Source organism: Salmo trutta, chromosome 33 (genome assembly GCF_901001165.1).
Source record: "Salmo trutta chromosome 33, fSalTru1.1, whole genome shotgun sequence".
Lineage (NCBI taxonomy): Eukaryota > Metazoa > Chordata > Actinopteri > Salmoniformes > Salmonidae > Salmo > Salmo trutta.
In genome coordinates, this window is record NC_042989.1 from 43,622,579 (window position 1) to 43,766,757 (window position 144,179).

At 46.7% G+C, this 144,179-nt stretch overlaps 2 protein-coding genes and 1 long non-coding RNA gene across 7 annotated transcripts; 2 read left to right on the forward strand and 1 right to left on the reverse strand.

Moving 5' to 3' along the window:
• Positions 1-6,238: 6,238 nt before the first annotated feature.
• LOC115172180 (vegetative cell wall protein gp1-like) lies at positions 6,239-30,052 on the reverse strand. Its single transcript, XM_029729336.1, has 4 exons — positions 29,976-30,052; positions 29,650-29,804; positions 6,592-7,755; positions 6,239-6,411 (listed from the first exon to the last, which is right to left on the reverse strand). Exons 1-4 carry the CDS (start codon positions 30,050-30,052, stop codon positions 6,239-6,241), a joined length of 1,569 nt encoding a protein of 522 aa, XP_029585196.1.
• A 3,368-nt stretch (positions 30,053-33,420) lies between these two features.
• On the forward strand, positions 33,421-105,256 carry rab11fip5a (RAB11 family interacting protein 5a (class I)). Of its 5 annotated transcripts, none has more exons than XR_003871551.1 (7): positions 33,421-34,078; positions 70,980-71,497; positions 81,029-81,545; positions 97,396-98,793; positions 100,651-100,795; positions 101,660-104,749; positions 104,787-105,256. XR_003871551.1 is itself a non-coding variant. In XM_029731028.1 (6 exons), exons 1-6 carry the CDS (start codon positions 33,696-33,698, stop codon positions 101,915-101,917), a joined length of 3,219 nt encoding a protein of 1,072 aa, XP_029586888.1. In that variant the 5' UTR covers positions 33,421-33,695; the 3' UTR covers positions 101,918-105,256. The 5 variants fall into 5 exon arrangements, 2 of the variants coding, with proteins under 2 accessions (XP_029586888.1, XP_029586889.1); XR_003871552.1 differs by having other exon boundaries at positions 101,660-104,712; XR_003871550.1 differs by having other exon boundaries at positions 101,660-104,293; positions 104,479-105,256.
• LOC115173047 (uncharacterized) lies at positions 81,552-82,003 on the forward strand. The gene is made up of 2 exons (XR_003871553.1): positions 81,552-81,863; positions 81,918-82,003. It is a non-coding gene; the product is annotated as an uncharacterized LOC115173047 (long non-coding RNA).
• Positions 105,257-144,179: the final 38,923 nt, after the last annotated feature.

Sequence of the window (144,179 nt, forward strand, 5' to 3'; positions counted from 1 at the left end):
GGTTCTAGAACATTTATTCTGTATTCCTGACCCTGAGATGGTTCTAGAACATTTATTCTGTATTCCTGACCCTGAGATGGTTCTAGAACATTTCTCCTGTATTCCTGACCCTGACATGGCTCTAGAACATTTCTCCTGTATTCCTGACCCTGACATGGCTCTAGAACATTTCTCCTGTATTCCTGACCCTGAGATGGTTCTAGAACATTTCTCCTGTATTCCTGACCCTGAAATGGCTCTAGAACATTTCACCTCCGTATTTATTCCTCTGGCAGATAAACACGCCCCTTTTTAAACAATTCCGAGTCAAAGATAGAAAACCAAGGTATAGATCTTCGGGGCAATCTGAGCTCATTCAGATGATAAATCAGACCAGGGCCAAAGCAAGGAAAACTGACACTGTAGTGAACCGGCAATCTTTCAGACAATTGAGAAACAGATGTACTATCTCGATGAAGGAAGCTAAATCAAGTTAGTTTTTAATAAGATCTATCTCTGACTCGGTTGGTGATCCTTCTAAATGTTGGAAAACATTAAATGCACTGTAGAGTACCCATCCTCTTCTTCCCCTGCCTAAGCAGGTTCTGTTTGACTCTGGCATCATAACTGAGTAGAATAGAATACGTGATGCTTTCAATCATCATTTTATCTCGACAGGTTTTTTTATTTGAGAGAAACTGTGGTTTAATTGACCCTGGTCAGTCAATCGACTGCTCTTCCCTCTACCAGCCTCTAGCTGACTCAACGGTTAACCCGTCAACTTCTATTGAATCATTGTTTTCATTTCAACAGTGTACTATTTGTGATGTGCTAGATGCCTTGCTTAAGATTGATGTAAAAAAAAAAAAAAATCAACTGGGGCTGATGTGCTTGATCCATTGTTGCTGCTGCTTCTCTCTGTCCCCCTGATAGCTGAATCATTAACCCATATTTTTAACCCAACGATTATATCTGGTACTATCCCCAAGGTTTAGAAGGTAGATCATGTACTCCCCCTTCACAGAGGTGGTGACCCTTGTGACTTAAATAATTGTTGACCTATTTCTCAACTTTCTTGCCTAGCTAAAATATTAGAATCCTTGATTAATTCTCAGCTAAGATCTCATCTTTGAACTGTATTCTAAATGTACATCAGCTGGGTTTTAGACCAGATTATAGCTCCATCTCTGATGCATCCCTAGTTATAAACTATGTGGCTAACTATATGGATAAAAGGCAATGTTGTGCTGCCCTCTTCATTGACCTGTCAAAGGCTTACGATACTGCTGATCACTCGCTGCTAATTCAGAGGCTGGTTAAAAAATAACTGGTTAAAAAATGACTTGACAGATGGAACTCCATGTGTATCTACAGAGTTTTCCTGAATATTACGAAAGGTGTCCCGCAGGGGTCGATTCTACCACATTCACTAATTTGTTTGTAAACAATTAACAAGCTAGTTAGCTACCATATGTTCTTGTCAAACTGTCAACAGAGTAGCTAGTAAGCAACAAGATATGCCAAATAAGTATAAAAATCACTTGAGTGCAAATAAATTAAATTTGACCGTTCAGACACATGTCCGAAGTTGGTTTGAAATGTGGCTTGAAATATCAGATTCCATGTGCCTTTTGGCTGTTCCGACTGCAGGAAAAATAACAGATTTGAATCAGATATGCAAAGAAATTGGATTTGAGTCACTTCAAATGGCCAGTGTGAACACAGCTTAAGTACACTCTTAGAAAAAAAGGGTTCCAAAAGGGTTCTTTGACTGTCTCCATAAAATAACCCTTTTTGGTTCCAGGTAGAAGAAGCCTTTTGGGTTCCTAATGTAGAACCCTCTGTGAAAAGGGTTCTACCTGGAACCAATAAGTGTTCTTCAGCCGAAAACCCCTTTTTAGGTTCTAGATGTTACCTTTTATTCTAAGAGTGTAGGGTCAGGGTGTATATGTGGAGATGGGGTGTGCGTATGGCTGGTGGCCCGCCGGGAGAGGATAAAACGCTAGGGCCGAACTCTTGTCCCAGTCCGCCCCTGTCTAGACCGCGCTGAGATTAGACATTGGGATTGAATGTACAAGATGGGTTTGAGCAGGCCTACACTCTTTTGGTTTAATATGCAGGTTTAAATAGTTCACTCACCTCCTGTAAATTAAGCTGTGATAGAAAGTTTGTAATAGAAAATAAAATGTAATTTGGTCTGATGAAAATATTGCATTTTCCAAATGAGAACCTTTAAACCTTGGTGATAGTATAACACTTTAATAATACGGTTACTCTCCTTATTTAACCAATGTTAGTCCAGTCTTTATTCAGTCAATAGAAGATGAATAAATAATTAACATGTGGAATGAGAAGGGGCATTATCATGTTTCCGAAAGGAAGACATCCATTCCCATTCGATTACCGGATTAAGTTCATTGCGAATGACGAGCAGAGAATGACTCATTTAAAGGCAACAGTGGCGAACCTCTTTGAACAAAGATCAATGATCAATCAGCCTATAGGGGACGACAGGCCCGTCACCGGGACGAAAGAACACTGGAGAAACAGAGATTAACAAAGCTATAAAAGTTTTGTTGACAAATAACCACTTAAATCCCGTGGGTGAACGCAAGCAGCCTCGTGGTTTTGGCTTTGACACTGGCCGGCCAACGTAGCGACAGCGAGCAGTGCTGAAAGCTTCCTGTTGAAATAACAGGCCATACCAATCCTCATGGCTATTATGTGTGTGGTTGATCATCTGCTTCCATTTAGACACGTTTTCTCTCAATGATGATAGGATTTTAAGAGAAAATGAATAGGCCTTGGAACAGATTGGGAATATGACTGAATAATGAATAGGCTTTGGAACAGATTGGGAATATGACTGAATAATGAATAGGCCTTGGAACAGATTGGGAATATGACTGAATAATGAATAGGCTTTGGAACAGATTGGGAATATGACTGAATAATGAATAGGTCTTGGAACAGATAGGGAATATGACTGAATAATGAATAGGCCTTGGAACAGATTGGGAATATGACTGAATAATGAATAGGTCTTGGAACAGATTGGGAATATGACTGAATAATGAATAGGCCTTGGAACAGATTGGGAATATGACTGAATAATGAATAGTTCTTGGAACAGATTGGGAATATGACTGAATAATGAATAGGTCTTGGAACAGATTGGGAATATGACTGAATAATGAATAGGCCTTGGAACAGATTGGGAATATGACTGAATAATGAATAGGCCTTGGAACAGATTGGGAATATGACTGAATAATGAATAGGTCTTGGAACAGATTGGGAATATGACTGAATAATGAATAGGTCTTGGAACAGATTGGGAATATGACTGAATAATGAATAGGCCTTGGAACAGATTGGGAATATGACTGAATAATGAATAGGTCTTGGAACAGATTGGGAATATGACTGACTAAAGAATAGGCCTGGGAACAGATTGGGAATATGACTGAATAATGAATAGGCCTTGGAACATTTTGGGAATATGACTGAATAACTAGAGATCTTTAAAAAAAAAAATGTAAATGCTTTTTGAATAAATGGTAGGTTATATCAATTGTAGTTGCCCTGGCAACAACACCAGTAAAGTCGTTCAACGTGACGCTGACGATGACAGATGACGTGAAAAATAATGAGAATTCCTGCTGAACTGAGATACATTTTTTTGTATTAATTTATTTCTCTATTCATTCGTATATTTATTTTGTAATCTAATTGATCCTGCCCCTGGGTGCTGAGAGAACACCGCAGAATTCAATTACCAGGGCTTCAGCTGTAACCTTCTCCGCTTGTCGTGGAACCTAACCGTTGATTATAATGGGAACCAACTACGGTTTATAATGGGATTGTTATTATGCTGTTATCACGAACAGCCTCAAAGGTTGACATGAAATGACAATAACTGCTTTTCTGTGGAAAATAAAATAGGGCTTTCTTTGAAGAGGAAGTCATAGGTTAAAACCATAACGGGACAAATTGATTTCACTTCAATAGCCTAACTGTCCTCGATCTTTTAGGGCTCAATATGTAATATTTTGTTTCTGTCTAACGGTTGTTTCTAATTTTCTGGTTGAGAACAAATGTATGTTTCTCTCCAAATCACGAGGCTCCTTAGAAACGGCGAACCTTTCACAATTCAATGTTTCTGCCAAAGTTAAAATTTGACATCCTATAGGACAGACATCAAATTAGAAAGTGAGTTAATGTTGATATTTATAACCATAAATATGCTATTAGTGACGCAGAACCCACCAAATTGAACAAGAGAGGTAACTAACTTCCTATGCAGTTCCAGAGGAAGTGACACTGCATATTTACACTGTCTACTGTAGATCACACTGAAGGTTCATCTCTGAGGATGAAGGTGACACCTCAGTCGGGGACTATCCTATCTCCATACTAATGCAGCCTTGATTTTCATTAGAATGCGTGCATTTCTCTAAACAGCCAATGAATTAAGTTTAATTGGTCTAGGCTATTACCGGTAATGAACTAATTATAATATTATGAAAATGTCAAGGCTGCTAGCTGTAATAATTAGCTGAGAATGAAAAAAGAATCGCAGGCAGTATTTGATGTTTGTCAGTGGATCGGTTGTTAGGTATACTATCCAGAATGATTCATAGCTCCAAAAGTATCTTTTATCTGGTTGAAATGAGGTTCAAGGATAAACAGGGAAACATTACATTTACATTTTAGTCATTTAGCAGACGCTCTTATCCAGAGCGACTTACAGTAGTGAATGCATACATTATTATTTATTTTTTTGTACTGACCCCCCCCGTGGGAATCAAACCCACAACCCTGGCGTTGCACACACCATGCTGGCATTGCAAACACCATGCTCTACCAACTGAGCTACAGGGAAGCTAGCCACTGCCCCAAGAATTACCTCCAAGGATCACCTCCGCTGGCCTTCAGCACAGAAGGATTTAAAAAAGGGACCTAGTCATCTCTCCTTGTTACATTGTATCAGTTCAGCTTCATGACCACAACAACGGCTGACCACCAACCGTCAGTGTGTCCGTTTGGGGGTCAATCGCCACGGTCATGACAAGGTGAAGTGGTGGACAACGCTTTGGTTCAGAGATGTCTGTGGGAGCAGGAACACAGGGACAGAGGGTCCTTTTGATCGGGCCCTTAGAGCAGGGAGATGGGTAGCAGGCCCCAGGGGCAGGGTGTCCTTTTGATCGGGTCCTTAGAGCAGGGAGATGGGTAGCAGGCCCCAGGGGCAGGGTGTCCTTTTGATCGGGCCCTTAGAGCAGGGAGATGGGTAGCAGGCCCCAGGGACAGAGGGTCCTTTTGATCGGGCCCTTAGAACAGGGAGATGGGTAGCAGGCCCCAGGGGCAGGGTGTCCTTTTGATCGGGCCCTTAGAGCAGGGAGATGGGTAGCAGGCCCCAGGGACAGAGGGTCCTTTTGATCGGGCCCTTAGAGCAGGGAGATGGGTAGCAGGCCCAAGGGACAGGGTGTCCTTTTGATCGGGCCCTTAGAGCAGGGAGATGGGTAGCAGGCCCCAGGGGCAGGGTGTCCTTTTGATCGGGCCCTTAGAGCAGGGAGATGGGTAGCAGGCCCCAGGGGCAGGGTGTCCTTTTGATCGGGCCCTTAGAGCAGGGAGATGGGTAGCAGGCCCCAGGGGCAGGGTGTCCTTTTGATCGGGCCCTTAGAGCAGGGAGATGGGTAGCAGGCCCCAGGGACAGGGTGTCCTTTTGATCGGGCCCTTAGAGCAGGGAGATGGGTAGCAGGCCCCAGGGACAGAGGGTCCTTTTGATCGGGCCCTTAGAGCAGGGAGATGGGTAGCAGGCCACAGGGACAGAGGGTCCTTTTGATCGGGCACTTAGAGCAGGGAAATGGGTAGCAGGCCCCAGGGACAGAGGGTCCTTTTGATCGGGCCCTTAGAGCAGGGAGATGGGTAGCAGGCCCCAGGGACAGAGGGTCCTTTTGATCGGGCCCTTAGAGCAGGGAGATGGGTAGCAGGCCCAAGGGACAGAGGGTCCTTTTGATCGGGCCCTTAGAGCAGGGAGATGGGTAGCAGGCCCCAGGGGCAGGGTGTCCTTTTGATCGGGCCCTTAGAGCAGGGAGATGGGTAGCAGGCCCCAGGGGCAGAGGGTCCTTTTGATCGGGCCCTTAGAGCAGGGAGATGGGTAGCAGGCCCCAGGGGCAGGGTGTCCTTTTGATCGGGCCCTTAGAGCAGGGAGATGGGTAGCAGGCCCCAGGGGCAGGGTGTCCTTTTGATCGGGCCCTTAGAGCAGGGAGATGGGTAGCAGGCCCCAGGGGCAGAGGGTCCTTTTGATCGGGCCCTTAGAGCAGGGAGATGGGTAGCAGGCCCCAGGGGCAGGGTGTCCTTTTGATCGGGCCCTTAGAGCAGGGAGATGGGTAGCAGGCCCCAGGGACAGAGGGTCCTTTTGTTGGGGCCCTGAGAGCAGAGAGATTGGTAGCAGGCCCAAGGGACAGGGTGTCCTTTTGATGGGGCCCTTAGAGCAGGGAAGAGGGTGGTTATTTGGCCTGTCATGACAAATAATGTCCCCCAGACAAAAAGTGTCCCCTCCCGTGTCACAATGGGATTCCCAAGAGTAATAAGACTTGTAATCCTGACCTTTCACAGCAGCCATGACATGAGGAGAGTTGATCGTGGTACAGAGGCTGGGCTGGACAGGGGCTGGACAGAAGCTGGGGCTGGACAGGGGCTGGACAGAAGCTGGGGCTGGACAGAAGCTGGGGCTGGACAGAGGCTGGGGCTGGACAGGGGCTGGGGCTGGACAGAAGCTGGGGCTGGACAGAGGCTGGGGCTGGACAGAGGCTGGGGCTGGACAGAAGCTGGGCCTGGACAGAAGCTGGGGCTGGACAGAGGCTGGGGCTGGACAGGGGCTGGGGCTGGACAGAGGCTGGGGCTGGACAGGGGCTGGGGCTGGACAGAAGCTGGGGCTGGACAGGGGCTGGGGCTGGACAGAAGCTGGGGCTGGACAGAAGTTGGGGCTGGACAGAGGCTGGGGCTGGACAGAGGCTGGGGCTGGAAGAAGTTGGGGCTGGACAGAGGCTGGGGCTGGACAGAAGCTGGGGCTGGACAGAAGTTGGGGCTGGACAGAGGCTGGGGCTGGACAGAGGCTGGGGCTGGACAGAAGCTGGGGCTGGACAGGGGCTGGACAGAGGCTGGGGCTGGACAGAGGCTGCGGCTGGACAGAGGCTGGACAGAGGTTGGGGCTGGACAGAGGCTGGGCCTGGACAGAGGCTGTGGCTGGACAGAGTCTGGGGCTGGACAGAGGATGGGGCTGGACAGAAGCTGGGGCTGGGGCTGGACAGAGGCTGGGGCTGGACAGAGGCTGGGGCTGGACAGGGGCTGGACAGAAGCTGGGGCTGGACAGGGGCTGGACAGAGGCTGGGGCTGGACAGAGGCTGGGGCTGGACAGAGGCTGGGGCTGGACAGAAGCTGGGGCTGGACAGAAGCTGGGGCTGGACAGAAGCTGTGGCTGGACAGAGGCTGGGGCTGGACAGGGGCTGGACAGAGGCTGGGGCTGGACAGAAGCTGGACAGAAGCTGGGGCTGGACAGGGGCTGGACAGAGGCTGGGGCTGGACAGAAGCTGGACAGAGGCTGTGGCTGGACAGAGGCTGGGGCTGGACAGAAGCTGGGGCTGGACAGGGGCTGGACAGAGGCTGGGGCTGGACAGAAGCTGGACAGAGGCTGTGGCTGGACAGAGGCTGAGGCTGGACAGAGGCTGGACAAAGGCTGGGGCTGGACAGTGGACTCGACACCATTGGACTCTGGAGCAATGGAAACGTGTTCTCTGGAATGATGTGTCACGCTTCACCATCTGGCAGTCCAACGAATCTGGGTTTGGCGGATGCCAGGAGAACGCTACCTGCCCCAATGCATAGTGCCAACTGTAAAGTTTGGTGGAGGAGGAATAATGGTCTGGGGCTGTTTTTCATGGTTCAGGCCACTTAGTTCCAGTGAAGGGAAATCTTAACGCTACAGCATACAATGACATTCTAGACGATGCTGTTCTTCCAACTTTGTGGCAACAGTTTGAGGAAGCCCTTTCCTGTTTCAGCATGACAATGCCCCCGTACACAAAGCGAGGTCCATACAGAAATGGTTTGTCGAGATCAGTGTGGAAGAACTTGACTGGTTTTTGGTCATGTAGTGTATCTCTCCTTAGCTACTGGGTCGACCGATCTCTCCTCAGTTACTGGGTGGACCGATCTCTCCTCAGCTACTGGGTCGACCGATCTCTCCTCAGCTACTGGGTCGACCGATTACATTTAAATTTAAATTTTTGTCATTTAGCAGACGCTCTTATCCAGAGCGACTTACAGTAGTGAGTGCATAGTCAGGGGAGAGTTCAGGTTAGAGGAAGGTCTGTCTGTGTATCTCAGCCACTCTGGTAGTCAGGGGAGAGTTCAGGTTAGAGGAAGGTCTGTCTCTGTGTAACTCAGCCACTCTGGTAGTCAGGGGAGAGTTCAGGTTAGAGGAAGGTCTGTCTCTGTGTATCTCAGCCACTCTGGTAGTCAGGGGAGAGTTCAGGTTAGAGGAAGGTCTGTCTCTGTGTAACTCAGCCACTCTGGTAGTCAGGGGAGAGTTCAGGTTAGAGGAAGGTCTGTCTCTGTTAACAAAGCTCCTCCTGGGATATGTCTGAGGCGCTGAGGAGTGGGTCGCAGTGGTGACTGGATGTCTTGGTTCGGGGGACCGGCCCCTCCTGCTGGTGGACCTCTGGGGCCAGATTACATACAGACACACACACACACTGGGGCCAGATTAGCCTGTCCATGGGGGGGCTGTCTCTGAAATGACGCCCAGAGAAGACCCATCACAGCAGAACAAACAGTGGATTAGAGAAACAAGGACACATCTCCTCCCCTCTAACCTAACATCCGTCTCTCCATGTCTCCTCTAACCTCCTTCTCTCCATACCTCCTCTCCTCTAACCTCCCTCTCTCCATGTCTCCTCTAACCTCCTTCTCTCCATGTCTCCTCTCCTCTAACCTCCTTCTCTCCATACCTCCTCTCCTCTAACCTCCCTCTCTCCATGTCTCCTCTAATCTCCCCATCGCCATGTCTCCTCTCCCCTAACCTCCTTCTCTCCATGTCTCCTCTCCTCTAACCTCCTTCTCTCCATGTCTCCTCTAACCTCCCTCTCTCCATGTCTCCTCTAATCTCCCTCTCTCCATGTCTCCTCTAATCTCCCCATCTCCATGTCTCCTCTCCCCTAACCTCCTTCTCTCCATGTCTCCTCTCCTCTAACCTCCCTCTCTCCATGTCTCCTCTCCTCACCAGATCATTATTCATTAATAACATGACAGATGGAAAGAGTTTCTGCATTGTTGGGTTTTTATTAAAGTATAACCTAATTAGGAGAGAGAGAGAGAGAGATCATGCTAAGTTTGAAAGGAGGACATGTTTTTTTGTTTTGTCCAGTAACGTTATAGCTGATCAATTCTGCCAGAGGGTAAAGACATCCTAATGCACATGTCTGCGATAGGATGATGCGCTGGCCAACAGATGGCGACAGGTACAAACTAGTATCACACTGCTGAGAGAAGGAAGACTGACGGCTTGTCAATGCCGCCTCGGTGTTGGAATGCAACAGAGGACAACATGAAAAGTGTCCTAAAGCAGAAAAAAAGGCTACAGACTAAAAACAAGACAAACAGAGGTTAACTGTTTTGCTAGTAGAATACATTTTTTCAAACAGTAACCAAACTGTTAAATTGAGTAGACCTAGGATCATATTACGGATAATATATTGGTAACCATATATCAGATTGACTAGAGGACATATCGGGCGAGAGCATATGAGTATACCAGGCCTACTTCAATCACATGATTCCACCTCTTTAACCCAGTGACTGACAGATTCCACCTCCTCCCCCAGTGACTGACAGATTCCACCTCTTTAACCCAGTGACTGACAGATTCCACCTCCTCCCCCCAGTGACTGACAGATTCCACCTCCTCCCCCCAGTGACTGACAGATTCCACCTCTTTACCCCCAGTGACTGACAGATTCCACCTCTTTAACCCAGTGACTGAAAGATTCCACCTCTTTAACCCAGTGACTGACAGATTCCACCTCTTTACCCCCCAGTGACTGACAGATTCCACCTCTTTAACCCAGTGACTGACAGATTCCACCTCTTTAACCCAGTGACTGACAGATTCCACCTCTTTAACCCAGTGACTGACAGATTCCACCTCCTCCCCCCAGTGACTGACAGATTCCACCTCCTCCCCCCAGTGACTGACAGATTCCACCTCTTTAACCCAGTGACTGAAAGATTCCACCTCTTTAACCCAGTGACTGACAGATTCCACTCTTTAACCCAGTGACTGACAGATTCCACCTCTTTAACCCAGTGACTGACAGATTCCACCTCTTTACCCCCCAGTGACTGACAGATTCCACCTCTTTAACCCAGTGACTGACAGATTCCACCTCCTCCCCCAGTGACTGACAGATTCCACCTCTTTAACCCAGTGACTGACAGATTCCACCTCCTCCCCCCAGTGACTGACAGATTCCACCTCTTCCCCCCAGTGACTGACAGATTCCACCTCTTTACCCCCAGTGACTGACAGATTCCACCTCTTTAACCCAGTGACTGAAAGATTCCACCTCTTTAACCCAGTGACTGACAGATTCCACCTCTTTAACCCAGTGACTGACAGATTCCACCTCTTTACCCCCCAGTGACTGACAGATTGCACCTCTTTAACCCAGTGACTGACAGATTCCACCTCTTTAACCCAGTGACTGACAGATTCCACCTCTTTAACCCAGTGACTGACAGATTCCACCTCCTCCCCCCAGTGACTGACAGATTCCACCTCTTTAACCCAGTGACTGAAAGATTCCACCTCTTTAACCCAGTGACTGAAAGATTCCACCTCTTTAACCCAGTGACTGAAAGATTCCACCTCTTTAACCCAGTGACTGAAAGATTCCACCTCTTTAACCCAGTGACTGAAAGATTCCACCTCTTTAACCCAGTGACTGACAGATTCCACCTCTTTAACCCAGTGACTGACTGATAAGAGAATTATCTAATAAAGGTAAATGAATCAATAGACCATGATGAATTATTAGTCATACAGAATGGTTAATGAATAATCAATGTAATGATCAATGTAGGGATCGATAAGTTTGATTAGTTCTGGAAAGTCCAGGAACCACGGGATAGGGAAAGAAATGTGTGTATACAATTAGGAGGGACACCAGGAGACAGATGGTCCTGGGAGTAAAAGCTTCAAAGCATTTCTAACCTTGAGGGAAAGGAACAGGCGAGCTCGGGATAGTGATAAACAGTGTGAGAAGTTTGTGGGGGAAGCAGGTCACCAACAGTTTGTGTGTAAATGCATGTGCGTAAGTAAGCAAGAACTATAAAATGACTGTTTTGTTATCCTGACCTCAGAACGTTCTCTGAATAAAGCTACAGATACCTTTTGCAGAAAGCTGAGTCCTTGCCTAATTATTTAACCCATTGTCTTACAAACCTTGGGCATTAGTCAAGGCGAATTGATTATTGATTATTATCATCAAAGATATAGAATTCCTTTGACACTGACAGATTCCACCTCCTCCCCCAGTGACTGACAGATTCCACCTCCTCCCCCAGTGACTGACAGATTCCACCTCCTCCCCCCAGTGACTGACAGATTCCACCTCTTAACCCAGTGACTGACAGATTCCACCTCTTTAACCCAGTGACTGACAGATTCCACCTCTTTAACCCAGTGACTGACAGATTCCACCTCTTCCCCAAGTGACTGACAGATTCCACCTCTTTAACCCAGTGACTGACAGATTCCACCTCCGCCCCCCAGTGACTGACAGATTTGGAGGTCATTCCGCCATGCCCTCCAACCACAGTTTAGCGGATAATAAAAATATAAACCCAACCAAGACGACTAAGTCCTCTGTTAAATGGCACAAAGGATCCCACAGCCCCGGGCTCTTAAACCAACACCAACGTTAAGTCCAGAAAGAAAAACACACCTCGTTCTGCATCCAGCTGCTCAGGACAAGAGTTCAGTGGCGTAGACCGGTCCCAGGCCGAAAGGCAGCAGGGAGGGGAGGCTGGATTAATCTGTTGTCCTGTTTTGACAGGATATCAGTTTTTATACCGACAGACAATGGTTGTGTCTCAAATGACACCCTATTCCCTTTATAGTGTTGTGACCAGGGCCCGTAGTGACCAGGGCCCGTAGTGACCAGGGCCCGTAGTGACCAGGGCCCGTAGTGACCAGGGCACGTAGTGACCAGGGCCCGTAGTGACCAGAGCCCGTAGTGACCAGAGCCCGTAGTGACCAGGGCCCGTAGTGACCAGAGCCCGTAGTGACCAGGGCCCGTAGTGACCAGGGCCCATAACCAGGGCCCTTAGTGACCAGGGCCCGTAGTGACCAGGGGTAGAGTACTACAGCAGGGCTGAGGGGTAGAGTACTATAGCAGGGCTGAGGGGTAGAGTACTACAGCAGGGCTGAGGGGTCGAGTACTACAGCAGGGCTGAGGGGTAGAGTACTACAGCAGGGCTGAGGGGTAGAGTACTACAGTAGGGCTGAGGGGTAGAGTACTACAGCAGGGCTGAGGGGTAGAGTACTACAGCAGGGCTGAGGGGTAGAGTACTACAGCAGGGCTGAGGGGTAGAGTACTACAGCAGGGCTGAGGGGTAGAGTACTACAGCAGGGCTGAGGGGTAGAGTACTACAGCAGGGCTGAGGGGTAGAGTACTACAGCAGGGCTGAGGGGTAGAGTACTACAGCAGGGCTGAGGGGTAGAGTACTACAGCAGGGCTGAGGGGTAGAGTACTACAGCAGGGCTGAGGGGTAGAGTACTACAGCAGGGCTGAGGGGTAGAGTACTACAGCAGGGCTGAGGGGTAGAGTACTACAGCAGGGCTGAGGGGTAGAGTAGTACAGCAGGGCTGAGGGGTAGAGTAGTACAGCAGGGCTGAGGGGTAGAGTAGTACAGCAGGGCTGAGGGGTAGAGTACTACAGCAGGGCTGAGGGGTAGAGTACTACAGCAGGGCTGAGGGGTAGAGTAGTACAGCAGGGCTGAGGGGTAGAGTAGTACAGCAGGGCTGAGGGGTAGAGTACTACAGCAGGGCTGAGGGGTAGAGTACTACAGCAGGGCTGAGGTATGAGTAAGTGGCAGGGTGGCGTCAGGCACAGCTGCTCTGGTGACGGGGTGAGGGGGTGTGAGGGGGTGTGAGGGGAGGTGAGGGGAGGTGAGGGGAGGTGAGGGGGTGTGAGGGGGTGTGAGGGGGTGTGAGGGGGTGTGAGGGGAGGTGAGGGGAGGTGAGGGGGTGTGAGGGGGTGTGAGGGGGTGTGAGGGGGTGTGAGGGGAGGTGAGGGGGTGTGAGGGGGTGTGAGGTGAGGTTTGGAAGGACATCAGCTCCTACAAGAGTAGCAAGAATATTGTATGGCAGTTGATTCAACAGTATCTGTTAGTATTGTCTACCTGGGACAGTTGATTCAACAGTATCTGTTAGTATTGTCTACCTGGGACAGTTGATTCAACAGTATCTGTTAGTATTGTCTACCTGGGACAGTTGATTCAACAGTATCTGTTAGTATTGTCTACCTGGGACAGTTGATTCAACAGTATCTGTTAGTATTGTCTACCTGGGACAGTTGATTCAACAGTATCTGTTAGTATTGTCTACCTGGGACAGTTGATTCAACAGTATCTGTTAGTATTGTCTACCTGGGACAGTTGATTCAACAGTATCTGTTAGTATTGTCTACCTGGGACAGTTGATTCAACAGTATCTGTTAGTATTGTCTACCTGGGACAGTTGATTCAACAGTATCTGTTAGTATTGTCTACCTGGGACAGTTGATTCAACAGTATCTGTTAGTATTGTCTACCTGGGACAGTTGATTCAACAGTATCTGTTAGTATTGTCTACCTGGGACAGTTGATTCAACAGTATCTGTTAGTATTGTCTACCTGGGACAGTTGATTCAACAGTATCTGTTAGTATTGTCTACCTGGGACAGTTGATTCAACAGTATCTGTTAGTATTGTCTACCTGGGACAGTTGATTCAACAGTATCTGTTAGTATTGTCTACCTGGGACAGTTGATTCAACAGTATCTGTTAGTATTGTCTACCTGGGACAGTTGATTCAACAGTATCTGTTAGTATTGTCTACCTGGGACAGTTGATTCAACAGTATCTGTTAGTATTGTCTACCTGGGACAGTTGATTCAACAGTATCTGTTAGTATTGTCTACCTGGGACAGTTGATTCAACAGTATCTGTTAGTATTGTCTACCTGGGACAGTTGATTCAACAGTATCTGTTAGTATTGTCTACCTGGGACAGTTGATTCAACAGTATCTGTTAGTATTGTCTACCTGGGACAGTTGATTCAACAGTATCTGTTAGTATTGTCTACCTGGGACAGTTGATTCAACAGTATCTGTTAGTATTGTCTACCTGGGACAGTTGATTCAACAGTATCTGTTAGTATTGTCTACCTGGGGCAGTTGATTCAACAGTATCTGTTAGTATTGTCTACCTGGGACAGTTGATTCAACAGTATCTGTTAGTATTGTCTACCTGGGACAGTTGATTCAACAGTATCTGTTAGTATTGTCTACCTGGGACAGTTGATTCAACAGTATCTGTTAGTATTGTCTACCTGGGACAGTTGATTCAACAGTATCTGTTAGTATTGTCTACCTGGGGCAGTTGATTCAACAGTATCTGTTAGTATTGTCTACCTGGGGCAGTTGATTCAACAGTATCTGTTAGTATTGTCTACCTGGGGCAGTTGATTCAACAGTATCTGTTAGTATTGTCTACCTGGGACAGTTGATTCAACAGTATCTGTTAGTATTGTCTACCTGGGACAGTTGATTCAACAGTATCTGTTAGTATTATATACCTGGGACAGTTGATTCAACAGTATCTGTTAGTATTGTCTACCTGGGACAGTTGATTCAACAGTATCTGTTAGTATTGTCTACCTGGGACAGTTGATTCAACAGTATCTGTTAGTATTGTCTACCTGGGACAGTTGATTCAACAGTATCTGTTAGTATTATATACCTGGGACAGTTGATTCAACAGTATCTGTTAGTATTGTCTACCTGGGACAGTTGATTCAACAGTATCTGTTAGTATTGTCTACCTGGGACAGTTGATTCAACAGTATCTGTTAGTATTGTCTACCTGGGACAGTTGATTCAACAGTATCTGTTAGTATTGTCTACCTGGGACAGTTGATTCAACAGTATCTGTTAGTATTGTCTACCTGGGACAGTTGATTCAACAGTATCTGTTAGTATTGTCTACCTGGGACAGTTGATTCAACAGTATCTGTTAGTATTATATACCTGGGACAGTTGATTCAACAGTATCTGTTAGTATTGTCTACCTGGGACAGTTGATTCAACAGTATCTGTTAGTATTGTCTACCTGGGACAGTTGATTCAACAGTATCTGTTAGTATTATATACCTGGGACAGTTGATTCAACAGTATCTGTTAGTATTGTCTACCTGGGACAGTTGATTCAACAGTATCTGTTAGTATTGTCTACCTGGGACAGTTGATTCAACAGTATCTGTTAGTATTGTCTACCTGGGACAGTTGATTCAACAGTATCTGTTAGTATTGTCTACCTGGGACAGTTGATTCAACAGTATCTGTTAGTATTATCTACCTGGGACAGTTGATTCAACAGTATCTGTTAGTATTGTCTACCTGGGACAGTTGATTCAACAGTATCTGTTAGTATTGTCTACCTGGGACAGTTGATTCAACAGTATCTGTTAGTATTATATACCTGGGACAGTTGATTCAACAGTATCTGTTAGTATTATATACCTGGGACAGTTGATTCAACAGTATCTGTTAGTATTGTCTTGCTAGGTGCTGTCTTTCCCTAGTAGCCTAGTTAATCCCTGCTGTTTGAACTGTTTGATTGTTCCGTACTTTTTGACTGTCATGCTGGATTTAGATTTGTTGCAGGCCTATTTGTGTAACAGTCTTGCTAATTTGTGGGTGTGTTGTATTGTAGGGGGTGTTTTCTTCACCTCTACCACACAATCATCAATCAGTGCGGGGAGGTGTCTTTCACCTCTGTTAGGCAGTTAGTGCTAGTACTCCAGTCTCCCCTGTTGTTCAGCGGTAGCTGTAAGCAGCGGTGCTGTCGCCAAAATGAAGACATTCTGCCGAGTTTTTCTGCGATGTTGTTTGAGGAAGGAAAGAAAGAGAGGAAGGCTTCCCTCTCTTGAGTATCTTACCTAGTTATTTACAGATGATCTAATTTTGCTCTTTTGTAGCTTTGTCAATTATGTGTTTGTGTTTTTCTATCCCAGTTTGCTTCTCTCCCTGCAGGTTTTACAGACAGGGCTGAACCCTTTCTAATTTAGTGTACTATCTGGTCTTTGCGGTGGTGTCACAGGGCTACTCATGCGCCGCCATAATATTTTCTCTATCTCCCACTACTCTCTCCTCTTCTATCCTCTTTCCCTTCTGCTAAATAATTTTCCCTCTTATCTCCTGACTCCTGACCTGCCCGTTACTCTCGGGGTGAAAACCTGAGATGAGGCTGACCGAGACCCCCAGACGTTCCATGAACGCTCTCCAGACCCTGGACGTGAACTGGGGACCCCGATCAGAGACTATGTCCTCAGGCACCACGTAGTGTCGGAAGACGTGGGTGAACAGAGCCTCCGCAGTCTGTAGGGCCGTAGGGAGACCGGGCAAAGGGAGGAGACGGCAGGACTTAGAAGACCGATCCACAACGACCAGGATCGTGGTGTTACCCTGTGAGGGTGGAAGATCCGCCAGGAAGTCCACCGACAGGTGCGACCACGGCCGTTGTGGAACGGGTAAGGGTTGTAACTTACCTCTGGGCAGGTGCCTGGGAGCCTTGCACTGGGCGCACACCGAGCAGGAGGAAACGTAAACCATCATGGCTATAGGCTACCAAGTTAATCTAAGCAAACCATGGCAACATTTAATTCTAATCATAAACCCAGCCCTCCTGAGTGGTGCCGTGGTCTAAGGCACTGCTGCATCGCAGTGCTAGCTGTGCCACTAGAGACTCTGGGTTCGAGGCCAGGCTCTGTCTCAGTGATCTAAGGCACTGCATCACAGTGCTAGCTGTGCCACTAGAGACTCTGGGTTCGAGGCCAGGCTCTGTGTCAGTGGTCTAAGGCACTGCATTGCAGTGCTAGCTGTGCCACTAGAGACTCTGGGTTCGAGGCCAGGCTCTGTCGCAACCGGGAGACCGATGGGGCGGCTCACAATTGGCCCAGCGTTGTCTGGGTTAGGGGAGGATTTGGCTGGCAGGGATGTCCTTGTCCTATCGCGCACTAGTGACCCCTGTGGCGGGCCGGTCGCAATGCATGCTGACACGATTGCCGGGTGTAGGTGTTTCCTCCGACACATTTGTGAGGCTGTAACTACCAATTGGATCCCACGAAAGAGGGGTAAAAAAGAATTATAAACCCAGATTTATGTCTGTATTCTATGCCTATTGAAATGACAAGTCGATCTCTGAAATGGGCAATTTATAACGGTTCTTAGTCTTAACAACTGGCACATAACAGCATCATTTCCAGAAAATGCATTACGTGTTTTATAACATGATATTATTCAACAGCCTACATTGTAAATGTTGATTGAGAAATTATGTCATTTTATTTTTGTTCCGAAATAGCACTACATCACTGAGTATAATTGGTTGTCATTTTGTTTTTGTTTTTTTGCTCCGGTACCTAAAGAAATAGCACTACATCACTGAGTATAATTGGTTGTCATTTTGTTTTTGTTTTTTTGCTCCGGTACCTAAAGAAATAGCACTACATCACTGACTATAATTGGTTGTCATATTGTTTTTGTTTTTTTGCTCCGGTACCTAAAGAAATAGCACTACATCACTGAGTATAATTGGTTGTCATTTTGTTTTTGTTTTTTTGCTCCGGTACCTAAAGAAATAGCACTACATCACTGAGTATAATTGGTTGTCATTTTGTTTTTGTTTTTTTGCTCCGGTACCTAAAGAAATAGCACTACATCACTGACTATAATTGGTTGTCATATTGTTTTTGTTTTTTTGCTCCGGTACCTAAAGAAATAGCACTACATCACTGAGTATAATTGGTTGTCATTTTGTTTTTGTTTTTTTGCTCCGGTACCTAAAGAAATAGCACTACATCACTGAGTATAATTGGTTGTCATTTTTTTTTTTTTTTTTGCTCCGGTACCTAAAGAAATAGCACTACATCACTGAGTATAATTGGTTGATTCTGTAATGCCACTATAGTTACACATCTTTGTTTAGAATTTTACTTACTTTTAAAGTAAAGACTGAAAAGTCTCACCATAAAAGTATTTTGTTAAAACTGACTACTTGTCTCTTTGCTGGACATAATACATTCCCATGGGATTTTACCTAAAGTGACATGTTCAGGGCAGGTTTCCTGTAATATATTAAAAAATGAAACAGAACATCATTATACAGTATATCATTGCAATCAGTGGAATCCAGGGAACACCCATATATATGACTTTTTAGAGCATTTACATGTAAACTATTGGAACTAGGCATGAAAACGTTTACAAAAAACAGTAATTTGGCATGCGTTTTCACCACTAAAAGTTTAAAGGATACTGTCACAAATATCTTCGTCTTCTGACGATAATGCGAAATCGTCATCGGAAAAGGTAGACCAATACGCAGCAGGTGTGCAGTTGTTCATTTTGAACATTTAATTAAATCAACACGAATACAAAACAACAAACAAGAAAACGAACGATAAACTGACAGTCCTGTTAGGCTTACTTACGCTAAACACAGAACAATCACCCACAAATAACAAACACAAACACACCCTAATATATGGGACTCTCAATCAAAGGCAGATAGACAACACCTGCCTTCAACTGAGAGTCCCAACCCCAATTAACCAAACATAGAACACACTCACCAGACTACACATAGAAATACATAAACATAGACCATCAACCAAAAACCCGGAAATACTAAATCAAACACGCTTTAAACAAACACACCACCCTGAACCACATAAAACAAATACCCTCTGCCACGTCCTGACCAAACTACAATACTAATTAACCCTTATACTGGCCAGGACGTGACAGTACCCCCCCTTAAAGGTGCTAACCCCGGAAGCACCTTTAAAACAAAAAACAAAACAAAAACAACAACCCCAAAAAACAAATCAAAAATTCCCCTCTACTAAAGGGAGGGAAGGGAGGGTGGCTGCCGTCAACGACGGCACTGTGCTACACCCCCCCCTCCCCAACCCACCTATATCAAGAGGTGGCTCCGGTTCTAGCCTTTCCCGGCAGTCGGGCCACTCTGGCAGTTCGGGGCAGTCTGGCAGCTCGGGGCAGTCTGGCAGCTCGGGGCAGTCTGGCAACTCGGGGCAGTCTGGGCAGTCTGGCAACTCGGGGCAGTCTGGGCAGTCTGGCAACTCGGGACAGTCTGGGCAGTCTGGCAACTCGGGACAGTCTGGGCAGTCTAGCAACTCGGGACAGTCTGGGCAGTCTGGCCACTCCGGCAGTTCAGGGCAGTCTGGCCACTCCGGCAGTTCAGGGCAGTCTGGCCACTCCGGCAGTTCAGGGCAGTCTGGCCACTCCGGCAGTTCAGGGCAGTCTGGCCACTCCGGCAGTTCAGGGCAGTCTTGGCCACTCCGGCAGTTCAGGTTAGTCTTGGCCACTCCGGCAGTTCAGCGCAGTCTGGCCACTCCGGCAGTTCAGCGCAGTCTGGCCACTCCGGCAGTTCAGCGCAGTCTGGCCACTCCGGCAGTTCAGCGCAGTCTGGCCACTCCGGCAGTTCAGCGCAGTCTGGCCACTCCGGCGACTGTTGACTGGCGGGCAGCTCCGACGACTGTTGACTGGCGGGCAGCTCCGACGACTGTTGACTGGCGGGCAGCTCCGACGACTGTTGACTGGCGGGCAGCTCCGACGACTGTTGACTGGCGGGCAGCTCCGACGACTGTTGACTGGCGAGGCTGGGTTTACGCACTTGAAGGCTAGTGCGGGGAGCGGGAACAGGACGAGTCGGACTGGGTTGACGCACTTCCGGGTCCGCACGAGAGACAGGAGCTGGAAACCCAGGGCTATGGAGGCGCACAGCCGGTCTAGATCTTACCTCCTGCACAACCCGCCTTGGCTGGATGGAACTAGTAGCCCTGTACGAGCGGGGTGCTCGTACAGGGCAGACTGGGCTGTGCAGGGGCCTGATGGTAGCCGTGCGTAGAGCGGGAGTTGGGTAGCCTGGTCCTCGGAGGCGTACCGGCGACCAGATGCGCTGCGCAGGCATCCTCCTACCAGGCTGGATGCCCGCTCTAGCACGGCACCTGCGAGGGGCTGGAATAACTCGCACCGGACTGTGCGTGCGTATGGGTGAGATAGTGCGCTTCTCAGCGAAACATAGCGCTCTCCACCCCATACGCTCCTCCATATAACCACGGGTAGCTGGCTTCCGGCTCTTCCTACGCCTAGCCAAACTACCCGTGTGCCCCCCCCAAAAAATGTCTTGGGGGTGCCTCTCGTGCTTCTCCCTCAGCGCGTCCATGGCCTCGTACCTCCGCCTCTCTGCCTTGGCTGCCTCAATTTCCCACTGCGGGCGGCGATAATCCCCAGCCTGATGCCAAGGTCCGGCCCCGTCCAGAATTTCCTCCCAGGTCCACTTCTCCCGCCAGTCCAACTCAAATTCCTTCTGCTCCTTCCTCTGCTGCTTGGTCCTTGAGTGGTGGGTGATTCTGTCACAAATATCTTCGTCTTCTGACGATAATGCGAAATCGTCATCGGAAAAGGTAGACCAATACGCAGCAGGTGTGCAGTTGTTCATTTTGAACATTTAATTAAATCAACACGAATACAAAACAACAAACAAGAAAACGAACGATAAACTGACAGTCCTGTTAGGCTTACTTACGCTAAACACGGAACAATCACCCACAAATAACAAACACAAACACACCCTAATATATGGGACTCTCAATCAAAGGCAGATAGACAACACCTGCCTTCAACTGAGAGTCCCAACCCCAATTAACCAAACATAGAACACACTCACCAGACTACACATAGAAATACATAAACATAGACCATCAACCAAAAACCCGGAAATACTAAATCAAACACGCTTTAAACAAACACACCACCCTGAACCACATAAAACAAATACCCTCTGCCACGTCCTGACCAAACTACAATACTAATTAACCCTTATACTGGCCAGGACGTGACATATACGTATAAATGGCATGTTGTGTTTATTGTGTTTTCCAGACCTCCTCAAATATTGTTTTATCATTGGGCTGTATGCACCTATTATTTATGGAGATATGGCCATGTAAATCCTGTCCAGTATGGCCCCATTCACCTGGTTGGTGGCCATACTAGGAAAGGCCGCCAGGGGGGTAATGGACAAAATCTGTGACGGCACTATAGCCAAAAAGATACTTATTCAGACATACAGTAGCCCAGCTGTGTGTGAAATTTGGTAGCTCTGTCACAAAGTCCAAAAAATGTTTCCCTGGACTGACCTCAATATGACCCACATGATGGTGTTAAGAGTATTTTATGATCACAATTATTGTCTATATTATCTGTGGGGTTTATTTAGTGGGTAGATAACATTAGAAAGTCCTTTTGATATTGTTCCGAATGAATTTAGCTAATTTTCTTCGAACAGGAAATACAGATGGCAGCCATTTTATTAAAATGGACACCATGGTTGACTGACTGGCTTCCTAGACTGCCTTCAGTCTTTAAAATGTTCCTTGTGGTACGATTAGACCCTTTTTTTAACCCCTGGTCGGGCTCTGTCCCGCATCCAGTGAAAAATCCTATCCCCATTAGCTTAACGAAATGTAATATATATATTTTTCAAATATAGGACTATGTTATATCGTTTTATAGATACACCTCTCCTGAATCGAACCACGTTGTCCGATTTCAAAAAGGCTTTACAGCAAAAGCAAAACATTAGATTATGTTAGAGGAGTATATTGTAAAAGTAGCCACATAGCCATTTTCCGACCAACCACATGCATCACAAATAACCAAAAAACAGCTAAATGCAGCACTAACCTTTGACAATCTTCATCAGATGACACCCCTAGGACATCATGTTACACAATACATGCATTCTTTTGTTCGATAAAGTTCATATTTATATATAAAAACAGCATTTTACATCGGCGCGTAACGTTGACTAACTATTTTCCCTCAAATGCATCCTGTGAAACAGCGCTACAATTTAGTAAATTACTATTCGAAAACATTTTTAAAATGTAATATTGTCATTCTAAGATTTATAGATGAATATCTCTTGAAAGCACCTGTAATGCCAGATTTAAAAATAACTTTACTGGGTAATCACACTTTGCGATAAAAGGGGATGCGATACTCAGAAAATAGGCTAGCAATACAGGTCAGCGCCATCTTGGAACAATCGCATATCAATTCTAGTCTTGTATACTATTGTCAATAATCCCTTACCTTTGATTATCTTCATCAGAAAGCACTTCTAGGAATCCCAGGTCCACAACAAATGTATTTTCGTTCGAAAAAGTTAATAAAGTTAATCCTTTATGTTCCAATAGCTTGTTCTTGTTAGCGCGTTCTGAAGGCTGCACCAAAAGTTCCGTCGTGCGCGGGACTCCACTTTCGAAAAAATGCATTTTTTTTTTATTTAGGTTCGTTCAAACATGTCAAACGTTGTATAACATAAATCTTTAGGGCCTTTTTCAACCAGAGCTCCAATAAGATTCAAGGGGGACGATTGCATTGTGTTTCAAAACGTTTCGAAAGGGGAGGGTAGCCAGGGGCACCGGCGTCATAATGGTGATGGCCCTCTCCGTGTGACCACGTTCCACTGCGTCTCATTCATTCAGTTTTCACAGTAGAAGGCTCAAATCACTTTGTAAAGACTGGGGACATCTAGTGGAAGCAATAGGAAGTGCTCAATGAACAATGCTCATAGTGTGATTTACAGGCAAACTGATGAAGTTGAGTCCGCAATTCAGAATTCCACTTCCTGTTACGATCGGTCTCGGGGTTTTGACTGCCATATGAGTTCTGTTATACTCACAGACACCATTCAAACAGTTTTAGAAACTTTAGGGTGTTTTCTATCCACAAGTATTAATTATATACATATCCTAGCTTCTGAGTTTGAGTAGGAGGCTGTTTAAAATGGGCACGAATTTTTTTCAAAAATCGCTGTAGCGCCCCCTATCCTAGGCGAACGACAAGAGGTTAAATTTACGCCTAAACTGACATACCCAAATCTAACTGCTTGTAGCTCAGGACCTGAAGCAAGGATATGCATATTCTTGGGACCATTTGAAAGGAAACACTTTGGAGTTTGCGGAAATGTGAAAGAAATGTAGTAAAATATAACACAACATCTGGTAAAAGAATATTCAAAGAAAAAAACAACCATTCTTTTGTATTTTTTTTGTACCATCATCTTTGAAATGCAAGAGAAAGGTCATAATGTATTATTCCAGCCCAGGTGAAATTTAGATGTTGGCCACTAGATGGCATCAGTGTATGTGCAAAGTTATAGAATGATCCAATAAACCATTGCATTACTGATAAAGATTTTGTATCAAGACTGCCCAAATGTGCCTAATTTGTTCATTAATAACTTTTCATGTTCAAAATTGTGTACTCTCCTCAAACAATAGCATGGTATTATTTCACTGTAATAGCTACTATCAATTGGACAGTGCATTTAGATTAACAAGAATTTAAGATTTCTGCCAATTTCAGATATGTCTATTTCCTGGGAAATGTTCTTGTTACTTACAACCTCATGCTAATCACATTAGCCTACGTAAGCTCAACCGTCTCGTGGAAGGGACACCAATCCCAAAGAAGTCATTAAGGTATCTAGTATTAGCGTACCAAGTTTGATACTTGTATCATAAAGTGGAACGATCTTGGGTATATTTGGTTCTTATCCACTGTCAAAGTACCAGGCAAATAGACCCAGGTAGCATAGGCCTTCATATGTCTACACAAATACCACAATGGCTAAGATCTGACTACTTTGTCTTACAAGTCATCTCCTGGTCATTCTAACTACAATAATTAATCATGCTTGTCTTGATCTATTCTGCACTCTATGCCCACATTCGCTTGCCCTACTATTACGGAAATATTATCTGTATAATTCTTACAGGAAATAGAAAAGCTACATTGAGGCGGCAGGTAGCCTAGTGGTTAGGGCGTTGGGCCAGTAACCAAAAGGTTGCTGGATTGAATCCCTGAGCTGACAAGGTAAAAATCTGTCTTTCTACCCCTGAACAAGGCAGTTAACCCACTGTTTCCCGGTAGGCCGTCATTGTAAGTAAGAATTTGTTCTTAACTGACTTGCCCAGTTAAATAAAGGTTATATATTTTTTTAAATGGATAAGGCCCATTATACCAGGGTTTCCTGATCTGAATTAGCTGTGTAGTGCTAGGGCAAAAACTGAAACGTGTTTGGGAAACCCTGTATTATGCCATAAAGAACTACAGTTAATATAAAGAACTACAGTTCCCATAGTCCTTTGCAGGGCAGGTTTAAAGCCAGTTTTAAGTGGCTCAAATCCTATTTATTGCATATCTGACTCGAATCTGTTCTTTGTCCTGCAGTCTGAACAACCAAAAAGCCATTTTGCTTTTGTAACCAAAATGATTTTCCAATCGTTTAGTTCTGAACAGAACCATTATTTGTTTTTGTTCCGTTCCACTGTTCCAAAAGCAAAATAAAGTTCTGAACCGGTTCGAACCAAAACAAAGTACCGGTTTATATTATTTTCTTTATGTTCCTTTTTAAACCTCTGAAATCAATTATTATTATTTTTTTACATTTAGCTCCACATTAAATTATTTCACCAATCAGTGAGTGCTATGCAGTCGGTAAGCAATTTAATCTGTATAGGAAAGTCGTTAAGAGCAAATTGTATTTTGCCATAGCTGCATGGTTTAATCATAATGAAAGTGTGGGAACCGGTTAATAACACGCCCTACACAGTGACTGTGTAGGGCGCGTTATTAACCGGTTCCCACACTTTTAAAATAACGGTTCTGTTCCGGAACACTATAGATCACTTTAGTTTCCGGTTCGGGTTCTGTTCCTAAAATAATACATTTTTCGGTTCTGCTCCCTCAACCAGTTCCAACCCTTGATTTCAAGCCACATTTCAAACCACCTTCGTAGGTGGTTTAAATTCAGACACAAATCTGATTTCTGGCCATGCGACTTGTCAAATCGGATTTATTTGCCCTCATGTGGTCTTTAGACTCTTATTTGGCATATCTTGTTGCTTACTAGCTACTCTGTTGACAGTTTGACAAGAACATGTGGTAGCTAACTAGCTTGTTAATTGTTTACAAACAAATGAGTGAATGCGGTGGAAAGCTAAACAGCTGCCTAGCTAGTTGACTGTTGTGGCTACCAAGCTAGTTGACTGCTGTGGCTAGCTAGCTAGTTGACTGCTGTGGCTAGCTAGCTAGTTGACTGCTGTGGCTAGCTAGCTAGTTGACTGCTGTGGCTACCTAGCTAGTTGACTGCTGTGGCTACCTAGCTAGTTGACTGCTGTGGCTAGCTGGCTAGTTGACTGCAGTGGCTACCTAGCTAGTTGACTGCTGTGGCTACCTAGCTAGTTGACTGCTGTGGCTAGCTAGCTAGTTGACTGCTGTGGCTACCTAGCTAGTTGACTGCAGTGGCTAGCTAGCTAGTTGACTGCTGTGGCTACCTAGCTAGTTGACTGCTGTGGCTACCTAGCTAGTTGACTGCTGTGGCTGCCTAGCTAGTTGACTGCTGTGGCTACCTAGCTAGTTGACTGCTGTGGCTAGACAAAAAGGACACGTTTTGAAAGTTTGATCATTTTATCCTTTTGAGGCTTTCGTACAATATGATTTTGAGCATTCAAAGACACTGGGAAACGTCCATGGCAGGCATTGTTGTCAGTTTAGCTTTAGCTATATAAATTCTGAGTGATAGAAAGCACGAGTACCACCACCAATCAGCCTACACCACTGCACATACACCTATGACAACTAGTGTAGACATTTCAGCAAATGACTGCTGTCTGAACACATAAATCTGATTCGGTCACTTGTATCTTGCTGTTTGGACAGTCATTATTCTAAAACAGATTTGAAAAACCAAACTGATTTGAGCATTAAGGCCTGCAGTGTGAACAAGGCTTTAGACACAGGCAGAAGTGCTGACACATAACATTGGCAGTACAGTACAGTTTAGTACAGGCCTGCAGTGTGAACAAGACTTTAGTCTCACATCGACCTCTACACGGAATAGGATTATTATACAACTCGGACCATTAGTCTTTCCAGAAGAGCAGTAACTCTAGCAGAGGTCTAATAGTCCTTCCAGAAGAGCAGTAACTCTAGCAGAGGTCCAATAGAACTTCCAGAAGAGCAGTAACTCTAGCAGAGGTCTAATAGTCCTTCCAGAAGAGCAGTAACTCTAGCAGAGGTCCAATAGAACTTCCAGAAGAGCAGTAACTCTAGCAGAGGTCTAATAGTCCTTCCAGAAGAGCAGTAACTCTAGCAGAGGTCCAATAGAACTTCCAGAAGAGCAGTAACTCTAGCAGAGGTCCAATAGTCCTTCCAGAAGAGCAGTAACTCTAGCAGAGGTCTAATAGTCCTTCCAGAAGAGCAGTAACTCTAGCAGAGGTGCTGAAGTCTCCATGTTGGTTTAACTGTATAAGGACTTAATACATCTGCTTAGCTTTCTACCAGCTATGTTATGCGCTTCACTACTTGTTTTTGCCCTAGAACTAACACTTGATTAAAATAATAAACTTATCATCAAGCATTTGATTTGAATCATGTGTATTAGTCCAGCCCTTTGGGTGCCCAGGACCAGGATTAGAACCAGGACCAGAATGCACTGCCTCTGTTATAACGTCACGCGTTGGCGCTGAGCAGTGAGAGAACAGAACCCAGTAGCCAGCCACGCTTCACTGACCTGGTGGTAAAATTCTCTTCTTCCATAACGGCATAAAGACACTAATGAAATCAGCTAAATGATTTAAACCCTCCCTCACTACACTGCTCTCTCACTCTTTCCCTCTCTGTCTCTTTTTTTCTGCAACTCATCTGTCAGCTACAGCAGGCAATAGGAATATAACTGACTGTCACTATACAGTCTCACTGGATTCTCTCCTGCTGCTATATAGTAGACCTGGGGTGTCAAATTTATTCCATGGAGGTGCTAGTGTCTGCTTGTTTTTCTTTTTCAATGAAGCCCTAGACAACCAGGTGAGGCCTTCCCTGTGGCTCAGTTGGTAGAGCATGGTGTTTGCAACGCCAGCATGGTATGTGCAACGCCAGGGTTGTGGGTTCGATTCCCACGGGGGGCCAGTACAAAGAAAAAAAAAGAAAAAAAATGCATGAAATTAAATGTATGCATTCACTACAGTAAGTCGCTCTGGATAAGAGCGTCTGCTAAATGACTAAAATGTAAAAAAAAAAAATGTAAAAAATGGGAGTTCCTTACTAATTAGTGACCTTCATTCATCAATCAAGGACGGAGCAAAATCCAACAGACACTTGGACCTCTGTGGAATGAGTTGGACACGTGCTGTAGGTGATTGACTGTAGGCCACAGTATATATATATATATATATATATATATAATTTATTTAACCTTTTTTCTAACTAGGCAAGTCAGTTAAGAACACATTCTTATTTGCAATGACGGCCTACCAAAAGGCCTCCTGCGGGGACGGGGGCTGAGATTAAAAATAAAAAATAAAATATAGGACAAAACACACATCACAACAAGAGAGACACCACAACACTACATAAAGAGAGACCAAAGACAACAACATAGCATGGTAGCAACACAACATGACAACACAACATGGTAGCAACACAACATGACAACAACATGGTAGCAGCACAACATGGTAGCAGCACAAAACATGGTACAAACATTATTGGGCACAGACAACAGCACAAAGGGCAAGAAGCTAGAGACAACAATACATCATGCAAAGCAGCCATAGCGGTCAGTAAGAGTGTCCATGCACAAAGCAGCCATAGCGGTCAGTAAGAGTGTCCATGCACAAAGCAGCCATAGCGGTCAGTAAGAGTGTCCATGCACAAAGCAGCCATAGCGGTCAGTAAGAGTCTCCATGCACAAAGCATCCACAGCGTTCAGTAAGAGTGTCCATGCACAAAGCATCCACAGCGTTCAGTAAGAGTGTCCATGCACAAAGCAGCCACAGCGTTCAGTAAGAGTGTTCATGCACAAAGCAGCCATAGCGGTCAGTAAGAGTGTCCATGCACAAAGCAGCCACAGCGTTCAGTAAGAGTGTCCATGCACAAAGCATCCACAGCGTTCAGTAAGAGTGTCCATGCACAAAGCAGCCATAGCGGTCAGTAAGTCTCCATGCACAAAGCATCCACAGCGGTCAGTAAGTGTCCATGCACAAAGCATCCACAGCGTTCAGTAAGAGTGTCCATGCACAAAGCATCCACAGCGGTCAGTAAGTGTCCATGCACAAAGCATCCACAGCGTTCAGTAAGAGTGTCCATGCACAAAGCATCCACAGCGTTCAGTAAGAGTGTCCATGCACAAAGCATCCACAGCGTTCAGTAAGAGTGTCCATGCACAAAGCATCCACAGCGGTCTGTAAGGGTGTCCATGCACAAAGCATCCACAGCGGTCTGTAAGGGTGTCCATGCACAAAGCATCCACAGCGGTCTGTAAGGGTGTCCATGCACAAAGCATCCACAGCGGTCTGTAAGGGTGTCCATGCACAAAGCATCCACAGCGGTCTGTAAGGGTGTCCATGCACAAAGCATCCACAGCGGTCTGTAAGGGTGTCCATGCACAAAGCATCCACAGCGGTCTGTAAGGGTGTCCATGCACAAAGCATCCACAGCTGTCAGTAAGAGTGTCCATGCACAAAGCATCCACAGCTGTCAGTAAGAGCGTCCATGCACAAAGCAGCCATAGCGGTCAGTAAGAGTGTCCATGCACAAAGCAGCCACAGCGGTCAGTAAGAGTGTCCATGCACAAAGCATCCACAGCGTTCAGTAAGAGTGTCCATGCACAAAGCAGCCACAGCGTTCAGTAAGAGCGTCCATGATTGATTCTTTGAATGAAGAGTTGGAACTTTCGGAGGTTTGGCTGCCAGGTGACATCATTATCAGACTGCTGTCTAATAAAGCAATGAGAGGCCCTAGACTAAGGACCGATATAGAGGGTGGCTGGCTTACATTTAAGGGCCAATCTGGAATTGATATATACATTTTACCAGCATCATCCCTCAACTGTTTATCAAAAAAAAGTGGCTGGGTTTCCACTTTGTTAAATCCCAGATTTCCCCTTTAAAGTGTAGGCTAAATTGTTGAATAGCATGTGTTGCTTAGTTTGAAGATTAGGCTAAAGGCTTGTATTTTTCATCTATGAAAACTTCCCACTGGCTGTAAGGGTGTACCACCACTCTGGACTACAATAGTCCTGGTTGGGAGGTAAAACAAGAATCTGACAGTGTGTCCATTCTTTTTTTAGAGTTCAAACATACTACTGGCATGACAAACCACAACAACAACTATCCATGTTGGCCCTGCAGAAGGAGTTACAGGGAGTACCCCATGTTAGCCCTGCAGAAGGAGTGACAGAGAGTACCCAGGTTGGCCTTGCAGAAGGAGTGACAGAGAGTATCCAGGTTGGCCCTGCAGAAGGAGTGACAGAGAGTACCCAGGTTGGCCCTGCAGAAGGAGTGACAGAGAGTACCCAGGTTGGCCCTGCAGAAGGAGTGACAGAGAGTACCCAGGTTGGCCCTGCAGAAGGAGTGACAGAGAGTACCCAGGTTGGCCTTGCAGAAGGAGTGACAGAGAGTACCCCAGGTTGGCCCTGCAGAAGGAGTGACAGAGAGTATCCAGGTTGGCCCTGCAGAAGGAGTGACAGAGAGTACCCCATGTTAGCCCTGCAGAAGGAGTGACAGAGAGTACCCCATGTTGGCCCTGCAGAAGGAGTGACAGAGAGTATCCATGTTGGCCCTGCAGAAGGAGTGACAGAGAGTATCCATGTTAGCCCTGCAGAAGGAGTGACAGAGAGTACCCCATGTTGGCCCTGCAGAAGGAGTGACAGAGAGTACCCCATGTTGGCCCTGCAGAAGGAGTGACAGAGAGTACCCCATGTTAGCCCTGCAGAAGGAGTGACAGAGAGTACCCCATGTTAGCCCTGCAGAAGGAGTGACAGAGAGTACCCCATGTTGGCCCTGCAGAAGGAGTGACAGAGAGTACCCATATTAGGAGTGACAGAGAGTACCCATGTTAGAAGGAGTGACAGAGAGTATCCATATTAGAAGGAGTGACAGAGAGTATCCATGTTAGAAGGAGTGACAGAGAGTATCCATATTAGAAGGAGTGACAGAGAGTACCCATATTAGAAGGAGTGACAGAGAGTACCCATATTAGAAGGAGTGACAGAGAGTACCCATGTTAGAAGGAGTGACAGAGAGTACCCATATTAGAAGGAGTGACAGAGAGTACCCATATTAGAAGGAGTGACAGAGAGTATCCATATTAGAAGGAGTGACAGAGAGTACCCATATTAGAAGGAGTGACAGAGAGTATCCATATTAGAAGGAGTGACAGAGAGTACCCATATTAGAAGGAGTGACAGAGAGTACCCATATTAGAAGGAGTGACAGAGAGTATCCATGTTAGAAGGAGTGACAGAGAGTACCCATATTAGAAGGAGTGACAGAGAGTATCCATATTAGAAGGAGTGACAGAGAGTACCCATGTTGGCCCTGCAGAAGGAGTGACAGAGAGTGACAGAGAGTATCCATATTAGGAGTGACAGAGAGTACCCATATTAGGAGTGACAGAGAGTATCCATGTTAGAAGGAGTGACAGAGAGTACCCATATTAGAAGGAGTGACAGAGAGTACCCATATTAGAAGGAGTGACAGAGAGTACCCATGTTGGCCCTGCAGAAGGAGTGACAGAGAGTGACAGAGAGTATCCATATTAGGAGTGACAGAGAGTACCCATATTAGAAGGAGTGACAGAGAGTATCCATATTAGAAGGAGTGACAGAGAGTATCCATATTAGAAGGAGTGACAGAGAGTACCCATATTAGAAGGAGTGACAGAGAGTACCCATATTAGAAGGAGTGACAGAGAGTATCCATATTAGGAGTGACAGAGAGTATCCATATTAGAAGGAGTGACAGAGAGTATCCATATTAGGAGTGACAGAGAGTATCCATGTTAGAAGGAGTGACAGAGAGTACCCATATTAGAAGGAGTGACAGAGAGTATCCATATTAGAAGGAGTGACAGAGAGTACCCATATTAGAAGGAGTGACAGAGAGTACCCATATTAGAAGGAGTGACAGAGAGTATCCATATTAGAAGGAGTGACAGAGAGTATCCATATTAGAAGGAGTGACAGAGAGTATCCATATTAGAAGGAGTGACAGAGAGTATCCATGTTAGAAGGAGTGACAGAGAGTACCCATATTAGAAGGAGTGACAGAGAGTATCCATATTAGAAGGAGTGACAGAGAGTACCCATGTTGGCCCTGCAGAAGGAGTGACAGAGAGTGACAGAGAGTATCCATATTAGGAGTGACAGAGAGTACCCATATTAGGAGTGACAGAGAGTATCCATGTTAGAAGGAGTGACAGAGAGTACCCATATTAGAAGGAGTGACAGAGAGTACCCATATTAGAAGGAGTGACAGAGAGTACCCATGTTGGCCCTGCAGAAGGAGTGACAGAGAGTGACAGAGAGTATCCATATTAGGAGTGACAGAGAGTACCCATATTAGAAGGAGTGACAGAGAGTATCCATATTAGAAGGAGTGACAGAGAGTATCCATATTAGAAGGAGTGACAGAGAGTACCCATATTAGAAGGAGTGACAGAGAGTACCCATATTAGAAGGAGTGACAGAGAGTATCCATATTAGGAGTGACAGAGAGTATCCATATTAGAAGGAGTGACAGAGAGTATCCATATTAGGAGTGACAGAGAGTATCCATGTTAGAAGGAGTGACAGAGAGTACCCATATTAGAAGGAGTGACAGAGAGTATCCATATTAGAAGGAGTGACAGAGAGTACCCATATTAGAAGGAGTGACAGAGAGTACCCATATTAGAAGGAGTGACAGAGAGTATCCATATTAGAAGGAGTGACAGAGAGTATCCATATTAGAAGGAGTGACAGAGAGTACCCATATTAGAAGGAGTGACAGAGAGTATCCATGTTAGAAGGAGTGACAGAGAGTACCCATATTAGAAGGAGTGACAGAGAGTATCCATGTTAGAAGGAGTGACAGAGAGTATCCATATTAGAAGGAGTGACAGAGAGTACCCATATTAGAAGGAGTGACAGAGAGTATCCATGTTAGAAGGAGTGACAGAGAGTATCCATATTAGAAGGAGTGACAGAGAGTACCCATATTAGAAGGAGTGACAGAGAGTATCCATATTAGAAGGAGTGACAGAGAGTACCCATATTAGAAGGAGTGACAGCGAAGTTGTGTTTCCTACCGATCATCTGGCGGACCCACTGGGCATAGACATCTAGAGTTGTCAACTAACTTGAAATTATTATTATTATTATTTTTTTTACTTTAAGTTAAAAGTTGAGTAAAAACTAAATACTAAATGCCCTAACATTGATAACTTTTTCCCAAATCCAATTAGATATACACTTTGATTCAATGTCATCAACACATTGATTTTTTTGTTGTTCTTTTTTTCCAGTTGAAATGACGTAAAAACAACGTTGATTCAACCCATTTTCTGCCCAGTGGGGAGCAACGGAGCATCTGCAATGTTATGTCATCCCAGGGCTGTGTGTACTCTAGAACTGTTCTCACAGCGCAGTACCCCGAGGGGAACGAAGGTGGTTCCCCTACTTCCAAGTGGGTCTGATCTGAGAGACAGGCCGCAGGCTGAATAGGATAGTTATCACTGCGACTCTTTTAAAACAACAAAAAAAGGATCGTTGTAATGTATATTTCACGTTATCACATGACTAGAGATGCTGATAAACTGAGCCACGGGTGATTGTGGTGGAAGCTGTTTTCTACTTGCGTCTGTCTTCCTGTAGAGAGAAGTATAAAGGCGCCGCCTTGGTTTCAACCATAGAGAATAATAGAGAAAACATTCTTATATAGTTCTATTATGGCGTCTGTAAGCGCATGGGCAACTCCAATGAGACAATCTCCATTTTGAAGAAGTCCATTTTATTCTTTACGATTGGCTGATTCCTCCTGATGGGTCACCAGGAGGAATCAACCAATGAAGTTGAAATGTCCCACCCAGTTGAAAATGATGGAATCCCTCAATAGCGCTGCGCATTCGACGACGGCCTTGTGTCCACTAGAGACCTCTATAATTGTCTATGGTTAGAACAATTCTGACCGCAGAGAGGAGGGAGCGCTTTACTCGGGCGCGTCGTACCGTCGGAAGCCTTTATTACCATAGCCGAGCATACGCCACGGAACACATGCTGGGGCAACGAACAGTCAGGACACTCCAGACAGACCCAACAATACCGACAAACTTAAAGGATACAATAATGCCGAGCAGCCTAGTCACGGACTAGCTGTGCATCTCTGAGAGACGGCGGAGGGAAACGGCTGGGTATCATACCATTTCCACCTTTAGATTTGAGCCTGTCTCTCTCTCTGTTGTTTTTATTTGGACATGTCCTCGCTAAATATAGACGACGACGACCAGAGATGGGTTCCTACACACGTCCAGGTCACCGTTCTGCGGGGAAAAGGTTTGCGGGCGAAGGGTAAACACGGTACCAGCGACGTCTACACCATTATCCAGGTGGGCAAGGAGAAATACTCGACGTGTGTTCTGGAAAAGACCACTGCTCCGGAATGGAAGGAGGAATGTTGTTTCGAGTTATTACCGGGTGTTCTGGAGCAGGTTGGGGACGGGGGCTCATACCCACCCGGGAGCAGCGACTTGGTCCTCACGGTGATGCACCGGGCGCTCATGGGACTGGACGTGTTTCTGGGCCAAGCCGTCATCCCCCTGGATAAGGTGTTTCAGGACAGAATATGCATGAAAAACGAGTAGGTTTCATTTTTTTGTTGTTGAGGTTTGAAGTCTTTTGCTGTATATTCCATTTGATTTCTGCGCTTCAGGGGGAGATTTAGACAACACCGGCCCTTTTCCTTCACGGTGGTCTGTTCTAGAAAGAGTCTTGCAGTGTTTCAAAGAGAGACAGATTATTATTTTTTAAACTCGAAAGTCTTACATTCTACAACACATTAGTCAACTTGACCTTTCTTTATTGGCGGGTTTAGAGGGTTTTATTCTGAAGTTGACTTCTATAAACACAGCAACTGTCAGATCATGCTGCAGCTTTTACCCAGGGCCTCTGCACTACCAGACACGCCCTCTACATGCAGACTAGTTTGTTAAACGGACTATGGACAGGGGACTATGGACAGGACTATGGACAGGGGACTATGGACAGGGGACTATGGACAGGGGACTATGGACAGGGGACTATGCTATCTGATAGCCATTCTAGACAGCCATGTTATTACTTTTCAGGCTGCGTTAGGCTACAAAAGGTTAGCTTACAGAGCTGGGCTATAATGAGGGAGGTTCGCTTACAGAGCTGGGCTATAATGAGGGAGATTAGCTTACAGAGCTGGGCTATAATGAGGGAGGTTCGCTTACAGAGCTGGGCTATAATGAGGGAGGTTAGCTTACAGAGCTGGGCTATAATGAGGGAGGTTAGCCTACAGAGCTGGGCTATAATGAGGGAGGTTAGCTTACAGAGCTGGGCTATAATGAGGGAGGTTAGCTTACAGAGCTGGGCTATAATGAGGGAGGTTAGCTTACAGAGCTGGGCTATAATGAGGGAGGTTAGCTTACAGAGCTGGGCTATAATGAGGCAGGTTAGCTTACAGAGCTGGGCTATAATGAGGGAGGTTAGCTTACAGAGCTGGGCTATAATGAGGGAGGTTAGCCTACAGAGCTGGGCTATAATGAGGGAGGTTAGCCTACAGAGCTGGGCTATAATGAGGCAGGTTAGCTTACAGAGCTGGGCTATAATGAGGGAGGTTAGCCTATAGAGCCGGGCTATAATGAGGGAGATTAGCTTACAGAGCTGGGCTATAATGAGGGAGGTTAGCTTAAAGAGCTGGGCTATAATGAGGGAGTTTAGCTTACAGAGCTGGGCTATAATGAGGGAGGTTAGCTTACAGAGCTGGGCTATAATGAGGGAGGTTAGCCTACAGAGCTGGGCTATAATGAGGGAGGTTAGCTTACAGAGCTGGGCTATAATGAGGGAGGTTAGCCTACAGAGCTGGGCTATAATGAGGAGAGGTTAGCCTACAGAGCTGTGCTATAATGAGGGAGGTTAGCCTACAGAGCTGGGCTATAATGAGGGAGGTTAGCCTACAGAGCTGGGCTATAATGAGGGAGGATAGCTTACAGAGCTGGGCTATAATGAGGGAGGTTAGCTTACAGAGCTGGGCTATAATGAGGGAGGTTAGCTTACAGAGCTGTGCTATGATGAGGGAGGTTAGCCTACAGAGCCGGGCTATAATGAGGGAGGTTAGCCTACAGAGCCGGGCTATAATGAGGGAGGTTAGCTTACAGAGCTGGGCTATAATGAGGGAGGTTAGCCTACAGAGCTGGGCTATGATGAGGGAGGTTAGCCTACAGAGCTGGGCTATAATGAGGGAGGATAGCCTACAGAGCTGGGCTATAATGAGGGAGGTTAGCCTATAGAGCTGGGCTATAATGAGGGAGGTTAGCCTATAGAGCTGGGCTATAATGAGGGAGGTTAGCCTATAGAGCTGGGCTATAATGAGGGAGGTTAGCCTACAGAGCTCGGCTGAGGGAGGTCTGCTTTTCTTACCTGAAATGTGGGCCGAACTCTGTTCTTCTATGCAGAGAGTAATTCTAAATTCCAGAGGTGGAATAACGTGTTATTCTCTGTAGTCTGTATTGTGGCCCCAGGCAGGACTATGGCAGGATGTGAAATTACTGAGGATTAGGGTTTGTCCCAATTCTCAGGATAATCCACTGGTCTCATGGCCTGAAAGCTCTGGGTTACATCCCAAATGGCACGCGAGTGTAATACTGTTGACCAGGGCCCATGGGGTGGATGGAGCCTGACCAGGGCCCATGGGGGGTGGAGCCTGACCAGGGCCCATGGGGGGGGTGGAGCCTGACCAGGGCCTATGGGGGGGTGGAGCCTGACCAGGGCCCATGGGGGGGTGGAGCCTGACCAGGGCCCATGGGGGGGTGGAGCCTGACCAGGGCCCATGGGGGGGTGGAGCCTGACCAGGGCCCATGGGGGGGATGGAGCCTGACCAGGGCCCATGGGGGGGATGGAGCCTGACCAGGGCCCATGGGGGGGGTGGAGCCTGACCAGGGCCCATGGGGGGGATGGAGCCTGACCAGGGCCCATGGGGGGGGGTGGAGCCTGACCAGGGCCAATGGGGGGGATGGAGCCTCTGTGTTGTTGCAGCCTATTTACAACATAAATAGCATTATTATAAAGCCTATCCTTCCTTCCATGGATCACAGAAAGAGTAGTTTAGTGGTGAACAGCAAATAATTCCCTTTATGAACATTCCAGTAATATTGTCACCTCCCGTTCAGTTGTTTGTGCTCAGGCCTGTCATATCAGCTGTCCACTGTTTGAGGAGTTTTGGTCACTAATTTAGGAGACCGTTCGTAATGATAAGCTGACATCTTGTATTTGACGTGTCATTGACTAAACACTGATGGACTTCCAAGATACATGTAGACAAACCTTTTATAGAGTGGTCGGTTAGGCTGGTAGACAAATCGTTTATACAGTGGTCGGTTAGGCTGGTAGACAAACCTTTAATACAGTGGTCGGTTAGGCTGGTAGACAAACCGTTTATACAGTGGTCGGTTAGGCTGGTAGACAAACCGTTTATACAGTGGTCGGTTAGGCTGGTAGACAAACCGTTTATACAGTGGTCGGTTAGGCTGGTAGAAAAACCGTTTATACAGTGGTCGGTTAGGCTGGTAGACAAACCGTTTATACAGTGGTCGGTTAGGCTGGTAGACAAACCGTTTATACAGTGGTCGGTTAGGCTGGTAGACAAACCTTTAATACAGTGGTCGGTTAGGCTGGTAGACAAACCTTTAATACAGTGGTAGGTTAGGCTGGTAGACAAACCTTTAATACAGTGGTCGGTTAGGCTGGTAGACAAACCTTTAATACAGTGGTCGGTTAGGCTGGTAGACAAACCTTTAATACAGTGGTCGGTTAGGCTGGTAGACAAACCTTTAATACAGTGGTCGTTTAGGCTGGTAGACAAACCTTTAATACAGTGGTCGTTTAGGCTGGTAGACAAACCTTTAATACAGTGGTCGGTTAGGCTTGTAGACAAACCGTTTATACAGTGGTCGGTTAGGCTTGTAGACAAACCGTTTATACAGTGGTCGGTTAGGCTTGTAGACAAACCGTTTATACAGTGGTCGGTTAGGCTTGTAGACAAACCGTTTATACAGTGGTCGGTTAGGCTGGTAGACAAACCTTTAATACAGTGGTCGGTTAGGCTGGTAGACAAACCTTTAATACAGTGGTCGGTTAGGCTGGTAGACAAACCTTTAATACAGTGGTCGGTTGGGCTGGTAGACAAACCTGTTATACAGTGGTCGGTTGGGCTGGTAGACAAACCTGTTATACAGTGGTCGGTTAGGCTGGTAGACAAACCTTTAATACAGTGGTCGTTTAGGCTGGTAGACAAACCTTTAATACAGTGGTCGTTTAGGCTGGTAGACAAACCTTTAATACAGTGGTCGGTTAGGCTTGTAGACAAACCGTTTATACAGTGGTCGGTTAGGCTTGTAGACAAACCGTTTATACAGTGGTCGGTTAGGCTTGTAGACAAACCGTTTATACAGTGGTCGGTTAGGCTTGTAGACAAACCGTTTATACAGTGGTCGGTTAGGCTGGTAGACAAACCTTTAATACAGTGGTCGGTTAGGCTGGTAGACAAACCTTTAATACAGTGGTCGGTTAGGCTGGTAGACAAACCTTTAATACAGTGGTCGGTTGGGCTGGTAGACAAACCTGTTATACAGTGGTCGTTTAGGCTGGTAGACAAACCGTTTATACAGTGGTCGGTTAGGCTTGTAGACAAACCGTTTACACAGTGGTCGGTTAGGCTGGTAGACAAACCTTTAATACAGTGGTCGGTTAGGCTGGTAGACAAACCTTTAATACAGTGGTCGGTTGGGCTGGTAGACAAACCTGTTATACAGTGGTCGGTTGGGCTGGTAGACAAACCTGTTATACAGTGGTCGGTTAGGCTGGTAGACAAACCTTTAATACAGTGGTCGGTTAGGCTGGTAGACAAACCGTTTATACAGTGGTCGGTTAGACTGGTAGACAAACCGTTTATACAGTGGTCGGTTAGGCTGGTAGACAAACCTTTAATACAGTGGTCGGTTAGGCTGGTAGACAAACCGTTTATACAGTGGTCGGTTAGACTGGTAGACAAACCTTTAATACAGTGGTCGGTTAGGCTGGTAGACAAACCTTTAATACAGTGGTCGGTTAGGCTGGTAGACAAACCTTTAATACAGTGGTCGGTTAGGCTGGTAGACAAACCTTTAATACAGTGGTCGGTTAGGCTGGTAGACAAACCGTTTATACAGTGGTCGGTTAGACTGGTAGACAAACCTGTTATACAGTGGTCGGTTAGGCTGGTAGACAAACCTTTAATACAGTGGTCGGTTAGGCTGGTAGACAAACCGTTTATACAGTGGTCGGTTAGACTGGTAGACAAACCTGTTATGCAGTGGTCAATTAGACTTGTTTCTGGGTAGCAGTGTCCCTTTCTGCATATGTTAACATATGATAGAAGTCCATAGGAAGGATATCTGAATGATGAGGGGAAACCTCTCTCTTTCTCGTCCCTTCAGTCTGTCCGTCCTTGTAAACAACATTTTATAGAATGTTTAGGCTGTACCGTTTTACCATAACTGAAGATGAACTGTAGCCTGGGCACAGATCTATTCGTGCTCATTGTGATTGGGAGTCCCATAGGGCTGCGCACAATCGGCCCAGCGTCGTCAGGGGTTTGGCTCCGGGGGGTAGGCCGTCATTGTAAATAAGAATTTGTTCTTGACTTGACTTGTTAAGTAAAAAATAAATATGTCATGTTTGACATTGACAATCAGTGACAAACTGGCGTTCGGGCTACATCGTGAGGGTAATCCTAAAGAATTTTGATGAGAGGTCAGTTGTCTAGTTGTAGTGACGACCCGGGCCTTCCTCGTACTATTAGGTGATGTATGTTGTAGTGACGACCCGGTTCTGCCTCGTACTATTAGGTGATGTATGTTGTAGTGACGACCCGGTTCTGCCTCATACTATTAGGTGATAGACGTTGTAGTGACGACCCGGGCCTGCCTCGTACTTTTAGGTGATGTATGTTGTGGTGACGACCCGGTTCTGCCTCGTACTATTAGGTGATGTACGTTGTAGTGACGACCCGGGCCTGCCTCGTACTATTAGGTGATAGACGTTGTAGTGACGACCCGGGCCTGTTACACCCCCGGGCCTGCCTCATACTATTAGGTGATGTATGTTGTGGTGACGACCCGGGCCTGCCTCGTACTATTAGGTGATGTATGTTGTGGTGACGACCCGGTTCTGCCTCGTACTATTAGGTGATGTATGTTGTGGTGACGGTCCGGGCCTGCCTCGTACTATTAGGTGATGTATGTTGTAGTGACGACCCGGTTCTGCCTCATACTATTAGGTGATAGACGTTGTAGTGACGACCCGGGCCTTCCTCGTACTATTAGGTGATGTATGTTGTAGTGACGACCCGGTTCTGCCTCGTACTATTAGGTGATGTATGTTGTAGTGACGACCCGGTTCTGCCTCATACTATTAGGTGATAGACGTTGTAGTGACGACCCGGGCCTGCCTCGTACTTTTAGGTGATGTATGTTGTGGTGACGACCCGGTTCTGCCTCGTACTATTAGGTGATGTACGTTGTAGTGACGACCCGGGCCTGCCTCGTACTATTAGGTGATAGACGTTGTAGTGACGACCCGGGCCTGTTACACCCCCGGGCCTGCCTCATACTATTAGGTGATGTATGTTGTGGTGACGACCCGGGCCTGCCTCGTACTATTAGGTGATGTATGTTGTAGTGACGACCCGGTTCTGCCTCGTACTATTAGGTGATGTATGTTGTGGTGACGGTCCGGGCCTGCCTCGTACTATTAGGTGATGTATGTTGTAGTGACGACCCGGTTCTGCCTCGTACTATTAGGTGATAGACGTTGTGGTGACGACCCGGGCCTGCCTCGTACTATTAGGTGGTGTATGTTGTAGTGACGACCCGGGCCTGTCACACCCCCGGGCCTGCCTCATACTATTAGGTGATGTATGTTGTGGTGACGACCCGGGCCTGCCTCGTACTATTAGGTGATGTATGTTGTGGTGATGACCCGGGCCTGCCTCGTACTATTAGGTGATGTATGTTGTAGTGACGACCCGGTTCTGCCTCGTACTATTAGGTGATAGACGTTGTAGTGACGACCCGGGTCTGCCTCGTACTATTAGGTGATAGACGTTGTGGTGATGACCCGGGCCTGCCTCGTACTATTAGGTGATGTTCGTTGTACTGACGACCCGGGCCTGCCTGGTACTATTAGGTGATGTATGTTGTACTGACGACCCGGGCCTGCCTGGTACTATTAGGTGATGTATGTTGTAGTGACGACCCGGGCCTGCCTGGTACTATTAGGTGATGTTCGTTGTACTGACGACCCGGGTCTGGCTCCTACTATCAGGTGATGTACAGTGCATTCAGAAAGTATTCAGACCCCTTTCCCTTTCTCACATGTTGTTGTTGTTACACCCTTATTTTAAAATGTATTTTAAAAATACTCAATCTACACACAATACCCAAAAATGACAAAGTAAAACAGGTTTTTAGAAAGATTAGCAAATTTGATGTGAGGTTTAAAAAAAATTTTAACATTTTTTCTATAAGTCTTCAGACCCTTCTGCTATGAGACTCAAAATTGAGCTCAGGTGCCTCCTGTTTCCATTGATCATCCTTGAGATGTTTCTACAACTTGATTGGAGTCCACCTGTGGTAAATTCAACTGATTGGACATGATTTGGAAAAGCACACACCTGTCTACATAAGGTCCCACAGTTGACAGTGCATGTCAGAGCAAAAACCAAGCCATGAGGTTGAAGGAATTGTCCGTAGAGCTCCGAGACAGGATTGTGTCGAGGCATAAATCTGGGGAAGGGTACCAAAACATTTCTGCAGCATTGAAGGTCCCCAAGAACACAGTGGCCTCCATCATTCTTAAATGGAAGAAGTTTGGAACCACCAAGACTCTTCCTAGAGCTGGCCGCCCTGCCAAACTGAGCAATCAGGGGAGAAGGGCCTTTGTCAGGGAGGTGACCAAGAACCTGATGGTCATTCTGATAGAGTTCCTCTGTAGAGATGGGAGAACCTTCCAGAAGGATAACCATCTCTGCAGCACTCCATCAATCAGGCCTTTATGGTAGAGTGGCCAGACGGAAACCACTCCTCAGTAAAAGGCACATGACAGCCCGCTTGGAGTTTTCCAAAAGGCACCTAAAGGACTCTCAGACCATGGTAAACAAGATTCTCTGGTCTGATGAAACCAAGACTGAACTTTTTAGCCTGAATGCCAAGCGTCCCGTCTGGAGGAAAGCTGGCACCATCCCTACGGTGAAGCATGGTGGTGGCGGCAAAATGCTGTGGGAATGGTTTTTCAGCGGCAGGGACTGGGGGACTAGTCAGGATCGAGGGAAAGATGAATGGCGCAAAGTACAGAAAGATCCTTGATGAAAACCTGCTCCAGAGCGCAGGTTCACCTTCCAACAGGGCAATGACTCTAAGCACACAGCCAAGACAACTCAGGAGTGGCTTCGGGTCAAGTCTCTGAATATCCTTGAGTGACCCAGCCAGATCCCGGACTTGAACCGATCTAACATCTCTGGAGAGACCTGAAAATAGCTGTGCAGCGACGCTCCCCATCCAACTTGACAGAGCTTAAGTGGATCTGCAGAGAAGAATGGGAGAAACTCCCCAAATACAGGTGTGCCAAGCTTGTAGCATCATACCCAAGAAGACTCGAGGCTGTAATCGCTGCCAAAGGTGCTTCAACAAAGTACTGAGTAAAGGGTCTGAATACTTATGTAAATGTGATATTTCAGTTTTTTTTTGTACTTTTAATAAAAAATGTTTTACCCAATTTCCCCAATTTCATGGTATCCAATTGGTAGTTTCAGTCTTGTCTGATCACTGCAACTCCCTTCTGTACTCGGGAGAGGCGAAGGTCGAGAGCCGTGCGTCCTCCCAAACTCAACCCAGCCCAGCCACCCTGCTTCTTGACACAACGCCCACTTAACCCGGAAGCCAGCCGCACCAATGTGTTGGAGGAAACACCGTACACCTGGCACTGCACCCGGCCCGCCACAGGAGTCGCTAGTGCGCGATGGGACAAGGACATCCCTGCCGGCCAAACCCTCCCCTAACCCGGACGACGCTGGGCCAATTGTGCGCCGCCCTATGTGTCTCCCTGTCGCGGTTGGCTGAGACAGAGGCTGGACTCGAACCCATAATCTCTAGTGGCACAGCTAGCACTGGGATGCAGTGCCTTAGACCACTGCACCACTCGGGAGGCCCCCAAATTTGTTATACATTTGCAAAGATTTCTAAAACTATTTTTGCTTTGTCATTATGGGGTATTGTGATGTCATTATGGTGTATTGTGATGTCATTATGGGGTATTGTGATGTCATTATGGGGTATTGTGATGTCATTATGGGGTATTGTGTGTAGATGGCTGAGGATTTTTATTTATTTAATCCATTTTTAGAATAAGGCTGTAACGTAACAAACTTTGGAAAGGTCAAGGGGTCTGAATACTTTCAGAATGTGTTGTATATTCTAGATATGAGTGTGTTCCTTCATATAGATTGATGGTGCGTATTGCAGGGAATGATGACCGAGGCTTGCCTGGACCCAGCTCTGCCAAAGACCTGTCACATAACTATTTCTGATATTTATAAAGCCCTTACAGAGGAGGAGGGGCTTAATGTTTGTATAGCTCAGCCTCTGTTGGGTACTGGGACATACTGTATATTCCACAACCAGGAAACCAGGGAACTGGGACATACTGTATATTCCACAACCAGGAAACCAGGGCACTGGGACATACTGTATATTTCACAACCAGGAAACCAGGGAACTGGGACATACTGTATATTCCACAACCAGGGCACTGGGGCATACTGTATATTCCACAACCAGGAAACCAGGGCACTGGGACATACTGTATATTCCACAACCAGGGCACTGGGACATACTGTATATTCCACAACCAGGGAACCAGGCACTGGGGCATACTGTATATTCCACAACCAGGAAACCAGGGCCCTGGGACATACTGTATATTCCACAACCAGGAAACCAGGGCACTGGGGCATACTGTATATTCCACAACCAGGACACTGGGACATACTGTATATTCCACAACCAGGAAACCAGGGCACTGGGACATACTGTATATTCCACAACCAGGGCACTGGGACATACTGTATATTCCACAACCAGAGCACTGGGGCATACTGTGAATTCCACAACCAGGGCACTGGGGCATACTGTGAATTCCACAACCAGGGCACTGGGGCATACTGTGAATTCCACAACCAGGGCACTGGGACATACTGTGAATTCCACAACCAGGGCACTGGGGCATACTGTGTATTCCACAACCAGGGCACTGGGGCATACTGTGTATTCCACAACCAGGGAACCAGGGCACTGGGGCATACTGTGTATTCCACAACCAGGGCACTGGGGCATACTGTATATTCCACAACCAGGAAACCAGGGCACTGGGACATACTGTATATTCCACAACCAGGGCACTGGGGCATACTGTATATTCCACAACCAGGGCACTGGGGCATACTGTATTTTCCACAACCAGGAAACCAGGGCACTGGGGCATACTGTATATTCCACAACCAGGAAACCAGGGCACTGGGACATACTGTATATTCCACAACCAGGAAACCAGGGCACTGGGACATACTGTGTATTCCACAACCAGGAAACCAGGGCACTGGGACATACTGTGTATTCCACAACCAGGGCACAGGGACATACTGTATATTTCACAACCAGGAAACCAGGGAACTGGGACATACTGTATATTCCACAACCAGGAAACCAGGGCACTGGGACATACTGTATATTCCACAACCAGGGAGCTGGGACATACTGTATATTCCACAACCAGGGCACTGGGGCACTGGGACATACTGTATATTCCACAACCAGGAAACCAGGGAACTGTGGCATACTGTATATTCCACAACCAGGGCACTGGGACATACTGTATATTCCACAACCAGGGCACTGGGGCATACTGTATATTCCACAACCAGGAAACCAGGGCACTGGGACATACTGTATATTCCACAACCAGGGCACTGGGACATACTGTATATTCCACAACCAGGGTACTGGGACATACTGTGTATTCCACAACCAGGAAACCAGGGAACTGGGACATACTGTATATTCCACAACCAGGAAACCAGGGCACTGGGACATACTGTATATTCCACAACCAGGGAGCTGGGACATACTGTATATTCCACAACCAGGGCACTGGGGCACTGGGACATACTGTATATTCCACAACCAGGAAACCAGGGAACTGTGGCATACTGTATATTCCACAACCAGGGAACCAGGGCACTGGGACATACTGTATATTCCACAACCAGGAAACCAGGGCACTGGGGTATACTGTGTATTCCACAACCAGGAAACCAGGGCACTGGGACATACTGTATATTCCACAACCAGGGCACTGGGACATACTGTATATTCCACAACCAGGGCACTGGGACATACTGTATATTCCACAACCAAGGCACTGGGACATACTGTATATTCCACAACCAGGGCACTGGGGCATACTGTATATTCCACAACCAGGGCACTGGGGCATACTGTATATTCCACAACCAGGGCACTGGGGCATACTGTATATTCCACAACCAGGGAACCAGGGCACTGGGACATACTGTATATTCCACAACCAGGGCACTGGGACATACTGTGTATTCCACAACCAGGAAACCAGGGAACTGGGACATACTGTAAATTCCAGAATTCCAGTCATCCATCTCGAGTCATCCATCTCTATTCATTTCTCGTCATCCATCTCTATCCATCTCTATTCATTTCTAGTCATCCATCTCTATTCATTTCTAGTCATCCATCTCTAGTCATCCATTTCTAGTCATCCATCTCTAGTCATTCATTTCTCGTCATCCATCTCTATCCATCTCTATTCATTTCTAGTCATCCATCTCTATTCATTTCTAGTCATCCATCTCTATCCATCTCTATTCATCTCTAGTCATCCATCTCTAGTCATCTCTAGTCATCCATCTCTATCCATCTCTAGTCATTTCTAGTCATCCATCTCTATCCATCTCTATTCATTTCTAGTCATCCATCTCTATCCATCTCTAGTCATCCATCTCTATTCATCTCTAGTCATCCATCTCTATTCATCTCTAGTCATCCATCTCTATTCATCTCTAGTCATCCATCTCTAGTCATCCATTTCTAGTCATCCATCTCTAGTCATCCATCTCTAGTCATCCATCTCTAGTCATCCATCTCTATTCATCTCTAGTCATCCATCTCTAGTCATCCATCTCTATTCATCTCTAGTCATCCATCTCTAGTCATCCATCTCTAGTCATCCAGCTCTAGTCATCCATCTCTAGTCATCCAGCTCTAGTCATGCATCTCTTTTCATCTCTAGTCATCTATCTCTAGTCATCCATCTTTATTAATCTAGTCATCCATCTCTATTAATCTGGTCATCCATCTCTATTAATCTAGTCATCCATCTCTATTAATCTAGTCATCCATCTCTATTAATCTAGTCATCCATCTCTATTAATCTGTTCATCCATCTCTAGTTATCCATCTCTAGTCATCCTTCTCTTTTCATCTCTAGTTATCCATCTCTAGTCATCTCTAGTCATTCATCTCGATCTCTAGTCATCCATCTCTATTCATCTCTAGTCATGCATCTCTAGTTGTCCATTTCTAGTCATCCATCTCTTCATCTCTAGTCATCCATCTCTAGTTATCCATCTCTAGTCATTCATCTCGATCTCTAGTTATCCATCTCTAGTCATCCTTCTCTTTTCATCTCTAGTTATCCATCTCTAGTCATCCATCTCTAGTTATCCATCTCTAGTCATCTCATGCAGAACAGAACGATGCAATGCAACTTCATAGTGCAGGTTGAGGTCGAGAGAGAGGTAGTTTATTAATCAATCCTGTCTGTCCTCCATTGCTAAACTGCTAAACAACATGAACTAGCCTTTGCAATGAACTAACCTGTCTTTTGAAAGACTTCTAGTCCACTCGATGATATAATGTAACTATAATCTAATTATATTGTGAGAGTGGTGAGCAGTAGTTTATTTTTTTACATTTTTTTTATTGAACCTTTATTTAACTAGGCAAGTCAGTGAAGAACAAATTCTTATTTATAATGATGGCCTACACCGGCCAAACCCGGACGACGCTGGGCCAATTGTGCGGCGCCCTATGGGATTCCCAGTCACGGCCAGCTGGGAAACAGCCTGGATAGTAGTGGGGGAGGGGCTCTCATCACATCCAGATGTGGAATGTGTTTCTCCTCCCATGTCCATTGTGGTTTCTGACTTTACAGCCTGTCCCGCTGAGGAGCCTGTAGTTTTACAGCCTGTCCCGTTCAGGAGCCTGTAGTTTTACAGCCTGTCCCGCCGAGGAGCCTGTAGTTTTACAGCCTGTCCCGCCGAGGAGCCTGTAGTTTTACAGCCTGTCCCGTTCAGGAGGCTGTAGTTTTACAGCCTGTCCCGCTGAGGAGCCTGTAGTTTTACAGCCTGTCCCGCTGAGGAGCCTGTAGTTTTACAGCCTGTCCCGCTGAGGGGCCTGTAGTTTTACAGCCTGTCCCGCTGAGGGGCCTGTAGTTTTACAGCCTGTCCCGCTGAGGGGCCTGTAGTTTTACAGCCTGTCCCGCTGAGGGGCCTGTAGTTTTACAGCCTGTCCCGCTGAGGGGCCTGTAGTTTTACAGCCTGTCCCGCTGAGGGGCCTGTAGTTTTACAGCCTGTCCCGCTGAGGGGCCTGTAGTTTTACAGCCTGTCCCGCTGAGGGGCCTGTAGTTTTACAGCCTGTCCCGCTGAGGAGCCTGTAGTTTTCCAGCCTGTCCCGCTGAGGAGCCTGTAGTTTTCCAGCCTGTCCCGCTGAGGAGCCTGGAGTTTTCCAGCCTGTCCCGCCGAGGAGCCTGTAGTTTTACAGCCTGTCCCGCTGAGGAGCCTGTAGTTTTACAGCCTGTCCCGTTCAAGAGCCCGTAGTTTTACAGCCTGTCCCGTTCAGGAGCCTGTAGTTTTACAGCCTGTCCCGCTGAGGAGGCTGTAGTTTTACAGCCTGTCCCGCTGAGGAGGCTGTAGTTTTACAGCCTGTCCCGCTGAGGAGCCTGTAGTTTTACAGCCTGTCCCGCTGAGGAGGCTGTAGTTTTACAGCCTGTCCCGTTCAGGAGCCTGTAGTTTTACAGCCTGTCCCGCTGAGGAGGCTGTAGTTTTACAGCCTGTCCCGCTGAGGAGGCTGTAGTTTTACAGCCTGTCCCGTTCAGGAGCCTGTAGTTTTACAGCCTGTCCCGCTGAGGGGCCTGTAGTTTTACAGCCTGTCCCGCTGAGGGGCCTGTAGTTTTACAGCCTGTCCCGCTGAGGGGCCTGTAGTTTTACAGCCTGTCCCGCTGAGGAGCCTGTAGTTTTACAGCCTGTCCCGCTGAGGAGCCTGTAGTTTTCCAGCCTGTCCCGCAGAGGAGGCTGTAGTTTTCCAGCCTGTCCCGCTGAGGAGCCTGTAGTTTTCCAGCCTGTCCTGCTGAGGAGCCTGTAGTTTTCCAGCCTGTCCCGCTGAGGAGCCTGTAGTTTTCCAGCCTGTCCCGCTGAGGAGCCTGTAGTTTTCCAGCCTGTCCCGCTGAGGAGCCTGTAGTTTTCCAGCCTGTCCCGCTGAGGAGCCTGTAGTTTTCCAGCCTGTCCCGCTGAGGAGCCTGTAGTGTTACAGCCTGTCCCGCTGAGGAGCCTGTAGTGTTACAGCCTGTCCCGCTGAGGAGCCTGTAGTGTTACAGCCTGTCCCGCTGAGGAGCCTGTAGTGTTACAGCCTGTCCCGCTGAGGAGCCTGTAGTGTTACAGCCTGTCCCGCTGAGGAGCCTGTAGTGTTACAGCCTGTCCCGCTGAGGAGCCTGTAGTGTTACAGCCTGTCCCGCTGAGGAGCCTGTAGTTTTACAGCCTGTCCCGCTGAGGAGCCTGTAGTTTTACAGCCTGTCCCGTTCAGGAGCCTGTAGTTTTACAGCCTGTCCCGTTCAGGAGCCTGTAGTTTTACAGCCTGTCCCGCCGAGGAGCCTGTAGTTTTACAGCCTGTCCCGTTCAGGAGGCTGTAGTTTTATAGCCTGTCCTGCTGAGGAGCCTGTAGTTTTACAGCCTGTCCCACTGAGGGGCCCGTAGTTTTACAGCCTGTCCCGCTGAGGGGCCCGTAGTTTTACAGCCTGTCCCGCTGAGGAGCCCGTAGTTTTACAGCCTGTCCCGCTGAGGAGCCCGTAGTTTTACAGCCTGTCCCGCAGAGGAGGCTGTAGTTTTACAGCCTCTCCCGTTCAGGAGGCTGTAGTTTTACAGCCTGTCCCGCTGAGGAGGCTGTAGTTTTACAGCCTGTCCCGCTGAGGAGGCTGTAGTTTTACAGCCTGTCCCGTTCAGGAGGCTGTAGTTTTACAGCCTGTCCCGCTGAGGAGGCTGTAGTTTTCCAGCCTGTCCCGCTGAGGAGCCTGTAGTTTTCCAGCCTGTCCCGCTGAGGAGCCTGTAGTTTTCCAGCCTGTCCCGCTGAGGAGCCTGTAGTTTTCCAGCCTGTCCCGCTGAGGAGCCTGTAGTTTTACAGCCTGTCCCGCTGAGGAGCCTGTAGTTTTCCAGCCTGTCCCGCTGAGGAGCCTGTAGTTTTCCAGCCTGTCCCGCTGAGGAGCCTGTAGTTTTCCAGCCTGTCCCGCTGAGGAGCCTGTAGTTTTCCAGCCTGTCCCGCTGAGGAGCCTGTAGTTTTCCAGCCTGTCCCGCTGAGGAGCCTGTAGTGTTACAGCCTGTCCCGCTGAGGAGCCTGTAGTGTTACAGCCTGTCCCGCTGAGGAGCCTGTAGTGTTACAGCCTGTCCCGCTGAGGAGCCTGTAGTGTTACAGCCTGTCCCTCTGAGGAGCCTGTAGTTTTACAGCCTGTCCCGCTGAGGAGGCTGTAGTTTTACAGCCTGTCCCGCTGAGGAGCCTGTAGTTTTCCAGCCTGTCCCGCTGAGGAGCCTGTAGTTTTCCAGCCTGTCCCGCTGAGGAGCCTGTAGTTTTCCAGCCTGTCCCGCTGAGGAGCCTGTAGTTTTCCAGCCTGTCCCGCTGAGGAGCCTGTAGTTTTACAGCCTGTCCCGTTCAGGAGCCTGTAGTTTTACAGCCTGTCCCGTTCAGGAGCCTGTAGTTTTACAGCCTGTCCCGCTGAGGAGCCTGTAGTTTTACAGCCTGTCCCGTTCAGGAGCCTGTAGTTTTACAGCCTGTCCCGTTCAGGATCCTGTAGTTTTACAGCCTGTCCCGTTCAGGAGCCTGTAGTTTTACAGCCTGTCCCGCTGAGGAGCCTGTAGTTTTACAGCCTGTCCCGTTCAGGAGCCTGTAGTTTTACAGCCTGTCCCGCTGAGGGGCCTGTAGTTTTACAGCCTGTCCCGCTGAGGGGCCTGTAGTTTTCCAGCCTGTCCCGCTGAGGGGCCTGTAGTTTTCCAGCCTGTCCCGCTGAGGGGCCTGTAGTTTTACAGCCTGTCCCGCTGAGGGGCCTGTAGTTTTACAGCCTGTCCCGCTGAGGAGCCTGTAGTTTTACAGCCTGTCCCGCTGAGGGGCCTGTAGTTTTACAGCCTGTCCCGTTCAGGAGCCTGTAGTTTTACAGCCTGTCCCGCTGAGGAGCCTGTGGTTTTACAGCGTGTCCCGTTCAGGAGCCCGTAGTTTTACAGCCTGTCCCGCTGAGGAGGCTGTAGTTTTACAGCCTGTCCCGCTGAGGAGGCTATAGTTTTACAGCCTGTCCCGCTGAGGACGCTGTAGTTTTACAGCCTGTCCCGTTCAGGAGGCTGTAGTTTTATAGCCTGTCCCGCTGAGGAGCCTGTAGTTTTACAGCCTGTCCCGCTGAGGCTGTAGTTTTACAGCCTGTCCCGTTCAGGAGCCTGTAGTTTTCCAGCCTGTCCCGCTGAGGAGCCTGTAGTGTTACAGCCTGTCCCGCTGAGGAGCCTGTAGTGTTACAGCCTGTCCCGCTGAGGAGCCTGTAGTGTTACAGCCTGTCCCGCTGAGGAGCCTGTAGTGTTACAGCCTGTCCCGCTGAGGAGCCTGTAGTTTTACAGCCTGTCCCGCTGAGGAGGCTGTAGTTTTACAGCCTGTCCCGCTGAGGAGCCTGTAGTTTTACAGCCTGTCCCGCTGAGGAGGCTGTAGTTTTACAGCCTTTCCCGCTGAGGAGGCTGTAGTTTTACAGCCTGTCCCGTTCAGGAGCCTGTAGTTTTACAGCCTGTCCCGCTGAGGGGCCTGTAGTTTTACAGCCTGTCCCGCTGAGGGGGCTGTAGTTTTCCAGCCTGTCCCGCTGAGGAGCCTGTAGTTTTCCAGCCTGTCCCGCTGAGGAGCCTGTAGTTTTCCAGCCTGTCCTGCTGAGGAGCCTGTAGTTTTTCAGCCTGTCCCGCTGAGGAGCCTGTAGTTTTCCAGCCTGTCCCGCTGAGGAGCCTGTAGTGTTACAGCCTGTCCCGCTGAGGAGCCTGTAGTGTTACAGCCTGTCCCGCTGAGGAGCCTGTAGTGTTACAGCCTGTCCCGCTGAGGAGCCTGTAGTGTTACAGCCTGTCCCGCTGAGGAGCCTGTAGTTTTACAGCCTGTCCCGCTGAGGAGCCTGTAGTTTTACAGCCTGTCCCGTTCAGGAGCCTGTAGTTTTACAGCCTGTCCCGTTCAGGAGCCTGTAGTTTTACAGCCTGTCCCGCTGAGGAGGCTGTAGTTTTACAGCCTGTCCCGCTGAGGAGGCTGTAGTTTTACAGCCTGTCCCGTTCAGGAGCCTGTAGTTTTACAGCCTGTCCCGCTGAGGAGGCTGTAGTTTTACAGCCTGTCCCGCTGAGGAGGCTGTAGTTTTACAGCCTGTCCCGTTCAGGAGCCTGTAGTTTTACAGCCTGTCCCGCTGAGGGGCCTGTAGTTTTACAGCCTGTCCCGCTGAGGAGCCTGTAGTTTTACAGCCTGTCCCGCTGAGGAGGCTGTAGTTTTACAGCCTGTCCCGCTGAGGAGGCTGTAGTTTTACAGCCTGTCCCGCTGAGGAGGCTGTAGTTTTACAGCCTGTCCCGTTCAGGAGCCTGTAGTTTTACAGCCTGTCCCGTTCAGGAGGCTGTAGTTTTACAGCCTGTCCCGCTGAGGAGGCTGTAGTTTTACAGCCTGTCCCGTTCAGGAGCCTGTAGTTTTACAGCCTGTCCCGCTGAGGGGCCTGTAGTTTTACAGCCTGTCCCGCTGAGGGGCCTGTAGTTTTACAGCCTGTCCCGCTGAGGGGCCTGTAGTTTTACAGCCTGTCCCGCTGAGGGGCCTGTAGTTTTACAGCCTGTCCCGCTGAGGAGCCTGTAGTTTTACAGCCTGTCCCGCTGAGGAGGCTGTAGTCTTACAGCCTGTCCCGCTGAGGAGCCTGTAGTTTTCCAGCCTGTCCCGCTGAGGAGCCTGTAGTTTTACAGCCTGTCCCGTTCAGGAGCCTGTAGTTTTACAGCCTGTCCCGCTGAGGAGCCTGTAGTTTTACAGCCTGTCCCGCTGAGGAGCCTGTAGTTTTACAGCCTGTCCCGTTCAGGAGCCTGTAGTTTTACAGCCTGTCCCGTTCAGGAGCCTGTAGTTTTACAGCCTGTCCCGTTCAGGAGCCTGTAGTTTTACAGCCTGTCCCGTTCATGAGCCTGTAGTTTTACAGCCTGTCCCGCTGAGGGGCCTGTAGTTTTACAGCCTGTCCCGCTGAGGGGCCTGTAGTTTTACAGCCTGTCCCGCTGAGGAGCCTGTAGTTTTCCAGCCTGTCCCGCTGAGGAGCCTGTAGTTTTACAGCCTGTCCTGCTGAGGGGCCTGTAGTTTTGGATGTGAACTGCGTCCCAAATGGCACCCTATTCCCTTCGTAGTGTACTACTCTGGTCAACAGTAGGGCACTATACTGTAAAGGTCAACAGTAGGGCACTATACTGTAAAGGGCTCTGGTCAACAGTAGGGCACTATACTGTAAAGGACTCTGGTCAACAGTAGGGCACTATACTGTAAAGGTCAACAGTAGGGCACTATACTGTATAGGACTCTGGTCAACAGTAGGGCACTATACTGTATAGGGCTCTGGTCAACAGTAGGGCACTATACTGTAAAGGACTCTAGTCAACAGTAGGGCACTATACTATAAAGGTCAACAGTAGGGCACTATACTGTATAGGACTCTGGTCAACAGTAGGGCACTATACTGTAAAGGGCTCTGGTCAACAGTAGGGCACTATACTGTAAAGGACTCTGGTCAACAGTAGGGCACTATACTGTATAGGACTCTGGTCAACAGTAGGGCACTATACTGTAAAGGTCAACAGTAGGGCACTATACTGTAAAGGACTCTGGTCAACAGTAGGGCACTATACTGTAAAGGACTCTGGTCAACAGTAGGGCACTATACTGTAAAGGGCTCTGGTCAACAGTAGGGCACTATACTGTAAAGGGCTCTGGTCAACAGTAGGGCACTATACTGTATAGGACTCTGGTCAACAGTAGGGCACTATACTGTAAAGGACTCTGGTCAACAGTAGGGCACTATACTGTAAAGGACTCTGGTCAACAGTAGGGCACTATACTGTAAAGGACTCTGGTCAACAGTAGGGCACTATACTGTAAAGGACTCTGGTCAATAGTAGGGCACTGTAAAGGGAATAGGGTGGTACGAAGACGTGAGGTTTCCAGCTCTGTTTTACTCCACGAACAATCTAAAACTACTGTACCTACAGGACTACAGTGTATCTAACTACTGTACCACCAACCCCAGCTATATAGAGGGAGGTGGAAGCAGGTTATCTGACTACTGTACTACCAACCCCAGCTATACAGAGGGAGGTGGAAGCAGGTTATCTAACTACTGTACTACCAACCCCAGCTATACAGAGGGAGGTGGAAGCAGGTTATCTAACTACTGTACTACCAACCCCAGCTATACAGAGGGAGGTGGAAGCAGTAAATCTGACTGAACCGTTTACCCCTTGTCTTACCAGAGCTCCCTGGCGCAGGAAACTCTGAGGGCCCAGAATAGTTGATACAATAATGCAGGTTTGCTATGGGCCGGACCCAGTTGATAGTTGAAGTTAGTTTGCTACAGGATATGCGTAGCCAATGTGATTTGATAGGATATTTATTTTTTATCAGGTTTGCTATGGGCCGGACACAGTTGATAGTTGATACATTGTTTCAAGTTAGGTTCAGACACGATATGCGTAGCCAATGTGATTTATGTATTTTTTAACATTTTATTTATTTATTTTTTGCAATTTTTATCTAGTAGGCAATAGAAGTAACTTTTCGATTTGTTTAGAATTTAGATTAACCAGATGACAATGATTTTGAGACCTGAAGATGTTATTGTAATTCAAATTTAAACAGTTCCTCAAATGTGCATGCTAACATTTTATGACAAGTTTCATGTAATTCTACTCATTTTGCCATGGGGCAATGATAACATTTTTGCAGTTTTTAAAGTTAATTTCCTGCAATTCTACACATTTTGCCATGACTTATGCCATGTTAATTATATCTGAGCGCGAGTGACTAACAACGTCGAAGGGGGCCCCCTGTAGGTCAAACATATTCCCTGCGTGACCGACCGGTTTGGTAGTCGTCCATGATTACTACATGTTTAAATATCTGAGTAAACAAACTTACCAATCTAAAAATTGTTACTTGATTTCTATTAAAACGGGGTGTGTCTATGGAAAAATACATACAAATAATTCAATAGTGGAACAATTTCCCCTAGTTAAATGCCTCTGGATGCTGCTCATTAGTGGAAGTTATCGTTGCATTTGTTAACTGTCTCTGTTAGACACTCAGGCTACAGCCTGTCTATGTTAAACTGCTACGCCAGTGAATATCTTTCTCTCTTCGGGGTGGATCAGAGAGAGAGGGAGTGAGGAGGTTGCATCCCAATTGGCACCCACGTCAAAAGTAGTGCACTACAAAGGGAAACGTGCTATTTGGGACGCGGACGGGAGATGGTCATGGATAGGGAGATGGGGACAGGGTGGAGCGTTGCGGTTTCCTGTTTTGGGGAGATTCCGGAACAGATGGGGAGTGTTTACAATCTGTCTGTACAGACTCCCAGAAATACCCAGGAGCAGGCAGCCCCATACCCGTCCTTCTGCCCCACACCCGTCCTTCTGCCCCACACCCGTCCTTCTGCCCCACACCGTCCTTCTGCCCCACACCGTCCTTCTGCCCCACACCGTCCCACACCGTCCTTCTGCCCCACACCGTCCTTCTGCCCCACACCGTCCTTCTGCCCCACACCGTCCTTCTGCCCCACACCCGTCCTTCTGCCCCACACCCCATACCCGTCCTTCTGCCCCATACCCGTCCTTCTACCCCATACCCGTCCTTCTACCCCACACCCGTCCTTCTGCCCCACACCCCACACCCGTCCTTCTGCCCCACACCCCATACCCGTCCTTCTGCCCCATACCCGTCCTTCTACCCCACACCCGTCCTTCTGCCCCACACCCCACACCCGTCCTTCTGCCCCACACCCCACACCCGTCCTTCTGCCCCACACCCCACACCCGTCCTTCTGCCCCACACCCCACACCCGTCCTTCTGCCCCATCCCTGTCCTTCTGCCCCACTACAGACCTGTACTATCTCTCCTGTGTGTCGGCCCCACTACAGACCTGTACTATCTCTCCTGTGTGTCGGCCCCACTACAGACCTGTACTGTTTCTCCTGTGTGTTCCAGTGACAAAACTATTTGCCTTAACAGCAGTTCTACTTTCAATTACATTTTTTTTATTTTATTATTTTTTTTTTTTATTCAAGCATCACATGATTCTATGCAGCTGCAAGGCCACAAATAGACCATGCAGCTTTATTTTGCACATAGCAAAGATTGCAACTATTTGAACAAAAATGAAAACAGAAGCTGCAGACCCTTGTTTATCCACACTCAAGTATAATTATTTTCCACTTTTATTGAAAATGAAACACAGAAATATCTAATTCATTCAATAAGTAGGAAATCCTCCAACAAGGACTTGTGGAAAATAAAAAACATGTTGTGAACCCCTAGATTCAGATATTACGATCTGGAAAAGTATTGTACTGTTTCAGATACAATATATTGTTAATACCAGGCTATGTTCTGTACTGTTTCAGATGTATTTTTTAATACCAGGCTAAGAACGGTCTGGGTGACACTGCTTCTCCAACATGCTTCATCCTTCCTTCCACTGTGCATTATTAAATCCACACGGTTTATAATAGAGACAAAATAATGCAAAGAAACATGATTTATTATAGCAACAATACAATGCATAGACACATGATTTATTATAGCAACAATACAATGCATAGACACATGCTGGTACTTGACTCCCCTCTGTCTGTCTCTGCCCCTGTATGTCCCCCCATTCCCTGCGCTTGAGCTAAAGCATGCTAATAATAATGCTGCCAGGGGTGTTACTAAAGGGATATATAACGTATCTACAGCGTACAGTTGAAGTCGGAAGTTTACATACACTTAGGTTGGAGTCATTTAAAACTCGTTTTTCAACCATTCCACAAATGTCTTGTTAACAAACTATAGTTTTGGCAAGTCGGTTAGGACATCTACTTTGTGCATGACACAAGTAATTTTTCCAACAATTGTTTAGAGACAGATTATTTCATTTATAATTCACTGTATCACAATTCCAGTGGGTCAGAAGTTTACATACACTAAGTTGACTGTGCCTTTAAACACCTTGGAAAATTCCAGAAAATGATGTCATGGCTTTAGAAGCTTCTGATGGGCTAATTGACATAATTTGAGTCAATTGGAGGTGTACCTGTGGATGTATTTCAAGGCCTACCTTCAAACTCAGTGCCTCTTTGCTTGACATCTTGGGAAAATCAAAAGAAATCAGCCAAGATCTCAGAAAGAAATTAGTAGACCTCTACAAGTCTGGTTCATCCTTGGGAGCAATTTCCAAATGCCTGAAGGTACCACGTTCATCTGTACAAACAATAGTACGCAAGTATAAACACCATGGGACAACGCAGCCGTCATACCGCTCAGGAAGGAGACGCGTTCTGTCTCCTAGAGATTAACGTATTTTGGTGCGAAAAGTGCAAATCAATCCCAGAACATGCTGGAGGAAACGGGTACAAAAGTATCTATATCCACAGTAAAACGAGCCCTATGTTGACATAACCTGAAAGGCCGCTCAGCAAGGAAGAAGCCTCTGCTCCAAAACCGCCATAAAAAAGCCAGACTACGGTTTGCAACTGCACGAAGATCGTACTTTTTGGAGAAATGTCCTCTGGTCTGATGAAACAAAAATAGAACTGTTTGGCCATAATGACCATCGTTATGTTTGGAGGAAAAAAGTGGGGGGCTTGCAAGCCGAAGAACACCATCCCAACCGTGAAGCATGGGGGTGGCAGCATCATGTTGTGGGGGTGCTTTGCTGCAGGAGGGACTGGTGCACTTCACAAATAGATGGCATCATGAGGGAGGAAAATTATGTGAAATATATTGAAGCAACATCTCAAGACATCAGTCAGGAAGTTAAAGCTTGGTCGCAAATGGGTCTTCCAAATGGACAATGACCCCAAGCATACTTCCAAAGTTGTGGCAAAATGGCTTAAGGACAACAAAGTCAAGGTATTGGAGTGGCCATCACAAAGCCTTGACCTCAATCCTATAGAAATTGTGTGGGCAGAACTGAAAAAGCGTGTGTGAGCAAGGAGGCCTACAAACCTGACTCAGTTACACCAGCTCTGTCAGGAGGAATGGGCCAAAATTCACCCAACTTATTGTGGAAAGCTTGTGGAAGGCTACCCGAAACATTTGACCCAAGTTAAACAATTTTAAAGGCAATGCTACCAAATACTAATTGAGTGTATGTTAACTTTTGACCCACTAGGAATGTGATGAAAGAAATAAAATCTGAAATAAATCATTCTCTCTACTATTATTCTGACATTTCACATTCTTAAAATAAAATTCTGATCCTAACTGACCTAGGACAGGGAATTTTTACTCTGATTAAATGTCAGGAATTGTGAAAAACTGAGTTTTTTTTAAATTTATTTGGCTAAGGTGTATGTAAACTTCCGACTTCAACTGAATATGCCATATTGAAATGCCAAATGCTTCCTTATTGTTTTTCCTTAATGTTCCAGTTCAGTTTGGTTTTAAAATCTGACTGTGGTTTGTCACAGGACACAACGCTTTGCTTTGTTGCAATGTTATTTATTTAGTTAAGTTCATCACACAAGAAGAAACCCCATTGTGTGCATACTAACAGGTTATGAGCAGAAGAAACCCCATTGTGTGCATACTAACAGGTTATGAGCAGAAGAAACCCCATTGTGTGCATATGTAACCGATGTGAAATGGCTAGTTAGTTAGCGGTGGTGCGCGCTAATAGCTTTTCAATCGGTGACGTCACTCGCTCTGAGACTTGAAGTAGGGTTTCCTCTTGCGTTGCCGCGGCTCCGTTTATGAGCAGATGATGATAACCTGTGGAATGCCAAAAAGCCAAACCTTGATACCTAATGAACATATGGAGGTTTGATTCACTGTAATTTATTGAATTATGATGCCACTGTTGCTAAATGTGTTCCAGTCTGTTGAGCTGTCATTCCCTTTCCTTGTCATAGTGGAATGTTAGCACAAACAGACTGGATTTCTCCAGGCTAAACTGTTACAGCATTTCTAGATGTTCTTGCACTACCCTCCTCTTCACAAGTGTAGAAATAGAATGATGGTCAGAACATACAGTGCCTTCGGAAAGTATTCAACCACCTTGACTTGTTCTACATTTTGTTGTGTTACAAAGTGGGATTAAAATGGATTTGTCATTTTTTGTCAACAATCTATACAAAGTTCTCTGTTAAAGTGGAAGAATTAAACACATCTTGATTAGTTAAGTGTTCAACCCCCCCGAGTCAATACCTGTTAGAATCACCTTTGGCAACGACTACAGCTGTGAGTCTTTCTGAGTCTCTAAAAGCTTTTCACACCGGGATTGTTCAGCATTTTGCCATTATCCTTTTAAAAACTCTGTCAAGCTGGTTGTTGATCATTGCTAGACAACCATTTAAGTGTTGCCATAGACTTCCAAGCTGATTTTAGTAAAAGGTTTAACTAGGCCACTCAGGAACCTTCAATGTCGTCTTGGTAAGTAACTCCAGTATATATTTGGCCTTGTGTTCTAGGTTATTGTCCTGCTGAAAGGTGAATTCATCTCCCAGCGTCTGTTGGAAAGCAGACTGAACCAGGTTTTCCTCTAGGATTTTGCCTGTGTTTATGGCAAGCATACCCATAACATGATGCAACCACCACCATACTTGAAAATATAAAGTGGTACTCAGTAATGTGTTAGATTTGCCCCAAACATACCGCTTTTTATTCAGAACAAAACGTTTGTTTCTTTAGCAATTTGTTTTGCAGTAATAAGTGCCTTATTGCAAACAGGATGCATGTTTTGAAATATGTTCTATTCTCTACAGGCTTCCTATTGTTCACTCTGTCATTTAGGTTAGTATTGTGGAGTAACTACAATGTTGTTCATCCATCCTCAGTTTTCTCCTATCACAGCCAATAAACTCTGTAACTGTTTTAAAGTCACCATTGGCCTCATGGTGAAATCCCTGAGTTGGTTTCCTTCCTTTCCGGCAACTGAGTTAGAAAGGACACCTGTATCTTTGTAGTGACTGGGTGTATTGACACAACATCAAAGTGTAATTAGTAACTTCACCAGGGATATTCAGTGTCTGCTTTAAAAAATAAATATCTGCCCTTCTTTGCAAGTCATTGGAAAACCTCCCTGGTCTTTGTGGTTAAATCTGTGTTTGGAATTTACTGCTCGACTGTGGGACCTTTACAGATAATTGTATGTGTGGGGTACAGAGATGAGGTAGTCATTCAACCATCATGTTAAACACTTACTGCTCACAGAGTCCATGCAACTTATTATGTGACTTGTTAAGCACATTTTTACTCCTGAACTTATTTAGCTAATTGTAGACTTGCGTAATAAAGGGAATTGAATACTTATTGACTCAATAAATTTCAGCTTTTCTTTTGTAATTCATTTGTAAAAAAAATAAAAAAAAAAACATTCTAAAAAACATGATTCTACTTTGTCATTATGGAGTATTGTGATCAGTGACACAATCTCAATATTATCCATTTTAAATTCAGGCTGTAACACAACAACATGTGGAATATGTCGAAGGGTGTGAACACTTCCTGACAGCACTGTATATGATGGTATGCATAACACTGCATGACTTGTTCTTCCACCACACCTTGCTTACAATGATAACACAGCTTCTATTTTTGTCTGAATACAGAAGACCTTTTTAGAACATGTTTTAGAGGTTGGTTTTTTTCAGACTGTTTTTTTTCTGGGTCTTAGGGCCTTTTCTCATTGACGAAGGGATGAAATTTCAATTGACATATGTAGATACACTTTTTTTATCATTTACATTTGTGACGGGAGTGTAGTGAGCCTAGAGTAGCCAGTAGCCTAAGCTAAGCATTCATTGCAAAGTATTGAACTATTAGCTAAGATTCAAACTGTTTTTTAATGGATCTACCATATGACACTCTTGAATAATGCAACAATTCACAAGCCAAAAAAAAAGGAATGTCATTTTTTTCAGGACCCTGTAATTTGTAAAAATCCAAATAACTTCACAGATCTTCATTGTAAAGGGTTTTAAACACTGTTTCCCCATGCTTGTTCAATGTACCATAAACAATTAATGAACATGCACCTGTGGAACAGTCGTTAAAATAAGACGCTTACATATGGTAGGCAATTAAGGTCATAGTTATGAAAACTTAGGACACTAAAGGGGCCTTTCTACTGACTCTGAAAAACATCAAAAGACAGATGCCCAGGGTCCCTGCTCATCTGCGTTAACATGCCTTAGGCATGCTGCAAGGAGGCATGAGGACTGCAGATGTGGCCTGGGCAATAAATTGCAATGTCTGTACTGTGAGACGCCTAAGACAGCGCTACAGGGAGACAGGACGGACAGCTGATCATCCTCGCAGTGTCAGACCACGTGTAACAACACCTGCACAGGATCGGTACATCCGAACATTACACCTGTGGGACACGTATAGGATAGGATGGCAACAGCAACCGCCCGAGTTACACCAGGAACGCACAATCTCTCCATCAGTGCTCAGACTGTCCGCAATAGGCTGAGAGAGGCTGGACTGAGGGCTTGTAAACCTGTTGTAAGGCAGGTCCTCACCAGACATCACCGGCACAATGCCGCTGCCTATGGGCACAAACCCACCGTCGCTGGACCAGACAGGGCTGGCAAAAAGTGCTCTTTACTGACGAGTTGCGGTTTTGTCTCACCAGGGGTGATGGTTGGATTTGCGTTTATTGTCAAAGGAATGAGCGTTACACCGAGGCCTGTACTCTGGAGCAGGATCGATTTGGAGGTCCTGACATGACCCTCCAGCATGACAATGCCACCAGCCATACTGCTCGTTCTGTGCGTGATTCCTGTAAGACAGGAATGTCAGTGTTTTGCCATGGCCAGCGAAGAGCCTGGATCTCAATCCCATTGAGCACGTCTGGGACCTGTTGGATCGGAGGGTGAGGGCTAGGGCCATTCCCTCAAGAAATGTCCGGGAACTTGCAGGTGCCTTGGTGGAAGAGTGGGGTAACATCTCACAGCAAGAACTGGCAAATCTGGTGCAGTCCATGAGGAGGAGATGCACTGCAGTAGTTAATGCAGCTGGTGGCCACACCAGATACTGACTGTTACCCGCCCCCCCTTTGTTCAGGGACACATTATTCCATTTCTGTTAGTCACATGTCTGTGGAACTTGTTCAGTTTATGTCTCAGTTGTTGAATCTTGTTATGTTCATACAAATATTTACACGTTAAGTTTGCTGAAAATAAACGCAGTTGACAGCGAGAGGACGTTTTCTTTTTTTCTTTTTTGAGTTTACAATGCTAAGGTTCCATTGTGATGTCACACCTGTCAGAGGTTTGCTACTGGGGGATCTACTTCTATCAGATGATAGAGATCTCTGGGTAATAAGATGGAGGGACCTTTGGTTGTGGATCTGCTTTCAACGGGACTCTTTCTAACTGCAATATTCTCTGCTTTTCTGAAACATGGATTCCGGACTAAATACCCCAACTCGATGGATTCTCCATTCAAAACATTTGTATTTGGGGAAATCGAGAGTTGGAGGGGTATGCCTCTTCGTCATCAGCCAATGGTGTGCTGACCATTGTTCACTCGTCTTGGAATACCTAATGGTCAAATGCCGACCCTTCTACCTCCCCCTGAGAGAGTTTTCATCTGTTGTCGTGACTGCTGTATATATTCCACCTCAGGACAAGAAAAACAACAAGCTAGCGCTTAACAAACTGTACAAGGCTATAAACAAGCAGGAATCCATTAGTGCTGAGCGATTTTTAACCGATATTTTCACATCTGTAATCATTAAGCGCTTTGAAAGGTTGGTTATGACACATCAACTTCATCATCCCAGATACCCTATTGCTCTCCACACTGCCTTCACCCACTTTAGATAAGATGAATGCCTATGTGAGAATGCTGTTCATTGACTATAGCTCGGTGTTCAACACCATAGTCCCCTCCAAGCTGAACACCTCCCTCTGCAGCTAGATCCTAGACTTCCTGATGGGCTGACCACAAGGGTAGTGAACATCACCTCCTCCACGCTGAACCTCAACACGGGTGCCCCTCAGGGGTGTGTGCTTAGTCCCCTCCTGTACTCCCTGTTCACCCACAACTCCGTGGCCACGCATGACTCCAACACCATCAACATTTACATGACGACACGACGATGAGACGGCCTACAGGGATGTTCGGTGACCTGGCAGTAAGACCAAGGAGCTGATCGTGGACTACAAGAAATGGAGGCGAGCACGACGGGGCTGCATTGGAGCTGGTCGAGAGCTTCAAGTTCCAAATCACTAAGGACTTAAAATGGTCCACACCAAGAATGGTCCACACACACACAAACAGTCGTGAAGAAGGCGTGAAGGCACCTCTTCCCCCTCGGGTGGAAATGGCTCTTCATGCTGACTCTATACACATGCTAATATACCATCTTAATTTACGCTGCTGCTACTCTGTTTATCATATCTATCCTGATGCCTAGTCACCTTACCCCTATACTTATCTAACCCTACCACTCCAGTATAGTGGGGACAGAGTGTGTGTGTGTGTGTGTGTGTGTGTGTAGTGGGTATAGTGTGTGTGTGTGTAGTGTGTGTGTAGTGGGTATAGTGTGCGTGTGTAGTGGGTATAGTCTGTGGGTATAGTGTGTGTGTAGTGGGTATAGTGTGCGTGTGTGTAGTGGGTACAGTGTGTGTGTGTGTGTGTGTGTGTGTGTAGTGGGTACAGTGTGTGTGTGTGTGTGTGTGTGTGTGTGTGTGTGTGTGGTGGGTACAGTGTGTGTGGTGGGTACAGTGTGTGTGTGTAGTGGGTACAGTGTGTAGTGGGTACAGTGTGTAGTGTGTGTGCGTGTGTGTGTAGTGGGTATAGTGTGCGTGTGTAGTGGGTATAGTCTGTGTGTGTGTGTGTGTGTGTGTAGTGGGTATAGTGTGTGCGTGTGTGTAGTGGGTGTAGTGTGCATAGTGTGTGTGTGTAGTGGGTATAGTGTGTGTGTGTAGTGGGTATAGTCTGTGTGTGTGTGTGTGTAGTGGGTATAGTGTGTGTAGTGGGTATAGTGTGCGTGTGTGTGTGTAGTGGGTATAGTGTGTGTGCGTGTGTAGTGGGTATAGTGTGTGTATAGTGTGCATAGTGTGTGTGTAGTGGGTATAGTGTGCGTGTGTAGTGGGTATAGTCTGTGTGTGTGTGTGTAGTGGGTATAGTGTGTGTGTGTGTAGTGGGTATAGTGTGTGTGTGTGTAGTGGGTATAGTGTGTGTGTGTAGTGGGTATAGTGTGTGTGTGTGTGTGTGTGTAGTGGGTATAGTGTGTGTGTAGTGGGTATAGTGTGTGTGTGTGTGTGTGTGTGTGTGTGTAGTGGGTATAGTGCGTGTGTATCCCTACACATTGGAAATATGGTTACTGTTACTGACTCTGGAACTGACCCTGTATGCACTCTATGGTTTACTTTCTCATGTTCTTATTTCTCGTGTGTTTTTGTTCCACTTGACTTGTTTTTGGTGTATTTATTGATTGTTGGGAAAGAGTTAGCAAGAAAGGCATTTCACTGTACTTGTGCACGTAACAAAGAAGTATCTTTTTTTGAGGTTATGTTTCAGAGGTGTATTTCTGGTGGGGAAATTCTCTTTTACCAGTCATACTCCTGTGATCTGGCTGTCAGCCAGTCATATTAGAGCAGATGATACTTTCCCATGAGTCATTCTGTATGTCACTGAGTTCAACTGTATCACACCAGTTTATTAGGTATACCACCCCGTTAACACAAAAAAATAGTTTGCATACATACAGTGAGTCACGTGGCTTGCTACATGAAACAGGCAGACAGCCATCGAGGCATTCAGGTACTGTTCGATTGAACGTTAGAATGAGCTTAACAAGTGACCTTAAGCGACTTTGAGCGTGGTATGATCGTCGGTACCAGGCGCGCCTGTTCCAGTATCTCAGAAATATCCGACAAGGAAAATAATTCCAGTCAGCAGCAGTCCTGTGGGCGATGAGAGGTCGAAAGAGAATGGCAAGAATTGTTCAAGCTAACATGTAGGCTACAAACAGGCAAGTAACGGCATCTCAGAACGCACAACTTGTGCAGATGGACTATTGCAGCAGTTGACCACCCCGGGTTCCACTCTTATCAGCTAAAAACAAGAAGAAGAAGCGGCTCCAAGGATCCAGGACACCAACACTGGACAACTGAGGAGTGGATAAACCTTGCCTGGTCCAACGAATCCCGGCTCTTGTTGCATCATGCTGATGCATCATGCTGATGAAGGATTTGGCGTAAACAGCATGAGTCCATGGCCCCAACCCCCATGGTGGCGGTGGTGTAATGGTTTGGGGAATGTTTTCCTGGCAAATTTTAGGTCTCTTTTATATCAATTGAACAATTTTTCCCATGTCCCGAAGAATTCAGGCCATTCTGGAGACAGAGGGGTCCGACCTGGTACTAGATGGGTGTACATCTAGCTGGTTTTTCTATGCATCGGCAGGTCAGAACGGCAGCATCGGGTAAGGTCAAGGAGGAGGTGTGTGTCTGTTTGTTATCAACAGCTGGTGAACGATCTCTAATATTAAGGAAGTCTTGAGGTACTGCTCTCCTGAGTTAAAATACCTCATGATAAGCTGTAGACCATACTATTTACCAAGAGAGTTTTAATCTATATTCTTCGTAGTTGTCTATTTACCACCACAAACTGATGCTGGCACTAAGACCACACTCAACCAGCTGTATACGGCCATAAGTAAACAAGAAAATACTAACCCAGAGGCGGCGCTGCTGGTGGCCGGGGATTTTAATGCAGGGAAACTGAAATCTGTTTTATCTAATTTCTACCAGCATGTCACATGTGCAATTAGAGGCAAAAACTCCACACACAAACGCATACAAAGCTCTCCCTCGCCCTCCATTTGGCAAATCTGACCATAACTCTATTCTCCTGATTCCTGCTTACATGCAAAAACTCAAACAGGAAGTACCAGTAACGGGCTCAATATGAAACTGGTCCGATGAAGCAGAAGCTAGGCTACAGGACTGTTTCACTAGCGCAGACTGGAATATATTCCAGGATTCATCCGATGGCATTGAGGAGTTACACCACCTCAGTCATCGGTTTCATCAATAAGTGCATCGACGACGTCGTCCCTACAGTGACCATACGTACATATCCCAACCAGAAGCCATGGATTACAGACAGCATCCACACTGAGGTAAAGGCAAGAGCTGCCGCCTTCAAGGAGCTGGACACAAATTCGGACACTTATAAGAAATCACGCAAACAGTCAAAGCGTCAATACACGATTAAGATCAAATCGTACTACACCGGCTCTGATGCTCGTTGGATGTGGCAGGGCTTGCAGATGATGGATTATAAAGGGAAACCCAGCCGTGAGCTGCCCAGTAATGTGAGCCTACCAGAAGAGCTAAATGCCGTCTATGCTCGCTCAAGCAACACTGAACGATGCATGAGAGCACCAGCTGTTCCGGATGACTGTGATCACATTCTCTGTAGCCGACGTGAGTAAGACTTTAAACAGGTCAACATTCACAAGGCTGCGGGGCCAGATGGATTACCAGGACGTGTACTGCGAGAATGCGCTGACCAACTGGCAAGTGTCTTCACTGACATTTTCAACCTCTCCCTGACCCAATCTGTAATACCTACATGTTTCAAGCAGAACACCATAGTCCCTGTACACAAGAACGCCAAGGTAATCTGTCTAATTGACTCTCGTCCCATAGCACTCACATCTGTAGCCATGAAATGCTTTTGAAAGTCTGGCCATTGCATCATCCCAGACACCCTGGAACCACTCCCAACAGATGACTCAATCACCATTGCACTCCACACTGCCCTCTCCCACCTGGACAAAAGGAACACCTATGTGAGAATACTGTTCATTGACTACAGCACAGTGTTCAACACCATATTGTCCTCCAAGCTCATCACTAAGCTAAGGACCCTGGGACTAAACACCTCCCTCTGCAACTGGATCCTGGACTTCCTGACGGGCACGTCTCCCAACAACATCATTAAGTTTTCCATTGACATGACAGTGGTGGGCCTGCTCACCGGTGACGATGAGACAGCCTATAGGGAGGAGGTCGGCGACCTGGCAGTGTGGTGCCAGGACAACAACCTGTCCCTCAACGTCAGCAAGACAATGGAGCTGATCGTGGACTACAGGAAAAGACGGCTGAGCACACCCCCATCAACATCGACGGGGCTGCTTTGGAGCAGGTCGAGAGCTTCATGTTCCTCGGTGTCCACATTACTAAGGATCTATCGTTGTCCATACACCAACAATGTCGTGAAGAGGGCACGACAACACCTCTTCCCCCTCCAGGAGGTTGAAAAGATTTGGCATGGGCCCTCAGATCCACAAAAGGTTCTACAGCTGCACCATTGAGAGCATATTGACTCTTTGCATCACCGCTTGGTACGGAAACTGCTTGGCATCCTACCGCAAGGCGCTACAGAGTGTAGTGTGTACGGCCCAGTACATCACTGGGGCTGAGCTCCCTGCCATCCAAGACCTGCTTTCAAGGCAGTGTCAGAGGAAAACCCTAAAAATGTTCAAAGACTCCAGCCAGCCAAGTCATACTGTTCTCTCTGCAACTGCACAGCAAGCGGCAAGCACAACTGCGCAGCAAGCACACATAATGCCACAGATGTCTCAAGTTTTGAGGGAGTGTGCAATCGGCATGCTGACTGCAGAAATGTTCACCAGAGCTGTTGCCAGAGAATTTAATGTTCATATCTACCATAAGCCGCCTCCAATGTCATTTTTGAGAATTTGGCCAGTACGTCCATCTGGCCTCACAACCGTAACCACGCGTAACCACGCCAGCCCTGGACCTCCACATCCGGCTTCTTCACCTGTGGTATAATCTGAGACAAGCCACCCGGACAGCTGATGAAACTGAGAAGTAATTCTGTCTTTAATAAAGCCCTTTTGTGGGGGGAAAACTACATTCTGATTTGCTGAGCTAGCTGCCCAGTGGGTGGGCCTGGCTCCCAAGTGGGTGGGCCTATGTTTGTTAAATAGTTCATCTGCATTTTCTGCACAAACGTTTTACCTCATCACATATACCGCTGATACTGTTTATCTGTCACTTTATTCCTAGTTATACAGTTTTTACCTCAGTCACCTCGTACTCCTGCACATTGACTCAGTACTGGTACTCTGTGTATATAGCCATGTTATTGCCTCGTACCCCTGCACATCGACTCAGTACTGGTACTCTGTGTATATAGCCATGTTATTACCTGGTACCCCTGCACATTGACTCAGTACCCAGTGTATATAACCATGTTATCATTGACTCAGTACTGGTACCCAGTGTATAGAACCATGTTATCATTGACTCAGTACTGGTACCCAGTGTATAGAGCCATGTTATCATTGACTCAGTACTGGTACCCTGTGTATAGAACCATGTTATCATTGACTCAGTACTGGTACTCAGTGTATAGAGCCATGTTATCATTGACTCAGTACTGGTACCCAGTGTATAGAGCCATGTTATCATTGACTCAGTACTGGTACCCAGTGTATAGAGCCATGTTATCATTGACTCAGTACTGGTACTCAGTGTATAGAGCCATGTTATCATTGACTCAGTATTGGTACCCAGTGTATAGAGCCATGTTATCATTGACTCAGTACTGGTACTCAGTGTATAGAGCCATGTTATCATTGACTCAGTATTGGTACCCAGTGTATAGAGCCATGTTATCATTGACTCAGTACTGGTACCCAGTGTATAGAGCCATGTTATCATTGACTCAGTACTGGTACCCAGTGTATAGAGCCATGTTATCATTGACTCAGTACTGGTACCCAGTGTATAGAGCCATGTTATCATTGGCTCAGTACTGGTACCCAGTGTATAGAACCATGTTATCATTGACTCAGTACTGGTACCCAGTGTATAGAGCCATGTTATCATTGACTCAGTACTGGTACCCAGTGTATAGAGCCATGTTATTTTTACTCATTGTGTATTTATTATTACATGTTTTACTTTTCTATTAATTCTCAATTTTCTTTCTCTCTACTTTGTTGGGAAGGGCCTGGGAGTAAGCATTTCACTGCTAGTCCACACCTAGCATCTGATTTAAGTGGTTCAGATCTGCCTGCCAGTTACTATAACACTAGCTGATAGCAGCTGGGCTGGTTTCAACAGCAGCGTGTCTACACAATGAATCTGAGAATTTCCCATGAGTCATTCAGTGCCTGACACAGTTCAAGGCTACTATATGTTTTAAAGCTACTGCCTGTTTTAAAGCTACTGCCTGTTTTAAAGATACTGCCTGTTTTAAAGCTACTGCCTGTTTTAGAGCTACGGCCTGTTTTAGAGCTATGGCCTGTTTTAGAGCTACGGCCTGTTTTAGTTTAGAGCTACGGCCTGTTTTAGTTTAGAGCTACGGCCTGTTTTAGTTTAGAGCTACGGCCTGTTTTAGAGCTACGGCCTGTTTTAGAGCTACGGCCTGTTTTAGTTTAGAGCTACTGCCTGTTTTAGTTTAGAGCTACTGCCTGTTTTAGAGCTACTGCCTGTTTTAGTTTAGAGCTACGGCCTGTTTTAGAGCTACTGCCTGTTTTAGTTTAGAGCTACGGCCTGTTTTAGAGCTACGGCCTGTTTTAGAGCTACGGCCTGTTTTAGAGCTACGGCCCGTTTTAGAGCTACTGCCTGTTTTAGCTACTGCCCGTTTTAGAGCTACTGCCTGTTTTAGCTACTGCCCGTTTTAGAGCTACTGCCTGTTTTAGCTACTGCCCGTTTTAGAGCTACTGCCCGTTTTAGAGCTACGGCCTGTTTTAAAGCTACTGCCCGTTTTAGAGCTACTGCCTGTAGCTGTTTTTAAAACTATATTTTATTAGCAGCAGCCTAATATATGAATGGTTAAGTCGTCTCCTGTTTGAAGCTGCTACCTTTTTCGGGATGTTTTCAGCAGCACAGCGGCATGTCTGTGAATGGCCTGCCAGTAACGGTGACCGTGTTATGCTGTTCTGACATGGCCATTGTATCAAGGCCAGCCAGAAGCCACTCATTGTTAGAGTGTTTTCCTGGTGGTTGTTTTGCCAGGGTTTAGAAGAGGATGTGTCTCAAATGGCACCCTATTCTCTATGTAGTTGCCCTTATTACTACTTTTGTTTTTACCAGAGCCCTATGTAGGGAATAGGGTGCCATTTGGGATGCACAATATGTCTGGGAGAGGAAAACAGGTCTGATAACAATAACAAGGTGCCAGAATGTATCATGGGAAATCTGAACACACACACACACACACACACACACACACACACACACACACACACACACACACACACACACACACTGGAGCGGGGTCGCGGGGTGTATGTTCAGTCCCTCCCTGGACGTGAGGCCAGATTAACCTCATTACGATGAACAATAGTTTAATTCAGTCTCTCTTCGGTCTCACCTGACACCTTTATGTCTCCAGCTCGAGGAAACAGTCCATTAATGCACTCTATTGGAGTTTAATGGGGTATTTGTTTGCATAGTTATGCCATTGTTTTGAGACTAGATCTGTTGAAATTCAATGGGGTAATCTCAGTTGTCGTCTCTAACTATTGATTTGTAAAATAACGAAATGCTAGACAATCCGTTTAAAGCACTCCTACATACAGAACCAGTCAAAAGTTTGGACACACCTACTCAGTCAAAGGTTTTTATTTTATTTTCTACATTGTAGAATAATAGTGAAGACATAAAAACTATGAAATAACACATATGGAATCATGTAGTAACTAAAAAAGTGTTGGAACAAATCAAAATATATTTGAGATTCTTCAAAGTAGCCACCCTTTGCCTTAATGACAACTTTGCAAACTCTAGGCATTCTCAAAACCAGCTTCATGAGGTATTAACAGGTGTGCCTTAATGATAGACCGCCACAGGAAAGGAAGACCCAGAGTTACCTCTGCTGCAGAGCCTCAGAAATTGCAACCCAAATTAATGCTTCAGAGTTGAAGTAACAGACACATCTCAACAACTGTTCAGAGGAGACTGCGTGAATCAGGCCTTCATGGTCGAATTGCTGCAAAGAAACCACTACTAAAGAACACCAATAATAAGAGACTTGCTTGGGCCAAGAAACATGAACAATGGACATTAGACCGGTGGAAATCTGTCCTTTTTGTCTGAGAACAAATTTGAGATTTTTGGTTCCAATTGCCGTGTCTTTGTGAGATGCAGAGTAGGTGAACGGATAATCTCTGCATGTGTGGTTCCCACAGTGAAGCATGGAGGAGGAGGTGTGATGGTGTGGGGGTGCTTTGCATCCCATCTGGTTTGCGCTTAGTGGGACTATCATTTTTTTTTTAACAGGATAATGACCCAACACACATCCAGGCTGTGAAAGGGCTATTTGACCAAGAAGGAGAGTGATGGAGTGCTGCATCAGATGACCTTGCATCCACAATCACCCAACCTCAACCCAATAGAGATGGTTTGGGATGACCGCAGAGTGAAGGAAAAGCAGCCAACAAGTGCTCAGAATATGTGGGAGCTCCTTCAAGACTGTTGGAAAAGCATTCCAGGTGAAGCTGGTTGAGAGAATGCTAAGCGTGTGCAAAGCTGTCATCAAGGCAAAGGGTGGCTACTTTAAAGAATCTAAAATATGAAATATATTTGGATTTGTTTAATACTTTTTTGGTTACTACATAGTTCCATATGTGTTATTTCATAGTTTTGATGTCTTCGATATTATTCTAGTAATAAATCAAGAAAAACCCTTGAATGAGTAGGTGTTTCCAAACTTTTGACTGGTATTGTATGTTTATAAATGTCTCTTGCCATCTTTACCTATTGAAGTTAAACTATAACTAGAACAAATCCTTGTTCATTAAGCCCTCTACATATGATCCAGTATGAAGTGATCTTATTCTTGTCCCTCTCTCTATTCCAGGTGGTACAAGCTGAACTCCAAGACTGGGAAGAAAGAGAAGGAGCGAGGGGACATCCAGGTGACGGTGCAGTTCACCAAGAACAACCTGACAGCCAGCATGTACGACCTCTCCCTGGGTAAGGACAAGCCCCGGTCCACCTTCGGCAAGATCAAGGACCGCATCAAGGGCAAGAAGAGGAGCAGCAAGGACTCTGATGAAGATTCTGCCTCCACTATTGTGGGCGGCTACGGACCCGTTTCCCGCATGAGGAACCGGTTGCCGAGCGATGGCGGCGGGGAGGAAGACTATGAGGACGATGAAGGAGGGGAGGGGCGGAGGAGTAAGATGAGGAACTTCTTCCTGCGAGGGAAACTGAGGAAGTCGTCCGATACGAGGTCGAGCACGTCGCTAGGGTCGGAGAGTAGTGAGTCGTCGTCGAGGGGAGGGAGTCTCAGTCCCACCGCTGGGATCTCTGTAGTGGTGTCTGACCTGTCTAACTCGCCTAGCAACAGCAGCAACTTCACAGCAGACAGCCCTGGTGAGAGGAAATCATCATATATATACCTAGTTATTCCTTCTAGTGGAATATAATAAGAGTGCATGGCCATTAAGGCCAGATTGTTCTTCAAGATGTTCAAGTGTTTATAGATGACCAGCAGGGTCAGATAATAATCAGTGGTTGTAGAGGGTGAAACAGGTCAGCACCTCAGGAGTAAATGTCCGTTGGCTTATCATAGCTGAGCATTCGTGGGTGGCAGGGTAGCCTAGTGGTTAGAGTGTTGGACTAGTAACCAGCAGGTAGCCTAGTGGTTAGAGCGTTGGACTAGTAACCAGCAGGTAGCCTAGTGGTTAGAGCGTTGGACTAGTAACCAGCAGGTAGCCTAGTGGTTAGAGCGTTGGACTAGTAACCGAGGTTTGCAAGTTCGAATCCCCGAGCTGACAAGGTACAAATCTGTCGTTCTGCCCCTGAACAAGGCAGTTAACCCACTGTTCCTAGGCCGTCATTGAAAATAAGAATTTGTTCTTAACTGACTTGCCTAGTAAAGGTTAAAAAAAAAAAATTATTCTAGAGAGAGTCAAAAACAGCAGGTCTGGGACAAGGTAGCACGTCTGGTAATCAGGTCAGGGTTCCATAGCCGCAGGCAGCAGTTGAAACTAGAGCACCAGCACGACCAGGTGGATTGGGGATAGTCAGGAGTCATCAGGCCAGGTAGTGCTGAGGCATGGTCCTCAGGTCCTCCGGGAGGGAGAGAGTTGTGAGAGACCGCTGTAGAGCTCATCACTCCGTCTAACTGGTAGTGGGCCAGAGGCAATTTCTCAATGCCAACACATCTTTCTAGCTAATTTACTCGCTGAAGCTATGTTACGCTTAGTGACCTCTGACTGTTTTATCCTAACATCGTTGGTGCCAACGTGGATAACAATATCCCTATACTCTCAATACTCGTTAGTTTTAGCCTTAGCCAGCACCCTCTTCAGATTAGCCTTAATGTCGGTAGCCCTGCCCCCTGGTAAACAGTGTATGATCGCTGGATGATTCGTTTTAAGTCTAATACTACGGGTAATGGAGTCGCCAATTTGTCAGATGGTGGGAGGCTTCGGCGGCTCAGACCCCGTAACGGGAGGAGTAGAGACCAGAGAAGGCTCAGCCTCCGATTCGTTGCTTAATGGGGAGAACCGGTTGAAGTTTGTCGCTCCTCCCCACCAGCCTCCACTGAGAGAGAGATGGATAGATAGATATATCTAAGTGTACAAAACATTATGAACACCTTCCTAATATTGAGTTGCTCCCCTTTTTGTCCTCAGAACAGCTTTAATTCTTCGGGGTATGGACTCTACAAGGTGTCAAGCGTTCCACAGGGATGCTGGCCCATGTTGACTCCAATACTTCCCACAGTTGTATCAAGTTGTCTGGATGTCCTTTTGGTGCTGGACCATTCCCAATACACACGGGAAACAGTTGAGCGTGAAAAACCCAGCAGAGTTGCAGTTCTTGACACACTCAAACCATTGCGTCTGGCACCTCCCGGCCTTCCCCAAACTGTTGCCACAAAGTTGGTAGCACATACTCGTCTAGAATGTCATTGTATGCTGTGGCGTTAAGATTTCCCTTCACTGGAACTAAGGAGCCCGAACCATGAAAAACAGCCCCAGACCATTATTCCTCCTCCACCAAACTTTACAGTTGGCACTATGCATTGGGGCAGGTAGCGATCTCCTGGCATCTGCCAAACCCAGATTCGTCCGTCGGACTGCCAGATGGTGATGCTCCGGAGTCAGTTTACAGTCTACACATGATTTATTATTTCGGTCCAGCCTCCGTGACCATCCGATCAAATGGACTGAATCTAGTTGATCCCTGTTGTTTACCCACCATCAACCAACCTAAACCATACCACTACCACCATCTACCACCCCACTGTCACCATCTACCACCCCTCTACCACCATCTACCACCCCTCTACCACCATCTACCACCCCACTACCACAATCTACCACCCCACTACCACAATCTACCACCCCTCTACCACCATCTACCACCGCACTGCCACCATCTACCACCCCTCTACCACCATCCACCATCTACCACCATCCACCATCTACCACCCCACTGCCACCATCTACCACCCCACTACCACCATCTACCACCCCACTACCACCATCTACCACCCCACTACCACCATCTACCACCCCACTACCACCATCTACCACCATCTACCACCATCTACCACCCCACTACCACCATCTACCACTCCACTACCACCATCTACCACCCCACGACCACCATCTACCACCCCACGACCACCATCTACCACCCCACTACCACCCCACTACCACCATCTACCACCCCACTACCACCATCTACCACCCCACTACCACCATCTACCATCATCTACCACCCCTCTTCCACCATCTACCACCCCACTACCACCATCCACCATCTACCACCCCACTACCACCATCTACCACCCCACTACCACCATCTACCACTCCTCTACCACCCCACTACCACCATATACCACCCCACTACCACCATCTACCACCCCACTACAACCATCTACCACCCCACTACCACCATCTACACCCTCTACCACCCCACTACCACCATCTACCACTCCACGACCACCATCTACCACCCCACGACCACCATCTACCACCCCACGACCACCATCTACCACCCCACGACCACCATCTACCACCCCACGACCACCATCTACCACCCCACGACCACCATCTACCACCCCACGGCCACCATCTACCACCCCACGGCCACCATCTACCACCCCACGGCCACCATCTACCACCCCACGGCCACCATCTACCACCCCACGGCCACCATCTACCACCCCACTGCCACCATCTACCACCCCACTGCCACCATCTACCACCCCACTGCCACCATCTACCACCCCACTGCCACCATCTACCACCCCACTGCCACCATCTACACCCCACTGCCACCATCTACCACCCCACTCTGCACCATCTACCACCGCACTGCCACCATCTACCACCCCACGACCACCATCTACCACCCCCACGACCACATCTACCACCCCACTACAACCATCTACCACCCCATTACCACCATCCACCATTTACCACCCCACTGCCACCATTTACCACCCCACTGCCACCATTTACCACCCCACTGCCACCATTTACCACCCCACGACCACCATCTACCACCCCATTACCACCATCCACCATTTACCACCCCACTGCCACCATTTACCACCCCACTGCCACCATTTACCACCCCACGACCACCATCTACCACCCCACTACCACCATCTACCACCCCACTACACCATCCACCATTTACCACCCCACTGCCACCATTTACCACCCCACTGCCACCATCTACCACCCCACTGCCACCATCTACCACCCCACTGCCACCCATCTACCACCCCACTGCCACCATCTACCACCCCACTGCCACCATCTACCACCCCACTGCCACCATCTACCACCCCACTGCCACCATCTACCACCCCACTGCCACCATCTACCACCCCACTGCCACCATCTACCACCCCACTGCCACCATCTACCACCCCACGACCACCATCTACCACCCCACTACAACCATCTACCACCCCATTACCACCATCCACCATTTACCACCCCACTGCCACCATTTACCACCCCACTGCCACCATTTACCACCCCACGACCACCATCTACCACCCCATTACCACCATCCACCATTTACCACCCCACTGCCACCATTTACCACCCCACTGCCACCATTTACCACCCCACGGCCACCATCTACCACCCCACTACCACCATCCACCATTTACCACCCCACTGCCACCATTTACCACCCCACTGCCACCATCTACCACCCCACTGCCACCATCTACCACCCCACTGCCACCATCTACCACCCCACTGCCACCATCTACCACCCCACTGCCACCATCTACCACCCCACTGCCACCATCTACCACCCCACGACCACCATCTACCACCCCACGACCACCATCGACCACCATCTACCACCCCACTACAACCATCTACCACCCCATTACCACCATCCACCATTTACCACCCCACTGCCACCATTTACCACCCCACTGCCACCATTTACCACCCCACGACCACCATCTACTACCCCATTACCACCATCCACCATTTACCACCCCACTGCCACCATTTACCACCCCACTGCCACCATTTACCACCCCACGACCACCATCTACCACCCCACTACCACCATCTACCACCCCACTACCACCATCCACCATTTACCACCCCACTGCCACCATTTACCACCCCACTGCCACCATTTACCACCCCACTACCACCATCTACCACCCCACTACCACCATCCACCATCTACCACCCCACGACCACCATCTACCACCCCATTACCACCATCCACCATTTACCACCCCACTGCCACCATTTACCACCCCACTGCCACCATTTACCACCCCACGACCACCATCTACCACCCCACTACCACCATCTACCACCCCACTACCACCATCCACCATTTACCACCCCACTGCCACCATTTACCACCCCACTGCCACCATCTACCACCCCACTGCCACCATCTACCACCCCACTGCCACCATCTACCACCCCACTGCCACCATCTACCACCCCACTGCCACCATCTACCACCCCACTGCCACCATCTACCACCCCACTGCCACCATCTACCACCCCACTGCCACCATCTACCACCCCACGACCACCATCTACCACCCCACTACAACCATCTACCACCCCATTACCACCATCCACCATTTACCACCCCACTGCCACCATTTACCACCCCACTGCCACCATTTACCACCCCACGACCACCATCTACCACCCCATTACCACCATCCACCATTTACCACCCCACTGCCACCATTTACCACCCCACTGCCACCATTTACCACCCCACGACCACCATCTACCACCCCACTACCACCATCCACCATTTACCACCCCACTGCCACCATTTACCACCCCACTGCCACCATCTACCACCCCACTGCCACCATCTACCACCCCACTGCCACCATCTACCACCCCACTGCCACCATCTACCACCCCACTGCCACCATCTACCACCCCACGACCACCATCTACCACCCCACGACCACCATCGACCACCATCTACCACCCCACTACAACCATCTACCACCCCATTACCACCATCCACCATTTACCACCCCACTGCCACCATTTACCACCCCACTGCCACCATTTACCACCCCACGACCACCATCTACTACCCCATTACCACCATCCACCATTTACCACCCCACTGCCACCATTTACCACCCCACTGCCACCATTTACCACCCCACGACCACCATCTACCACCCCACTACCACCATCTACCACCCCACTACCACCATCCACCATTTACCACCCCACTGCCACCATTTACCACCCCACTGCCACCATTTACCACCCCACTGCCACCATTTACCACCCCACTACCACCATCTACCACCCCACTACCACCATCCACCATCTACCACCCCACTACCACCATTTACCACCCCACTACCACCATTTACCACCCCACTACCACCATTTACCACCCCACTACCACCATACGACCACCATCTACCACCCCACGACCACCATCTACCACCCCACGACCACCATCTACCACCCCACGACCACCATCTACCACCCCACTACCACCATCTACCACCATCTTCCACCCCACTGCCACCATCTACCACCCCACTGCCACCATCTACCACCCCACTACCACCATCTACCACCCCACTACCACCATCCACCATCTACCACCATCTACCACCCCACTACCACCATCTACCACCCCACTACCACCATTTACCACCCCACTACCACCATACGACCACCATCTACCACCATCTCCCGCTCTACTACCACCCCACTACAACCATCTACCACCCCACTACCACCATCTACCACCCCACTTCCACTCCACTACCACCCTCTACCACCCCTCTACCACCATCTACCACCCCTCTACCACCATCTACCACCCCACTACCACCATCTACCACTCCACTACTACCCCATCTTCCACCCCTCTTCCACCCCACTACCACCATCTACCACCCCACTACCCCATCTACCACCCCACTACCACCCCACTACCACCATCTACCACTCCACTACCACCATCTACCACTCCACTACCACCATCTACCACCCCACTACCACCATCTACCACCCCACTACCACCATCTACCACCATCTACCACTCCACTACCACCCCACTACCCCATCTACCACCCCACTACCACCCCACTACCACCATCTACCACTCCACTACCACCATCTACCACCCCACGACCACCATCGACCACCATCTACCACCCCACTACAACCATCTACCACCCCATTACCACCATCCACCATTTACCACCCCACTGCCACCATTTACCACCCCACTGCCACCATTTACCACCCCACGACCACCATCTACTACCCCATTACCACCATCCACCATTTACCACCCCACTGCCACCATTTACCACCCCACTGCCACCATTTACCACCCCACGACCACCATCTACCACCCCACTACCACCATCTACCACCCCACTACCACCATCCACCATTTACCACCCCACTGCCACCATTTACCACCCCACTGCCACCATTTACCACCCCACTACCACCATCTACCACCCCACTACCACCATCCACCATCTACCACCCCACTACCATCATTTACCACCCCACTACCACCATTTACCACCCCACTACCACCATTTACCACCCCACTACCACCATACGACCACCATCTACCACCCCACGACCACCATCTACCACCCCACGACCACCATCTACCACCCCACGACCACCATCTACCACCCCACTACCACCATCTACCACCATCTTCCACCCCACTGCCACCATCTACCACCCCACTGCCACCATCTACCACCCCACTACCACCATCTACCACCCCACTACCACCATCCACCATCTACCACCATCTACCACCCCACTACCACCATCTACCACCCCACTACCACCATTTACCACCCCACTACCACCATACGACCACCATCTACCACCATCTCCCGCTCTACTACCACCCCACTACAACCATCTACCACCCCACTACCACCATCTACCACCCCACTTCCACTCCACTACCACCCTCTACCACCCCTCTACCACCATCTACCACTCCACTACCACCATCTACCACCCCACTACCACCATCTACCACTCCACTACTACCCCATCTTCCACCCCTCTTCCACCCCACTACCACCATCTACCACCCCACTACCCCATCTACCACCCCACTACCACCCCACTACCACCATCTACCACTCCACTACCACCATCTACCACTCCACTACCACCATCTACCACCCCACTACCACCATCTACCACCCCACTACCACCATCTACCACCATCTACCACTCCACTACCACCCCACTACCCCATCTACCACCCCACTACCACCCCACTACCACCATCTACCACTCCACTACCACCATCTACCACTCCACTACCACCATCTACCACCCCACTACCACCATCTACCACCCCACTACCACCATCTACCACCCCACTACCACCCCACTACCACCCCACTACCACCATCTACCACCCCACTACCACCATCTACCACCCCACTACCACCATCTACCACCATCTACCAACCAACTACACCACTCCACTACCACCATCTACTACCACCATCTACCACCCCACTTCCACTCCACTACCACCCCTCTACCACCATCTACCACCCAACTACACCACCCCACTACCACCATCTACCACTCCACTACCACCCCACTACCCCATCTACCACTCCACACCACCCCACTACCACCATCTACCACTCCACTACCACCCCACTACCCCATCTACCACCCCACTACCACCATCTACCACCCCACTGCCACCATCTACCACCCCACTACCACCATCTACCACCCCACTACCACCATCCACCATCTACCACCATCTACCACCCCACTACCACCATCTACCACCCCACTACCACCATTTACCACCCCACTACCACCATACGACCACCATCTACCACCCCACTACCACCATCTCCCACTTTACTACCACCCCACTACCCCATCTACCACTCCACACCACCCCACTACCACCATCTACCACTCCACTACCACCCCACTACCCCATCTACCACCCCACTACCACCATCTACCACCCCACTGCCACCATCTACCACCCCACTGCCACCATCTACCACCCCACTACCACCATCCACCATCTACCACCCCACTACCACCATCTACCACCCCACTAACACCATCTACCACCCCACTACCACCATCCACCATCTACCACCCCACTACCACCATCTACCACCCCACTACCACCATCCACCATCTACCACCCCACTACCACCATCTACCACCCCACTACCACCATCTACCACTCCACTACCACCATCTACCACCCAACTACCACCATCTACCACCCCACTACCACCATCTACCACCCCACTTCCACTACCACCATCTACCACCCCTCTACCACCATCTACCACCCAACTACACCACCCCACTACCACCATCTACTACCACCATCTACCACTCCACTACTACCCCATCTTCCACCCCTCCTCCACCCCACTACCACCATCTACCACCCCACTACCCCATCTACCAGCCCACTACCACCCCACTACCACCATCTACCACTCCACTACCACCATCTACCACCCCACTACCACATCTACCATCCCACTACCACCCCACTACCACCATCTACCACCCCACTACCACCATCTACCACCCCACTACCACCATCTACCACCCCACTACCACCATCTACCACCCCACTACCACCATCTACCACTCCACTACCACCATCTACCAACCAACTACACCACCCCACTACCACCACCCCACTACCACCATCTACTACCACCATCTACCACCCCACTTCCACTCCACTACCACCCCTCTACCACCCCTCTACCACCATCTACCACCCAACTACACCACCCCACTACCACCATCTACCACTCCACTACCACCCCACTACCCCATCTACCACTCCACTACCACCCCACTACCCCATCTACCACTCCACTACCACCCCACTACCCATCTACCACTCCACTATCACCCCACTACCACCATTTACCACCCCACTACCACCATCTACCAGCCCACTAACACCATCCACCACCCCACTACCACCATCTGCCACCCCACTACCACCATCTACCACCCCACTACCACCATCCACCACTCCACCACCCCACTACCACCATTTACCACCCCACTAACACCATCTACCACCCCACTACCACCCCACTACCCACTACCACCATCTGCTACCCTCTATCAGAGTAATAGTAGTGTAACATTTCAGTGAATCAGCGATTCGTGACATTAATAGATTTTCTGAGTGATGCATGCTTCATTTTGATCGGTCCGGGGTCCGCGGACCGAAGCAGTCGGGACCGATGTGAATCGTTACATCCCTACTTTAAACGTTTCATTACATACATTGTTGCTCTCTGCTTGACTTTTCCTGTCATGAAAAGACATGCTGTTCAAGCACTAGCATCTCTCTCTCTTTCCCCCTCCACAGATCATACGGCAGAGTCGTCTCCCAAGCTGGCCTCCTATACATGTGAGTTCACTGACGAGTCTGGAGAGATCAACATCCCTGTGCCTCAGCCTGTCTGCATCAATGGAAGCCATGTGTACAACACCATCCTGGACCCTTGCCCGGGGAACCCCGTAGTACCCTTCGATCCTCTAGCCCTGGTGAAGAAGAACCTGCCTCTGTCCCAATCCCTCCAGAACCTCAGCCAGCGGAGAGAGGAGCTCCCTGTCCTCCTCCCTAAAGGTCCCGCTGCGGACGGCCGGCGCTGGTCCTTTGACAAGGCAGGGGAGGAGGAGAAGGTGGTCATCGCAGCGGCCCTGGAGCAGGCTGGCCAGGGGATGGGCGAGGGGGCCAGGGAGGAGTCGGACAGAGACAGCCAGGGGAGGAAACGGAGCAGGGACTGTCTGGATGAGTCTGAACAGGCCTCTAACTCAGACTCTGGCCCAGGCGAGAAACACAAAGGATGGTTTGGATTAAAGGACAACCATAACAAACCCAGGTGAGAAAGAATGACCACTACTGGGTGTTAACAGGTTAGAACACAGGGTGACGTAAACAGAGAGATGGGGGGACCTGCACTAACAATATTATAGATGACAACTGGTTTGTCCCAAAGATGTCCACACAACCCAGGATATAAGTTTGTATCATGTTGCTAGAAAACCAAAGAAAAGGATTTAAAGGATATGATGTGTAAGGGATAGTTAGCCTTATTAGACTGTTGACAACTGGTTGAAGTGCCAAAGGTTTCTACTCTGGGCAGGTTGGAGTCCTTGAGTCATGTTGTTGAAGTGCCAAAGGTTTCTACTCGGGGCAGGTTGGAGTCCTTGAGTCATGTTGTTGAAGTGCCAAAGGTTTCTACTCGGGGCAGTTTGGAGTTAGTAACCATGCTTCCATCCACAGTTTTAATGCTAGTATTCATACCATATAAAAATAAATCATAACCGGAAACAGGAAGTTTTTGGTACAATTTTATAAATGCAGACGGATCAAAATGAATTATGCGAGAAATGGCGGTGGAAATGCCTATGCACAAATATTGAAGTCAACTTGGGAGTTACGTAAAGTTTCAGCATAAGGCACGGCCATGTCACAAGGATCTGTACACAATTCCTGGAAGTTGAAAATGTCCCAGTTCTTCCATGGCCTGCATACTTTCCAGACATGTCACCAATTGAGCATGTTTGGGGTGCTCTGGATCGATGTGTACGACAGCGTGTTCCAGTTCCTGCCAATATCCATCAACTTCACACAGCCATTGAAGAGAAGTGGGACAACATTCCACAGGCCACAATCAACAGCCTGATCAACTCAATGTGAAGGAGATGTGTCGCGCTGCATGAGACAAATGGTGGTCACACCAGATACTGACTGGTTTTCTGATCCACGCCCCTACCTTTTTTTATATGTGATGAACAGATGCATATCTGTAATCAGTCATGTGAAATCCATAGATTAGAGCCTAATGAATTTATTTCAATTGACTGATTTCCTTCTATGAACTGTAATTCAGTAAAATATTTGAAATTGTTGCATATTGCGGTGATGTTTTTGTGTGAAAATCTGCAGCTGATGGAGCTCATGAGCTGGGCCTCTGAGCTGGGCCTCTCTGGGCTGGGCCTCTCTGAGCTGGTCCTCTCTGAGCTGGTCCTCTCTGAGCTGGGCCTCTCTGAGCTGGTCCTCTCTGAGCTGGGCCTCTCTGGGCTGGGCCTCTGAGCTGGGCCTCTCTGGGCTGGGCCTCTCTGGGCTGGGCCTCTCTGAGCTGGTCCTCTCTGAGCTGGATCCATCTAAACTGGTATGTGTCTATGGTGTATGTACCTGGCCTTGAGGGAGACTGGACCTCTACCTGGGCCATGAGGGAGACATTACTGAGTACCACTCTCCATATTTTCAAGCATAGTGGTGGCTGCATCATGTTATGTGTATGCTTGTAAATCAGTAAGGACTTGGGGGTTTTTCAGGATAAAAAAAAAAGACATGGAATGGAGCTAAGCACAGGAACAATCTTAGAGGATAACCTGGTTCAGTCTGCTCTCCACCAGCCGCTGGGGGATGAATTCACCTTTCAGCAGGACAATAACCTAAAACACAAGGCCAAATCTACACTTGATATGCTTACAGTTCTGACTTAAATCTACTTGATAATCTATGGCAACACATGAACATAGCAATGATCAACGACCAATGTGGCAGAGTGTGAAGAATTTTGAAAAGAATAATGGTCAAATGTTGCACAATCCAGGTGTTTAAAGCTCTTAGAGAATTACCCAGAAACACTCACAGCTGTAATCGCTGCCAAAGGTGCTTCTACAACCGGTTGATCGTGATAGACTGGTCGATCTCCCAAGGCATTCCTAGTCAGTCACCAAACATTTCTGTTAAAACAACGATAAAGCCTCGCGTTATCGCGAAGGTAGAACTCCGCCTACCCGGCAGGCCCAGAGAGCCAATCGGAGGTCAGATCACCGTGTCAGCAGTTTCCTCGCACCAATAGAAAGAAGCCTCGAACACACAGCAAATCAGAGGTCAGATCACCATGTCAACAGTTTCCTCACACCAATAGACTGTAAAAATAAGCCTTGGAACGCACAGCAAAGTTGTTATTGTCGGAATTTCTAAACTTTTAAAACCATGACTAGAGAGACTCAATGAAAACAGCAAAGAGCTGCTGTTTTTATGAGTAAGTTCATGTTTAAGTTGTTTTTCAGCACTGTCAACACTTTGTTCAACACTTTATTTATAAGAATGTATGTTTTCCCCTGAATGAGCATCGAAAAGTGTTTCGATAATCTAGCGTTATTAAACGTCCCTTTTTCAGGACCCTGTCTTTCAAAGATAATTCATAAAAATCGAAGAAAAAAATTACAAGGAAGATCTGTGAAGTTATTTGGATTTTTACGAATTATCTTTGAAAGACAGGGTCCCGAAAAAGGGACGTTCCTTTTTTTGCTGAGTTTAATAACGCTAGATTATCGAAACACTTTTCTGGGTAAGACACTGTTTCCCATGCTGGTTCAATGAACCATAAACAATTCATGAACGTGTACCTGTGGAAACGGTCGTTGAAGCAACTAACAGCTTACAGATGGTAGGCAATTAAGGTCATAGTTATTAAAACTTAGGACACTAAAGAGGCCTTTCTACTGACTCTGAAAAACTCCAAAAGAAAGATGCCCAGGGTCCCTGCTCATCTGTGTGAACGTGCCTTAGGTATGCTGCAAGGAGGCATGAGGACTGCAGATGTGGCCAGGGCAATAAATTGTAATGTCCGTACTGTGAGACGCCTAAGACAGCGCTACAGGGAGACAGGACGGACAGCTGAACATCCTCGCAGTGGCAGACCAACACCTGCACAGGATCGGTACATCCGAACATCACACCTGTGGGACAGGTACAGGATGGCAACAACAACTGCCCGAGTTACACCAGGAATGCACAAGGCTGGACTGAGGGCTTGTAGGCCTGTTGTAAGGCAGGTCCTCACCAGACATCGCCTAAGGGCACAAACCCACCGTCGCTGGACCAGACAGGGCTGGCAAAAAGTGCTCTTCACTGACGACTCGCGATTTTGTCTCACCAGGGGTGATGGTCAGATTTGCGTTTATCAAATCAAATCAAATTTATTTGTCATATACACATGGTTAGCAGGTGTTAATGCAAGTGTAGCGAAGGAATGAGCGTTACACCGAGACCTGTACTCTGGAGCTGGATCGATTTGGAGGTGGAGGGTCCGTCATGGTCTGGGGCAGTGTGTCACAGTATCATCAGACTGAGCTTGTTGTCATTGCAGGCAATCTCAACGCTGTGCGTTACAGGGAAGACATCCTCCTCCCTCATGTGGTACCCTTCCTGCAGGCTCATCCTGACATGACCCTCCAGCATGACAATGCCACCAGCCATACTGCTCGTTCTGTGCGTGATTTCCTGCAAGACAGGAATGTCAGTGTTCTGCCTTGGTCAGCGAAGAGCCCGGATCTCAATCCCATTGAGCATGTCTGGGACCTGTTGGATCAGAGGGTGAGAGCTAGGGCCATTCCCCCCAGAAATGTCCGGGAACTTGCAGGTGCCTTGGTGGAAGAGTTGGGTAACATCTCACAGCAAGAACTGGCAAATCTGGTGCAGTCCATGAGGAGGAGATGCACTGCAGAACTTAATGCAGCTGGTGGCCACACCAGATACTGACTGTTACTTTAGATTTTGACCCCCCCCCTTTGTTCAGGGACATATTATTCCATTTCTGTTAGTCACATGTCTGTGGAACTTGTTCGGTTTATGTCTCAATTGTTGAATCTTGTTATCTTCATACAAATATTTACACATGTTAAGTTTGCTGAAAATATACACAGTTGACAGTGAGAGGACGTTTCTTTTTTTGCTGAGTTTATTTGCGGCTTGTCTTTTTTCATATCGAGGAATATTTCAACTTCTCTGGTTATAGGAGTAACAATATGAATTGGTGCATGAGGAGGAAATAATGCAGTGTGACTTAAGTTTGGCCATCAGATGGAAGACGGTGTCCCTTTTTGGTCAGTGTCAGTTGAGGAAAGGGAGAGCGGAGGGATGTTGAGAGTCTGGCCCTCAGTCTGCTGTTCTCTCCCTCCGCTGAGACTGACCCTCAGTCTGCTGCTCTCTCCCTCCGCTGAGACTGACCCTCAGTCTGCTGCTCTCTCCCTCTGCGGAGACTGACCCTCAGTCTGCTGCTCTCTCCCTCTGCGGAGACTGACCCTCAGTCTGCTGCTCTCTCCCTCTGCGGAGACTGACCCTCAGTCTGCTGCTCTCTCCCCTTTTCTCATTGGAGGGAGGGAGAGTCCTGCTCCCTCCCTCTGACTGACCATCAGATGCAAGCCATCATCAGTCCAGTAGAATAAAGCGAATTATTATGCTCCATCACAAGTAATACGACAAATTATCTATTACCAGTGTTATTATATACCATTATATACCATTGTATATAATTGTTGAATTATAATTTCAAAATAATCTGAGAAGAACAACATTGGATAGGGAAATTCAATATGTATTGGGCCTGTAGCCTAGAGCACAAACTTAATTGCTACAGAAGTGTTTTTAATTCGTTACATTGCATTCTGAAAGTATTCAGACCCCTTGACTTTGTTTACGTTTTGTTACGTTGCAGCCTTATTCTAAATTGGATCAAATGTATATGTTTCCTCATCAATCTATACACTTCCCCCATAATGAGAAACCGAAAACAGGTTTTTATAAACAGAAATACCTTATTTACATAAGTATTCAGACCCTTTGCTATGAGACTCGAAATTGAGCTCAGGTGCATCCTGTTTCCATTGATCATCCTTGAGATGTTTCTACAACTTGATTGGAGTCCACCTGTGGTAAATTCAACTGATTGGACATGATTTGGAAAGGCACACACCTGGCTATATAACATTGACAGTGCATGTCAGAACAAAAACCAACCAAGCCATGAGGTCGAAGGAATAGAGCTCCGAGACGACAGGATTGTGTCGAGGCACAGATCTGGGGAAAGGTACCAAAACATTTCTGCAGCATTGAAGGTCCCTAATAACACAGTGGCCTCCATCATTCTTAAATGGAAGAAGTTTGGAACCACCAAGACTCTTCCTAGAGCTGGCCTCCCAGGCCAAAATGAGATCATTCTGTATCTAATTTTCAATACATTTGCTAAAAACATGTTTGTTTTTTTACTTTGTCGTTATGGGGGTTTTGTGTGTAGATGGGAGGACAATCCATTTTGAATTCAGGCTGTAACACAACAAAATGTGGAATAAGTCAAGGGGTATGAGTACTTTCTGAAAGCACAGACCAGTAGTATTTGTGACATTTGAAATACAGCCTGTTACACTTTCTTTGGTTACACGGCTGTGGTTGGTGTTAGTGTGGCAGTAGGGTTGGTTTGTGCTGCGGTGGAGAGAGGACCAGAGTTTATCTCATCCCCTGTTCCCGGTTGGTGATCCTGCTTTTTGCTCATTGATGGGACATCAGGTTTGTGTTTTGTGAGGTGTTAGCAGTGAGAGATTGTTGGGGGGGGGTAGCGTGGATTGGCTACCTGGACTCTTGTCTTCTCTGTTTAGCAACGTGTGTCCGTTATGGCAGTGTTAGCTGTTTCTTTATTTTTTTGTGTGGGGACTCTCCCTGACTCTCCCTCCCTCCGATGACCGTGGCTGGAGCAGTTGTCTCGGGAGCACATCTGTGGCTCAGAGGGGTAACCAGCTGGGAGCTTTGTCTGTGACAGTGGGCTAAAGTACATTAATACCTACTACCAGTAACTGCATGAAGACAGGGTCTTCCCTGTGGCTCAGTTGGTAGAGCATGGTGTTTGCAACGCCAAGGTTGTGGGTTCGATTCCCACGGGGGGGCCAGTATAAAAAACAAAACAAATAAATGCATGAAATGAAATGTATGCATTCACTACTGTAAGTTGCTCTGGATAAGAGCGTCTGCTAAATGACTAAAATGTAATAGGTCTTGGGGAAGCTACCCACCTCAGTAACTGCCTGAGGACTAGGGCTGAGCTAGTAATAGGTCTTGGGAAGCTACCCACCACCAGTAACTGCATGAAGACTAGGGTTGAGCTAGTAATAGGTCTTGGGAAGCTACCCACTGCCTGAAGACTAGGGCTGAGCTAGTAATAGGTCTTGGGAAGCTACCCACCACCAGTAACTGCATGAAGACTAGGGTTGAGCTAGTAATAGGTCTTGGGGAAGCTACCCACTGCCTGAAGACTAGGGTTGAGCTAGTAATAGGTCTTGGGAAGCTACCCACTGCCTGAAGACTAGGGCTGAGCTAGTAATAGGTCTTGGGGAAGCTACCCACTGCCTGAAGACTAGGGTTGAGCTAGTAATAGGTCTTGGGGAAGCTACCCACTGCCTGAAGACTAGGGTTGAGCTAGTAATAGGTCTTGGGAAGCTACCCACCATCAGTAACTGCCTGAAGACTAGGGCTGAGCTAGTAATATGTCTTGGGGAAGCTCCATTCGGTTTTTTTCTCTCCTGTGTGGTTGACACTGTGCTTTTGTTTTAGTTTGGTTTGGTGTACTCAATTGGGGCGAGAGCAGGTTGTTGTTCGTCCGTAGTTGGTTGACTGTTTGACTATGGCTAACATTTAAGGAATTCTTCCAAGTCCCGAGGGAGGAGCTTCTGGTTGACTATTCTGTAACTTGTGTACCTGAACTTCATTTGTCTGTTTCCTGTTGTGACCTGGTAGCAGAACAGCGGGCTGACCCTGCGCAGAAAGGGTTGTTTGAGCAGGTCCTCCCGGCCGATGATGTTCCAAATGTAGTACAGAGATACTACTTAAAGGATCAATTGTTGGTGAGGAAATGGCTGCCTCATGGTGACTATTTTTTGGGTGACCCTGTCATTCAAATTGTAGTACCGTATACCTTCCGTGATGTGGTTTTGCAGACGTCTCATGGGGATGTTGCTGGTCATTTAGGTGTTGGGAAGACCTATGACCATATTCATTTATTTTGTCCTCGTCTGAAAAGAGCCGTCTCAACATTTATCAAACTTTGCCATACTTGCCAGTTGACTGGGTGGCCTAACCAGACGTTAAAGCCAGCAGCTTGGTACCCAATACCAGTAGTAAACCAACCCTTCGACTATCTAATTATTGATTGTGTTGGCCCATTGCCTCATTCCAAACCGGTAGTATTTACCTGTTGACGGTGACGTGACCTGTTATCCCGGTGCTTATCCTCTCTCTGTACCATAACAACCAAGTCCGTTGTTAAGGGCATTGACTCAGTTTATTTCTGTTTTCGGGAAATACCCCAAATTATTCAAAGCGATCAAGGTTCCAACTTCACTTCTCACATATATTTTCACAGGTGTTTACGCCAACTTCGCATCAGACACAATCTTGCGACCGCATATCATACACAGAGTCAGGGAGCCCTGGGACGGTTCCATCAGACCTTGAAGTCGTCGTTCGCTGCTTACTGGACTGAGTTGGACCGAGACTGAAAGGAGGCTTTTGCCCTGATCTGGGCTCTACAACACTTCGGGTGTAGTACCTCTAGTTGTGTATATACTGATCATAACCCACTCACATTTTTTACACTCGGTGTCCGAACCAGAGGTTGATGCGGTGGTGTCTGTACCTTCAAGCTTTTCCCCTCGCGATTCGTCATACTAAGGGGACGATGTTTTGGCGGATTCGTCGTCCCGTATGCCCTTTCCTTAGTCGTCCTGTTTTAATACTGTGTTGTCTGGTCTCCTCTCTCTTGGTCTCTCTCTTCCTCTCTTTTTCTTAATTTGCATCCAGGCGCCATGGTTACTAAAGCTGGTGTTGTGGGTTAAGTGGTGGACCTGTGTGGTTGGCTGTCTAGGGAGTGCAAGTATATTTGTATTGTTTATTGCGTGTGTTTATTAAAACATTTTGGTTTTGTTTTCGAGGACATGGGAGGTCCCCGTTTTTATGGGTGGTGGGTGTGACTGTCCCTCCCTGCTCTGTCTACTGGGTTTTGCTGTGCTGACTTCCTGCGGGAGATTGGTGGGTCGGAGTAGGAGAGGTGGGCGGAGCTGGGAGAGTGGTCAGTGCTGATAGGTTACACCTGTGAAAGCTCAGCTGTGGCATAAAGCCACTGTTCCCCTATTCAGCAAGAGATTCCTCTCTCCATGCATACCTTGGGTTGTTTCGTTGTGGTTTTGGCAGTTGACACCTAATTTACTGACCTTCATGCCTCGTCTGATTATTGTTGTGAGTGTTTGACTTTATTTATGGAAGAAATTAATTTAGTTATTCCTTTACTCAGTGTGGGGTGTCCCGTCGTTACAATCTTGAGACCGGTTGTAACAGACCCCCACCACTGAAATCTCTTCATATGCTACATATGAATCCTCTGTAGAAAGCACAGAGTGCTGATCTGGGGTCAGGTCCCCCCCCCCCCCCCCCACTCTCCATATAAGGAACTGATCCGATAACATCATCACTCTGAGACTGTGTCCCCTGGTTTCATAATGGGTTTGAAGCCCACTAACACTTCCTGTATACTGAGCATGACGGCCCCAGATCACAGAAATTTAATGTTATTCCTTTTCATGCTCTTTTCTCTATATGGATTTTCTGACCTTCAACTGAAGCACAAGAATAGCAATGTTTTTACGGTTTATAAATACTTTCCTAAACCTAATAAATACAATATAAATATAGGCCAAAACACACATCACAACAAGAGAGACACAGCACTACACAGAGACCTAAGACAACACAATAGCAAGGCAGCAACACATGACAACACAGCATGGTAGCAACACAACATAGCACAGCATGGTAGAAACACAACATGACACAGCATGGTAGCAACACAACATAACACAGCATGGTAGAAACACAACATGACACAGCATGGTAGCAACACAACATGATAACACAGCATGGTAGCCACACAACATGACAACACAGCATGGTAGCCACACAACATGACAACACAGCATGGTAGCCACACAACATGACAACACAGCATGGTAGCCACACAACATAACACAGCATGGTAGCAACACAACATAACACAGCATGGTAGCAACACAACATGACAACACAACATGGTAGCAACACAACATGGTAGCAACACAAAACATGGTACAAACGTTATTGGGCACAGACAACAGCACAAAGGGCAGGAAGGTAGAGACAACAATACATCACACAAAGCAGCCACAACTGTCAGTAAGAGTGTCCATGATTGAGACTTTGAATGAAGAGATGGAGATAAAACTGTCCAGTTTGAGTGTTTGTTGCAGCTCGTTCCAGTCGCTCGCTGCAGCGAACTGAAAAGACGAGCGACCCAGGGATGTGTGCGCTTTTTGTTGTATGTGGAGGATGAGGGCTGCAGTAGATATCCCAGATAGGGGGGAGTGAACGGGTGTTGTATGTAGAGGATGAGGCCTGCAGTAGATATCTCAGATAGGGGGGAGTGAACGGGTGTTGTATGTGGAGGATGAGGGCTGCAGTAGATATCTCAGATAGGGGGGAGTGAACGGGTGTTGTATGTGGAGGATGAGGGCTGCAGTAGATATCTCAGATAGGGGGGAGTGAACGGGTGCTGTATGTGGAGGATGAGGGCTGCAGTAGATATCTCAGATAGGGGGGAGTGAACGGGTGAGGGCTGCAGTAGATATCTCAGATAGGGGGGAGTGAACGGATGAGGGCTGCAGTAGATATCTCAGATAGGGGGGAGTGAACGGGTGTTGTATGTGGAGGATGAGGGCTGCAGTAGATATCTCAGATAGGGGGGAGTGAACGGGTGTTGTATGTGGAGGATGAGGGCTGCAGTAGATAGATAGGGGGGAGTGAACGGGTGTTGTATGGGGAGGATGAGGGCTGCAGTAGATATCTCAGATAGGGGGGAGTGAACGGGTGTTGTATGTGGAGGATGAGGGCTGCAGTAGATATCTCAGATAGGGGGGAGTGAACGGGTGTTGTATGTGGAGGATGAGGGCTGCAGTAGGTATCTCAGATAGGGGGGAGTGAACGGGTGTTGTATGTGGAGGATGAGGGCTGCAGTAGGTATCTCAGATAGGGGGGAGTGAACGGGTGTTGTATGTGGAGGATGAGGGCTGCAGTAGATATCTCAGATAGGGGGGAGTGAACGGGTGCTGTATGTGGAGGATGAGGGCTGCAGTAGATATCTCAGATAGGGGGGAGTGAACGGGTGAGGGCTGCAGTAGATATCTCAGATAGGGGGGAGTGAACGGATGAGGGCTGCAGTAGATATCTCAGATAGGGGGGAGTGAACGGGTGCTGTATGTGGAGGATGAGGGCTGCAGTAGATATCTCAGATAGGGGGGAGTGAACGGGTGAGGGCTGCAGTAGATATCTCAGATAGGGGGGAGTGAACGGGTGAGGGCTGCAGTAGATATCTCAGATAGGGGGGAGTGAACGGATGAGGGCTGCAGTAGATATCTCAGATAGGGGGGAGTGAACGGGTGTTGTATGGGGAGGATGAGGGCTGCAGTAGATAGATAGGGGGGAGTGAACGGGTGTTGTATGTGGAGGATGAGGGCTGCAGTAGATATCTCAGATAGGGGGGAGTGAACGGGTGTTGTATGTGGAGGATGAGGGCTGCAGTAGATATCTCAGATAGGGGGGAGTGAACGGGTGTTGTATGTGGAGGATGAGGGCTGCAGTAGGTATCTCAGATAGGGGGTAGTGAACGGGTGTTGTATGTGGAGGATGAGGGCTGCAGTAGGTATCTCAGATAGGGGGGAGTGAACGGGTGTTGTATGTGGAGGATGAGGGCTGCAGTAGGTATCTCAGATAGGGGGGAGTGAACGGGTGCTGTATGTGGAGGATGAGGGCTGCAGTAGATATCTCAGATAGGGGGGAGTGAACGGGTGTTGTATGTGGAGGATGAGGGCTGCAGTAGATATCTCAGATAGGGGGGAGTGAACGGGTGCTGTATGTGGAGGATGAGGGCTGCAGTAGATATCTCAGATAGGGGGGAGTGAACGGGTGTTGTATGTGGAGGATGAGGGCTGTAGTAGATATCTCAGATAGGGGGGAGTGAACGGGTGCTGTATGTGGAGGATGAGGGCTGCAGTAGATATCTCAGATAGGGGGGAGTGAACGGGTGTTGTATGTGGAGGATGAGGGCTGCAGTAGGTATCTCAGATAGGGAGGAGTGAACGGGTGCAGGATGAGGGCTGCAGTAGATATCTCAGATAGGGGGGAGTGAACGGGTGTTGTGTGTGGAGGATGAGGGCTGCAGTAGATATCCCAGATAGGGGGGAGTGAACGGGTGTTGTATGTGGAGGATGAGGGCTGCAGTAGATATCTCAGATAGGGGGGAGTGAACGGGTGTTGTATGTGGAGGATGAGGGCTGCAGTAGATATCTCAGATAGGGGGGAGTGAACGGGTGTTGTATGGGGAGGATGAGGGCTGCAGTAGATAGATAGGGGGGAGTGAACGGGTGTTGTATGTGGAGGATGAGGGCTGCAGTAGATATCTCAGATAGGGGGGAGTGAACGGGTGCTGTATGGGGAGGATGAGTGCTGCAGTAGATATCTCAGATAGGGGGAGTGAATGGGTGTTGTATGTGGAGGATGAGGGCTGTAGTAGATATCTCAGATAGGGGGGAGTGAACGGGTGTTGTATGTGGAGGATGAGGGCTGCAGTAGATATCTCAGATAGGGGGGAGTGAACGGGTGTTGTATGTGGAGGATGAGGGCTGCAGTAGATATCTCAGATAGGGGGGAGTGAACGGGTGTTGTATGTGGAGGATGAGGGCTGCAGTAGATATCTCAGATAGGGGGGAGTGAACGGGTGTTGTATGTGGAGGATGAGGGCTGCAGTAGGTATCTCAGATAGGGGGTAGTGAACGGGTGTTGTATGTGGAGGATGAGGGCTGCAGTAGGTATCTCAGATAGGGGGGAGTGAACGGGTGTTGTATGTGGAGGATGAGGGCTGCAGTAGGTATCTCAGATAGGGGGGAGTGAACGGGTGCTGTATGTGGAGGATGAGGGCTGCAGTAGATATCTCAGATAGGGGGGAGTGAACGGGTGTTGTATGTGGAGGATGAGGGCTGCAGTAGATATCTCAGATAGGGGGGAGTGAACGGGTGCTGTATGTGGAGGATGAGGGCTGCAGTAGATATCTCAGATAGGGGGGAGTGAACGGGTGTTGTATGTGGAGGATGAGGGCTGTAGTAGATATCTCAGATAGGGGGGAGTGAACGGGTGCTGTATGTGGAGGATGAGGGCTGCAGTAGATATCTCAGATAGGGGGGAGTGAACGGGTGTTGTATGTAGAGGATGAGGGCTGCAGTAGATATCTCAGATAGGGGGGAGTGAACGGGTGTTGTATGTGGAGGATGAGGGCTGCAGTAGGTATCTCAGATAGGGGGTAGTGAACGGGTGTTGTATGTGGAGGATGAGGGCTGCAGTAGGTATCTCAGATAGGGGGGAGTGAACGGGTGTTGTATGTGGAGGATGAGGGCTGCAGTAGGTATCTCAGATAGGGGGGAGTGAACGGGTGCTGTATGTGGAGGATGAGGGCTGCAGTAGATATCTCAGATAGGGGGGAGTGAACGGGTGTTGTATGTGGAGGATGAGGGCTGCAGTAGATATCTCAGATAGGGGGGAGTGAACGGGTGCTGTATGTGGAGGATGAGGGCTGCAGTAGATATCTCAGATAGGGGGGAGTGAACGGGTGTTGTATGTGGAGGATGAGGGCTGTAGTAGATATCTCAGATAGGGGGGAGTGAACGGGTGCTGTATGTGGAGGATGAGGGCTGCAGTAGATATCTCAGATAGGGGGGAGTGAACGGGTGTTGTATGTGGAGGATGAGGGCTGCAGTAGGTATCTCAGATAGGGAGGAGTGAACGGGTGCAGGATGAGGGCTGCAGTAGATATCTCAGATAGGGGGGAGTGAACGGGTGTTGTGTGTGGAGGATGAGGGCTGCAGTAGATATCCCAGATAGGGGGGAGTGAACGGGTGTTGTATGTGGAGGATGAGGGCTGCAGTAGATATCTCAGATAGGGGGGAGTGAACGGGTGTTGTATGTGGAGGATGAGGGCTGCAGTAGATATCCCAGATAGGGGGGAGTGAACGGGTGTTGTATGGGGAGGATGAGGGCTGCAGTAGATAGATAGGGGGGAGTGAACGGGTGTTGTATGTGGAGGATGAGGGCTGCAGTAGATATCTCAGATAGGGGGGAGTGAACGGGTGCTGTATGGGGAGGATGAGTGCTGCAGTAGATATCTCAGATAGGGGGAGTGAATGGGTGTTGTATGTGGAGGATGAGGGCTGTAGTAGATATCTCAGATAGGGGGGAGTGAACGGGTGTTGTATGTGGAGGATGAGGGCTGCAGTAGATATCTCAGATAGGGGGGAGTGAACGGGTGTTGTATGTGGAGGATGAGGGCTGCAGTAGATATCTCAGATAGGGGGGAGTGAACGGGTGTTGTATGTGGAGGATGAGGGCTGCAGTAGGTATCTCAGATAGGGGGTAGTGAACGGGTGTTGTATGTGGAGGATGAGGGCTGCAGTAGGTATCTCAGATAGGGGGGAGTGAACGGGTGTTGTATGTGGAGGATGAGGGCTGCAGTAGGTATCTCAGATAGGGGGGAGTGAACGGGTGCTGTATGTGGAGGATGAGGGCTGCAGTAGATATCTCAGATAGGGGGGAGTGAACGGGTGTTGTATGTGGAGGATGAGGGCTGCAGTAGATATCTCAGATAGGGGGGAGTGAACGGGTGCTGTATGTGGAGGATGAGGGCTGCAGTAGATATCTCAGATAGGGGGGAGTGAACGGGTGTTGTATGTGGAGGATGAGGGCTGTAGTAGATATCTCAGATAGGGGGGAGTGAACGGGTGCTGTATGTGGAGGATGAGGGCTGCAGTAGATATCTCAGATAGGGGGGAGTGAACGGGTGTTGTATGTAGAGGATGAGGGCTGCAGTAGATATCTCAGATAGGGGGGAGTGAACGGGTGTTGTATGTGGAGGATGAGGGCTGCAGTAGGTATCTCAGATAGGGAGGAGTGAACGGGTGCAGGATGAGGGCTGCAGTAGATATCTCAGATAGGGGGGAGTGAACGGGTGTTGTGTGTGGAGGATGAGGGCTGCAGTAGATATCCCAGATAGGGGGGAGTGAACGGGTGTTGTATGTGGAGGATGAGGGCTGCAGTAGGTATCTCAGATAGGGGGGAGTGAACGGGTGTTGTATGTGGAGGATGAGGGCTGCAGTAGATATCCCAGATAGGGGGGAGTGAACGGGTGTTGTATGTGGAGGATGAGGGCTGCAGTAGATATCTCAGATAGGGGGGAGTGAACGGGTGTTGTATGTGGAGGATGAGGGCTGCAGTAGATATCCCAGATAGGGGGGAGTGAACGGGTGTTGTATGGGGAGGATGAGGGCTGCAGTAGATAGATAGGGGGGAGTGAACGGGTGTTGTATGTGGAGGATGAGGGCTGCAGTAGATATCTCAGATAGGGGGGAGTGAACGGGTGTTGTATGGGGAGGATGAGTGCTGCAGTAGATATCTCAGATAGGGGGAGTGAATGGGTGTTGTATGTGGAGGATGAGGGCTGTAGTAGATATCTCAGATAGGGGGGAGTGAACGGGTGTTGTATGTGGAGGATGAGGGCTGCAGTAGATATCTCAGATAGGGGGGAGTGAACGGGTGTTGTATGTGGAGGATGAGGGCTGCAGTAGATATCTCAGATAGGGGGAGTGAATGGGTGTTGTATGTGGAGGATGAGGGCTGTAGTAGATATCTCAGATAGGGGGGAGAGAAAACCCTAAGAGGGTTTTTACATGGCTTTATTAAATTGATCTCAGAACCCGTTCTCTCCATGTAATCTAGTCTGTCACAGCCAGAAGAGGACTGGCCACCCCTCATAGCCTGGTTCCTCTCTAGGTTTTTTCCTAGGTTTTTCGCCTTTCTAGGGAGTTTTTCCTAGGGAGTTTTTCCTAGCCACCGTGCTTCTTTCACATGCATTGCTTGCTGTTTGGGGTTTTAGGCTGGGTTTCTGTACAGCACTTTGAGATATCAGCTGATGTACGAAGGGCTATATAAATACATTTGATTTGATTTGTCGACAACATTAAAAGGTTTGCAGTATTTAAAAGGATGGCTTCAGATAAATGTACTGAAAACCCTATTGAATTAAAAACTCCATGAGAAAACCTGTTGGCCAGCAAGTGGGAGGGTTTTCAGCAGTTGAATTACGTTTATTCAGAGCGTGCAAGGGAACCACGCCTGCAAAACCTGTTATAAGCACCTGCATCAGGTGAGTCTGAATACCAAATATTGAGAAGTACGTAGGAAAGGCGTAAATTCCTGAAGCGGTTCCTAATGAGGTGTGTACTTTTTGTAAGACCTGTTTCTAATACAGCGAAGGTCAGACGGATGAGGGTCCTGTATGTTTGGACTCCATCAGAGTCCGATCTGGCACCAGGCTACAAACGGGTCTACGACTACACATCCCCATGTTCTTCAGTACGGTGGTAGTGGTACCACTCAGTCATGGTGCATCATCTCTCAGGCTAAACATTACATCATCTGTCTAGCTCAGCATGTTGTAACAGGACTGGAGGTAAAAGCCAGACTGACGTTGATTAAAGGGTTGAGGTACAGGACATTGAAAGCTATTCAGTTTGACTACATCAGGCCGACCACTGGTTGGTTTAGTCTGTCGGGGGATAATGCCTCAGAGTTTTACATGCTAAGGAATGACCTTTTATTTATTCTTTAAATTCAGAATTAAAGGTATTATCCACTCAACATTTGCATTTGTTTTGGTGTACCACTGACAATGTCCAGTACAACTGCAGGTCTGAGGTTAGCCTTGTAAACAAACATCACTAACCGAGAGGACTGTGTGTGCCTTCCTTTCACAGCCCGGTGGTGTCACCTAGCTCAGGCCCTCACCTCACCCCCCATACCCCTGGTCTCACCCCCCGTACCCCTGGTCTCACCCCCCATACCCCTGGTCTCACCCCTCTTACCCCTGGTCTGCTGTCCTGGGGCCCCCCTCACCTCCCTGTAGATCCTAACTCACTGGGCACCTCACTCCATCACACTAACCCATTCAGCCCATCTCCTCCCCCCATGTCTCCCTCCAACCCGTTCCTCTCTCTCCTCCAGTGTAACCCTTTCTATGAGGAACTCCTAGCTGACCAAGCTCTAAACCTTAACTCTGCCCAGCCCCATCTGCCTCCCTGTTGTTCTAGCTTTACCTCCCGTATCTCAGTAGCACCGCAAACCTGGTCTACCAACCCTAACCCCATACCCATCCTGCCCCTAACACAAGACTGCACTAACACTGGTATGAAAGAACAAAGACCCTTCCTAAAACCTCCTCCAGAAGAGAAGAGTGTCAACACTAAGGACAAAGAAGAAGAAGAAGCAGTCAAAACTAGCCAGAGACCGCTCCCGAAGACTGAGACGGTGCCCTCTGCTGACACTCCCCTCTGTGAGGAAGACATGTCCTACACTAAGGCTGAGACTGCATCATTCCACTCTGCCACTGGCTCAGACAACATGGCTGCTTTAGACTTGATGGGGGAGTTCTCTGACGATCGATGCTGGGCCGCTCTTGATGATGTCATCCAGTCGGACACATTAGATCGAGCCACGTCCCATCTGGGAGCCATGTGTGTTGATAAAGAGAAGACCACTTCCTCTGAAGCAAGGATAGACTGGCCAATCAGCATGGACATAAAATCATATAACTCAGAACTTTCCGATGCACTTCTACACTCTTTCAGCTCTCAAGCTCACAGTCCACTAAAAACATTTCAGTCCAGTACTGGGACATCTAGTGGTGAGAAGGTCAATGAAGACATTAAGGATTACAAATCAGAGGACCAATACTCAGAACACCCTCGTGTGGAGTCCGTTGTAGTCCAACGTTCTCTCTCGGAAGAACACCCGCTCCAACGGTCCCTCTCAGAGGGCACAAGGATGAACAGCGTTGAGGACCTGACTCCCTCGTTCGGCAGCGACCCTGGCGTTGTAACCCTGGGGTCGTTGTCCTTTGTCCAGCAGCATGACACTTCTGACCTCCTCGCAGCCTCCTCCTCCTTCTTCTCCGCTCCTTCCTCTCTAACTGCTGAAAGTAACACCTCTTCCTGTCCAGCTCTCTCCTCTCTCCCTGCCCCGCCCCCTGCTACTGTGAGGTCATCGGTAAGCACTGTCTCGGCCGCACCCCTTTTCTCCACTGCACAGCCAGTGATTGGTGCGTCGCACGCTGGCATGCCCCAGGAGACGCATCCGCCAGCCAATCAGCAGATCAGGTGAGGTCACATGTTTACTGGGAAGTTGGGGGGTGTCTCAACAGGGCCTCAGGTTCTTCTTCTTCTCTCAGCGACTGCCATAGTTGATGCAACGATGAGCCCTCTATTTATCTCTATGGCAACTGACTATCTGGTGTTCTCTCCCGCTGCTTCCACTGCCTCTCCTCTGCAACCTGTCTTGGGGTTCTTCGTTTTCTTCTGTGTGAAAATCTTCTCCTCTATTTGTCAACACACAGCAGACTCCTGTGTTTCTTGTCTCTATGGTCAGTGTGATGGGTCCTGAAGTTACCCCCCACCCCCACCCCCCCCCCCCCCCAATGAAAGGTAGTATAGAGCCCTTTATGTGTTTGTTACACGAGGGCGACACACGCAAGTTGGTGGCAGAACAAGGAGGAGTTATTCTGTAGAAAGCCAGCAAAAAAGCCTATATTTACATGTTGCTTATGAATGCATTTCACACTACTTTTGGATTATGATTGGATTTTAAGGCTCGTATGAATGTCCTACTTAATGTAATGTTTGTGTCATCATCGCAAATCAACTGAATTATACTTCAAATACACTTCAACCAGTAAAATGGCTCTTCGGCTAGCTTTTGCTACAACCTACATCAATGAGCGTTAGCATTATAGCTAATAACAGCTGCGTCCAAAATTAATTATTTTGCAAAGATCACAACCAAGTATAATCTTAGAGACCTGTTCAAGCAAGAATCAAAACATCATTGTAAGCGTATGAGAACCCCCCCAAAATTATTTTGTTTAGAAGTAATAACATAAATCTAACATACATCTAACGTACATCTAACGTACGTCTTGAATGGGCGCAGATGGCTGGAGGACAGGTCCCAATAACAGCTAGGAGGGGGGGACTACTGGAGGACGGGTCCCAATAACAGCTAGGAGGGGGGGACTACTGGAGGACAGGTCCCAATAACAGCTAGGAGGGGGGGACTACTGGAGGACAGGTCCCAATAACAGCTAGGAGGGGGGGACTACTGGAGGACGGGTCCCAATAACAGCTAGGAGGGGGGGACTACTGGAGGACGGGTCCCAATAACAGCTAGGAGGGGGGGACTACTGGAGGACGGGTCCCAATAACAGCTAGGAGGGGGGGACTACTGGAGGACAGGTCCCAATAACAGCTAGGAGGGGGGGACTACTGGAGGACAGGGTTCAATAACAGCTAGGAGGGGGGACTACTGGAGGACGGGTCCCAATAACAGCTAGGAGGGGGGACTACTGGAGGACGGGTCCCAATAACAGCTAGGAGGGGGGGACTACTGGAGGACAGGTCCCAATAACAGCTAGGAGGGGGGGACTACTGGAGGACAGGTCCCAATAACAGCTAGGAGGGGGGACTACTGGAGGACAGGTCCCAATAACAGCTAGGAGGGGGGGACTACTGGAGGACAGGTCCCAATAACAGCTAGAAGGGGGGACTACTGGAGGACGGGTCCCAATAACAGCTAGGAGGGGGGGACTACTGGAGGACAGGTCCCAATAACAGCTAGGAGGGGGGGACTACTGGAGGACAGGTCCCAATAACAGCTAGAAGGGGGGACTACTGGAGGACAGGGTTCAATAACAGCTAGGAGGGGGGGACTACTGGAGGACAGGTCCCAATAACAGCTAGGAGGGGGGAGTACTGGAGGACAGGTCCCAATAACAGCTAGGAGGGGAGAGTACTGGATGGGAGAGTACAGGTCCCAATAACAGCTTTCTCTGTGAAACTATCTTCAGTAGGTCGTCTCAAAATGGACATGTTCAAGTCTGGAGACTAAAAGATGGACTTTTTTTTACATTTTTGTTCCCTTTATCTATCAGTGACTCATCTTACTCTATGTCACTTTTACAGTCCTCACCCAGTGAAGCCCCTGACCCCAGAGGAGAGGAGGCGGGCGGAACTTTCCGAGGGGCGGTCGGTGCTGGACAAACTGAAGTCCTCCATCCACCCTGGGTGGAGCAGCCAGCCCACCGAGCAGCAGCCTGAGAAGAAGAAGGTACAGCAGGGACTAGCTAGGCACATACCACACATAACTACAACGCAGAAAGTACAAACTGAAGCAATTGGCAGTTTCTCTGTTTAACTTATTCCAACCTCTGTTTCCACTTTTTTTTCTATCTCTCTTGCTCTCTCACATGTTGTTGTTTTAACCTCTCCTCTCTCCCCCCTCTCTCTCTCATTGTTTTTACCTTGGCCTGTCTCTCTATCTCTGTTTCTCTCTCTTTCTCTCTCTGTCTCTCTCTCTCGCGTTGTCTTTACCTCGCCTCTCTCTCTCGTTGTCTTTACCTCGCCTCTCTCTCTCGTTGTCTTTACCTCGCCTCTCTCTCTCGTTGTCTTTACCTCGCCTCTCTCTCTCGTTGTCTTTACCTCGCCTCTCTCTCTCGTTGTCTTTACCTCGCCTCTCTCTCTCGTTGTCTTTACCTCGCCTCTCTCTCTCGTTGTCTTTACCTCGCCTCTCTCTCTCGTTGTCTTTACCTCGCCTCTCTCTCTCGTTGTTTTTACCTCGCCTCTCTCCCCTCCCTCTCGTTGTTTTTACCTCTCCTCTCTCACCTCCCTCCCTCTCTCTCGTTGTTTTTACCTCGCCTCTCTCCCCTCCCTCTCTCGTTGGTTTTACCTCGCCTCTCTCCCCTCCCTCTCTCTTGTTGTCTTTGTCTCGCCTTTCTCCCCCTCTCTCGTCGTCTTTACCTCGCCTCTCTCTCTCGTTGTTTTTACCTCGCCTCTCTCCCCTCCCTCTCTCTCGTTGTTTTTACCTCTCCACTCTCCCCTCCCTCTCTCTTGTTGTCTTTACCTCGCCTCTCTCCCCTCCCTCTCTCTCGTTGTTTTTACCTCTCCTCTCTCCATCTCTTTCTTTCTCTCCAAGTCTCTGACGGAGGGAGCTGGGCCTTACTACCACCTGACCCACAGTGAGCTGGTCGCCCTCCTCCGCCAACGGGAGGCAGACCTACACCGGCAGAGGGCGGAGTTTGACCAACAGGGGGCGTTGCTAGCGAAGCGGGAGGCGGAGTTGAAGAAGATGAAGCCTCAGGTTAGGGATCTGGAGGACTACATAGACACGCTGCTGGTTCGCATTATGGAGCAGACTCCCACCATCCTGCAGGTCGGCACCAAGCTCAAGTGACCGAGAGAGGGACTGATGGAATGGGGGTAAATAGCACCTAGGGGGTTGTGACGTTCCCAGGTTTTTCAGACATCCTGGTTGGAAGATTCCCGGAATCAGGAGGGAATAAGCAGGGAATCCAGGAATATTCTAACTGGGATTTCTGGAACACCTGAGAATTTTGTTTGCCGCAATTTTGCAACCCTGCTTGCACCTCTTTACTCTGACCTCCCCCCCCTCCTCCATAACAACCTCTACTCTGACCGCCCCCATAACAACACAACAACAATTAGCTGTCTTCTTTTTAGTCTGTTCACTGCTGTACTTCTGACATAATACTGTAGCTAGAGAACACAGCACTGACAGAAGGGGATGGTTTGGAATTGACTTCACTTGTATTGGAACGTGCCGTCCCTGTTTCGAAGGGGTTTGGGTTGGAGTGGTGGGTTTGGGTTGTGGTTCGTAAGGTTATGGTTTGGTAGAGGTCGTGGGGTTAGACAAGAGGGTCCTCAGGTTGTTTTCAGGTATACCCAGTTGGTATTGAGCTAAGAGATCAAACCCAGATCACTCCAATACTGAATGACTTCCTCTTTATCACCTAGGTTACATCCAAAATGGCACCCTAGATCCTGTGCAGTGCACTACTTTTGATCAGGGCCCAAAGGGAAAATCCATATAGGGCTCTGGTCAATAGTAGTGCACTATATAGGGAATAGGGTGCCATTTGGAATGCAGGCCCAGTCACTTCACACAACCTAGACATTTTTGCCCTGCAGACAAGTGCACCTACAACAGTTGTCGAGCTACAAACCAAATGAGGGATAGTTCCTATCACTCATGTGTTATGGGGCTGTGTCCCTAAAGTAGTGCACTATGTAGGGAATAGGTTGCCATTTAGGATGCAAAAATGATGTGCAAATGAAATGGAATGGGAAGTGGTTTTAGGTTCAAAAGTGTTCTTACAAAAACAAACAGGTGAATAGTTTGATCTTTAACGCGAAGTTCAGCTTGATTTGCTTTTTTCTTTCATTTCTTACAATAACACACTGCTGCTTCTAACGTGGTGTATTGCAGACAGACAGACAGACAGACAGACAGACAGACAGACAGACAGACAGACAGACAGACAGACAGACAGACAGACAGACAGACAGACAGACAGACAGACAGACAGACAGACAGACAGACAGTGTTGATACCATCAAGATAAGTACTGTAGGTCTCAATGTTAGGCCTATTACCAGGCTAGATACTGTACTGTTTCAGATGATACTACCAGGCTAAGAAGTTGAGTGGTGTGTGTGTAGTGCAGATAGACATGCACAGAATGTATTGATACGATCAGGTTAAGTATTGTACTGTTTCAGATGTATTGTTAATACCAGGCTATGTTCTGTACTGTTTCAGATAGTGTGGCAAAAATTCTGATCGGTTTTTCCAGAAATCCAGGTTGGAATATTCCGGAATTCGGGAAGGGAATAAGTAGGAAATCTGGAATCCTCCAACAAGGACTTGTGGAAAATAAAAAAACATGTTGGGAACCCCTAGATTCAGATATTACGATCGGGAAAAGTATTGTACTGTTTCAGATACAATATATTGTTAATACCAGGCTATGTTCTGTACTGTTTCAGATGTATTTTTTAATACCAGGCTAAGAACGGTCTGGGTGACACTGCTTCTCCAACATGCTTCGTCCTTCCTTCCACTGTGCATTATTAAATCCACACGGTTTATAATAGAGACAAAATAATGCATAGAAACATGATTTATTATAGCAACAATACAATGCATAGACACATGCTGGTACTTGACTCCCCTCTGTCTGTCTCTGCCCCTGTATGTCCCCCCATTCCCTGCGCTTGAGCTAAAGCATGCTAATAATAATGCTGTCAGGTGTGTTACTAAAGGGATATATAACGTATCTACAGTGTATATTGCCATATTGAAATGCCAAATGCTGCCTTATTGTTTTTCCTTAATGTTCCAGTTCACAGTTTGGTTCCAGAATAGCACTTCATTTCACCAGATTGGGACACATACAGAAAAAGTCAAGCCATTATCCCGTGACTGTTATTTGTCACAGGACACAACGCTTTGCTTTGTTGCAATGTTATTTATTTAGTTAAGTTCATCACACAAGAAGAAACCCCATTGTGTGCATACTAACAGGTTATGAGAAGAAACCCCATTGTGTGCATACTAACAGGTTATGAGCAGAAACCCCATTGTGTGCATACTAACAGGTTATGAGCAGAAACCCCATTGTGTGCATACTAACAGGTTATGGGCAGAAACCCCATTGTGTGCATACTAACAGGTTATGAGCAGAAACCCCATTGTGTGCATACTAACAGGTTATGAGCAGAAGAAACCCCATTGTGTGCATACTAACAGGTTATGAGCAGAAACCCCATTGTGTGCATACTAACAGGTTATGAGCAGAAACCCCATTGTGTGCATACTAACAGGTTATGAGCAGAAACCCCATTGTGTGCATACTAACAGGTTATGGGCAGAAACCCCATTGTGTGCATACTAACAGGTTATGAGCAGAAACCCCATTGTGTGCATACTAACAGGTTATGAGCAGAAGAAACCCCATTGTGTGCATACTAACAGGTTATGAGCAGAAGAAACCCCATTGTGTGCATACTAACAGGTTATGAGCAGAAGAAACCCCATTGTGTGCATACTAACAGGTTATGGGCAGAAACCCCATTGTGTGCATACTAACAGGTTATGAGCAGAAGAAACCCCATTGTGTGCATACTAACAGGTTATGGGCAGAAACCCCATTGTGTGCATACTAACAGGTTATGGGCAGAAACCCCATTGTGTGCATACTAACAGGTTATGGGCAGAAACCCCATTGTGTGCATACTAACAGGTTATGAGCAGAAGAAACCCCATTGTGTGCATACTAACCGGTTAGGAGCAGATGATGATAACCTGTGGAATGCCAAAAAGCCAAACCTTGATACCTAATGAACATATGGAGGTTTGATTCACTGTAATTATTGAATTATGACGCCACTGTTGCTAAATGTGTTCCAGTCTGTTGAGCTGTCATTCCCTTTCCTTGTCATAGTGGAATGTTAGCACAAACGGACTGGATTTCTCCAGGCTAAACTGTTACAGCATTTCTAGATGTTCTTGCACTACCCTCCTCTTCACAAGTGTAGAAATAGAATGATGGTCAGAACATACAGTGCCTTCGGAAAGTATTCAACCACCTTGACTTGTTCTACATTTTGTTGTGTTACAAAGTGGGATTAAAATGGATTTGTCATTTTTTGTCAACAATCTATACAAAGTTCTCTGTTAAAGTGGAAGAATAAAACACTAATATATATTGATTAGTTAAGTGTTCAACCCCCTGAGTCAATACCTGTTAGAATCACCTTTGGCAGCGACTACAGCTGTGAGTCTTTCTGAGTCTCTCTAAAAGCTTTTCACACCGGGATTGTTCAGCATTTTGCCATTATCCTTTTAAAAACTCTGTCAAGCTGGTTGTTGATCATTGCTAGACAACCATTTAAGTGTTGCCATAGACTTCCAAGCTGATTTTAAGTAAAAGGTTTAACTAGGCCACTCAGGAACCTTCAATGTCGTCTTGATAAGCAACTCCAGTAGATTTGGCCTTGTGTTCTTGGTTATTGTCCTGCTGAAAGGTGAATTAATCTCCCCGTGTCTGTTGGAAAGCAGACTGAACCAGGTTTTCCTCTAAGAGTTTGCCTGTGTTTTAGCTCTATTCTGTTTAATTTTTATCCTGAAAAACTCCCCAGTCCTTATCGATGACAAGCATACCCATAACATGATGCAGACACCACTTTGCTTGAAAATATAAAGATTGGGACTCAGTGATGTGTTGGATTTGCCCCAAACATAACGCTTTTTATTCAGAACAAAAATGTTTGATTCTTTACCAATTTTTTTGCAGTATTACTTTAGTGCCTTATTGCAAACAGGATGCATGTTTTGAAATATGTTCTATTCTCTACAGGCTTCCTATTATTCACTCTGTCAGTTAGGTTAGTATTGTGGAGTAACTACAATGTTGTTGATCCATCCTCAGTTCTCCTATCACAGCCATTAAACTCTTAAAATCACATTGTAGTGAAATCCCTGAGTGGTTTCCTCTTCCTCTCCGGTAACTAAGTTCGGAAGGACATAGCTTCATGCGCAAAGGGATATACAATGTCTGCTTTTTTTCCCCATCTACCAATAGGTGCCCTTCTTTGCGAGGAATTGGAAAACCTCCCTGGTCTTTGAGGTTGTATCTGTGTTTGAAATTCACTTCTCAAATTTATTTTTTAATTTAACCTTTAGTTAACTAGGCAAGTCAGTTAAGAACAAATTCGTATTTTCAATGATGACCTACCGGGGAACAGTGGGTTAACTGCCTTGTTCAGGGGCAGAACGACAGATTTGTTTTACCTTGTCAGCTCGGGGATTCAATCTAGCAACCTTTCGGTTACCAGTCCAACACTCTAACCACTAGGCTACCTGCCGCCCCTACCTAACAGATAATTGTATGTGTGGGGTACAGAGATGAGGTAGTCATTCAACCACTTACTGCTCATGGAGTCCATGCAACTTATTATGTGACTTGTTAAGCACATTTTTACTCCTGAACTTATTTAGGCTTACCATAACAAAGGGGTTGAATACTTATTGTCTCAAGACATTTCAGCTTTAAAATGTGGTATTAAATTGTTTAACAAAAATCTACAAACAAAATTCCACTTGGACCTAATTGGGTATTGTGTGTAAAATCAGGGACACAAACATCTCAATTAATCAATTTTAAATTCAGACTTTAACAACGAAATGTGAAAAACGTAAAGGGGGTTGAATACTTTCTGAAGGCATTAATACTCATGGGCCTTGTTCACTTTCTACCTGATCCTTCTGCTTCACTGGGCTTCTTATTAATACTCATGGGCCTTGTTCACTTTCTACCTGATCCTTCTGCTTCACTGGGCTTCTTCTTCTACACCTCCAGAAGTTGTTTAGCCAAAAAGGTTTCTATCCAGTTTTAAAGCACATCGATTCTGAATAGTGTAATAATGCCTCATCTCAAGTTCTGCTGTATGAATGCAGGGTCTACACTATTCCCAAGTGCACTACTTTTGGACTGAGCCCTGGTTAAAAGTAGTGCACTATGTTTTGGAATAGAGTGCCATTTTAGCTGCAGATATTAAATGTGACTGCATTTATCTAAACTGCTAACGTTTCGTCTTCCTCCTTGTCTTCCGTTTTTAAGTTAATTTCAGTTCAACTGATTTGTGTATTTTGTCTCTGTTTTAGCTGGTGGAATGTGCATAAGTTAGTCACAGATTGGAAAGTTTACAATTCGTGATACGATTGTTTCACAAATTTTATATATTTAATAAAAACGATTTTGTGTTTCTTGCTCACTATATGTTTGGCTATTTAACTTTCTTTTAACACACACACACACACACACACACACACACACACACACACACACACACACAGAGAGAAATATGGATAGGCTGTACTGGTAGTAACCACTACAGTATCAGGTTAGACTGGTAGTAACCGCTACAGTATCAGGTTAGACTGGTAGTAACCGCTACAGTATCAGGTTAGACTGGTAGTAACCGCTACAGTATCAGGATAGACTGGTAGTAACCGCTACAGTATCAGGTTAGACTGGTAGTAACCGCTACAGTATCAGGTTAGACTGGTAGTAACCGCTACAGTATCAGGATAGACTGGTAGTAACCGCTACAGTATCAGGTTAGACTGGAAGTAACCGCTACAGTATCAGGTTAGACTGGTAGTAACCACTACAGTGTCAGGTTAGACTGGTAGTAACCACTACAGTGTCAGGTTAGACTGGTAGTAACCACTACAGTGTCAGGTTAGACTGGTAGTAACCACTACAGTATCAGGTTAGACTGGTAGTAACCACTACAGTATCAGGTTAGACTGGTAGTAACCACTACAGTATTAGGTTAGACTGGTAGTAACCACTACAGTGTCAGGTTAGACTGGTAGTAACCACTACAGTGTCAGGTTAGACTGGTAGTAACCACTACAGTGTCAGGTTAGACTGGTAGTAACCACTACAGTATCAGGTTAGACTGGTAGTAACCACTACAGTATCAGGTTAGACTGGTAGTAACCACTACAGTATCAGGTTAGACTGGTAGTAACCACTACAGTATCAGGTTAGACTGGTAGTAACCACTACAGTGTCAGGTTAGACTGGTAGTAACCACTACAGTATCAGGTTAGACTGGTAGTAACCACTACAGTATCAGGTTAGACTGGTAGTAACCACTACAGTATCAGGTTAGACTGGTAGTAACCACTACAGTGTCAGGTTAGACTGGTAGTAACCACTACAGTGTCAGGTTAGACTGGTAGTAACCACTACAGTGATCAGGTTAGACTGGTAGTAACCACTACAGTATCAGGTTAGACTGGTAGTAACCACTACAGTATCAGGTTAGACTGGTAGTAACCACTACAGTATCAGGTTAGACTGGTAGTAACCACTACAGTATCAGGTTAGACTGGTAGTAACCACTACAGTGTCAGGTTAGACTGGTAGTAACCACTACAGTGTCAGGTTAGACTGGTAGTAACCACTACAGTATCAGGTTAGACTGGTAGTAACCACTACAGTATCAGGTTAGACTGGTAGTAACCACTACAGTATCAGGTTAGACTGGTAGTAACCACTACAGTATCAGGTTAGTAGGTTTAGACTGGCAGTAACCACTACAGTATCAGGTTAGACTGGTAGTAACCACTACAGTGTCAGGTTAGACTGGTAGTAACCACTACAGTATCAGGTTAGACTGGTAGTAACCACTACAGTATCAGGTTAGTAGGTTAGACTGGTAGTAACCACTACATTATCAGGTTAGGCTGGTAGTAACCACTACAGTATCAGGTTAGTAGGTTAGACTGGTAGTAACCACTACAGTATCAGGTTAGACTAGTAGTAACCACTACAGTATCAGGTTAGACTGGTAGTAACCACTACAGTATCAGGTTAGTAGGTTAGACTGGTAGTAACCACTACATTATCAGGTTAGGCTGGTAGTAACCACTACAGTATCAGGTTAGTAGGTTAGACTGGTAGTAACCACTACAGTATCAGGTAGACTGGCAGTAACCACTACAGTATCAGGTTAGACTGGTAGTAACCACTACAGTATCAGGTTAGACTGGTAGTAATCACTACAGTATCAGGTTAGACTGGTAGTAACCACTACAGTATCAGGTTAGACTGGTAGTAACCACTACAGTATCAGGTTAGACTGGTAGTAACCACTACAGTATCAGGTTAGACTGGTAGTAACCATTACAGTATCAGGTTAGACTGGTAGTAACCACTACAGTATCAGGTTAGACTGGTAGTAACCACTACAGTATCAGGTTAGACTGGTAGTAACCACTACAGTATCAGGTTAGACTGGTAGTAACCACTACAGTATCAGGTTAGACTGGTAGTAACCACTACAGTATCAGGTAGACTGGTAGTAACCACTACAGTATCAGGTTAGACTGGTAGTAACCACTACAGTATCAGGTTAGACTGGTAGTAACCACTACAGTATCAGGTTAGACTGGTAGTAACCACTACAGTATCAGGTTAGACTGGTAGTAACCACTACAGTATCAGGTTAGACTGGTAGTAACCACTACAGTATCAGGTTAGACTGGTAGTAACCACTACAGTATCAGGTAAGACTGGTAGTAACCACTACAGTGTCAGGTTAGTAGGTTAGACTGGTAGTAACCACTACAGTATCAGGTTAGACTGGTAGTAACCACTACAGTATCAGGTTAGACTGGTAGTAACCACTACAGTATCAGGTTAGACTGGTAGTAACCACTACAGTATCAGGTTAGACTGGTAGTAACCACTACAGTATCAGGTTAGACTGGTAGTAACCACTACAGTATCAGGTTAGACTGGTAGTAACCACTACAGTATCAGGTTAGTAGGTTAGACTGGTAGTAACCACTACATTATCAGGTTAGGCTGGTAGTAACCACTACAGTATCAGGTTAGTAGGTTAGACTGGTAGTAACCACTACAGTATCAGGTTAGACTAGTAGTAACCACTACAGTATCAGGTTAGACTGGTAGTAACCACTACAGTATCAGGTTAGTAGGTTAGACTGGTAGTAACCACTACATTATCAGGTTAGGCTGGTAGTAACCACTACAGTATCAGGTTAGTAGGTTAGACTGGTAGTAACCACTACAGTATCAGGTTAGACTGGCAGTAACCACTACAGTATCAGGTTAGACTGGTAGTAACCACTACAGTATCAGGTTAGACTGGTAGTAATCACTACAGTATCAGGTTAGACTGGTAGTAACCACTACAGTATCAGGTTAGACTGGTAGTAACCACTACAGTATCAGGTTAGACTGGTAGTAACCACTACAGTATCAGGTTAGACTGGTAGTAACCATCTACAGTATCAGGTTAGACTGGTAGTAACCACTACAGTATCAGGTTAGACTGGTAGTAACCACTACAGTATCAGGTTAGACTGGTAGTAACCACTACAGTATCAGGTTAGACTGGTAGTAACCACTACAGTATCAGGTTAGACTGGTAGTAACCACTACAGTATCAGGTTAGACTGGTAGTAACCACTACAGTATCAGGTTAGACTGGTAGTAACCACTACAGTATCAGGTTAGACTGGTAGTAACCACTACAGTATCAGGTAAGACTGGTAGTAACCACTACAGTGTCAGGTTAGTAGGTTAGACTGGTAGTAACCACTACATTATCAAGTTAGACTGGTAGTAACCACTACAGTATCAGGTTAGACTGGTAGTAACCACTACAGTATCAGGTTAGACTGGTAGTAACCACTACAGTATCAGGTTAGACTGGTAAGTAACCACTACAGTATCAGGTTAGACTGGGTAGTAACCACTACAGTATCAGGTTAGACTGGTAGTAACCACTACAGTTATCAGGTTTAGACTGGTAGTAACCACTACAGTATCAGGTTAGACTGGTAGTAACCGCTACAGTATCAGGTTAGACGGTAGTAACCCTGCTACAGTAATCAGGTTAGACTGGTAGTAAACCGCTACAGTATCAGGGTAGACTGGTAGTAACCGCTACAGTATCAGGTTAGACTGGTAGTAACCACTACAGTATCAGGTTAGACTGGTAGTAACCACTACAGGTCATGTTAGACTGGTAGTAACCACTACAGTATCAGGTTAGACTGGTAGTAACCACTACAGTGTCAGGTTTAGACTGGTAGTAACCACTACAGTATCAGGTTAGACTGGTAGTAACCACTACAGTATCAGGTTAGACTGGTAGTAACCATTACAGTATCAGGTTAGACTGGTAGTTAACCACTACAGTATCAGGTTAGACTGGTAGTAACCACTACAGTATCAGGTTAGACTGGTAGTAACCATACAGTATCAGGTTAGACTGGTAGTAACCACTACAGTATCATGTTAGACTGGTAGTAACCACTACAGTATCAGGTTGACTGGGTAGTAACCACTACAGTATCAGGTTAGACTGGTAGTAACCACTACAGTATCAGGTTAGACTGGTAGTAACCACTACAGTATCAGGTTAGACTGGTAGTAACCACTACAGTATCAGGTTAGTAGGTTAGACTGGTAGTAACCACTACAGTGTCAGGTAGAGTTAGACTGGTAGTAACCACTACAGTATCAGTTACACTGGTAGTAACCACTACAGTTATCAGGTTAGACTGTAGTAACAACTACAGTATAGGTTAGACTGGTAGTACCACACAGTACAGTATCGTGGTAAGACTGGTAGTAACCACTACAGTATCAGGTTAGTAGGTTAGACTGGCAGTAACCACTACAGTACAGGTTAGACTGGTAGTACCACTACATGTCTCAGGTTTAGACCTGGTAGTACCACTACAGTATCACGGTTAGACTGGTAGTTCAAACCACTAAAGTATCAGGTTAGACTGGTTAGTAACCACGAAAGTAATCAGGTTAGACTGGTAGTAACCACTACAGTATCAGGGTTAGGACTGGTAGTAACCACTACAGTATCAGGTTAGACTGGTAAGTAACCACTACAGTATCAGGTAGACTGGTAGTAACCACTACAGTATCAGGTTAGACTGGTAGTAACCACTACAGTACAGGTTAGACTGGCGTAACCTACAGTATCAGGTTAGTAGGTTAACTGGCAGTAACCACTACAGTATCAGGTTAGACTGGTAGTAACCACTACATTGTCAGGTTAGACTGGTATAACCACTACAGTATCAGGTTAGACTGGTAGTAACCACTACAGTGTCAGGTTAGTAGGTTAGACTGGTAGTAACCACTACATTATCAGGTTAGACTGGTAGTAACCACTACAGTATCAGGTTAGTAGGTTTGATTGGTAGTAACCACTACAGTATCAGGTTAGACTGGTAGTAACCACTACAGTATCAGGTTAGACTGGTAGTAACCACTACAGTATCAGGTTAGACTGGTAGTACCACTACAGTATCAGGTTAGACTGGTAGTAACCACTACAGTGTCGGTTAGACTGGTAGTAACCACTACAGTATCAGGTTAGACTGGTAGTAACCACTACAGTATCAGTTTAGACTGGTAGTAACCACTACAGTATCAGGTTAGACTGGTAGTAAACCACTACAGTATCAGGTTAGACTGGTAGTAACCACTACAGTATCAGGGAAGACTGGTAGTAACCACTACAGTGTCAGGTTAGTAGGTTAGACTGGTAGTAACCAATACATTATCAAGTTAGACTGGTAGGTAACCACTACATTATCAAGTTAGACTGGTAGTAACCACACAGTATCAGGTTAGACTGGTAGTAACCACTACAGTATCAGTTTAGACTGGTAGTAACCACTACAGTGTCCAGGTTAGTAGGTTAGACTGGTAGTAACCATACATTATCAAGTTAGACTGGTAGTAACCACTACAGTATCAGGTTAGACTGGTAGGTAACAACTACAGTATCAGGTTAGACTGGTAGTAACAACTACAGTATCAGGTTAGACTGGTAGTAACCACTACAGTATATCAGGTTAGACTGGTAGTAACCATTACAGTATCAGGGTTAGACTGGTAGTAACCACTACAGTATCAGGTTAGACTGGTAGTAACCACTACAGTATCAGGTTAGACTGGTAGTAACCACTACAGTATCAGGTTAGACTGGTAGTAACCACTACAGTATCAGGTTAGACTGGTAGTAACCACTACAGTATCAGGTTAGACTGGTAGTAACCACTACAGTATCAGGTAAGACTGGTAGTAACCACTACAGTGTCAGGTTAGTAGGTTAGACTGGTAGTAACCACTACATTATCAAGTTAGACTGGTAGTAACCACTACAGTATCAGGTTAGACTGGTAGTAACCACTACAGTATCAGGTTAGACTGGTAGTAACCACTACAGTATCAGGTTAGACTGGTAGTAACCACTACAGTATCAGGTTTAGACTGGTAGTAACCACTACAGTATCAGGTTAGACTGTAGTAACCACTACAGTATCAGGTTAGACTGGTAGTAACCACTACAGTGTCAGGTTAGTAGGTTAGACTGGTAGTAACCACTACATTATCAAGTTAGACTGGTAGTAACCACTACAGTATCAGGTTAGACTGGTAGTAACCACTACAGTATCAGGTTAGACTGGTAGTAACCACTACAGTATCAGGTTAGACTGGTAGTAACCACTACAGTATCAGGTTAGACTGGTAGTAACCACTACAGTATCAGGTTAGACTGGTAGTAACCACTACAGTATCAGGTTAGACTGGTAGTAACCACTACAGTATCAGGTTAGACTGGTAGTAACCGCTACAGTATCAGGTTAGACTGGTAGTAACCGCTACAGTATCAGGTTAGACTGGTAGTAACCGCTACAGTATCAGGTTAGACTGGTAGTAACCGCTACAGTATCAGGTTAGACTGGTAGTAACCACTACAGTATCAGGTTAGACTGGTAGTAACCACTACAGTGTCAGGTTAGACTGGTAGTAACCACTACAGTATCAGGTTAGACTGGTAGTAACCACTACAGTGTCAGGTTAGACTGGTAGTAACCACTACAGTATCAGGTTAGACTGGTAGTAACCACTACAGTATCAGGTTAGACTGGTAGTAACCATTACAGTATCAGGTTAGACTGGTAGTAACCACTACAGTATCCGGTTAGACTGGTAGTAACCACTACAGTATCAGGTTAGACTGGTAGTAACCACTACAGTATCAGGTTAGACTGGTAGTAACCACTACAGTATCAGGTTAGACTGGTAGTAACCACTACAGTATCAGGTTAGACTGGTAGTAACCACTACAGTATCAGGTTAGACTGGTAGTAACCACTACAGTATCAGGTTAGACTGGTAGTAACCACTACAGTATCAGGTTAGACTGGTAGTAACCACTACAGTGTCAGGTTAGTAGGTTAGACTGGTAGTAACCACTACATTATCAAGTTACACTGGTAGTAACCACTACAGTATCAGGTTAGACTGGTAGTAACCACTACAGTATCAGGTTAGACTGGTAGTAACAACTACAGTATCAGGTTAGACTGGTAGTAACCACTACAGTATCGTGTTAGACTGGTAGTAACCACTACAGTATCAGGTTAGTAGGTTTAGACTGGCAGTAACCACTACAGTATCAGGTTAGACTGGTAGTAACCACTACAATGTCAGGTTAGACTGGTAGTAACCACTACAGTATCAGGTTAGACTGGTAGTAACCACTACAGTATCAGGTTAGACTGGTAGTAACCACTAAAGTATCAGGTTAGACTGGTAGTAACCACTACAGTATCAGGTTAGACTGGTAGTAACCACTACAGTATCAGGTTAGACTGGTAGTAACCACTACAGTATCAGGTTAGACTGGTAGTAACCACTACAGTATCAGGTTAGACTGGTAGTAACCACTACAGTATCAGGTTAGACTGGCAGTAACCACTACAGTATCAGGTTAGTAGGTTTAGACTGGCAGTAACCCACTACAGTATCAGGTTAGACCTGGTAGTAACCACTACAGTGTCAGGTTAGACTGGTAGTAACCACTACAGTATCAGGTTAGACTGGTAGTAACCACTACAGTGTCAGGTTAGTAGGTTAGACTGGTAGTAACCACTACATTATCAGGTTAGACTGGTAGTAACCACTACAGTATCAGGTTAGTAGGTTTGATTGGTAGTAACCACTACAGTATCAGGTTAGACTGGTAGTAACCACTACAGTATCAGGTTAGACTGGTAGTAACCACTACAGTATCAGGTTAGACTGGTAGTAACCACTACAGTATCAGGTTAGACTGGTAGTAACCACTACAGTGTCAGGTTAGACTGGTAGTAACCACTACAGTATCAGGTTAGACTGGTAGTAACCACTACAGTATCAGTTTAGACTGGTAGTAACCACTACAGTATCAGGTTAGACTGGTAGTAACCACTACAGTATCAGGTTAGACTGGTAGTAAACCAACTACAGTATCAGGTAAGACTGGTAGTAACCACTACAGTGTCAGGTTAGTAGGTTAGACTGGTAGTAACCAATACATTATCAAGTTAGACTGGTAGTAACCACTACATTATCAAGTTAGACTGGTAGTAACCACTACAGTATCAGGTTAGACTGGTAGTAACCACTACAGTATCAGTTTAGACTGGTAGTAACCACTACAGTGTCAGGTTAGTAGGTTAGACTGGTAGTAACCACTACATTATCAAGTTAGACTGGTAGTAACCACTACAGTATCAGGTTAGACTGGTAGTAACAACTACAGTATCAGGTTAGACTGGTAGTAACAACTACAGTATCAGGTTAGACTGGTAGTAACCACTACAGTATCAGGTTAGACTGGTAGTAACCACTACAGTATCAGGTTAGACTGGTAGTAACCATTACAGTATCAGGTTAGACTGGTAGTAACCACTACAGTATCAGGTTAGACTGGTAGTAACCACTACAGTATCAGGTTAGACTGGTAGTAACCACTACAGTATCAGGTTAGACTGGTAGTAACCACTACAGTGTCAGGTTAGTAGGTTAGACCGGTAGTAACCACTACATTATCAAGTTAGACTGGTAGTAACCACTACAGTATCAGGTTAGACTGGAAGTAACCACTACAGTATCAGGTTAGACTGGTAGTAACCACTACAGTATCAGGTTAGACTGGTAGTAACCACTACAGTATCAGGTTAGGACTGGTAGTAACCACTACAGTATCAGGTTAGACTGGTAGTAACCACTACAGTATCAGGTTAGACTGGTAGTAACCACTACAGTATCAGGTTAGACTGGTAGTAACCACTACAGTATCAGGTTAGACTGGTAGTAACCACTACAGTATCAGGTTAGACTGGTAGTAACCACTACAGTATCAGGTTAGACTGGTAGTAACCGCTACAGTATCAGGTTAGACTGGTAGTAACCAATACAGTATCAGGTTAGACTGGTAGTAACCGCTACAGTATCAGGTTAGACTGGTAGTAACCGCTACAGTATCAGGTTAGACTGGTAGTAACCGCTACAGTATCAGGTTGACTGGTAGTAACCGCTACAGTATCAGGTTTAGACTGGTAGTAACACTACAGTATCAGGTTAGACTGGTAGTAACCACTACAGTGTCAGTTAGACTGGTAGTAACCACTCAAGTGTCAGGTTTAGACTGGTAGTAACACTACAGTATCAGGTTAGACTGGTAGTATACCACTACAGTATCAGGTTAGACTGGTAGTAACCACTACAGTATCAGGTTAGACTGGTAGTAACCACTACAGTATCAGGTTAGACTGGTAGTAACCACTACAGTATCAGGTTAGACTGGTAGCTTAACCACTACAGTATCAGGTTAGACTGGTAGTAACCACTACAGTATCAGGTTAGACTGTAGGTAACCACTACAGTATCAGGTTAGACTGGTAGTAACCACTACAGTATCAGGTTAGACTGGTAGTAACCACTACAGTATCAGGTGTAGACTGAGTAGTAACCACTACAGTATCAGGTTAGACTGGTAGTAACCACTACAGTATCAGGTAAGACTGGTAGTAGCCACTACAGTGTCAGGTTAGTAGGTTAGACTGGTAGTAACCACTACATTATCAAGTTAGACTGGTAGTAACCACTACAGTATCAGGTTAGACTGGTAGTAACCACTACAGTATCAGGTTAGACTGGTAGTAACCACTACAGTATCAGGTTAGACTGGTAGTAACCACTACAGTATCAGGTTAGACTGGTAGTAACCACTACAGTATCAGGTTAGACTGGTAGTAACCACTACAGTATCAGGTTAGACTGGTAGTAACCACTACAGTATCAGGTTAGACTGGTAGTAACCATTACAGTATCAGGTTAGACTGGTAGTAACCACTACAGTATCAGGTTAGACTGGTAGTAACCACTACAGTATCAGGTTAGACTGGTAGTAACCACTACAGTATCAGGTTAGACTGGTAGTAACCACTACAGTATCAGGTTAGACTGGTAGTAACCACTACAGTTATCAGGTTAGACTGGTAGTAACCACTACAGTATCAGGTTAGACTGGTAGTACCACTACAGTATCAGGTTAGACTGGTAGTAACCACTACAGTATCAGGTTAGACTGGTAGTAACCACTACAGTATCAGGTTAGACTGGTAGTAACCACTACAGTATCAGGTTAGACTGGTAGTAACCACTACAGTATCAGGTTAGACTGGTAGTAACCACTACAGTATCAGGTTAGACTGGTAGTAACCACTACAGTATCAGGTTGTAGGTTAGACTGGTAGTAACCACTACAGTATCAGGTTAGACTGGTATAACCACGGTAAGTACCACTACAGTATCAGGTTAGACTGGTAGTAACACTACAGTATCAGGTTAGACTGGTAGTAACCACTACAGTATCAGGTTAGACTGGTAGTAACCACTACAGTATCAGGTTAGACTGGTAGTAACAACTACAGTATCAGGTTAGACTGGTAGTAACCACTACAGTATCGTGTTAGACTGGTAGTAACCACTACAGTATCAGGTTAGACTGGTAGTAACCACTACAGTATCAGGTTAGACTGGTAGTAACCATTACAGTATCAGGTTAGACTGGTAGTAACCACTACAGTATCAGGTTAGACTGGTAGTAACCACTACAGTATCAGGTTAGACTGGTAGTAACCACTACAGTATCAGGTTAGACTGGTAGTAACCACTACAGTATCAGGTTAGACTGGTAGTAACCACTACAGTATCAGGTTAGACTGGTAGTAACCACTACAGTATCAGGTTAGACTGGTAGTAACCACTACAGTATCAGGTTAGACTGGTAGTAACCACTACAGTATCAGGTTAGACTGGTAGTAACCACTACAGTATCAGGTTAGACTGGTAGTAACCACTACAGTATCAGGTAAGACTGGTAGTAACCACTACAGTGTCAGGTTAGTAGGTTAGACTGGTAGTAACCACTACATTATCAAGTTAGACTGGTAGTAACCACTACAGTATCAGGTTAGACTGGTAGTAACCACTACAGTATCAGGTTAGACTGGTAGTAACCACTACAGTATCAGGTTAGACTGGTAGTAACCACTACAGTATCAGGTTAGACTGGTAGTAACCACTACAGTATCAGGTTAGACTGGTAGTAACCACTACAGTATCAGGTTAGACTGGTAGTAACCACTACTATCAGGTTAGTAGGTTAGACTGGTAGTAACCACTACATTATCAGGTTAGGCTGGTAGTAACCACTACAGTATCAGGTAGTAGGTTAGACTGGTAGTAACCACTACAGTATCAGGTTAGACTAGTAGTAACCACTACAGTATCAGGTTAGACTGGTAGTAACCACTACAGTATCAGGTTAGTAGGTTAGACTGGTAGTAACCACTACATTATCAGGTTAGGCTGGTAGTAACCACTACAGTATCAGGTTAGTAGTTGGTAGTAACCACTACAGTATCAGGTTAGACTGGCAGTAACCACTACAGTATCAGGTTAGACTGGTAGTAACCACTACAGTATCAGGTTAGACTGGTAGTAATCACTACAGTATCAGGTTAGACTGGTAGTAACCACTACAGTATCAGGTTAGACTGGTAGTAACCACTACAGTATCAGGTTAGACTGGTAGTAACCACTACAGTATCAGGTTAGACTGGTAGTAACCATTACAGTATCAGGTTAGACTGGTAGTAACCACTACAGTATCAGGTTAGACTGGTAGTAACCACTACAGTATCAGGTTAGACTGGTAGTAACCACTACAGTATCAGGTTAGACTGGTAGTAACCACTACAGTATCAGGTTAGACTGGTAGTAACCACTACAGTATCAGGTTAGACTGGTAGTAACCACTACAGTATCAGGTAAGACTGGTAGTAACCACTACAGTGTCAGGTTAGTAGGTTAGACTGGTAGTAACCACTACATTATCAAGTTAGACTGGTAGTAACCACTACAGTATCAGGTTAGACTGGTAGTAACCACTACAGTATCAGGTTAGACTGGTAGTAACCACTACAGTATCAGGTTAGACTGGTAGTAACCACTACAGTATCAGGTTAGACTGGTAGTAAACCACTACAGTATCAGGTTAGACTGGATAGTAACCACTACAGTATCAGGTTTAGACTGGTAGTAACCACTACAGTATCAGGTTAGACTGGTAGTAACCCTACAGTATCAGGTTAGACTGGTAGTAACCACTACAGTATCAGGTTAGACTGGTAGTAACACTACAGTATCAGGTTAGACTGGTAGTAACCATACAGTATCAGGTAGTCAGGTAGACTGGTAGTAACCACTACAGTATCAGGTTTAGACTGGTAGTAACCACTACAGTATCAGGTTAGACTGGTAGTAACCACTACAGTATCAGGTTAGACTGGTAGTAACCACTACAGTGTCAGGTTAGTAGGTTAGACTGGTAGTAACCACTACAGTTATCAGGTTAGACTGGTAGTAACCACTACAGTATCAGGTTAGATGGTGTAGTAACACTACAGGTAGTCAGGTAGACTGGTAGTAACCACTACAGTATCAGGTTAGACTGGTAGTAACCACTACAGTATCAGGTTAGACTGGTAGTAAACCACTACAGTATCAGGTTAGACTGGTAGTAACCACTACAGTATCAGGTTAGACTGGTAGTAACCACTACAGTATCAGGTTAGACTGGTAGTAACCACTACAGTATCAGGTTAGACTGGTAGTAACCACTACAGTATCAGTTAGTAGGTTTAGACTGGTAGTAACCACTACAGTGTAAGGTTAGTAGGTTTAGACTGGTAGTAACCACTACAGTATCAGGTTAGACTGGTAGTAACCACTACAGTATCAGGTTAGACTGGTAGTAACCACTTACAAGTATCAGGTTAGACTGGTAGATACCACTACAGTATCAGGTTAGACTGGTAGTAACCACTACAGTATCAGGTTAGACTGGTAGTAACCACTACAGTAGTCAGGTTAGTAGGTTTAGACTGGCTAGTAACCACTACAGTATCAGGTTAGACTGGTAGTCAAACCACTACAGTATAGGTCGTAGGTTAGACTGGTAGTAACCACTACAGTATCAGGTTAGACTGGTATAACCACTACAGTATCAGGTTAGACTGGTAGTAACCACTAAAGTATCAGGTTAGACTGGTAGTAACCACTACAGTATCAGGTTAGACTGGTAGTAACCACTACAGTATCAGGTTAGACTGGTAGTAACCACTACAGTATCAGGTTAGACTGGTAGTAACCACTACAGTATCAGGTTAGACTGGTAGTAACCACTACAGTATCAGGTTAGACTGGCAGTAACCACTACAGTATCAGGTTAGTAGGTTTAGACTGGCAGTAACCACTACAGTATCAGGTTAGACTGGTAGTAACCACTACAGTGTCAGGTTAGACTGGTAGTAACCACTACAGTATCAGGTTAGACTGGTAGTAACCACTACAGTGTCAGGTTAGTAGGTTAGACTGGTAGTAACCACTACATTATCAGGTTAGACTGGTAGTAACCACTACAGTATCAGGTTAGTAGGTTTGATTGGTAGTAACCACTACAGTATCAGGTTAGACTGGTAGTAACCACTACAGTATCAGGTTAGACTGGTAGTAACCACTACAGTATCAGGTTAGACTGGTAGTAACCACTACAGTATCAGGTTAGACTGGTAGTAACCACTACAGTGTCAGGTTAGACTGGTAGTAACCACTACAGTATCAGGTTAGACTGGTAGTAACCACTACAGTATCAGGTTAGACTGGTAGTAACCACTACAGTATCAGGTTAGACTGGTAGTAACCACTACAGTATCAGGTTAGACTGGTAGTAACCACTACAGTATCAGGTAAGACTGGTAGTAACCACTACAGTGTCAGGTTAGTAGGTTAGACTGGTAGTAACCACTACATTATCAAGTTAGACTGGTAGTAACCACTACATTATCAAGTTAGACTGGTAGTAACCACTACAGTATCAGGTTAGACTGGTAGTAACCACTACAGTATCAGTTTAGACTGGTAGTAACCACTACAGTGTCAGGTTAGTAGGTTAGACTGGTAGTAACCACTACATTATCAAGTTAGACTGGTTGTAACCGTCGATGCGAGATCATGGAACGGGCAGTCCTTTCACGGGAGGAAAAGAGCAGCTCCGTCTTGAAAGGAGGTTCAGGCTTGAGGTTGGTGATCCGTCATCTCACACTGATATGTCTTCTGCAGACCATGCAGAGATGCGATTCGCAACCTGGTGTCAGAGGGGGGAGAAAGGAGAAGAATTAATTGTGTGTTCGTCTGCCATAGCAATGATAGGGAGAACGTGTGTTGTGAGGCTATGAAAGAGCCAAGTGACTTGTGTATAGAGAGAATAGGAGAGGGGCCTGAAACCGAGCCCTGGGGGACACCATAGGTGAGAGCACGTTGTGCGGAGACAGGATTCTCGCCACGCCACCATGGTAGGAGCGACCTGTCAGGTAGGACGCAATCCAAGCGTGGGCCGCGCCGAGTTGCCCAGCTCGGAGAGGGGTGGAGAGGAGGATCTGATGGTTCACAGTATCAAAGGCAGCAGATAGGTCTAGAAGGATGAGAGCAGAGGAGAGAGAGTTAGCTTTAGCATTGCGGAGAGCCTCCGTGACACAGAGAAGAGCAGTCTCAGTTGAATGCCCAGTCTTGAAACCTGACTGATTAGGATCAAGAAGGTCGTTCTGAGAGAGATAGCAGGAGAGCTGGCCAAGGACGGCACGTTCAAGAGTTTTGGAGAGAAAAGAAAGAAGGGATACTGGTCTGTAGTTGTTGACATCGGAGGGATCGAGTGTAGGTTTTTTCAGAAGGGGTGCAACTCTCGCTCTCTTGAAGACGGAAGGGACGTAGCCAGCGGTCAAGGATGAGTTGATGAGCGAGGTGAGGTAGGGGAGAAGGTCTCCGGAAATGGTCTGGAGAAGAGAGGAGGGGATAGGGTCAAGTGGGCAGGTTGTTGGGCGGCCGGCCGTCACAAGACGCGAGATTTCATCTGGAGAGAGAGGGGAGAAAGAGGTCAAAGCACAGGGTAGGGCAGTGTGAGCAGGACCAGCGGTGTCGCTTGACTTAGCAAACGAGGATCGGATGTCGTCAACCTTCTTTTCAAATGGTTGACGAAGTCATCCGCAGTGAGGGAGGAGGGGGGGGGGAGGGGGGAGGAGGATTCAGGAGGGAGGAGAAGGTAGCAAAAAGCTTCCTAGGGTTAGAGGCAGATGCTTGGAATTTAGAGTGGTAGAAAGTGGCTTTAGCAGCAGAGACAGAAGAGGAAAATGTAGAGAGGAGGGAGTGAAAGGATGCGAGGTCCGCAGGGAGGCGAGTTTTCCTCCATTTCCGCTCGGCTGCCCGGAGCCCTGTTCTGTGAGCTCGCAGTGAGTCGTCGAGCCACGGAGCAGGAGGGGAGGACCGAGCCGGCCTGGAGGATAGGGGACAGAGAAAATCAAAGGATGCAGAGAGGGAGGAGAGGAGGGTTGAGGAGGCAAAATCAGGAGATAGGTTGGAGAAGGTTTGAGCAGAGGGAAGAGATGATAGGATGGAAGAGGAGAGAATAGCAGGAGAGAGAGAGCGAAGGTTGGGACGGCGCAATACCATCCGAGTAGGGGCAGAGTGAGAAGTTTTTGATGAGAGCGAGAGGGAAAAGGATACAAGGTAGTGGTCGGAGACTTGGAGAGGAGTTGCAATGAGATTAGTGGAAGAACAGCATCTAGTAAAGATGAGGTCAAGCGTATTGCCTGCCTTGTGAGTAGGGGGGGAAGGTGAGAGGGTGAGGTCAAAAGAGGAGAGGAGTGGAAAGAAGGAGGCAGAGAGGAATGAGTCGAAGGTAGACGTGGGGAGGTTAAAGTCACCCAGAACTGTGAGAGGTGAGCCATCCTCAGGGAAGGAACTTATCAAGGCGTCAAGCTCATTGATGAACTCTCCAAGGGAACCTATGAGGGCGATAAATGATGAGGATGTTAAGCTTGAAAGGGCTGGTAACTGTGACAGCATGGAATTCAAATGAGGAGATAGACAGATGGGTCAGGGGAGAAAGAGAGAATGTCCACTTGGGAGAGATGAGGATTCCAGTGCCACCACCCCGCTGGCTCGATGCTCTAGGGGTATGCGAGAACACGTGGGCAGACGAGGAGAGAGCAGTAGGAGTAGCAGTGTTATCTGTGGTGATCCATGTTTCCGTCAGCGCCAGGAAGTCTAGGGACTGGAGGGTAGCATAGGCTGAGATGAACTCAGCCTTGTTGGCCGCAGACCGGCAGTTCCAGAGGCTGCCGGAGACCTGGAACTCCACGTGGGTCGTGCGCGCTGGGACCACCAGGTTAGAGTGGCAGCGGCCACGCGGTGTGAAGCGTTTGTATGGCCTGTGCAGAGGGGAGAGAACAGGGATAGACAGACACATAGTTGACAAGCTACAGAAGAGGCTACGCTAATGCAAAGGAGATTGGAATGACAAGTGGACTACACGTCTCGAATGTTCAGAAAGTTAAGCTTACGTTGCAAAAAATCTTATTGACTAAAATGACGAAAATGATACAGTAATGCTGGCTGGTGGAGTAGGCTAGCTAGCAGTGGCTGCGTTGTTGACTTTGTTTGACCGTGTAGCTGGCTAGGTGTAGCTGGCTAGGTGACCTCGATAGTTTCAGTACTACACCTTGTCATGATACAAAAGCAACTTTGTAGCTAGCTAACATAACACTAATCAAGACGTTCCTTTGTAATGTATTTAGTTTCTACAGTGTTACTAGTTGGCTGGGTTTGGAAAAATGGCGTGGCGGGGGACGGCAATAGCTGGCTAGCTAACCTCGGTAATTACTAAACTACACAATTATCAAGCTATGACAAAGACAACTATGTAGCTAGCTAGCCAACACTGCACTAGTCAAATCGTTCCGTTGTAAAGTATTGGTATCTACAGCGCTGCTAGTCGGTAACGGTTGGCTAGCTGTTGGCTAGCTAGCTAGCTAGCAGTGGGTTAATGATGACTAGGTGTGTTGACTACGTCTGGCGTCGCGGCTGGCTAGTTACTAATAATTACTCTAAACTACACAATTATCTTAGATGCAAAGACAGCAAAGACAACTATGTAGCTGGCTCACTAACACTACACTAATCAAGTCGTTCCGTTGTAAAGTATTAGTGTCTAGAGCGCTGCTAGTCGGTAACGGTTGGCTAGCTAGCTAGCAGTGGGTTAATGAAGACTAGGTGTGTTGACTAAGTCTGGCGTCGCGGCTGGCTAGTTACTAATAATTACTCTAAACTACACAATTATCTTAGATGCAAAGACAACTATGTAGCTGGCTCACTAAAACTACACTAGTCAAGTCGTTCCGTTGTAATGTAATAGATTCTACAGTGCTGCTAGTCGGTGGAAGTTGGCTGGTTGGCTAGCTAGCAGTGTTGACTAGCTAGCTAGCAGTGATGACTACGTTAGGAGGACGAAGATAGCTAACTTCGATAATTACTCTAAGCTACACGATTATCTTTGATACAAAGACGGCTATGTAGCTAGCTAAGAAAAGAATTGCTCGGATCAAACAAATCAAACCGTTGTAATGTAGTGAAGTGTAATATTACCTGTGGAGTGAAGCGTAGTGCGACTGCTCGCTCCAAACCGGAAGTTTTGGGTTAGACTGGTAGTAACCACTACAGTGTCAGGTTAGACTGGTAGTAACCACTACAGTGTCAGGTTAGACTGGCGGTAACCACTACAGTGTCAGGTTAGACTGGTAGTAACCACTACAGTGTCAGGTTAGACTTGTAGTAACCACTACAGTATCAGGTTAGACTGGTAGTAACCACTACAGTATCAGGTTAGACTGGTAGTAACCACTACAGTATCAGGTTAGACTGGTAGTAACCACTACAGTATCAGGTTAGACTGGTAGTAACCACTACAGTATCAGGTTAGACTGGTAGTAACCACTACAGTGTCAGGTTAGTAGGTTAGACTGGTAGTAACCACTACATTATCAAGTTAGACTGGTAGTAACCACTACAGTATCAGGTTAGACTGGTAGTAACCACTACAGTATCAGGTTAGACTGGTAGTAACAACTACAGTATCAGGTTAGACTGGTAGTAACCACTACAGTATCAGGTTAGACTGGTAGTAACCTCTACAGTATCAGGTTAGTAGGTTTAGACTGGCAGTAACCACTACAGTATCAGGTTAGACTGGTAGTAACCACTACAGTGTCAGGTTAGACTGGTAGTAACCACTACAGTATCAGGTTAGACTGGTAGTAACCACTACAGTATCAGGTTAGACTGGTAGTAACCACTACAGTGTCAGGTTAGACTGGTAGTAACCACTACAGTATCAGGTTAGACTGGTAGTAACCACTACAGTATCAGGTTAGACTGGTAGTAATCACTACAGTATCAGGTTAGACTGGTAGTAACCACTACAGTATCAGGTTAGACTGGTAGTAACCACTACAGTATCAGGTTAGACTGGTAGTAACCACTACAGTATCAGGTTAGACTGGTAGTAACCACTACAGTATCAGGTTAGTAGGTTTAGACTGGCAGTAACCACTACAGTATCAGGTTAGACTGGTAGTAACCACTACAGTGTCAGGTTAGACTGGTAGTAACCACTACAGTATCAGGTTAGACTGGTAGTAACCACTACAGTGTCAGGTTAGTAGGTTAGACTGGTAGTAACCACTACATTATCAGGTTAGACTGGTAGTAACCACTACAGTATCAGGTTAGTAGGTTAGACTGGTAGTAACCACTACAGTATCAGGTTAGACTGGCAGTAACCACTACAGTATCAGGTTAGACTGGTAGTAAACACTACAGTATCAGGTTAGACTGGTAGTAACCACTACAGTATCAGGTTAGACTGGTAGTAACCACTACAGTATCAGGTTAGACTGGTAGTAACCACTACAGTATCAGGTTAGACTGGTAGTAACCACTACAGTATCAGGTTAGACTGGTAGTAACCACTACAGTATCAGGTTAGACTGGTAGTAACCACTACAGTGTCAGGTTAGACTGGTAGTAACCACTACAGTGTCAGGTTAGACTGGTAGTAACCACTACAGTGTCAGGTTAGACTGGTAGTAACCACTACAGTGTCAGGTTAGACTGGTAGTAACTACTACATTATCAGGTTAGACTGGTAGTAACCACTACAGTGTCAGGTTAGTAGGTTAGAATGGTAGTAACCACTACAGTATCAGGTTAGACTGGTAGTAACCACTACAGTATCAGTTTAGACTGGTAGTAACCACTACAGTATCAGTTTAGACTGGTAGTAACCACTACAGTATCAGGTTAGACTGGTAGTAACCGCTACAGTATCAGGTTAGACTGGTAGTAACCACTACAGTGTCAGGTTAGACTGGTAGTAACCACTACAGTATCAGGTTAGACTGGTAGTAACCACTACAGTATCAGGTTAGACTGGTAGTAATCACTACAGTATCAGGTTAGACTGGTAGTAACCACTACAGTATCAGGTTAGACTGGTAGTAACCACTACAGTATCAGGTTAGACTGGTAGTAACCACTACAGTATCAGGTTAGACTGGTAGTAACCACTACAGTATCAGGTTAGTAGGTTTAGACTGGCAGTAACCACTACAGTATCAGGTTAGACTGGTAGTAACCACTACAGTGTCAGGTTAGACTGGTAGTAACCACTACAGTATCAGGTTAGACTGGTAGTAACCACTACAGTGTCAGGTTAGTAGGTTAGACTGGTAGTAACCACTACATTATCAGGTTAGACTGGTAGTAACCACTACAGTATCAGGTTAGTAGGTTAGACTGGTAGTAACCACTACAGTATCAGGTTAGACTGGCAGTAACCACTACAGTATCAGGTTAGACTGGTAGTAAACACTACAGTATCAGGTTAGACTGGTAGTAACCACTACAGTATCAGGTTAGACTGGTAGTAACCACTACAGTATCAGGTTAGACTGGTAGTAACCACTACAGTATCAGGTTAGACTGGTAGTAACCACTACAGTATCAGGTTAGACTGGTAGTAACCACTACAGTTTCAGGTTAGACTGGTAGTAACCACTACAGTGTCAGGTTAGACTGGTAGTAACCACTACAGTGTCAGGTTAGACTGGTAGTAACCACTACAGTGTCAGGTTAGACTGGTAGTAACCACTACAGTGTCAGGTTAGACTGGTAGTAACTACTACATTATCAGGTTAGACTGGTAGTAACCACTACAGTGTCAGGTTAGTAGGTTAGAATGGTAGTAACCACTACAGTATCAGGTTAGACTGGTAGTAACCACTACAGTATCAGTTTAGACTGGTAGTAACCACTACAGTATCAGTTTAGACTGGTAGTAACCACTACAGTATCAGGTTAGACTGGTAGTAACCGCTACAGTATCAGGTTAGACTGGTAGTAACCGCTACAGTATCAGGTTAGACTGGTAGTAACCGCTACAGTATCAGGTTAGACTGGTAGTAACCGCTACAGTATCAGGTTAGACTGGTAGTAACCGCTACAGTATCAGGTTAGACTGGTAGTAACCGCTACAGTATCAGGTTAGACTGGTAGTAACCGCTACAGTATCAGGTTAAACCGCTAGCAGTATCCTTGACTGGTAGTACCACAGTATCAGGTTAGACTGGTAGTAACCGCTACAGTATCAGGTTAGACTGGTAGTAACAGTATCAGGTTAGACTGGTAGTAACAGTATCAGGTTAGACTGGTAGTAACCACTACAGTGTCAGGTTAGACTGGTAGTAACCACTACAGTGTCAGGTTAGACTGGTAGTAACCACTACAGTGTCAGGTTAGTAGGTTAGAATGGTAGTAACCGCTACAGTATCAGGTTAGACTGGTAGTAACCGATACAGTATCAGGTTAGACTGGTAGTAACCGCTACAGTACCAGGCTAGACTGGTAGTAACCACTACAGTATCAGGTTAGACTGGTAGTAACCGCTACAGTATCAGGTTAGACTGGTAGTAACCGCTACAGTATCAGGTTAGACTGGTAGTAACCACTACAGTATCAGGTTAGACTGGTAGTAACCACTACAGTATCAGGTTAGACTGGTAGTAACCACTACAGTATCAGGTTAGACTGGTAGTAACCACTACAGTGTCATGTTAGACTGGTAGTAACCACAACAGTGTCAGGTTAGACTGGTAGTAACCACTACAGTGTCAGGTTAGACTGGTAGTAACCACTACAGTATCAGGTTAGACTGGTAGTAACCACTACAGTATCAGGTTAGACTGGTAGTAACCACTACAGTTTCAGGTTAGACTGGTAGTAACTGCTACAGTATCAGGTTAGACTAGTAGTAACCGCTACAGTATCAGGTTAGACTGGTAGTAACCACTACAGTATCAGGTTAGACTGGTAGTAACCACTACAGTATCAGGTTAGACTGGTAGTAACCACTACAGTGTCAGGTTAGTAGGTTAGACTGGTAGTAACCACTACAGTATCAGGTTAGACTGGTAGTAACCACTACAGTATCAGGTTAGACTGGTAGTAACCACTACAGTATCAGGTTAGACTGGTAGTAACCGCTACAGTGTCAGGTTAGACTGGTAGTAACCACTACAGTATCAGGTTAGACTGCTAGTAACCACTACAGTATCAGGTTAGACTGGTAGTAACCACTACAGTATCAGGTTAGACTGGTATTAACCGCTACAGTATCAGGTTAGACTGGTAGTAACCGCTACAGTATCAGGTTAGACTGGTAGTAACCACTACAGTATCAGGTTAGACTGGTAGTAACCACTACAGTATGAGGTTAGACTGGTAGTAACCACTACAGTATCAGGTTAGACTGGTAGTAACCACTACAGTATCAGGTTAGACTGGTAGTAACCACTACAGTGTCAGGTTAGACTGGTAGTAACCACTACAGTGTCAGGTTAGACTGGTAGTAACCACTACAGTGTCAGGTTAGACTGGTAGTAACCACTACAGTATCAGGTTAGACTGGTAGTAACCACTACAGTATCAGGTTAGACTGGTAGTAACCACTACAGTATCAGGTTAGACTGGTAGTAACCGCTACAGTATCAGGTTAGACTAGTAGTAACCACTACAGTATCAGGTTAGACTGGTAGTAACCACTACAGTATCAGGTTAGACTGGTAGTAACCACTACAGTATCAGGTTAGACTGGTAGTAACCACTACAGTGTCAGGTTAGTAGGTTAGACTGGTAGTAACCACTACAGTATCAGGTTAGACTGGTAGTAACCACTACAGTATCAGGTTAGACTGGTAGTAACTACTACAGTATCAGGTTAGACTGGTAGTAACCGCTACAGTGTCAGGTTAGACTGGTAGTAACCACTACAGTATCAGGTTAGACTGCTAGTAACCACTACAGTATCAGGTTAGACTGGTAGTAACCACTACAGTATCAGGTTAGACTGGTAGTAACCACTACAGTGTCAGGTTAGACTGGTAGTAACCACTACAGTGTCAGGTTAGACTGGTAGTAACCACTACAGTGTCAGGTTAGTAGGTTAGACTGGTAGTAACCGCTACAGTATCAGGTTAGACTGGTAGTAACCGCTACAGTATCAGGTTAGACTGGTAGTAACCGCTACAGTACCAGGCTAGACTGGTAGTAACCACTACAGTATCAGGTTAGACTGGTAGTAACCGCTACAGTATCAGGTTAGACTGGTAGTAACCGCTACAGTATCAGGTTAGACTGGTAGTAACCACTACAGTATCAGGTTAGACTGGTAGTAACCACTACAGTAACCACTACAGTATCAGGTACCTCCCTACCTCGCCTCCCTACCTCTGAGGAAGCACAGTTCCCGCTCAGCCCAGTCAAAAATGTTCGCTGCTCTGGCACCCCAATGGTGGAACAAGCTCCCTCACGACGCCAGGACAGCGTAGTCAATCACCACCTTCCGGAGACACCTGAAACCCCACCTCTTTAAGGAATATCTGGGATAGGATATAGTAATCCTTCTAACCCCCCCCCCAAAAGATTTAGATGCACTATTGTAAAGTGGTTGTTCCACTGGATATCATAAGGTGAATGCACCAATTTGTAAGTCGCTCCGGATAAGAGCGTCTGCTAAATGACTTAAATGTAAATGTAGTAACCACTACAGTATCAGGTTAGACTGGTAGTAACCACTACAGTATCAGGTTAGACTGGTAGTAACCACTACAGTATCAGGTTATACTGGTAGTAACCACTACAGTGTCAGGTTAGACTGGTAGTAACCACTACAGTGTCAGGTTAGTAGGTTTAGACTGGTAGTAACCACTACAGTATCAGGTTAGACTGGTAGTAACCACTACAGTGTCAGGTTAGACTGGTAGTAACCACTACAGTGTCAGGTTAGTAGGTTTAGACTGGTAGTAACCACTACAGTATCAGGTTAGACTGGTAGTAACCACTACAGTGTCAGGTTAGTAGGTTAGACTGGTAGTAACCACTACAGTATCAGGTTAGACTGGTAGTAACCACTACAGTATCAGGTTAGACTGGTAGTAACCACTACAGTATCAGGTTAGACTGGTAGTAACCACTACAGTATCAGGTTAGACTGGTAGTAACCACTACAGTATCAGGTTAGACTAGTAGTAACCACTACAGTATCAGGTTAGACTGGTAGTAACCACTACAGTATCAGGTTAGACTGGTAGTAACCGCTACAGTATCAGGTTAGACTGGTAGTAACCGCTACAGTATCAGGTTAGACTGGTAGTAACTGCTACAGTATCAGGTTAGACTGGTAGTAACCGCTACAGTATCAGGTTAGACTGGTAGTAACCACTACAGTATCAGGTTAGACTGGTAGTAACCACTACAGTATCAGGTTAGACTGGTAGTAACCACTACAGTATCAGGTTAGACTGGTAGTAACCACTACAGTATCAGGTTAGACTGGTAGTAACCACTACAGTGTCAGGTTAGACTGGTAGTAACCACTACAGTGTCAGTTTAGACTGGTAGTAACCACTACAGTGTCAGGTTAGACTGGTAGTAACCACTACAGTATCAGGTTAGACTGGTAGTAACCACTACAGTATCAGGTTAGACTGGTAGTAACCGCTACAGTATCAGGTTAGACTGGTAGTAACCACTACAGTATCAGGTTAGACTGGTAGTAACCACTACAGTATCAGGTTAGACTGGTAGTAACCACTACAGTGTCAGGTTAGTAGGTTAGACTGGTAGTAACCACTACAGTATCAGGTTAGACTGGTATTAACCACAAAAGTATCAGGTTAGACTGGTAGTAACCACTACAGTATCAGGTTAGACTGGTAGTAACCGCTACAGTGTCAGGTTAGACTGGTAGTAACCACTACAGTATCAGGTTAGTAGGTTAGACTGGTAGTAACCACTACAGTATCAGGTTAGACTGGTAGTAACCACTACAGTATCAGGTTAGACTGGTAGTAACCACTACAGTATCAGGTTAGACTGGTAGTAACCACTACAGTATCAGGTTAGACTGGTAGTAACCGCTACAGTATCAGGTTAGACTGGTAGTAACCACTACAGTATCAGGTTAGACTGGTAGTAACCACTACAGTATCAGGTTAGACTGGTAGTAACCACTACAGAATCAGGTTAGACTGGTAGTAACCACTACAGTGTCAGGTTAGTAGGTTAGACTGGTAGTAACCACTACAGTATCAGGTTAGACTAGTAGTAACCACAAAGTATCAGGTTAGACTGGTAGTAACCACTACAGTATCAGGTTAGACTGGTAGTAACCGCTACAGTGTCAGGTTAGACTGGTAGTAACCACTACAGTATCAGGTTAGTAGGTTAGACTGGTAGTAATCACTACAGTATCAGGTTAGACTGGTAGTAACCACTACAGTATCAGGTTAGACTGGTAGTAACCACTACAGTGTCAGGTTAGTAGGTTAGACTGGTAGTAACCACTACAGTATCAGGTTAGACTGGTAGTAACCACTACAGTATCAGGTTAGACTGGTAGTAACCACTACAGTATCAGGTTAGACTGGTAGTAACCACTACAGTATCAGGTTAGACTGGTAGTAACCACCACAGTATCAGGTTAGACTGGTAGTAACCACTACAGTAACAGGTTAGACTGGTAGTAACCACTACAGTATCAGGTTAGACTGGTAGTAACCACTACAGTGTCAGTTTAGTAAAATAATGTACATATTATACACAATGGATATAAAGGACTTGGTAACACTTCCTTTTAAGGGGTCCTTAGAGTGTAATTACATGTTTAATTACACTAACAACTATCGTAGTTAATTAACATCTCATAGTTAGTGCAATAACATGTAGCTGGTAGTAATTGCGTTCTGTAATTACAGAAGTGGAACAATGAATTCGCGTTATAAATGAACTGTAACAATGAATGCTCGTTATAAATGGGCAGGTTTCCACTAAAATTCACCAATTTACTGTTTTGCTTCTTCGCAGCTGCATCTGATTCCTTGACAAGTGGGACGTGTGGCTGCGTTGGGTTTCGTAGCTTATTCTCAATAGGCTCTAATTACTTACCCGGGAATGTGCGCTGTTCAAAATATATCTCCAGTCAACGTTGTTGCTCGCACTTGCCCCCAAAATAAAGCCTACCATCTGGGTTAACGTGGTTGAGTTTTCGAAAACAGATTGTAATATCTGCAGAAGTACTATGTAATTACTAGTTCTTACACTTCATTTTAACCAGCTAAATCTTGTGTACCTTGAGAGGTACTTACTTGTAATTATAGTGTACTTAAAAAGTGCGTTACACATTTCTGACAGTCTAATCGTCATTTTCTGAAAGCGCCATCCAAGTGGGAAATAAACACACTAGTACATCATAAATACAATGTAGTTACTACGTGTTACCCAACCTCTATATAACTACTCAGGCCAACTACTCATTACTAATTGAAAAAAAAACAACACCAGCTTACACTACACACTGCCCATCGACATACAATTAATCCCCCCCCCCCCCCCCCCCCCCACTAATGACAGACCAGGAACAGGTGCGGACCTAGACAGACAAAAAAACAAAGAAACATAGATCGGTGGCAGCTAGTAGACCGGCGACGACGACCGCCGCCCGACCGAGGAGGGGCACCTCCTTCTGTGGATACTGTGACAGCAAGTCAGTTAATGAACAAATTCTTATTTACAACGACAGCTTACCCCAGACAACACTGGGCCAATTGTGCACTGCCCTATGGGACTTCCAATCACAGCCAGATGTGATGCAGTCTGGATTCGAACCAGGGACTGCAGTGACGCCTCTTGCACTGAGACCGCTGCGCCACTCGGGAGCCCTACCTAATACAAACGAAACTCAATAGATTGCATGGAAAGTCTATTCTGTAGAACGCGCTATGGTAACTACTATAGTTAGCTAGCTAGCCTAGTTGGTAGGCCTAACAAAAACTCCAGCTATCGTTAGCTAGTTAGCCAGAGCCATATATGGCTAGCTAGCTAACTTCCTATGGTAAATTGTCCAGCAGAATTGATGTTTCCCCCAAAAAACCTAAACAAATTGCATGAACTTACTTTTTCACTCCTGTCTTGTCGCTTTTGTCTAGTCTACAACTATTTTTTATTTTTATTTCACTGCAATCTATCATGTCTGGATTTTGCACACTGACCTTCTCGACCTTTTACAAAGACACACGTTTGAGGTCATCGTTATTTAGAGCATGTTGTGCAGATGGGCAGACATTAAGCCTTAATTTCTTGACCTTCATTCCTGGGATAAATAAATAAGTGCAACAACTCATCACATCGAAAACTCCAAATGTTATTCAACAGTACAAGGTTACATGATGGAATAAGAGTTTCTCTTATGACCATTTTAAGCCAGCAGCATACCACCCTGCATCCCACTGTTGGCTTACCCTCTAAAGCGATGCAGGGTTGGTCTTGGATGGGAGACCAGATGTTGCTGGAAGTGATGTTGGAGGGCCAGTAGGAGGCAGTGTTTCCTCTGGTCTAAATGTTTTTTAATCCCAATTCCCCAGGAAAGTGATTGGGACCATTGCTCTGTGTAGGGTGCGGCCTTTTCAGATGGGATGTTAAACGGGTGTCCTGACTCTCTGTGTTTGTGTCTAAAAAAAAATAATTGATGGTTAAAGGAATTGACCCATTGTTAAATCATTTAACGGTGTATCTGACAATAATAAATGTTATATATATGTGAACCAGTTCAGGCCATTGCACTCATACGCTCCCATGAATTTGAAACAAAAGCTCAGATTCCGGGGCCCCTTTATAGACTCTTTGCAGAACGTTACTTACGTATTTAGGAAAAAGTACCAACTATTTCCGGCGCAGACGGAAGTCGTTGCTCAGTCCTCAAAAATGGCGGAGGTTCTCTCTCTGTGCCTTCAGGACTTGCCCGAAGTCGACAGTAAACCATGTTCACAGAATTGCCGGGCCACAACGTCAGTGCCAAAAAAGCTAATTGGTGAAGACCTTTAAATTCTTTGTGTCGTCTTATTTAACATATTACGAAGGTATGTATACTTAATATTAATGGCCAACTAGCTAGCTAGCTAGCTAGCTCAGTACTTGCCAGCAGTGACAGCGTTAGCCAGCTCGCTAAACTAGTAAACAAAACAACAAAGTTAACTTACTACCTGGCGATCTAAGCAGAGTTGTGTCAATGAGGAGATTGGTTCTGTTGGCTAACACATATCACGTGGTTTGTGCTGAAATATGGTGTGTTGGGATGCTATCGGCACACTAAAGTCACCATCATTAAGTTTGCTGACGACACAACAGTGATAGGCCTGATCATCGACAACGATGAGACAGCCTATAGGGAGGAGGTCAGAGAACTGGCAGTGTGGTGCCAGGACAACAACCTCTCCCTCAACGTGAACAATACTAAGGAGCTGATTGTGGACTACAGGAAAAGGCTGGCTGAACACGACCCCATTCTCATCGACGGGGCTGTAGTGGAGCAGGTTGAGAGTTTCAAGTTCCTTGGTGTCCACATCACCAACGAGGTGCTGACTTGTTGCACCCTCGACAACTACTGTGGTTATTATTATTTGACCACGCTGGTCATTTATAAACATTTGAACAACTTGGCCATGTTCTGTTATAATCTCCACCCGGCACAGCCAGAAGAGGACTGGCCACCCCTCATAGCCTGGTTCCTCTCTAGGTTTCTTCCCAGATTTTGGCCTTTCTAGGGAGTTTTTCCTAGCCACCGTGCTTCTACACCTGCATTGCTTGCTGTTTGGGGTTTTAGGCTGGGTTTCTGTACAGCACTTTGAGATATCAGCTGATGTAAGAAGGGCTTTATAAATACATTTGATTTGCTTGTTTGATGGTTTGTCTGTGGGCATACAGGATTTCTTATAAGCGTCCGGATTAGTCTCCCGCTCCTTGAAAGCGGCAGCTCTCCCTTTCACCACAGATGGGGTGTCTCATGGTCTGACAAACACCTCTCTAGCACTGCCACCTTTCACCGCAGATGTCTCATGGTCTGACAAACACCTCTCTAGCACTGCCACCTTTCACCGCAGATGTCTCATGGTCTGACAAACACCTCTGTAGCACTGCCACCTTTCACCGCAGATGTCTCATGGTCTGACAAACACCTCTCTAGCACTGCCACCTTTCACCGCAGATGTCTCATGGTCTGACAAACACCTCTCTAGCACTGCCACCTTTCACCGCAGATGTCTCATGGTCTGACAAACACCTCTGTAGCACTGCCACCTTTCACCGCAGATGTCTCATGGTCTGACAAACACCTCTCTAGCACTGCCACCTTTCACCGCAGATGTCTCATGGTCTGACAAACACCTCTGTAGCACTGCCACCTTTCACCGCAGATGTCTCATGGTCTGACAAACACCTCTCTAGCACTGCCACCTTTCACCGCAGATGTCTCATGGTCTGACAAACACCTCTGTAGCACTGCCACCTTTCACCGCAGATGTCTCATGGTCTGACAAACACCTCTGTAGCACTGCCACCTTTCACCGCAGATGTCTCATGGTCTGACAAACACCTCTCTAGCACTGCCACCTTTCACCGCAGATGTCTCATGGTCTGACAAACACCTCTGTAGCACTGCCACCTTTCACCGCAGATGTCTCATGGTCTGACAAACACCTCTGTAGCACTGCCACCTTTCACCGCAGATGTCTCATGGTCTGACAAACACCTCTCTAGCACTGCCACCTTTCACCGCAGATGTCTCATGGTCTGACAAACACCTCTGTAGCTCTGCCACCTTTCACCGCAGATGTCTCCTGGTCTGACAAACACCTCTGTAGCTCTGCCACCTTTCACCGCAGATGTCTCATGGTCTGACAAACACCTCTCTAGCACTGCCACCTTTCACCGCAGATGTCTCATGGTCTGACAAACACCTCTGTAGCTCTGCCACCTTTCACCGCAGATGTCTCCTGGTCTGACAAACACCTCTGTAGCTCTGCCACCTTTCACCGCAGATGTCTCATGGTCTGACAAACACCTCTCTAGCACTGCCACCTTTCACCGCAGATGTCTCATGGTCTGACAAACACCTCTCTAGCACTGCCACCTTTCACCGCAGATGTCTCATGGTCTGACAAACACCTCTCTAGCACTGCCACCTTTCACCGCAGATGTCTCATGGTCTGACAAACACCTCTGTAGCACTGCCACCTTTCACCGCAGATGTCTCATGGTCTGACAAACACCTCTGTAGCACTGCCACCTTTCACCGCAGATGTCTCATGGTCTGACAAACACCTCTGTAGCACTGCCACCTTTCACCGCAGATGTCTCATGGTCTGACAAACACCTCTGTAGCACTGCCACCTTTCACCGCAGATGTCTCATGGTCTGACAAACACCTCTCTAGCACTGCCACCTTTCACCGCAGATGTCTCATGGTCTGACAAACACCTCTGTAGCACTGCCACCTTTCACCGCAGATGTCTCATGGTCTGACAAACACCTCTGTAGCACTGCCACCTTTCACCGCAGATGTCTCCTGGTCTGACAAACACCTCTCTAGCACTGCCACCTTTCACCGCAGATGTCTCATGGTCTGACAAACACCTCTGTAGCACTGCCACCTTTCACCGCAGATGTCTCATGGTCTGACAAACACCTCTGTAGCACTGCCACCTTTCACCGCAGATGTCTCATGGTCTGACAAACACCTCTGTAGCACTGCCACCTTTCACCGCAGATGTCTCATGGTCTGACAAACACCTCTCTAGCACTGCCACCTTTCACCGCAGATGTCTCATGGTCTGACAAACACCTCTGTAGCACTGCCACCTTTCACCGCAGATGTCTCATGGTCTGACAAACACCTCTGTAGCACTGCCACCTTTCACCGCAGATGTCTCATGGTCTGACAAACACCTCTCTAGCACTGCCACCTTTCACCGCAGATGTCTCATGGTCTGACAAACACCTCTCTAGCACTGCCACCTTTCACCGCAGATGTCTCCTGGTCTGACAAACACCTCTCTAGCTCTGCCACCTTTCACCGCAGATGTCTCATGGTCTGACAAACACCTCTCTAGCTCTGCCACCTTTCACCGCAGATGTCTCATGGTCTGACAAACACCTCTCTAGCTCTGCCACCTTTCACCGCAGATGTCTCATGGTCTGACAAACACCTCTCTAGCTCTGCCACCTTTCACCGCAGATGTCTCATGGTCTGACAAACACCTCTCTAGCTCTGCCACCTTTCACCGCAGATGTCTCATGGTCTGACAAACACCTCTCTAGCTCTGCCACCTTTCACCGCAGATGTCTCATGGTCTGACAAACACCTCTGTAGCACTGCCACCTTTCACCGCAGATGTCTCATGGTCTGACAAACACCTCTCTAGCACTGCCACCTTTCACCGCAGATGTCTCATGGTCTGACAAACACCTCTGTAGCACTGCCACCTTTCACCGCAGATGTCTCATGGTCTGACAAACACCTCTGTAGCACTGCCACCTTTCACCGCAGATGTCTCATGGTCTGACAAACACCTCTCTAGCACTGCCACCTTTCACCGCAGATGTCTCATGGTCTGACAAACACCTCTCTAGCACTGCCACCTTTCACCGCAGATGTCTCCTGGTCTGACAAACACCTCTCTAGCTCTGCCACCTTTCACCGCAGATGTCTCATGGTCTGACAAACACCTCTCTAGCTCTGCCACCTTTCACCGCAGATGTCTCATGGTCTGACAAACACCTCTCTAGCTCTGCCACCTTTCACCGCAGATGTCTCATGGTCTGACAAACACCTCTCTAGCTCTGCCACCTTTCACCGCAGATGTCTCATGGTCTGACAAACACCTCTCTAGCTCTGCCACCTTTCACCGCAGATGTCTCCTGGTCTGACAAACACCTCTCTAGCTCTGCCACCTTTCACCGCAGATGTCTCCTGGTCTGACAAACACCTCTGTAGCTCTGCCACCTTTCACCGCAGATGGGGAAGTGCGAACACGGAAGTGCAGCAGATGTGGGGGATTGAGACTCAAAAAAAAAAAAAAAAACACATCTCTAAGCTTAAAATTACGTATTTAGATGTGTTATTATTTTACTTAGATTGATGCACAGGTGCGTCACTTGACTCTAGGGGGTTACAATGTGGGTCAAAAGGGAAATGAAAGTATTATCTGAGTTTTTCGGGGGCGACGGACACTGTCTACCGGTGTCCTAGCTAACTGCCGGTGTTGCACCAGCCTCCTGTGTACCGGAATCCTCCTAGCTAGCACACAGTTCCCTTCTCCCCCGTCATTAACAGAACTGCAGGGAAACAGTGCCCGACAGGCGGGGGCGAAGGACACTGTCTACCGTTGTCCTAGCTAGATACCGGCCTTGACGTCCCTGCCTCTCCTTCTGTGAGTTTATTGGCAGTTGGTGTTCAATGTTATGGTGCATTACTGCCACCTACTGTACTGGAGCACCCCGTCTCCCACCTGTGTACCGGAGTCCTAGTATAGAACTAGACCAATAGAAGTATAGAGGGGTTCCTGCACATGGCGGAATGCTCACATGCAGGAACGCCCTGGAATTGTGGGCCGCAATTGCATCCTTCTCGAAAAATAACGGCCGACGATGTCACACCCATTTCCCAAAAAACATCATGCAGTGCACTGGTTAAAAAGTGAAAACTTTGACTGTGTCGTTAGAGGCGCTGTCCCGTGCTGAAAATGATTCCAGAATATAGGCTAAAGAGCTCACTGTTGCTCTTAAATGATCCATGGCTATTCAGTCATTTAAAAAAAATAGGTCTGCAGTACAGAGAAAAAGCAACAAAATGTGTCACTGTCCCAATTATTATGGAGGGCACTGTACCTCACAACATTTTCCCATTGACTCCTCTCTGTCTGATTCCTCCCTATCTTCAGTATGCTGTCTGATTCCTCCCTGTCTTCAGTATGCTGTCTGATTCCTCCCGTCTTCAGCATGCTGTCTGATTCCTCCCATCTTCAGAATGCTCTCTGATTCCTCCCCTGTCTTCAGTATGCTGTCTGATTCCTCCCCTGTCTTCAGTATGCTGTCTGATTCCTCCCGTCTTCAGTATGCTCTCTGATTCTTCCCCTGTCTTCAGTATGCTGTCTGATTCCTCCCTGTCTTCAGTATGCTGTCTGATTCCTCCCTGTCTTCAGCATGCTGTCTGATACTTCCCGTCTTCAGTATGCTGTCTGATTCCTCCCGTCTTCAGTACGCTGTCTGATTCCTCCCTGTCTTCAGTACTCTGTCTGATTCCTCCCTGTCTTCAGTATGCTGTTTGATTCCTCCCTGTCTTCAGCATGCTGTCTGATTCCTCCCTGTCTTCAGTATGCTGTCTGATTCCTCCCCTGTCTTCAGCATGCTGTCTGATTCATCCCTGTTTTCAGAATGCTCTCTGATTCCTCCCCTGTCTTCAGTACGCTGTCTGATTCCTCCCTGTCTTCAGCATGCTGTCTGATTCCTCCCGTCTTCAGTACGCTGTCTGATTCTTCCCTGTCTACAGTACGCTGTCTGATTCCTCCCTGTCTTCAGCATGCTGTCTGATTCCTCCCTGTCTTCAGCATGCTGTCTGATTCCTCCCTGTCTTCAGCATGCTGTCTGATTCCTCCCTGTCTTCAGTATGCTGTCTGATTCCTCCCAGTCTTCAGCATGCTGTCTGATTCCTCCCGTCTTCAGTATGCTGTCTGATTCCTCCCATGTCTACAGTACGCTGTCTGATTCCTCCCTGTCTTCAGTATGCTGTCTGATTCCTCCCTGTCTTCAGTATGCTGTCTGATTCCTCCCTGTCTTCAGTATGCTGTCTGATTCCTCCCTGTCTTCAGTATGCTGTCTGATTCCTCCCTGTCTTCAGTATGCTGTCTGATTCCTCCCTGTCTACAGTATGCTCTCTGATTCCTCCCTGTCTTCAGTATGCTGTCTGATTCCTCCCCTGTCTTCAGTATGCTGTCTGATTCCTCCCTGTCTTCAGTATGCTGTCTGATTCTTCCCATCTTCAGTATGCTGTCTGATTCCTCCCGTCTTCAGTATGCTGTCTGATTCCTCCCGTCTTCAGTATGCTGTCTGATTCCTCCCGTCTTCAGTACACTGTCTGATTCTTCCCGTCTTCAGTATGCTGTCTGATTCCTCCCCTGTCTTCAGTATGCTGTCTGAATCCTCCCGTCTTCAGTACACTGTCTGATTCTTCCCGTCTTCAGTATGCTGTCTGATTCCTCCCTGTCTTCAGTATGCTGTCTGATTCCTCCCCTGTCTTCAGCATGCTGTCTGATTCCTCCCTGTCTTCAGTATGCTGTCTGATTCCTCCCTGTCTTCAGCATGCTGTCTGATTCCTCCCTGTCTTCATCATGCTCTCTGATTCTTCCCGTCTTTAGCATGCTGTCTGATTCCTCCCTGTCTTCAGCATGCTGTCTGATTCCTCCCTGTCTTCAGTATGCTGTCTGATTCCTCCCTGTCTTCAGCATGCTGTCTGATTCCTCCCTGTCTTCATCATGCTCTCTGATTCTTCCCGTCTTCAGAATGCTGTCTGATTCTTCCCGTCTTCAGTATGCTGTCTGATTCCTCCCCTGTCTACAGCATGCTGTCTGATTCTTCCCGTCTTCAGTATGCTGTCTGATTCCTCCCCTGTCTTCAGCATGCTGTCTGATTCCTCCCTGTCTTCAGCATGCTGTCTGATTCCTCCCTGTCTCAGCCTGTCTTCAGTATGCTGTCTGATTCCTCCCCTGTCTACAGTATGCTCTCTGATTCTTCCCCTGTCTTCAGTATGCTGTCAATTAAAGCCTGTGAGTCAGCAGTGTTGATGAGCTACCACATTACCCTGTACAGCTCCTCATTTAAAAGGGGAGGAAGAGGAGAATGTATATCTGGGTTACCTGCTGAGTGCGTTGTCTAATTCAAATGTCTAATTCATGCGATGTCTAATTCAAATTCTCCTGTTTATCAGTTACAATATTAAAAACTAGAGTTCACAATCAATTCGACAAAACTGTTTTAGCTTTGCTTATGGGGTATTGTGTGTAGATTGATGAGAAAATCAACAACAATTTAATACATTTTTAGAATAAGGCTGTAACGCAGGGGTCTCCAACCCTGTTCCTGCAGAGCTACACTCCTGTAGGTTTTCACTCCAACCCTAATCTAGCACACCTGATTGTAATAATTAGCTGGTTGATAAACTGAACCAGGTTAGTTACAACTGTGGTTGGAGCAAAAACCTACAGGAGGGTAGCTCTCCAGGAACAGGGTTGGAGTTAAAACCTCCAGGAGGGTAGCTCTCCAGGAACAGGGTTGGAGTTAAAACCTCCAGGAGGGTCTCTCTCCAGGAACAGGGTTGGAGTTAAAACCTCCAGGAGGGTAGCTCTCCAGGAACAAGGTTGGAGTTAAAACCTACAGGAGGGTCTCTCTCCAGGAACAGGGTTGGAGTTAAAACCTACAGGAGGGTCTCTCTCCAGGAACAGGGTTGGAGTTAAAACCTACAGGAGGGTCTCTCTCCAGGAACAGGGTTGGAGTGTAAACCTACAGGAGGGTAGCTCTCCAGGAACAGGGTTGGAGTTAAAACCTACAGGAGGGTCTCTCTCCAGGAACAGGGTTGGAGTTAAAACCTACAGGAGGGTCTCTCTCCAGGAACAGGGTTGGAGTGTAAACCTACAGGAGGGTAGCTCTCCAGGAACAGGGTTGGAGTTAAAACCTACAGGACGGTAGCTCTCCAGGAACAGGGTTGGATTTAAAACCTCCAGGAGGGTAGCTCTCCAGGAACAGGGTTGGAGTTAAAACCTACAGGAGGGTCTCTCTCCAGGAACAGGGTTGGAGTTAAAACCTACAGGAGGGTAGCTCTCCAGGAACAGGGTTGGAGTTAAAACCTCCAGGAGGGTAGCTCTCCAGGAACAGGGTCGGAGTTAAAACCTACAGGAGGGTAGCTCTCCAGGAACAGGGTTGGAGTTAAAACCTACAGGAGGGTATGTCTCCAGGAACAGGGTTGGAGTGTAAACCTACAGGAGGGTCTCTCTCCAGGAACAGGGTTGGAGTGTAAACCTCCAGGAGGGTCTCTCTCCAGGAACAGGGTTGGAGTGTAAACCTCCAGGAGGGTAGCTCTCCAGGAACAGGGTTGGAGACCCCTGCTGTAACGTAACAAAATGTGGAAAAAGTCAAGGGGTCTGAATACTTTCCGAATGCACCGTATCTACCACAGGGTTGGAGTTCTAGTTGTTGTATTTCTACCACCAGTGCTTGACATGGACTGAAATAGATGCTAGTACTCATCATGTTGGGTGTCTTTACTGTTTATATTTAGGTACAGGAGCTCCACAATACGTTTCAGCTAATATTGTAATGCAGGAACAGGTGTTACGTCCTGACCATAGAAAGCTTTTATTTTTTTTCTACGGGAGAGTAGGTCAGGGCGTGACAGAGGGTTTTGTCTAGTTTATTTATGTCTGTTGGTTCTAGTTTTTTTTTCTATGTTGGGGGTTGTCGTCTAGTTTATGTATTTCTGTGTGGGGTTCTAGTTGTTGCATTTCTATGTTTTTTTGGGGGGGGGGGATGATCTCCAATTAGAGGCAGCTGGTCATCGTTGTCTCTAATTGGGGATCATATTTAAGTTGGTGTTTGTGCCACCTGGGTTTGTGGGAGATTATTGAGTAAGTGTATGTTGCACCGCTTCGTCAAGGTTTGTTGTTTCGTTTATTAGTTTATTTGTATGTCTTGCATAGTTTCACAGTTTAAATAAAATGTGGAACGACACACACGCTGCGCCTTGGTCCCATTCTTCAGACAGCCGTGACAACAGGAGCTGCACAATACGTTTGATCTAATATTGTATGGCAGGAACAAGAGCTCAAGCAATAGAACATGAGGTGTAGGTACTCAGCTCCGGTGAGCTCCTGCCCAAGTCCAGCACTGCCTACCTCATGGTTGTGTGCTTAACTGACTTTGTTTGTTTCCTTCAGATCGATGTGAGTCGCCCAGAGTCAGAGATCGCCATGGCGACAGAGTGTAAGAGCGTGACCTACAATAAGGGCCTCTGAGTGATCTACTGAATCAATAAGGACCTCTGAGTGATCTACTGAATCAATAAGGACCTCTGAGTGATCTACTGAATCAATAAGGACCTCTGAGTGATCTACTGAATCAATAAGGACCTCTGAGTGATCTACTGAATCAATAAGGACCTCTGAGTGATCTACTGAATCTGAGGGATCTGCATTGCCTGATCTACAAGTGTTCTACTGATGGATCTAAGTGATCCATTCACTCTGTGAAATACATAAAATAATGGCTGCTAGGTGACAGCTGTTTACCTGCTCAGAACAGCTACTATACTGTAGCTCTACTGGTTCCTCA

What these genes read in the sequence shown, in the direction of transcription:
- LOC115172180 (XM_029729336.1), bottom strand. Translation starts at nt 30,052, where the DNA reads ATGGATACTCTCTGTCACTCCTTCTGCAGGGCCAACATGGATACTCTC. An exon ending in CTTCTGCAAGGCCAACCTGG is followed by an intron (nt 7,756 to 29,649) that starts GTACTCTCTGTC and finishes CCATTGCTCCAG; the next exon opens with AGTCCAATGGTGTCGAGTCC. An exon ending in TGTCATGGCTGCTGTGAAAG is followed by an intron (nt 6,412 to 6,591) that starts GTCAGGATTACA and finishes CTCTGCTCTCAG; the next exon opens with GGCCCCAACAAAAGGACCCT.
- rab11fip5a (XM_029731028.1), top strand. Translation starts at nt 33,696, where the DNA reads ATGTCCTCGCTAAATATAGACGACGACGACCAGAGATGGGTTCCTACA. An exon ending in AGAATATGCATGAAAAACGA is followed by an intron (nt 34,079 to 70,979) that starts GTAGGTTTCATT and finishes TCTCTATTCCAG; the next exon opens with GTGGTACAAGCTGAACTCCA. An exon ending in CTTCACAGCAGACAGCCCTG is followed by an intron (nt 71,498 to 81,028) that starts GTGAGAGGAAAT and finishes CCCCCTCCACAG; the next exon opens with ATCATACGGCAGAGTCGTCT.